Genomic DNA, 144179 nt, shown 5'->3' on the forward strand with positions numbered 1-144179 from the left:
ACTTTAGCACTGACCTTTACCCGAAGGAAAGATCTTCGGAGCCTGTCCTCACAGTTTATGAGGCAAGGACAGCACACGATAAACTTCTGTGGTTATTGATAACAAAAGAACTGAGCGATAATTCGTATACGCTGCACAGCACGTGTGGGTTGGGAAAGGTGTGCCCTGATGTCTCCCTTTTATCATCCTATAGGCTAGAGGCCGGATTTTTAGGCATTAGCAATTGCGCTTTAGGCACCAAAAGTAGGCAGGTTAAACACCGTTCTAGGCACCCACAATTGTAAATATAGGCAATCTAAATTTTTACAAAAATTTAAGTTTTAGAGCAACCACGTGTGCGACGTTTATCTACGACATTAAAGCAAAAAATGTTCTAGTTTAAGACGACACAAAGGCCTGCATGGTTTAACATAACCACACAATTGCTCCTCTTCCTGCACGCTTTGCAGGACATAATCTCTCCTGTTATTGTCCAGCACGATGAGTCGAACAAACGTGTTCCTTGGTCACTTTCTCTTCGGTATGGCTGAGAAGCACTGCTGAGGAACCAATAGCCAGACCACTAAAAGGCCCAAAGGGTCATTTAGCCTCACTTTGGTCGTGGGTCCTATGACTAAGGATCGATTTCTCCCATGTGAACACCCTCAAGTGTCTTTAACCACGCCTGAGCCTTTTAATGCATGCACTGGGTTCTCACGACTACGTCTGCTCAGATTTGCAGTACTATATGTGCTTCAGGAAGAAGTGAAATGTCAGAATGAACACCACTTGTCCTTGATCTCATAGGCGCGCACGCCATCAAGGAGGAGGTCATCTGCAACAAGGAATGGTTCTTGCTACATTATAGTAGTAAGTGAGAATGCGGGAACTATTCGAGGCGACATGTGCTAAATAAGCAACCTGTTATCTCAATAGAAGAATGGAACTTAATAGAACTATGAAGACGTAGAAACAGAATCTGTAAGCGCTTTGATTTTTATTTTTACCTCCATTCGAGCGCGTTGCGAGACTCTGCTGCCTACATTTCGTTTGCGTTCACGTTCTCGCCGCTCCTGCGTCATGCCGGCGCCAGCCCTGACAGCGCTTGGGGTCTTTTTGGCACATCACCCGTTCGTGGAAAAAATACATGATGCATGCCAGTCGCTCCAAACATGCGTGCATAAAGACATGCTTACCGCAGAAACAGGCAGTACACTACAGGAAATGTGGAAACGATACAACGAACCTTGCGTACAAGCCCTAGCTTGGGCATGTCGTGCGCACGCAATATAACCTTGCGTGCGCATGACGTGTTGATGCGCCAGCGTCGTGCCATCTTCCGGCTTAGAGTTGCTCCAATACCGATGACGACAGAAAAGCAATATGGCTTGCGACTGACAAAGAAAGAAAAACAAAGGAAGGCTGGGAAGTTAATCAGGGCTAAGCCCCAGCAGGCTACCCATCACTGGGGAAGGGGAGAGGGAAAGCAAAGGTACATAGAAGGAGAAAAAAGTAACTAACTGGGCCGACGCGTAACGGTTTCACGTTTCACATCGCAAACGATGGAACAGACTGGTGTTTTTGAGGTAACACAGCAGCACTTTCGTTGGCTTTCGGAACTGGGATGGGCAGCGTGATTGTCCCAATGCCTTTGTCACAGGAAAATCACTTCTGTCCAGTTGATTTGGAACACTGTAGAGCTGAAGCCTCCCGTTTGTGTATGGCGGCCATTAACATATAAGGTGTTCAATAGTCTCATCAACGGCGCAATCGTTGCAGTCCCCTCTGTCGGCCATCCTAATCTTATATGAGCAGCCTTTGGTGAAGGCTACGCCCAGACGCAGACGGTACAACACTGCACCTTCCTCCCTGCAAAGACCAGAGGGGCGAGTGGCAAATTTTTAAAGCTTACCTGTGTGGATTATGCTTTCGTGGCTCCTAATGAACCAGTGAAAAAGTTCTTGTGATACAAAGCTCTTCACTGGACATGTAACAACTTCCAGTGTGGAACCTGTAGGAGAACCGACGTACTCAAAACCAAATTGTCGCAATTATGCACGAGGTGTTCAGTTCGTATTCATGAGCACAACATCCAGTATAGGTATCCCGTCACACTGATTTCGGCATAAAGTTTCTTGTATGAGCCCTTTACGAAGTGAACTACTAACGAGAGAAAAGCCACCTGTACATCAGCGTTTTTTCTTTACCTACACTGTACTTTACCAGGACGGCACTCCACGATTTTGCAATCGTTCTCCATCTTTTGCTGCTTGGGTTTTAGCAGCGCGAAAAATGCACAAAAGACAAGAAAGGGACGAGACAAGCACTGACTTCCAACTGAAATTTTATTGACGAGAAGGCCGTTAATATGCAATGGAGCACAAAGAGTGAAAAATGACGTATTTTAAGATACAAATTATCACCTAACGCCATGCCGGCTGCGCCTACCCTCGCACCTCAAGAAACATATCTCTTTATCTGAAAGAGCAACTGAAGGCTTGCTTACGCATGCGCCGCCTTCAAGCTCCATTTGAGCAGCCTCATAAATTATACGCACGTTTTCCTCTTTAATCTTGCATAGAACTGTTGTTTTTTCAAACAGCGGAGTGCACCCACACGTGCTCACGTGTTGCGCTAAGAAGCCATCTTTTCCGCCACGAACATTATTGGCATGTTCCCGTAAGCGATCGTTAAGGCATCTGCCCGTCTGGCCCACATAAAATGTGGGCCAGACGTCTTTCTTGTCTTTTCTTGTCTTTTGTGCATTTTTCGCGCTGCTAAAACCCAAGTATGCCATACCAACTAGCCCAGTCAACCGCTCTTTTGCTGCTGCTGCACAAACCCAACCCAGCCCAACACAGCCAGGTCTTCTACAAGGTGCATCAATTCCATGAGAATGCGGGACTGCAAAACTGGCTGTAAAATCCACCCGTCACGTCCTCGGCCATAGATGCCACTCTCCTCTTTTCACGTTCGTTTCCCTCTCCGCATTCCACTGTATACGCTGGGACGTGCTGCTATTCATGGTTGCAGGAATAGCTTCTTTCCTTTCGCTCCCTGCGCCAACCACTCACGCCATGTCAGTGCAATAGGGTTAGGTGGACAGTGCGTCTCATTTCACTGCGGCTAGTGGTTGTTTTCGGCAAGTGTGTCAAACTAGAGAACTTGGTTGTTGCACTTGATACAGTTCAGAAGGATCAATTTTGCCCAGTTACACGAATTACGGTCTAAAAATGTACTCAAGAAGAAACTATTAGTTTAAATAGTGCTCATGTAGGCGCTGTTTTTCAGAAACAGCTATTTATTGGCACTTACAAACCTCTAGGCCGAATTTCCTAAAATAGCCATTCGTAGACACTATAAAAGCACTATAAAAGCCTTTCTTAACTTCTGATTCATGGTAATTTATCAGAACGCCACAATGGGAAAGCAAGCAACGAAATAGGCATTTGCCTAAATTCTGGTCTCCAATTGTAACGCTTCCCATTTATTGAGTAGCACAGTGGGCATAGTCTAGTTAGCCTCTCGGCCTTTTCTGTGCTCTCGTTTACTCTCCTCGCAGACGTAGCAAAAGATCATTCCTCCAACATTTAGGCTAAGCATTATGACACTACTACAGGAGCCTGAATCCTTGTTTGCTCATTGGCTTTCAACATGACACTTCTGCCATGCGCAGGTCTCAAGATCACCAAGCAACACAGAGCGTGTGGGCCGAACGCCATTGCCGAAGTCAGCGGTCACCGGAAATACAGTTGCGATGGCTGCAAGTCAGCCACTGCTGTTCTTACTCCGCCAACAATCAGTCCTGGACCCTGAAGTCACTTTCGATTTCCGTGTGAAGCGAACTAAAACATGCGTCCGCTTCTGGAATGTCTCCGATGTGGATATCGCCCATTGTACAAAGCCAAATAAACGTCACTATCTTCAATCAGGAGAACTATACTTTAGGCGAGATTCAGGCTGATAACCTTGCTGCCGATTTAGGAAAAATTGGATCATTTAGAACTGACTGAAATAGTTAGAATATCCCATATTACATAAACTTGCCAGAAGTATAGCTAGAAAATAGAAATATTGATCGGTTTATTTGTTCATTCATTCACAAAACCCCCTGTAAGCTTCCGAAGAAGTGTTGTGTGTGGGATGCGGACTACGCAATGTAAAGATAAGATAAGTAGAAGCTCTTAAACCCTGTTATTCATGCTAAGGTACGTAAACCTATGAAATAACGTTATATAATTTTAGTGAGAGCAAACATCACATACAACTAATAAACAAAATGCAAAGAACTCATTTGTTAGGGTACTAAAATGTACAATAGTTAGGGAACAGCATGTACAGGATTTGATGGCAGGCAGAAGCCAAAAAACTTGAAAATACCATGAGGCAATTTTGTGGTGTTCTAATCTAGAATAGGGGAGGTATCGGACACAACAATCAGAGGGAGCCACACGGGATTGTTCGGGGCTATTGTGATGGTGAAGACGTGAGAATAGTCGCGGAATATGCATAGAAAGCACGGAGGCCCCGTTTATCGATAGATAAATACAACACGGTTCCCGAATATGACGTATTGAATAGAAATTAGGCGCTTTGAGCCTAGAGAATTGAATCAGTCTGCTTTGCACCTGGCTTATCTCAATCCCGCGTCCAAGATCACCACCGACTGACTCATCACCACTTAGCATCCATTCACGACATAACCACTATTAAATTGTTGAAGCCGTCCCACTCTGCAATTTCAAGCTATGAGAAACAATGTCTGTCGATATTGATGCTGAATGAATACTATAGTTTTTCATGCGTTGAAAAAGCATTTATGAATTCCCTCCGCTCTCTTGTTTGCTGCTTCTTTGGTCTCGTTCTTTTGTTCGATCCCTCACTCATTCTAGATAATACTCGTACAAAGTACCACCCATGGTGACGAAACCACCCATTCATGCCAAAACATTATAAGACAATCAATGTTGAAATTATGAGAAAGGTCATTAAATATTTCTAGTGTTACTTGCAAGGCTAGGTTGAAAGCTAGGGAAAATTGGTTTATTGTGCAAAGAAAGAAAAACAGTGCTAAATTTTGAACGAACACAAAGGAACACCTGCCTTCTTTTGTGTTCATCTGAATTTCATTGCTGTTTTCTCATCTTTGGGGAATGTTAACGAGTTGGATAAGTTAGTGCGCCTGAAAACGCGTTTACAGGAGTAGTTGTGCAAACGGCAAGATGTTTGTGCCGGTTGGGAAAAGGGAAGGGCAGTCAAGTGCTTACAGGATTACGTGCTTACCATGTTTTACATTGTACAATTACAACATACACGTACACAGAGACGCGCAAGCACACACACACACACACACACACACACAAACACACACACATACACAACACAAACACACACAAGCACACACGCACGCACGCACACAAACACACGTATGCCCACACGCAAACGCGCTCGAGTGGTTACTCACATGAATGGAAAAAAATGTCAGGCTGTTGCTGCAAATAAAAGCTCTGGCGTCGGGAAGCTTTAAATAAGTTTCGTAGTGTTTTGGAATGCATGAGCTATAATTTCTATACTGCCACCATAAAATTGCAATTTTGGATTCACTATTGACGGAGTGGCGTTTCAATGAAGTTTGAGAGCAGAGTGACGCCATGGGAAGTCAGCAACTGGCGACATATGGCGAATCTGCCATCTGATCGTAACCCCCCTCCCCCCCCCCCCCATTGATTTCAGCAATTTAGGCTGCATGTAGGATAAGGAGGAGGAGGACGATGGAAAGAAATGAAAAGGTCAAGCAAACGAGCACACAGAGGTGAAGCTCGCCAGCTCAGAAACTGTGTTGACTCGTCGTGAGAATGTCCATTGCTGTGGAGCTGGCTTTCAAATACTCAGCAACCAAAACTTTAAAATTAAAATATAATTTTTTGTACGTGTTGTTTGACTGCGGTGTGTGGACAGCGTTGACACTGCATGCTATGGAAACAAAAAAAAAGTCCCTTTTTTATGTTGCTTTCATATCGTGCAGTACTCATATAGGTACAGGCACCCTCTTGTCGCGCATCGCCTTTCATACAAGAAAAAGCCTTATGTCATCATTCTCAACAAATATTATGAACTAAAGCTGCTCCCAAGGGAAAGCACCAAAGGAATGTTGCGCAGGAATTAGTTCAGCGGAAGCGAGGGGCCAATGACGGACAGCCCTCGCGAACGAAGATAGCATTGATAATTGTGACTCAATTAAGCAGTCGAACTTACATTACTGGTTGAGGGAGAATGAAGGAAATCACAAGTACGAGTTGTGACTGTAAATTGTAACAATGAGTGATAAAATCAAAAGTCCCCGTTTCGCCACACGGGCGAAGCAATGAGTACCTTAGCAATAAATTCTAGTGCTGTACGAACTAATGTTTGGCGCTAACACCTTTGGCATCCACCTTTGCACAACTTGACAAAATTCTGAGGTAAACAATTTTCTGTGTATTGATTCAATTCCAGTGAACTGAAGAGCGCAGTCCAGGGTCCCTAAGATGATCCCGGTAATGTGTCGAGCCCATTGTAATTTAGTTCAGTAGGAAAAGCGCCCGCGCGTTTTCTCTCAACTTGAGCCACGATGGCATGTGGCCCTCTCCGGCTTTCACTTGCACACAGACCGCACGACGCCGGTAACGACGTCATTGCCCTTGAATTTCTTATCACCCCTAAAAATAAATGCGCTGAAACACACGTGTCTATGTAATCAGTTCAGAAACAAGAGCAGAAAAAGTGGACCAGAGCAGCCAGTTTTTAATCTTTGCATAGGCCAACTTCACATTCCCGCAAAGCCACTGGTTTGAATGGAGGTTATCAAGGCGAATGCCTTCAATGTGTTATCAAACACTAAAATTGAGTGGTGCGGAAACTGAGCTTAAGGCAGCGAGGAATCATTACTTGGTTAGGTCACCCCATGACGTTCTCAGGGCGTCACAGATCACTGAAATTTGTGAAATGATTATGGTCTCGCCATCGTGTCACAGTGGCACCTTGTCACGTAATGTCACTTGACGTCGTCATCATGCGACATCATAGCATGGTTAAGGGTGGGTTGATCACGGATGCATAGCAAAACAAGGTATGCTGCCGGCGATCTCGGAGGCAGTGGCAAACCACGTTAAGTCCAGAGAATCAAGTGCCGTAGAAACCAACCTATGTTCAGTGTGTACGTTACCACTTTACGTACAAGTGGCGACGTTGGCAGAGGCAAATAAACCTGAATAATCACCGTTACAGCACATATGTGATGTTTGTAATTTGGTAGATGCCTTTCCCTACAGCACCCTTCCTCCAAAGGATGTCATAATACGGCGCTAAAAATAACTCCTGCACTAGTCACAATTTACGGGATCTGCAATGCATGATGCTTTGTTCATCGTAAGAATGATGCCCTACAAAAATTTAGCTCTCTGGGCGATAAGAGGGTGCGCATAAGAGCTACTTGGTTCATTCTGTCTAGTAGAAAAGAAAAAGCGCTAAAATACAGGACTAGGAGAGGACACAGACCACGGCTCCGAAGTGTGTGTCCTTTCGTAGTCCCGCCTTACAGCACTGTTTCCCTGTCCTCATATGAATTGCGCGAAAATGGCGACAAAGAGAGGAGCACAAGCACAGTGCGCCTGTGCACGCGTTTTCCGCGCGTTTATAGGATGGGAGTGGTAATCAGTAGATGGATCTGCCTAAGCTTCGTTCTTTCAACTCCGTGTGGCCTGTAAACGCTTTGTCGTACGAAGTTCAGCAGATGTTCAGCAAGGCTCCGCTTCACCACCTTGACCATATTGGGCTGACCAGCCACTCTTCTATATTGGAGAAAACTACGTTATAGAAAACTACATTGTCGAAAGCTGTCCCTCCTCATCAAGTTGCGTACATGGGGCGTCAAGCACCGTGTCTGAAATTCAAACACACATCAGTACTAAACCTGTCGTCGAGTTCCAAGAATTCAACACGTGCCCTGATTATCAGCAAACAGCTGAGTAGACAGCAGTGGCTCCACGTGCCTGCATCTTTTTTTATCGCGGTGAGCGAGTTTCGCTCCTTTCTTCATTCTTGCAGCTTCAGGCTGAAAACGGCGTTTGCTGTCCGTTTCTGAGAGATAATTTCTTGAAATAAAATTGCATTACGCGCACTTTTCTAGCAATGCATCACGTGTGGGCGACGGCAAACCAAACCAGTTTTTCAGTTGACGCACACCGATTTGCAGGAAAAAAAAAATTCATTACAAACGTAGTAGGAAAGAGCAGCCTCATTTTTTTTATGAAAAAGAACACTGGAACGTGTGGCGAAAAACTTCCCTTCGTACTTTTAATGAGGTGCAGTGCAGCGGCGAAATATGAAGTAAAAAGGCAGGGTGATGCCGTTCCGTGTCAATATATTGTTTACAGTCTCGTCACCAATGTGTATTTATTTTACGCTATTCTCTACATCTATATGGCGGAAAATTTCAGTGAATAACGGTTGCGTTCGATTAGGATCGTTGCTATGCCACAACAACATCAAGTGATAAAGAAAGAATAAAAACTGCAAGATAGAGGAGGGCATCAGATGAGCACATCGTGCATGCTATGGCACCACTCTCTTCTTTTAATTTCCCAATTATTCACTTCACTGCTTACAAGTGCGGCACGAGGCTATTTGCTTTGCGCTCGCGCCTTCCTGTTTTTAAAAGTTACGGCTGTATGAGGAAAGTATTAGACGTTATGAAGTGGAAGTTTTAAAACTTCTTGCCCGATGGTAACGCTCATTGGCAGAACGAAATTGGTCGTTGGAACATGGCTGTAAGTAGGTAGCTTATGCTTTGATTGGTGTAAATGGCGCAGAGTTATGCACGCTTTCTGTTTATTGCGGATAACATATGGGTTGTTCGAGTTATTGGTGCAAGAGTATTCAACAGATCTGTATCAATGCATTGAAGATGACCGAATACACGTCATGTCTTTTCCGTATACCTTCCGGTATAACTGCGGTATACAGTTTTAAAAAAATAGAAGCGCCGTTATGTCGGAGCTTCGCTGCAATTATTTGTACGTGCATTATATGAGTGATACAGTGTAACAAATAGGAGCTTGAATAAAATACAATGGCGTAAAACGGCGTACTTAATTTTACAGGAACATTCAAATCAAAGCGAGAGTAGAAACAACTCGAACAACTCCTCAGCTCATTTGGTCTTCCGTATGCTTCTATTTTACATCTTGTCTGAACTACTTGTTTAGTATGAATACCATTGCGAACTGTGTTTACGCTTATCTAAAACCGGTACACCTTTTATTTGTGACTGCTTTTATTACACCTTTATTTTGGACTTTGAAAGGGGGCATTGTGAAAGCGTCAGCGCGTAGGCGTGCAATACCGGCACCGGAAAACGCTGCGCACTGAAATACTCAGAACAAACTTGCATGAACCACTGATAGAAATGTTTGGCACGTGGCTTCGTCCACCTGGTGGGGCAACATATACCTGGCGTGTGTCACACATGCCAGGTATATATTTAGTCCACAAGGGTAACAGCCCGTGTGTGCCGGTGTTTGCCGCAGTCTATCGGTTTGCGTTGTGTGTCTCATGCATCTGTTGTTCAGCGGTGGCACCATGGTCTTCAGGAAGGAAATTGCTCTCACCTGCGTCGCGGCTGCTTTAGGTACGTTGTCAGTGAATTGCCCTTGTTACTTGTGTTCTGCGAGCGGGGGGCAACAATAAGTATAGGTACTTGTGTTTCCCGAATACCAAACGTGCTTTATCATTTTGAGGTTCATGGTAGCGCTAGCAGCCGGGGGCCTCGGAATAATAGTGATGCTATTTAGGGTTAAAACGAAGGGCCGGCTCACCACTTGTTCTTGCGCGGCCATGTCGTAAAACCATGGCTGCTCTGTCAGTGCGGTAAATGTCATATGCGGGTAGCACCAGGCTATAGGCGTGAACAGCAAGCACGTCGGCCTTCGTGGTTGACGAGCTACACGCAAAACAGCTGGCAATGCCGACAAACCGTTTGTAAAATCCGCCAAAAATTCTCGTTTGCACCCGTCGCGATGGTTTGATTGTTATGGTGCTTTCCTGCTGACTGGAACCGCAGTTTGCAGGATCTAATCTCGATTAGTCATGGCGGCTGCCTTTCAATGGAGGTGAATTGTTAGACCCATTCACTTAGTTGAATCTTAAAGAACCTATGGTGCTCAGGATTTCTGGAGCACCCCAAAACAGCGTTCCTCATAATTGTAGTCGGCTTTAGGGACGTAGAACCCCAACAGTTTACGGTTATGAACCATCGTTGGTATATCTTTGGTGCAGCATAGGTGAACATGAATCATATAAAACGGAGAGGAAAGAATTATTGAACTGGATCAGCGTAGAGCGTTTCCAAAGATTTGCACTTGGCGAATGACAGCGAAAATTCTTGTAAAATTTCACCATATTTTTAAACACATTTCGTTCTGTCGCAAAGCGGATACATGACGCATTTCAAGAAACATCCGAGTTGACTACATAATTTATGCAGTTTTTTGTTCATTCATGATGGCGCTTGTAATAACGCATGTGTACGCTTTAGAGAGGAAAAAAACACGTTATACGCACATGCGTTTCTACATTCACCTACTTTATTTTATTACTCTGGCGTAGGAATGTATTCCCAAGCAATGAACTTGCGCACTAAACACTCGTGCCGGATGTGACGATCTGCAACATATTTTTTTTTTATTTTTTGCTGAAACAGGGCAGATGGTTGTTGTGGTACTGACGTTGCCGCAGGCGGGGTCGGCCTGGGAGACCTGGCCGGCAATCGCTTTGCCTGAGCGACTCTTTCCACGTAGTTCGACACACCATGATTCCCTTAATCTTTTCTCTTAGACAACGTAAGAGTATGTTAGTCATTTGCTTTCTCATCAACCGCACACCTGTAGGAAGCACAATTTCCTCACATGGCAGCGTTACGAACAGTTTTTCTGGAATCGTTTGAATATAGTTATGTACAGACCTCTGAAAAACTATCAAGCTTCAATCAGCGCTATCGTTAACTGCTGCCAAATTCTCATACACAATTGTACTTATACACTTAAGATCTTTTTCAAGAACTTTCTCGGAAAAGTTGGCGGAGAGGAGGGTTGGGAGTACAAGACACGCATGCATGCATTCTCCCACCAATTCGCGCCTCTGATCAATATTTAAATGGTGTATAAATGATGCTGCCTTGAAATACGTGTAAGCACACGCGAGTATGACCATGAATCTAGTTTAGGCTGACAATAAGTAATGCTGGAAATAAGTAGATAAGATTACAGGTCGGCAATCATAAGTAGAACTTGCCCAACAAATATATTTTGCACTTTGGACTCGCCCACGCCCACGAAAAGTTTCCTGGCTTCACTCGGGCTCTTACCGAGTTTTTTATTCAATGGGATTCAAACTTGCCAAACTATTACTCACTCGAACTCGCTCATGGCTCGCTCGGAGTCTACGTGAGACCAAGTGAGTCAACTCGTCAGTGAGGTCACCGACCTATGGTTATAGTTCATCTCACTCCTACTCGGATTAAGCCATGAATCTGAGTGACTTCGGTTGACTAATATTTTGGTGAGTCTGATTGAGAAACATTTCTGTGAATCTGAATACGAGTGAATCCACTTGAGGAAAACTCTCATGAGCATGAGCTCGAGCGAACCCTAAGGGCAAGGGATATTCGACGAGTTAGTTCGAGTGAACTGAGCGTAGTTTTGCCCACTTCTCGTTTTATCTACTAAACTTAGGCACTATATACTACTACCCCCCTTAAGTCGACTCACTTATACTTGGTCTACTCGCATATCAATGCAGTAGTGTTAATATGCCAGTGCAATAACAATTGAACAGAAGTGTGTGAGTGAGTTTGAGGGCATTCTAAATTTTTTGTGGACGTATGGCTGGCGTAGTTCTTTCTCGTGCCCTATCTTTGTTTCTTGCGCATTCCTAAAGCAGATGGGCCTTATATGTTCATTGGTGCTGGCACCACGACCAGACCAGCGACAGGTTCAGTGCGAGCCACGGGTGGTGCAGATGGTAGCGGTTGATAAGAGGGCTCGTTTGCAGCCGCCTCTGATCTACCGCTGGTGCCCTGTCCAGACGCAATAAGGGTTCCGGATATTTGTTCCGCTATTTCCAATACTACCCAAAGCTGCGCAAACCACGGGGCCACGAGATCGCATACCCGCTATTATACGACACTTGTAATAGCGGCGAAACTCACTTGAGCTTAAATTTGGTGCACGTTAATTGTTTAAGGGTGCTACAAATTTTTTTTCGAGTCTTGCCCTACGGCATGCCGTACTCGCCATGCTTTTGGCGAGTACGGCCGCTTGATATTTCGTAATATTAACGGTTATATCGCATAGCTTATATTTTTTTGTACTCCCTAAACCACTCCAGATATTTTTCTAGTTTGCTGTTCCGCTGTACAACCCGGGACACCTGCAACCTCGCACAAATCGGCGGTTTTCTTGTAACGTGTAGGCATGTTCAAGCACTCAAAAAAACATTTTCCGTCCCGTCGCGAACACCCGCACGCTCTCCCTGACCATCGTTTATCAGTCGCACGTGTGACATGACAAACACGTAAGGCGTACAATAGATAACCAGTGGTCAGTGAGCGTGTGGAGGTGAATACCAAGAGGCGAGCAACTCAGCCAATGACGGCAGAAAGTTCGATGTACACTCTACGAAAAAAAAAATTAAACTTTTTTTTTTGCTATTTCCGACTTGCCACGTGTATGATATCCCCTAAATAGGCACGCAAACTCCCTTTGGGGTGTAATTGTACTCTCTTCTGAGAGTCATGTGACTCACAAGAGTAAGTGTGCCTTTTTCAGGAGTCATTCCCGTGGCAAGTTAAGAGCCACAAAAAAAAAAGCTACAGGCACTCGTTTTTTTTTTAGTGCTAGAAAAATATTTTCAGGCACGATAGGTCATCAGCTCGTGAAAGAGGCTTCATTTATGATCGTCCTCTATCCAGCAGTGGACATTAAATAGCCGTATGATGATGATTTATTCCAGCTGACTCCCTCTATCTGATTACATTTGGCATACTCGAAACACATCATAGCCTACGAGTAAACATTGACCGGCAGCTATGGCATAGATATGAGCGGTGGCAGTAATTGCTCTGCCGATCAAAGTGTTGCGGTTTCGGCCCTGCTATTATTCTGGTCCGAATATGATGCAGGCACGCTGGAGCACCGCGTACACTGACTGTAGCGCATAGTTTGAGTTACACCGCAGTATCGCGTGGCTAAGTGCACTGTTAAATTGTACAGTGGCGCCGATCGCGACATGTTACCGAGAAATAGTTTCTCTTTTCCTGCGAGTGCGCATCGTTTCGACGTGCTTTCATGCTCACCCTCGTTTCTCCCTACCGCGCTTTCATATTCGCAAACGACAACTTCGAGGTTCTACGCAAGCAAGAGGGGGGGGGGGGGGGGGTTGCACACTCTCACGAGCAGGCATCTCGGAACTATGCCATGATCAGCGCCACCGCACCACCTTCCAGTGTGCGCTTGGCCATGTTCAGCTCAAACTGAGCGCGATAGTAGGTTGTGAACCATCGGTTATTAAAATCTATACAGAGCCCGCCAATGTATGGTGTCACTCGCATTTCGGTGCAGTTTGTGGAGGCCGAGAACTGTTTCATATTGTGTACCACTGTTTGCGAAAAGAGCTGAGTTAATCTGCAACACCGTTCATTTTTCCCAAATATTCAGTGGCTGTGCTACAGTTGTCTGCCGCCGCCGCTCCTACTTGCTCATCGGTAAGCTATAAATATTTATGGGCTGCATTTTTAAATTGGGCTTACTTGTGGTCTGTTCCAAGTCAAAGGAAATACTTGTTGCATCAGTACGCCTGCTGCTAACACGATTCAACCTATTGAATGCATGCAGCGCGATGCCAGTTGGGCTTTTCAATTGTCACATACGTAAGAGGAAAAATTGCATCAGTTTCTTTTCTGAACGAGAAAAAGGCGCCAAGTCTTTTCAAAGGGAAAAGACTTGTGGAATGGCTCAAGGAACTAAGTAGATATCAACACAGCCTCGAAGTTCTCTCAACACGGCTTATCGTAGCGTGATGTTTCTAGTAAACGTTCTCGTGAATTTTGTACTTATCTGGTACAGACGGGCTCCACTAACTCGAAAGTAGAAGGCCTAGGCTAGGCAATACTTAAACTTTTCTTGACTTAGAGCGCTTGATCTGCCAGAAAAGTAGCGTTAAACTCTTCCGTCACGTTGACTGTCACTTATTCTAAATTGGAAAACAAAATTTTGGTATCATTTTTTTATAACCAACCTATTAACTCTGTATTTGCCAAAAATAGTTTTATCTATATACATCGATAGTTCAAATGCATTTGAAGTGTAGTTTTATAGCGTACTTACATCTGGACTTGACAAAAAAAAAAACAAGGAGTGGCCAGAACTAACTTCTCTGATCACAGAGAAGTGCAAATTTAAGGGCTGATTTTCTTTTTTTTTATACAGAACATTGTTCAGAACTTTGTAAAAGACAAAGATGGACGGCATCCCTGCCTTCTTCCTCTAACTGGGCTAACTCGGATTTCTCATCGCAAGGCCTGTCAACGTAGAACCACGGCTGTTCGGCTATTATCAGCTGCAGAGAAGGGAACTGGAGCGCCTCCATCAAGTTTAATAATAATGATGTGTGCTTTTATTGTTCTTGCTGTTTTACACCTGTGTGCAATGTTATTATCTTGCCCCTCCTGCTGGGGCCCTTAAATGGGCCTGCAGTATTTCGTAAATAAAATAAAAAAAATTCGCTGTTCAACACTGCTGCCTTTTGTGACGCACAACGCTTGCTTCAAATCGGAATGCACCAGGAGTGATTCAGCAGCATCAACTGCACCGCATCGTAAACACACTGTCGCTAACGGTGGAGCGACTTACAGACTTGCCTGTTGACTTCGCACGTCTCAGCGTCGGAGTCCTGCATTAGTCCTGTCAGGAATGGTATACTTAGTGAGACGCTGACACTGACAGTAGCGCACGCTTTCCGAAGACGCTCGGCTGACGATATCGTAGTCCCGGAATGACCACTCCCGGGTTTCATGGCACCGAATGTAAATAACTAGTACCAGTGGTCGCGTAACTAGGTGACGATCTGCTCACTCGATCAGGGCTATCTCCGCCTTCCTCCCTGTTAGTTGTCTGTTAGTTCCGAATAATGTTCTCTTATCGAGTAGCACTGCCGCACCTAAGTGACAAACGTTCATGCATTGCTAGCGGAAAATTAGTCGGTTTATACTGCGTGTTGCAAAGGAATCTGTCCCAAATCCTAAAGAAATTGTTAAAACCGATGTTATTTCGAAGCCTTCACTTATTTCTCCTGTAGTCGCATGCGTGTTAAGATGCCTAAAGAAGCTAATTGGGAAGGTATTCAAAAATTAAATTAAGTTTTATTTATCAAACTTCAGCGTTTATGCGCAGTCGGTAAATTGAAGCCCTTCATTCGAAGAACCCATTGCAGCTTCGACATTTCGAAAGGCTGGTCTCTATATAGCAATCATGTAGTAGTGAGGTTCACCAAAACTCAGCGGTGAAACCGGAACTTGGAAGAGCGCAACTGACGTATTATTCCGAGACTTTCAGAATGAATGAGCTTCGTTATATCAACTATAAACAGAAATGGCATTGTACTTGTCCGTCCAGTAGTTGCAATTATAGCACGCATGACTCGCATGCGTGAACGAATGCGAGAGAATCATACCTGCGTGGCCCTTGTAAACAGCAGCCGCATCATTCTTGTCGCCTGCTTGTTGCGCTTTTCGGTGCACCGTTTTCACCGTTGGATCGCATTTCGCCACAGTGATTACGAAATGGCACATTTTCAATATCAATATCGAAATGGCTGTGATGGGTTGCTTGCATGAACAGCTTCAGTTGTTCCACTTGACATAACAGCCGCGGCTCACCAGACCAGGCACAGGTTCGCTAGGGTGGCCAGTCGCAGTATTAAGCCATTTACACGGTATCTTGCGTTGTACTTAACCTGACTAATTGCGTGTGAATGCAGGATTCTGACTGCTCCGGTGGTCAGCGATGCGTCGAGCACTTCAACATGTCGGTGAACTCTAACTGTGACAGCTACAAATACTGTAAGCACCTCTTTCATTCAACATAAGTTCGATGCGCGTATTGCCAGTCTTATGCATGACCCTTACAAAATGCTTACATGTAATCTTTTCGCGGTGACTTCCTTTGTGAAGGCTGGGTGGCGGGTGCTCACGGCTCAATGAACGTTTATGGTAAATGCGCGTTTTCTTTTTATTTGTGAGCGTTCTAATGGTCGCACTTTTCTATCTTTCAATAATAAAAAGAGCGAAGGGAAAACTGTTCTCATAAACTTCATGCATATGGCCCATTCCACTTGTTCACTATTGCACGAAGGCCGTCTCTCCAGCAATGTAGCGCTTTCTATCGGCGTACAAGTGCACCATTTTTTAAAGCTCTTTATTTATGTCACCTGCTGCTAACACGTATAGCAATAAAACGAATGGTTTCGTGACTTGCGCCTCGAAACCACTTATTTTCAATTCAGAAGCACCATGTGCTGCTCGGCTTGACGCAGCAGTGCCATAATTTGTTTAGTTTTGTAGGCTCATCTTATTCCCAGTGTTCCCTCAAATTTCGCTCGTGAACGATTTTGGATTTGGAAAATCGAAAATGCACATTGAGTCCGCCGTAAGTTAAAAGCACGCGCAACTTCCTGCTGCTTGTGATTCCTTACTTTGTTTCTTCAATCTCAACCGATTGTACCAGTTGGCTACATGATCAACTTGTAGATCCTTTAAACCATGCATTGTTTATTTTCTTTCGCAGGTATTGACGTGTCGGATACATCCTGCTCCGTGAGTATCTTGTTCGATGTTGTTTCTTACAAAATTGTGGGCAGGTGTGTAAAGCGACATAATCGTCTCTATTGAGTCTTTCCAACAAAACACACAAAGTAAACAAAAATACGCGGATTATTTTTTTTCGTGTTAGCCATGCGTTGTACGTACAAGTTTTGTCACTAGTAAGTGCGTAGGAATTATAAGCCTTAATAATCCCATTTCGTTACTATATAGTGACATAGTGATATCCATGCAGCATCGCCTCACACTTTCCGGCCCTGCTCATCATTCTTTCCTTCTGCTAAGTAGCAAGTGATAACCTTATAGCACTCACTGTGTGTGTTAATTGCGTGGGTAGTGAATGCTCCTTAGCCCTCAAACTAAATCTACAAGCCCATATGTTGACATTGTACGTAGTGGCGATAACACGAACAAAATAACGCGATTTTGTTCACTCTAACTTGTTCGTATTTTATTCATTCATGGCTCTGCGTGTTCGTCCACCTGTAGAGGACCTCGCCAGTGTGACTGGCACCGATTTTTGTTCTTACATCGATGCTCGTGCTCCCTCACTACTCTACTGTTGAAAACTCAAACTGACGTTTTAACTTAACCTTTCGTTGTATCCAGTGCTCTGATGGCTACACCTGCCGCCTGATGGATTGTCCACGTTCTCCGTATGAATGTAAGTGGCAAGGTCATTTCTTATGCGCGATTCTAGATTGGTTTCTTCATAGAAAAAATATTCTTATCTGGACCAGTGAATGAAACACAAACACCGAGTTGCGAATACCAATGACATGGTTATGAACGCTAAAAAATCATCATGCATGAGCCATCGATCTTGCTAATTGTTGACACGCAAACAACTACCATTGAGCTGTAATTGGTTTAAACAGCATTTGGTCACTCTAATCGACATTCGCTTCAAAGTAGAAAAGCTTCCTTAGATGGCAGAGTCTTAACGTTTGCTACCTATGGTGACGTGCCCTGATTGCACGCTTTGTACGAAGTTATTTCTTATTCCCATATAATGAACAGAACCTTTTTATACTAGCACTTATACTCATTTGGCGCTCACTAGATCCCCATGCGTTTCGCGGCGCTGATTGTGTGCGGCAGGCTATTTATTTTACTGGTTTTATGAATGAGCATTATTCTTTGGGAGCATTCACTGTAGGCTATTACACTCAATATTGCTACGTAGCTGACATATCAGTGGTCAGAAGACGACAACGAGGAAGTGGTCTGTCGGTTGTGCGTGCTGTCTTCCATCTTAGTCGACGCCATACGCATCAGTTTGAATATAGATTTTAAATAGACACGCCTCGTGTCATTTTTACGTAACATCTTTGTGGTGGACGTGCTGGGTACTTCCCCGTTGTTATGCCCGCGAGTCGACAACGAACGTCCGTGCCTCTGAAAAAGGCAATCTGTGTCAAGGCCAGCCCGCGTCGCCCGCCTGACGCGATCAACAACTCAACGGCGCCTTTCTGGCGAGCACGTGCAGTGAGTCATCTCCGCAAGCGAGCCCGTCGAGTAAGCAACTGGCGCCTTCCTGTCTGGCGGGTCTGACGCAATGCCTTGCGACGTCACTCGTCCTTGGGTGCAGCCACCTGCAGCGCAGCCTCTCCAGATTTGAGGAGAAAGAAAGACGCGGCCCAGCGGCGACCTCATTGGAGGATTCGGACCTCGCGACCAGCGGCGCTTCGAGTTGGACGTTTGGATTGGACTCGGGGCATATAAAAGAAGCCCTGCGGCGCGTCGAGAGAGACCCCTTTTTGACAAGAGACCCCTTTTTGACAAGAGACCCATTTTAGAGCAGACCTATGTGTTAGAGAGGAGAGCTCGGCTCTTCGAGTCTCTGTCGGCCCCAGTGCCGAATTTGTAACGCCTCTGTATATATGCTGTACATAAACCTTGTTTAAACTCACCATCGTCTCGTCCGCTCGTCTATCAGCTTTGCGCAGAAGCAGTCGCGAGCTGAGAAACCTACGCTACCAAACGGCACGTGACCTTTCCGGCGGAGTTCGAAGCAGTGGCGCCTTCGGGACCGTGTTGGCGTCGCCGTCTTTCGAAACAGTGGTTGCAGCGGAGAGATTCGAGGCGCCCTTCGTAACGTCGTCGGAGGTGCGCTTCGCAACACCGTCTTCATCACGAAGCTCCGCAACGGCCGCATCATCATAGGTCTAACCATGCCACAGGTTGAACAACCATCTTCTTCACCACCTGCCCCTACCGTGACTTCTACATACGTCGTTCTACCTCCTGCTCGTGATCCCGGTGTATTTTCCGGTCAGAATGGCGTTGACGTCGACAAATGGATCAGCCGGTACGAACGGGTCAGCGCAAGCTATAGGTGGGACCCGACTCTAATGCTTGCCAATGGGCTTTTTTTTACCTCGATGGGTGTGGTTCGAGACGCACGAAGCGGAGATTACAAGCTGGGACTCCTTTAAAGAGAAGATCCGCGACCTTTCTGGTGACACCGTTGGGTGGCAGATCGCAGCGCGGAATCAACTGGCGGCTCGTGCACAGAGTCGTACGTCGCGTACATTCACGACGTCATCGCCCTATGCCGCCAGATTGACGAGCACATGAGTGAGTCTGAAAAAGTGGCCCATGTGCTGAAAGGCATAGCAGACGACGCATTTAATCTTTAAGTTTACAACAACGTTGCCACCGTCGACGCCATCATTAAAGAGTGCTGGCGGTTCGAAGAAGCCAAGAGCCGCCGTATTACTCAGCGATTCACCCGGCTGCCCAACACGGCCGCAACCTCATCGTGTGAAGCCGCCCGCCAGTCCCCCACATATTACAACGTCACACGCATTGTTCGTCGGGAAATCGAAGCCGCCGGTCTGGCTCCTCTTCAGCCACCCGTTTTCGCAATGCTCGGCTCTGACCAACAACAGCCGTCAGTGGCGTTAATACAAGCTGTGGTGAGGCAGGAGTTCGCGAACCTCGGCCTTCCATCAGCATGTCCTTTGACTCGCCCTGAAGTCCCGTCCTACTCCCGAGGACACGCTCGCCGTTCACCTCCAACAATTCCCTTCCGTAACTCTTCGGAATGGCGAACACCCGACGACCGGCCTATTTGTTTTTTTCTGCCACCAGCCTGGGCACGTTTCTCGCTATTGCCGCCGCCGTTGGTCAAACTAACCACGTCAGACTTTCTCTACCTCGGCGCTCATGCATCCGACGACCCCTCGACGTTCAGTCGCCGCACCCTTCAATTTCTATTCGTCGTCATCTTACGAGCCTTCCATTGACGCCCCTTTGCCCGGTCGCCGCTACCCTGTCGCCCCTTCGTCCGGTCGCCGCTACGTCGCCAATCCCTCTCTCCGACACCTCGGCGCTTTTCCTCGCCGAGCTTCTCTGGACGACCGCAACAGGAAAACTAGATATTGCAGCTTATAGAGGTGAAGCTGCAATACCAATGACGGCCGAAAATCCTCTACTGACGCTTCCCACGCACCATAGCCTGCTTGAAGTAGAAGTCGACCATGTTCCTGTGACCGCCCTCATTGACACATGTGCGCACCTGTCTATTATGAGCGTTTCTCTACGCTGCCGCTTACAAAAGATTATGACGCCATCTACGACGCAGGCAATACGTGTTGCCGATGGCGGTACTGTACCAGTAATCGGAATGTGCACTGCTCGCGTCAGCATTGCCGGTCGTCACGCCATGGTCCTTTTTGCCGTGCTAGCCTGCTGCCCTCATGATATACTTGGCCTTGATTTTCTTTCGGCACACTCGGCCTTAATTGATTGTTCGTCTGGTACCCTCAGCCTTGATCTACCAATCTTTGCCGACTACTCTGCAAAGCCCACCAGCCGCTTGAGCCCAACCACTTTCGTTCGCCTGCCACCTCGAGCCGTCACGTACGTGTCTTTGTCATCGACCCCTCCCGTTTCTGACGGTGATTATATCGTTACGCCAATTACTGACGTTCGGCTACGCACAGTGTTACTGTGCCCTATACCATCGTGATCATAGCGGATAACTGTGTGTTACTTCCGCTCCTTAACTTTGATTTCACCCCTCAAGTGTTGCCCTGCCAGTGGGCTCTAGCCAAGCTAACTGCCATAAGAGGACGATGTCAGTGTTGTCGCTGTATCTGCTCTTGATCGAAGCGCAGTCTCACGGTCACCCAGCTCAGACGATGGTATTTTTCGAAACATGATTGGATCGGAGCTGTCGCCTCACAAGGCCGACGCTCTCTGCCAAGTTTTGGCCTCGTACAGTGACATTTTCGACACCGACGATCGTCCCTTGGGCCAAACTAAAATTGCCCCTCACCGAATCAACACTGGTGACTCTGCGCCCATTCACCATCGGCCGTACCGCGTGTCAGCGTCCGAGCGAGAAGTGATTCAGAAAGAAGTGACCAAAATGCTTACGAAAAACGTAATCGAACCATCAACGAGCCCTTGGGCATCTCCCGTGGTATTAGTACAAAAGAAAGATGGCTCATGGCGTTTCTGCGTTGATTATCGCCACCTCAACAAAATTACTAAAAAAGACGTGTACCCTCTACCACGCATTGACGATGCCCTTGATTGCCTCCATGGCGCCACCTTCTTTTCATCTCTCGACCTCCGATCTGGCTACTGGCAAATTGCTGTAGATGACATGGACCGAGAAAAGACCGCCTTCGTTACCCCTGATGGTCTTTACCAATTCAAGGTCATGCCATTCGGACTCTGCAACGCGCCAGCGCCCTTCGAGAGAATGATGGACACGTTCCTACAAGGATTTAAATGGTCGACATGTTTGTGTTACCTGGACGACGTGATCATTTTCTCACCTACCTTTGCAACCCACCTTGAACGCCTTTCGACCATTATATCCATATTTCGATGGGCCGGCCTGCAGCTTAATTCCTCCAAGTGCCACTTCGGTCTTCGTCAGATTGCCGTATTGGGTCACCTTGTTGACGCTGCCGGCGTACGGCCAGACCTGGCGAAAGTACGCGCTGTAACAAACTTCCCAGTCCCACGCTCTGTCCATGATGTTCGCAGTTTTGTGGGCCTCTGCTCCTACTTTCGCCGGTTCGTGAAAAACTTTGCGGCACTCGCACGGCCACTCACTGACCTTCTCAAACAAGACGTCTCATTTTCTTGGGGCCCTCCTCAAGCTGACGCCTTCTCTCAGCTAATCACTGCTCTAACGACACCTCCTATTCTTGCCCATTTCGACCCCGATGCTCCTACAGAAGTGTGAACAGACGCGAGTGGTCACGGAATTGATGTAGTGTTGGCGCAAATTCAGCGGGGCAACGACCGTGTAATCGCGTACGCAAGCCGTCTGCTTTCTAAGTCTGAACGTAATTATTCTATAACAGAACGGGAATGTCTCGCTCTTGTTTGGGCGGTTTAGAAATTCCGTCCTTATTTGTATGGCCGTCCTTTCCGTGTCATCACAGATCATCACGCGCTGTGTTGGCTTTCTTCTCTGAAGGACCCCACTGGACGACTTGGTCGTTGGGCATTACGCCTACAGGAGTATTCATACTCGGTTGTTTATAAGTCTGTACGTCTCCATCTGGACGCCGATTGCTTATCCCGCTACCCTGTTGATCAGCCCGACGAACCAGACATCGAGCCTAGCCTCAGCGTCATGTCAATGTCCCAGTTTCTTCATATTGGTGATGAACAACGTCGTGATGCTTCTCTGCGACAACTTATTGACCGTTTCGAATCTGCTCCGAACAACACGTCACTTCGCATGTACATCCTCCTGAACGGCACGCTGTACCGTCGTAGCCTCCAGCCAGATGGCCCTGAGCTCCTTCATGTTGCTGCACGAGCTTCACGATGAACCAACTGCTGGTCATCTGGGTGTATCTCGGACGTATGACCGCGTGCGTCGCCGCTTCTTTTGGCGTGGTCTCGCGCGGTCCATTCGCCGTTACGTGTCCTCCTGCGATAAATGCCAACGTAGGAAGCGACCTACTGCGCCCCCGGCTGGACTTCTTCAACCGATCTCCATCCCAACCGAACCTTTCTTCCGTGTTGGTATAGATCTTCTCGGTCCTTTTACCGAGTCGAAATCGGGCAACAAGTGGGTCGCCGTTGCTATAAACTACGCGACTAGGTATGCCATCACTCGAGCGCTCCCCACCAGCACCGCTACTGACGTTGCGGACTTTTTGCTCCACGACGTCATCCTACACCATGGCGCTCCTCGCCAATTACTCACGGATCGCGGCCGCGCATTTTTGTCCCGTGTAATCGACGATCTTCTGCGCTCTTCCTCGATGCACTGCAAGCTGACCACTTCCTACCATCCCCAAACAAATGGTCATACCGAACGGCTTAATCGGACCCTAACGGACATGCTCGCGATGTATGTGTCCTCCGACCACCATGACTAGGACCTGGCGCTAGCTCACGTGACCTTCGCGTACAATTCTTCAGGCCACGACACTACTGGTTATTCACCCTTTTATTTGCTTCATGGCCGTGATCCGAAGTTACCACTCGACACTCTACTTCCAACCACTACAACGCCGTCAACCGAATATGCACGCGACGCTATGGCTCATGCCGACCACGCACGTCAAATCGCCCGCTCTAGACTTTCGGCTTCGCAAGCCACCCAGAAAGCCATCTACGACAGCCGGCATGCTGACGTTCACTTCTCACCCGGTTCTCTTGTTCTCCTGGGGTGCCCAGTTCGTCGAGTTGGCTTATCAGAGAAGTTGTCTCGCTACATGGGTCCTTACCGTATCATCCGCCAGTTAACCGACGTCACCTATGAGATCACTCCTGCATCTGAGACCACAAGCCTGCCTGCAACCACACCCAGTGATGTTGTGCACGTCAGCAGGCTAAAACCTTACCACCTGCCTACTAAAGACCGTAGTTGATGTGCACCGAGACGGCGCTTTTACCGCCGGGGGGAGGGGGGGGGGTAATGCTACGTAGTTGACATATCAGTGGTCAGAAGACGACAACGAGGAAGTGGTCTGTCGGTTGTGCGTGCTGTCTTCCATCTTAGTCGACGCCATACGCATCAGTTTGAATATAGATTTTAAATAGACACGCCTCGTGTCATTTTTACGTAACAATATAATGAACACGCCAATTATATTAGCGTAAGCATGTGCTGCTAGGGCTGTTAAATAGTAACTAGAGTTTGGTAATTTAAATATCATCACTTCTGTAAATGGCAATTTATTTTGTGGCAATGCAATGATCCAGTTGGCCAACAACTTTGCTTGGGTTTCTCAGTAGATTAAAGTTTCTTATACTTTTTTGATAATTCAGCATTCTAGTTGTACAACAAATAAATTGATGCATATTTATTATACATGAAATCATTCATCTGCATACATTAGGGGTAGTGTTGTCCGACCCGGTGAGACAGTGGTTACAATGCACGGCTGCTGACCTGAAGGTCACGGGTTCGATACCGTCAATGGCAGTTGGATTTCAATGATGACGAACTGGTAGACGGCAGAGTACTGCTCCATGTCATTGCACGTTAAGCAACATACCATACTCAATATTTTTGGAGCTCTCCATGACGGCGTCTCTTAAGATGGTATCGTGGTGTTGGGACGCAAAATAGCTGTTGGTGGTTCCATAAGTAATCCTAGCATTAGCTTTTGCGTACTCCGATCTGAACCCCTTTCACGGGTGTGTCGGTGGCTACCATCGCCTTGTTATTGTGAGGTGTGTAGTGATAACTGTCACTTCTACCATCCGCTACCGTACTACCGTAGCTGAAAGGTTATAGGTCTATTTCATCGAGTGAACCTAACGTTTCAGCCACGGTAGCCTGGCTCCCAGCATCTAAACACGCCTGCCGTTCTCGTGCCGCGGATATGAGCGCAATGTTCAATACCATGATGTTCCCCGCGAATTTTGGCTCTATGCTTACCTAACTCCATTCCCGAGCTGGAAGCTTTCCTATATATTCACCGGGCGTGTGCCTCTCTGTCTTCCTTTGTTTTGGGAGAACAACGTGATAGTGTGCATAAAACCGGGTTTTCGATTCAGCAAGCATTGGAAACCTGGCTTGGGGTACTTGATCAGAAAAAAAAACTTTATCTCGTAAGCCCTTTCTCTTAAATATACTGGGGGTTTCATGTGTAGTGGCATACATTTTGACTGAGCACTCGAACTCTTGACCTTCTGACTACGAAGGATATGGAACTGTCGGGCTTGAAAGATTATAAGAATATAAGGATACGAATCCCGAACTTTTTCAGCACGCAGGCAATCTAACGATGACAATGGCACCCCACTTGCATATATTTAAACGAATTCACAGGAGTTTCTGCAGAACGTATTCAAATTGCTGATTGATGAGAAGTACACGTCAATTTAAAATAGAGGCAACGTGAAAAAATGTACAAAACATTGCTCGTATGTTATTATGATGGCTTAGTGGCTAACATGTTCAACTGCCGAACCTGAGAACGTTGGTATAGTTTTTAACCAAGCAGGGCGTATTTTCGCGGGGCAGGTTGCATTAACGTTCTTGTGCTTCCATCCGCGGGCACGTTGAAGAACTTCATGTGGTCCAAATTATCCTAGACCACAACAGAGGTGCGCTACTGTACATCCCACTATGTACCTATAATCCCACCGTGTCAGTAAAACCCCCAAAAGTAAATTTGCGATTTTTTCCTAGTAGAGCACCACATTATTATTCTTCTCTCTGTATCGTACAGACGTAAAGTCATCGTGTTTCTACTGTTTCAATTGCTTCAGGTCTCTATTTAGAAGATACCACTCACCGATGTGGTGCATCAAACGTAAGTGAACGTTCATTTGTCTATTAGAGAGATACTGCACAATGCAATTTAATGTCCAGCTTAGTTCAATGTGAAATCGCAGAAAAGTGAATACAACGCAGGCTTCTCCATACGCCGCGTTTCTGTTATTAGAACATGACTCTTTTGCCAGCGTCAAACAAAACGTCCTGTTTTCACTACAAATACCTCAACCTTAAATCATCAGTGTAAAGGTATTTTTCTTAGGAATCGGTTTATTCGTTGTTCATACACGGCTGCGCTAAGACACTCGTTTTACTTCACTGATATGAAACAAATATCTACAGGCTCCAGTGTGCAAGGAAGATGAGACTTGCACCTACGTCTTCAATCTAGTTTTTTGCTACAAGTGCCCCTGCTACGGACAGTTCAACGTCACCTGTGAGTACACATCTTTGCGGTGTTCCTTCGAAGAGCAGTGAACAATGATGCATGTATAAGCACGTATTAAACACACTGTGAGGCATATGCGGAAAGAACTTGCCTCCGATGAATAGACTCAGTATTCGAACTACGGATAGATGTTTGCATCATGCTCGGGCCTGTGTCTTGTCCTACTCGAAAACGCAAACATTATAAATTTCCATTCACCATACAGGGTGCATTAACTAAATTGATAGATTCATCCTATCCCGTGTGTTCTCACTTTCAAATATTACGGTCCTATATATTTGTTTTTCCTTTTGGAGAGTGAAACTGTTCTCGGTTAGTGCTTTTGTGTGCGGGGACAGACGTAAATTGTAGTGGGGTTTACCCGCAGAAAGTGGGACAATTCCACTATGAATAAGTGCCACTCCTCCCTCTGATGACCACTCCCATAACTCACGACGACGCCCACTAATGCTCTTGCGACTTCAGTCACCCACTTCATGTTACACCATTCACACTTCATTCAACACCGCTGCACGCAACTAGCTTCACTGTTCCATCGGTGTCCACGAAGTGAAGCTGGCTGTCTTTTTCCTGCCCTTTTAGGGCCTTTCTGTCCCCAATCCCTTTACGATGTTTAAAGTACCATGAAGGTACCTCTATGTACGCCTACAGTCTTTGCTGTTTTTTGCATAAAGAGTTTTGTTTGTCTCTCTTTAGTACTAGATGTTTTTGCCTGATAACGCGCTACAAAAATAAAAGCGTTTCTCAGAAGTAACAATAACCTTTCAGTATGCCCAATTCACAGGTATGATGCAGAGCAGCCAGTACCCTGCCTGCGGACCAAACAGCATCGCCACGCTGTACGGCACTGAATACACATGTGATGGCTGCAGGTCGGCTAGTACCGTGCTTGTTGCACCCAACTGACCACATGAGTGCTGCCTCCAACAGCCAACCTCTGTGATGAACATTGACATGCGGAAAGTATAGGCTTGCTTCGGTTCAGCAGTGCCAATACATGAACGTTATATTCTGTTCTTTAATAAAGCAATGAGTTCATTGAAGTTTGCCAATTCTCCGCAAAAAAAAAAAGCAGTTTGTTTGTATTTTACGAAGTGTGGGTCCGGGGAATACATATATCGACGGTCCCATTGGGCGTCTTAACTCCTTAAGGACAGATGCACATGACTGTTTTTTTACTGAAATAAATGTATGCAAAACTATATTAGCTTTAATGCGAGACAAGAGGAAGGGCGCTGGCTAGGCCTTCTTTGTTGCGCAATATTGTTGTCGCGAAGTAAAAATCTAACACAAGGCTATACAGAGGTGTATAATACAGCACTCGCACACTCGTTCCACGTGCTTGATAAAAAATCTGTCCACGCAAAAATATGCACATTTACAAGTATTGAAGCCATTCAAATGCCTACGATTGAAGCATAAAACTTTTTCATGAATCAGAGGATTGATACAGATGAGGCACTCATGCTGAACAAAAATTCACAGTCAATGCGACGAGCAGCATCTCAAAAATCCGAACAAAGCACACTCGGGGACAACAATGTAGAGTGAAACAAAAGAATATGTGTATTTTTCTGTACAAGGATCACAGTTCACAATGAAAGGCGCATCATGGCGTATAAGATTGCACAAGTGCATTTCCGCTTGCGGTCACACTCAAGCACGACACATTGCGACAAAACAAACGCGTGTATTACACAATAAAGCGCACGGCTCGGAACGCTTGGCACGGAGAACGTACTGGTAAAATAGAGCCAAATACAGCCCATACATTGCACGATAAGTAGCGTCACTCAAGATTATCTTCAGGCACAGCACTCTTAATGATAAGAGGAACATGCGTGATTTAACAAAAGAATGTCTCAACGTGTGAATCTTCGAGATGTTAGCATATATAGTGAAGCTCATGTTGACTCTCAGCCTCTTTTGGGACGTTAAGCAGAAACATCATCATTATTGGTCTTCTTAATTGCTCTGTCTTTAGTGTGTGTTCGTGTGATCGAAAACTGTATTATGTGTTCCTTCATAGCAATTATAGCGCGTAAGTTTGATTGATATGTGGAGTTAAACGTCCCAAAACCACCATATGATTATGAGAGACGCCGTGGTGGAGGGCTCCGGAAAGTTCGACCACCTGGGGGTCTTTTAACGTGCACCCAAATTTGAGCACACGGGCCTACAACATTTTCGCCTCCATCGGAAATGCAGCCGCCGTAGCCGGGATTCGATCCCGTGACCTGCGGGTCAGCAGCCAAGTACCTTAGCCACCAGACCACCACGGCTAAGCAGAGCGCGTGATCTTGTACTGCAGCTAAGCACTACTACTCGTGCAGAACTCGCTTGGGATTGTCGACAAAGAACAACCGAGCTGCTACTGTGCGTAGGTTTACGCATCAGATTGTTCACTAGTGTCGACCACAGCCCCTGAGGGTAGCGTTTTCAAAATGTATTGAAGTCCATGGCTGGAATGACTCTTAACCACACAATGCATTATATATAACGCAACGCTAATTCTCTTTGATAAGAACTAGCTGAGGCTGTGTGCCCTAATTTCTTTAAGGCTTTTTTAACTACCGTATTATTGCAGCTATGTATTCACGTATACCAAGATAAGCTCACGTCAAGCCCAAGAAGCAGTAGCGACTGGCCTTCTAACTAAAATTTTAGCCATTCCAGCTAAAAGTTCACTAAGACCATGTAGTCCAACGTCCGCCAGACTTTTTATTTTTAACCTATGTGGCTCTTAAAGCTGTATGACGTCTTCACGTAGACCAAATCTAGCCCACTTCAAGTTTGGTGAACAGTGGTGATTGTGCAACTTAAAAACCTGCCGTTCCCGAAATACGAATTATCCGCGTCGTTCTGTTATCTTCAGCGTACTCGATGTCATCGTGCATGCATGCTGCTTTGTTCTGATTGCCAGCACGGGAAGGTCTGATCGCTAGATTTCGTGCCAGGCGTTCTGGGCATCAAGCCACGTCACTCGGTAATTATCGCCATTCATACACAAGTCCACCAATTCTTTTGGCGTCAATGTCCATGATCTTAGCCGAGGGCTCCGGAGATCTGAAGGATGGGCGTAAGGACGGAGCGGAGGTTCTTGTCACCAGACGTGGAACTGAAGTCGATGCTCTTGCACTTCTGGCCCGACCGGTAGGCGGTGCACACTGTTCCGAGTAGCTCGCCGGAGTACCTCTCGACGAGTCCCTGGGCGAACTCGATCACGTCCGAATCGCACTGGCCCTGGACCACCTTGCTTACGCACTGTTCGAACACGTTGTACTTGCTATATGAGGAGAGAGAGAGAGAGAAAGAGTGCTCAGAAAGGAGACAGAGATAGCCTTCACACTGCAACTCTATGAAGCTATCACCATGGTTATTGAAACTGAATTTCTAATCTGAAGCGAGAAGTGGTTGCTCAGTACTCGGTGGCTATTTCATTGCTATACGTTCCACGGCATAAAAAATGGTTTAAAAAATAAAATAAAGTACAGAAAAACATACCGCAAGCAGTAAATAAATAAATATAACACGGTAATGAACAGTTCACTTCGCAATTGATTGTACGCGCGCCCACAATTTTGTCAAAGTTCCACTCACAGTGTACTGAACACATAACTTCACGTGTAGTTGTGCATGACCGTTCGTCACGTTCATGCGCAACTTCATGACGAATATGTCAGTTGGAAAGAGATCGGCAATATTAAATATTTTTAAACCACGTGTTCTTACGCGACGAAAGCTCTTTGTAAAAAGAAGGGTGTATCATAGCCGTACAATATAACTTGATAATCAAATAAACCATCGTATCGAAACTGAATAAACATGAACGGATAAGTGTATTAGAAGTGTGAACTGCCACAACTAATAAGGTTAGCCAGTAGAAACTGGAGCTGCAAGTGTGCCAGCGAATTCGACACATTTAGTGTCTTTTTACTTTTCATGGATGCTATTTGCCATAATTTTAATATCTGTGAAAATTAGCTATGTAAACCACCGAGAGCTTCTAATCAACTTCCAAAAAAAAGAAAGCTGCAGTTTAGCAAGACGCTTTCTTTGATTGCAACGCCTTATAGGAGGTCGGTTCATCTTAATTTCTTATTAGAGTACGCTTTAACACATTCTTTGCACTCACGTGCGAATTGAGAATTGATAAATTTTTACCTCCCCCTGACATCAAGAATAAATAAACAATACTTAGTGAAAGCCTCTTCTTAGGCATAGTGATCCGTGTTATCAAAAATACACCTGCAATTTCGCTTATTGTATAAAATCTGCCAGAATGATGGTAAGGTCGATGGGTCTAGCGGGCAACGTAGAGTGGTTAGTCCGACTCGACTATATATATATATATATATATATATATATATATATATATAGGCAGGCATGGTGGTTGAGTGGCCGTAGCGTTGCATATAGTCTAGTAGATCCTCCGTGAGCGGTCACAACGTGGTTTATTTCGACGTTTCGGCCTAGAGTCTGGCCTTCATCAGGAATCTTCATCAGGAGCCTTCATCAGGAGTCTGGCCTTCATCTGGCCTGAGGAAGGCCAGACTCTAGGCCGAAACGTCGAAATAAACCACGTTGTGACCGCTCACGGAGGATCTACTAGACTATATATATATATATATATATATATATATATATATATATATATATATATATATATATATATATATATATTGAACGCGTTATTCGAAGGTCGTGGATTCGATTCCTGCTCACGGCTGGTTATTTTTTCATCCACTTTTCTTTCTTCTGTCTTCTTATTTACATTCCATTGGTTCTAATAACTTCCCCTGTACAATCCTTGGCATTACTGTCTGTTAGATCTCATTAATATTGTGTTAAAACACGGAAAAACGAGCCCTTAGGTATAAACTTCTTTCCCTTATATATATATATATATATATATATATATATATATATATATATATATATATATATATATATATATATATATATATATATATATAGGAGAAAAGTGTATACCTAAGGGCTCGTTTTTCCATGTGTAGTGGAGCATACGCACCAACGCGTATGCGCCTTCGGAAGACAACGAGAAGCCCGTGCTCTGATTGCGCGAGAACCTGTGCCGCCTTTGCCAGACTTGCTGTTCGCCCATTTTTCCGTCGCGACCTCGTTGCGACTCCTCTGTTCTAATAAACATCATCGCATTTGGTGGAGGCTGCTGAGATCCCCAAGCAGACCTGGAGCTCCGCTCTCGCAAGTTGGCCAAAAGACTACCGTACAACATGACTGACGCAGTCGCCAACCAGCCCATCCCAGCACAGCCAGCACCATCGGCTGCCCCGTCGACCTGCCCCGGTGCTACCCGTCAGCGGGACCCACCAATCTTCAGCGGCAGTGGTGAGCAAGACGTCGAAGACTGGCTCTCCTTGTACGAACGCGTGAGTGCCAGCAACAAATGGGACAACGACTCCAAGCTTGCCTATGCCATCTTTTACTTGGCTGACGTCGCCAAGCTATGGTTCACCAACCGCGAAACCGCCATCGCCAGCTGGTCCACCTTCAAGACCCTCGTGACCGAAGCGTTCGGCCGACCAGAGGTCCGCAAGCTCCGCGCTGACCAGCGTCTGCGCCACCGAGCCCAGCAACCTGGTGAGACCTTTACTAGCTATATTGAGGATGTGCTAGACCTCTGCAGGCGTGTTAACTCATCCATGCCTGAAGAAGAGAAAATTCGACATATTCTCAAAGGCATCGAGGATGGCGCATTCCAGATGTTGCTGGCGAAGAGCCCGACCACGGTGGCAGTCCTCGTAAGCCTGTGCCAGAGCTTCGATGAATTGCGGCGTCAGCGTTCCATCGCCCGACAGAGTGTTCCATCACCAGATTCGATCTCGGCCGTCGCACTCGCCAATGGCAACGTTCACCAAGGAACTCTGTCGAACCAGATTAAAGACTTCATCAGGGAGGAAGTCGCCCGACAGCTTTCCCTGCTGCCGCATAGTGACGCGCCCACGACAAGCCTCCCTTCGAATATGCAGCAGGCCATACGCACTGAAATTTTCAATGCACTCCCTACAGTTCCGGCCTCTTACCCGTGCACTTCGGTGCCATCTGATCTCTCAACTGCTGGCTACGCACCAACTGCGCCGCCTTCACCTCTCAGCTACGCAGCTGTGGTCGCGCGGCCCCCACCGCATCCAGTCGCCTTATCGGCTCCACCTCCTCCGGCCTCGCCTCCAGTCTACAGGCCCCTACCTCGCTTTTTCCGTCCATCTAATGAGTGGCTCACCCGAGACAATCGTCCCATCTGCTTCGCGTGTGACATCGCTGGCCACATTGCACGCTTCTGCCGCCGCCGTCCCACACCTGCTAACGCATACTTCGGAGCTCCTACCTACGCACCGCAGCAGACCACCACGTCTGCATATGAACAGAGGCACTCCGACTCGGATCGCCACCCATCGACTGCTCGTTTCCCATCACCTCGTCGCCGATCGCCATCGCCTATGCGTCGTCGACCACCTCTCGAGGAGGGAAACTAATCAGTGCAGTTCCGGAGGCAAGAACTGCAACTTGTGCGCAATTCCCAAGGCCTCCATTTTCGCCGCAAAATGTTGTTGATGTCGATGTTAACGGAGTCGCCACATTAGCGTTAATTGATACCGGGGCCGCCGTTTCTGTGATGAACGCAAACTTTTGTAGGAAACTGAAGAAAGTGACCACATCTCTCAGTGGCTTGGTGCTGTCCACGGCTAGCGCGCAACGCATTCATCCCTTGGCTGTGTGTACGGCGCGTGTCGTCATCCGAGACGTTTTGTACGTCGTACAGTTTTTTGTTCTACCATCTTGCTCTCATGACCTTATCCTGGGTTGGGATTTCTTATCACGTCATGAAGCTATCATCGATTGTTCCCGTGCCGAAGTGTCCCTTGTGCCAACATGTGAATTTCCACCACCCGACCGCTCTCCTCTGCTCTGCAAAGTCATCGCTGATGACGACATCACCTTGCCTCCTGAAGCTTCGGTCCCTATTAGCCTTTCATGTCTGGCGCAACCTGACGGCACGGTGGTGTTTACGCCATCTCTGGTTTTTACTGAACGCAAGGGCATCGTTCTCCCATTTGCTGTTCTTACAATTGCGTCTGGTTTAACCGTAATGCTGGTCACCAACCACTGCAACTACGACCCCCTCATTGTGCCTACTCCCAGAGTCGCCAGGATGGCTACCCTTCACCCCGGGGGTATTGTAGTGGAGCATACGCACCAACGCGTATGCGCCTTCGGAAGACAACGAGAAGCCCGTGCTCTGATTGCGCGAGAACCTGTGCCGCCTTTGCCAGACTTGCTGTTCGCCCATTTTTCCGTCGCGACCTCGTTGCGACTCCTCTGTTCTAATAAACATCATCGCATTTGGTGGAGGCTGCTGAGATCCCCAAGCAGACCTGGAGCTCCGCTCTCGCAAGTTGGCCAAAAGACTACCGTACAACATGACTGACGCAGTCGCCAACCAGCCCATCCCAGCACAGCCAGCACCATCGGCTGCCCCGTCGACCTGCCCCGGTGCTACCCGTCAGCGGGACCCACCAATCTTCAGCGGCAGTGGTGAGCAAGACGTCGAAGACTGGCTCTCCTTGTACGAACGCGTGAGTGCCAGCAACAAATGGGACAACGACTCCAAGCTTGCCTATGCCATCTTTTACTTGGCTGACGTCGCCAAGCTATGGTTCACCAACCGCGAAACCGCCATCGCCAGCTGGTCCACCTTCAAGACCCTCGTGACCGAAGCGTTCGGCCGACCAGAGGTCCGCAAGCTCCGCGCTGACCAGCGTCTGCGCCACCGAGCCCAGCAACCTGGTGAGACCTTTACTAGCTATATTGAGGATGTGCTAGACCTCTGCAGGCGTGTTAACTCATCCATGCCTGAAGAAGAGAAAATTCGACATATTCTCAAAGGCATCGAGGATGGCGCATTCCAGATGTTGCTGGCGAAGAGCCCGACCACGGTGGCAGTCCTCGTAAGCCTGTGCCAGAGCTTCGATGAATTGCGGCGTCAGCGTTCCATCGCCCGACAGAGTGTTCCATCACCAGATTCGATCTCGGCCGTCGCACTCGCCAATGGCAACGTTCACCAAGGAACTCTGTCGAACCAGATTAAAGACTTCATCAGGGAGGAAGTCGCCCGACAGCTTTCCCTGCTGCCGCATAGTGACGCGCCCACGACAAGCCTCCCTTCGAATATGCAGCAGGCCATACGCACTGAAATTTTCAATGCACTCCCTACAGTTCCGGCCTCTTACCCGTGCACTTCGGTGCCATCTGATCTCTCAACTGCTGGCTACGCACCAACTGCGCCGCCTTCACCTCTCAGCTACGCAGCTGTGGTCGCGCGGCCCCCACCGCATCCAGTCGCCTCATCGGCTCCACCTCCTCCGGCCTCGCCTCCAGTCTACAGGCCCCTACCTCGCTTTTTCCGTCCATCTAATGAGTGGCTCACCCGAGACAATCGTCCCATCTGCTTCGCGTGTGACATCGCTGGCCACATTGCACGCTTCTGCCGCCGCCGTCCCACACCTGCTAACGCATACTTCGGAGCTCCTACCTACGCACCGCAGCAGACCACCACGTCTGCATATGAACAGAGGCACTCCGACTCGGATCGCCACCCATCGACTGCTCGTTTCCCATCACCTCGTCGCCGATCGCCATCGCCTATGCGTCGTCGACCACCTCTCGAGGAGGGAAACTAATCAGTGCAGTTCCGGAGGCAAGAACTGCAACTTGTGCGCAATTCCCAAGGCCTCCATTTTCGCCGCAAAATGTTGTTGATGTCGATGTTAAGGGAGTCGCCACATTAGCGTTAATTGATACCGGGGCCGCCGTTTCTGTGATGAACGCAAACTTTTGTAGGAAACTGAAGAAAGTGACCACATCTCTCAGTGGCTTGGTGCTGTCCACGGCTAGCGCGCAACGCATTCATCCCTTGGCTGTGTGTACGGCGCGTGTCGTCATCCGAGACGTTTTGTACGTCGTACAGTTTTTTGTTCTACCATCTTGCTCTCATGACCTTATCCTGGGTTGGGATTTCTTATCACGTCATGAAGCTATCATCGATTGTTCCCGTGCCGAAGTGTCCCTTGTGCCAACATGTGAATTTCCACCACCCGACCGCTCTCCTCTGCTCTGCAAAGTCATCGCTGATGACGACATCACCTTGCCTCCTGAAGCTTCGGTCCCTATTAGCCTTTCATGTCTGGCGCAACCTGACGGCACGGTGGTGTTTACGCCATCTCTGGTTTTTACTGAACGCAAGGGCATCGTTCTCCCATTTGCTGTTCTTACAATTGCGTCTGGTTTAACCGTAATGCTGGTCACCAACCACTGCAACTACGACCCCCTCATTGTGTTTACTCCCAGAGTCGCCAGGATGGCTACCCTTCACCCCGGGGGTATTGTAGTGGAGCATACGCACCAACGCGTATGCGCCTTCGGAAGACAACGAGAAGCCCGTGCTCTGATTGCGCGAGAACCTGTGCCGCCTTTGCCAGACTTGCTGTTCGCCCATTTTTCCGTCGCGACCTCGTTGCGACTCCTCTGTTCTAATAAACATCATCGCACGTGTTTTAACACAATATTAATGAGACCTAACAGACAGTAATGCCAAGGATTGTACAGGGGAAGTTATTAGAACCAATGGAATGTAAATAAGAAGACAGAAGAAAGAAAAGTGGATGAAATCCACGACCTTCGAATAACGCGTTCTATATATATATATATATATATATATATATATATATATATATATATATATATATATATATATATATATATATATATATATATATATATATATATGCATTTGATTCGCTGAACAACAGGTACCTTTTCATGAAAAGTTATCTCACTACAGCCTATTCATTGGAGCTTTCACAAACCTCCAGCACGCTATTAAAAATCCTCAGCAATAGTGAAACAAACAGCTTGAGTGCAGATAATTCTGCTTCCTGCTGAGCAACACCAAAGTCTGTGTTTAAATGTAGCAGATCTATTAGCCCCAAGCTTCAGCGCAGCCCAGTGCACTTCAGCAATCGCTTTCGCTGACAGAGAACCATCGCTCATATACGCACCAGCATGCCCCGCCAATCCTTTGCTTGTTGGGAAGCTTGGAAGCCAAGTCGAGGTCAGCAACGAGACCGCGGAGGCACTTGTGGAATCCAGCGCCAACCTTGTTTAGGCACGGAGCGCTCCTGAGATAGTCTGTAATAAACGCATAGGGAGAAAGAAACGGATTAAATTTCTCGAAATCGAGATCAGTGCAGAGATGTGCGAATCGTACACACTAAGAAGAAACTCCTCTGGCTCTTTTTTTAGTTCTGGCTTGCAGCGCATTAGAATACATTAAAGAGACAGCGTAGTGAGAAATAACACTCGATTATATTGAGGAAAGTATAGGGGGCGGTATTAGCAGTAATTGTGACGTAAATGTGAAGAAGGAAAAGCTGATGAGAAGATACCTTGTGCCTGGCAGCGGCAAGTTATGTTTTCATCCACTTTGCTTTCTCCATATTTACATTGATATCACCACTGGTAACACCCCCTATATTTTCGTTAAAGTTATTGAGTTCGCAATAATATTACGTCTAACAAAAGAGAAACAAGCCCTTAAATATTTCCTTCTGTCCATCACTTTTCAAAGCGAATTATATACGTCAAATACGTGGCACGCAAGGATTTCCCAAGTCAAACACAATTTTTTTTTCTTGCAGTGTAAAGCAGCTGAACGAGTCGCACAACTTCTATCGAAGCACCTGATTATTTCGTATACACTTTCGGTATCAGCAGTAGTGAGCAAAATAGCTTTTCACTTGTTGATTGCAGAAGTTCCACACGTGAAGAGAACACGCGAAGAGAAATTATATCTAAGCATAAAGCTACTCTTTCGCAAAACTTGCATCTTGCTACGCGGGACACTGCGAATGCTTGTGTCACCAGCTAAACATATGGTTAATAAAATAATGTTCTGGCTGACCATTTAGGACAACTCCTCGGAGGCCTTCACACACCAATTTTCAATTACTCGTGTTTCGCGCCAGCGTACATATCCTCCTCCGTTGAAATGCGCGTGCGATTGTTCTAGAAATCGATGCTTTCCAGGAAATATATAGCGTGGAGAACCAAAGGCAATCCTGCTCTTTGAAGCGCTGTTAAGGCACGATACAGAATCTATTCTTCATGTGCACCACATTAATGTTGAATCTCTCCCCCTCCCCCCGCCGAAAAAAGTTTAACACAAATGTCCGCTCGTCGAACCACACTTTGGCTCTGCTTTAGGTAACTGGTGTCCGAGTCCTATATTTTGCCTATTAGCGCACAGGTAATGTGTATAAAAGGAATATTGGGCGGCCACATGTAACACTACTAGAATCATGAAAATTAGATGTCTTGAAAACCGCATGCAGCGTATGAAAGTTTGGCTTTTCAGAAGATGCTTTTAACAGTGCCTTTGATTCATTGCAAAAAATGACATTGAATGCTGCGCATTAATGATTTTGTTTCTCCATCCGGTTGTTCGTGTGAACGTAATACACAGTCGAGGTGAACGCGCGCGAGCATTAGGTAACCATGCATGGGATCACTAGGCGTAATTCTCTGTAGGCTAGAATGAAGCCGATACGTTAGCTTCACAACTCATAGGTATGTCTCAAAAGCGTATTTTTTTTTTGTGCCAACTGGATTTTTCAGTTATTCTGTACATATATAACATGGTAGACATCAGTTGAAGATGGGCTTATTTATTTTTAGGAGCCTGAGCACCTGTTTACCCTTCTAAATTTCAGATCAATCTTTCTAAAGACAGTGCAAATTTTCTGAAACTCTGGAAGAAATAAAAGCAAACATGAAAGTTATGAATTGGTTGTACCAGGGATTGTATATAATATGGTGCACCCCATGTTTGTCATTAGTTGACTTGGCAGGCATATAATTTGTATAAGCTAGCATAAATAGCAATTAAGTTTCAAAAAGTGATTATATCGACCACATAACGGCAGCTGACTGTTCAGATCTCAACCGTGCGCTTCATTCTTCGTGGCTTCGGCAGCGTGTAAACCATGAGCACCGATAAGGTATATGAGATTAAGGGCATAGAGTTTCCCAAAATTAACTAGAGGGTACTCTAGCGCTGCGATCGGTCAGCGACAATGGGAATGATGGGTAGTACGCACATTTGCCTAGTCTACGTACTTGCGGGCGGCGAATCGTACTTGCGGCTTCGTTTGTTGCTGGTTACGGTTTTGTTTTGGAGAAAAGAACGAACCCAGTTGAGCTTTGTGACCCGATTCGGAATGGTAAGACTAAAAGAATAAGGTTGTGAAGTGCGAATGCTTAACATTTGCAAATTTTCTTCGTGAAAAAAACAACTATAAGCCACACGAACACACACGAAGCCAGAAGCAGGCCAGAAGTACGAAAATTAGACAAATGTGTGTACTACCCATCGTTCCCATGCTCGCTGAAGCGCCGAGCATTGCAGCTCCCATAGACACTAGCGCCAGAGTTTCCTCTAGTGTATATTAGAAGACTCTATGATTAAGGGATGCAACCGCCGTGACTGTCACATCTAGACCCCTACAGATCTTCTATAGGGGTAGCTTTATTTAGGTTTCTTCCAAAAGTGGATCACTTATGTGCCTTGGCTACCGCGTACGCAGTCATCTCATGTCGCTTGGCATTACGCAGGCAGAACAATGTATGGACATGCATAGCACGGACGTGTATGGAGGCACAGACAGCATATGCATGGGCAGTGAGGTGGATGAGCATGGAAAGGAGAAATAAAAGGAGTAAGGGGGTGGCTAAAGCAAAGCGTAGCCATGTGTAGTATTGTATGACAAGAGATTGAAAAAGGAAAGTGAGGGCGAGGAAGCACAAAGGAGGGGGGTAGAGGACACCACTCATGGTGAACCAGTTTGCACCCTTAAGGGTGCCATCCCTGTCTACCACTATAACGCGTATACGATGAGGGTGTTTTCACAGACCAAAACACCCTTATCGTAAGTTTTAAGGCCTCGATTTTTTTTCGTGGATGCAATACTAACGAACGGACTTACGGTGGCTGTTATCTGATGCCAGGGAACTTACGATGGCGGTTATCAGAAGTCACTGATGTAAATAGGCAGAAAGAAACTGAAACGAAAAGCTGACTTGCCACTGGCCGGTTGCAAACCTGAGACCTTTTCATAAGGTTAGGATCCTGCCGGTGGCAAGTCATCTTTTCGTCCACTTTTCTTTCTACCCATTCGCATTATAGTGACTTCTAAAACTCATACTTTCCCTGGTAGTATTGTCCGTTAGTTATGATTATTACAATCGCACAGTGTTAATTTAGAGGCGGCCAGCACCCTTAAGGGCGTGAACGGCTTTGCAGTAATGTCGAAAGTTGGGTGAGTTGGTGATACTTCATGATTACTTATGAAGCAGCGCACGACGACAGGCACAAAAGGAGCGGTGTCCCTATCGTTCCTTTAGTACCTGTCGTTGTGTGCTGTTTCATAAATAATCAGGATTTGCAGCACTGCATCATAAATTAAGGTTTTCGTTCCCGCCAGAGACGCCGAGTAAGGTGCATGCTTGGAACCAAATGTGCATGTGTCAAACGGAGCCCGTGAACGCTAGCGTTCCTGAAGAGCAGGCGAATGACGGCTTCCCGCCACTTACAGAGTTTGCGTTGAGTGCAACTGCGCACATTTTTTCGAAAGATCCTACTACAAAGGCGCAAAATCCGCAATATTTCCGCAGTTTCACTCACCTTCGCGATAAACGGAGGACTCATCGCACCGGTCCTCAATCTCGCTCTTGATGTCGTCGAGGAAGACATCGCCAATACCCTGGGAGACGCTCTCTGTGCAATGCTTGATGTAGTCGCGGGCGCAGGACTCCGCTTTGTTCTGCGTGCTGCTCGCCGAGGGGAAAAAAAGCAACATACACGTTTGTCAGAGGGATTCGTGCCACCAGTGCGCATAACATGACAGCAACAACCCATGTCTGATTCGACAAATTGCTACAAGGCATGGAGGGCTTTCTACAAATGCAGACATCTAGTTCTACTTATCAGACGAAACAATCGCTTAGGCATGGATGGCCTGAGCGAGAATTTTTAGCACACGATGCCTCCACAAACTTTTTTTTTATGTATTTTTAGCCTCGAGCTGGCTTTTTCCTTCACTTCTGTCTACTGTGACGGCGCCCATGGTCCAAACCTTTTTGTTGCGCCCTTTATTGGGGCGTTGAGTGCGTAAGCTAAAACGGGCTTTGTACTGATTTCGTAACAAGCATATCGGCCGAGGATAGCAAAGCTGTATCTAATGCAAAGTAATATCACTGCGACAAAGACTTGCAATGAGGTCAGTGCGACATTTTAGGCTAGTGTAAGTACGATTCCACTAAGTTTTTTTTTTTTTACGCTGTTTTCTGTGTTTCAAGTTGGAGACGCTAGACAATCATTGTGCAGCTATATTGCAGAAACAAAAAAAAAAGAAATTTGTCAATTTCACCAGCCATTTGGCGATTTGGCTTATACACTGAAAAATCGAGCGCTATACTTGAACGAATACAGAAGACAAAGGCGAGATACAGATGGCGCTCGTCTCTGTCGGGCTGTGTGTCCCGTCTTCGTCTAAATCACGTTCAGGCAGGTGACGATTCACCCACCCACAGAAAGACTCGAGTTCCTCAGGAGTGGTCGGAATCTTCTCCGAAGACCCGAAGATGAACAAGTCTGCCGCGCAGGCGTCCAGCTTCTTGGCGTCACAGTCGGGAGCGGCAGATGCAAGACTGGCGAGGCCTGTATGCAGAGAACAGGTCCTTTGAGCTCATTTTGTCTGTGAAATCTCTGGTAGTAGATTTGGCAGTAAATACATTTCTCGCTACTACTCTGGACGTTTTTAAAGTGTCTGGTAACTAGATTACAAAGTGCAGCTGGTGGTCATTGTCACCGCAATAGCTTGTTTTAAAGACCATTTTGTTGCAGTCAAATGCCGAGAAAGACTTGCGAATGATGAAAAAACAAAGAGGACTTCCCCAAACGGCGAGAAGACGCCTTCTTCAGTATCCGGACACGGGCCGCATAAACTCAGCGTGACGTCTCCTAACCATGTCACTAAGTACAGAGGCCGTCGAAAATTCCCTGGCCACGCCGCAATATGAATACGTTGTATTCATATTGGGGGCCTGGGAGCTTTTGAAGTACCCTATACATTTTACTTTCCCCAGAGAAATGAGAAGAGCGCGTTTCTGATTAGCTATGTGAAAAACTAGAGAGACACCACGAAGACATTGCGAGATGTTTACTTTTCCTCTCTTCTCTCACTTACTCACTGTCTTCTCCTCTCTCTATTCGTGTCCGTTAGAGGAAACATGGACCTTATAGAAGAACTGCCAGGGCAAACCTCTAAGATAGCCCGGAAGAGAACTTCGTTGCGTAGCGCTGAAACGAATTTTTCAGTAAATTGCCCGAGTGCGCATAGAACGAAACTACAAGGGTAAAAAAAAAGACGACGAACAAATATTTCCTAGAAGTAAACGTAACAATCAATAAAAAATGTATGTCAACGCGTGGTATGTTCAATGCAAGATCTCATTGATAACGGGACTCCGGAGTTAGCTCCTCCCTTCCGGTCATCTCTTTCCCTCTCTCACGCCCAGCCTATACTTGTTTGCATAACGTATCGCCATCCTGCAAGTTTTGTCATACAATATGGACAATGCGTGTAATTCCTAACTGCGTGCTACTGGTGTCGACGTATGCATTTACCAGAACTCGAAAAAAAAAGACGATCTCAACGCGCAATATGGCTCCACATCAGACGCTGATATCATGATTATCATTATCAGCCAGAATTGGCTTACTTCAGGGCAGAAGCCTCTCCCCGTATTGTGAATAATTCAGGTCCAAGGGCTTGATGTTGTCTTATTATCTCCGCCAGATTTAAAAACTCGTCTGCCCACCAGACTTCATTGCTCACCATCGCGGGCTTTCGTTTTCTTTGAATCCATTGGGTCACTCTTAATGGACAGCAGTTATACGGGAATGCGCGCCCCATTCTTGGCCAAATTATTCTTCGTATGTCTCATTTTTGAAAAAAAAATGATGTGGTGTGGTCAAACCATTATATGTTTTCTTTGTGTCGAATAGCTCGTTTTTGAAGGGTTGTCAGCCTACCTAAGTTTGTTTTGCTTGAAGTGCCCCACATTATTAAGCGGTAATATAGCTGACAATGTACCATTGATTAATACAGCCGATATGTTAGCCAAGTCGGGGCCAGTCACCAAAAAATCCTTTGGTTAGATCTAGAAAAGCTAGAATGTAATTTGTTTACGTAATGAATCCAGTTGGAATATATGAATAATACTCGCAGAAATTTATATACAGATATCCAGTCAATAAAACGAGCGTCAAAAAAGGGAGATATGTAAGCATCATTAGGCTTTATGCTACTATTGAAAACACTGTAATTCGTTTCAGACACATTCAGCGGAGGTTAGTTGAGAGATAACCAAATCAGCAGTTCATGCAACCAATGGTTCGCAGCTGTTTCCAAGTAAGCTAAATTTTCACCATAAAACAAACAAACTAATAGCGTCAGCGCAGAGGACCATGTTAAAGTGGATGCAGTATATTCACAATGCCGTTAATATCAATGTTAAAGAATAGGGGACCATGAATGAATCGCTAAGGCACGCCGTACTTCATTTCCTTCCATTTTGAACACACCCTGTTCTGGCTTACAAATTGAAATTCATCTTAAATATAACTCATTATTAGATTTAGGGCAGCGCTTCTGATTCCGTACAATGGTAGCTTTTGAAATAAATTGTGATGCTTTATTGAATCAAAAGCTTTTCAGAAACCAAGGAGAACACTTACAGTGTATAGCATTTTTTAGACATTGTACAGTATTTTCTCTTTGACAGTCAGCAGTGCCTATTCGGTGCACTTATTCTTGCGAAGACTGCATCATCCTCAGTTTAGGTTGAACACCTCTCAGAAGACTTCAGGTTCCTGGAGCATACGTTAGAACCAATAAAGTGCAGCTGTCATATACCTTAACCTCAAGTGAAAGTGGTAAACTACCGTAGTATCATATGTACTGTTGGTGCCACGCACACATCTTCTATGTCATGATCAGTATGGTAATTGTCACAATGACCATTATATTTGTATCTCTGTATATTACATTACCTACCCCAATTTTCTGGGGTGAAGCTCCAGGGCAACGTAGTAATCATAAGTCCAGAGTAACTCTTCGATGCACTCCTCTTCACTCCCGCCCCTCCGACCTATCACACTATTTAATAACCGTTAGGAACACAAACAGGTCCTTTTTGTTTAGTCTCCTTCAGGCAAGGAAAACTAGCCACGGACACTCATGTTCCACCCCTGTCTTCCTGTACTTTCGCTATCATCCGCATGTTCCGGCGGATGTCGCAAGCATGGGGTCATTTCCTCCTCAGGACGCAATATAGATATCCAATCAGTCACTCAGTTTAACACATCACAAGGAGTCAATTACAGTACCGGACGTAATTTTTGTTCCGCCAGATTTATCACACCATCGACACTGAGATACCGTATAAAAATAGTATTATAACCGTTGGAACCATTTCAAACTACTATAAGCTATTGGAACCCGAACATGACAACGTTTAATGCTAGAAGCTTATCTAGCGAGGCAAGTCTGTCTGTGCTATTCAAAAACTAGAGGGTCGTAAATGGGACGTAACAGGCCTCAGTGCGGTTAGGAAGACAGATGAGGCCTATAGAGTGCTACAAAAAGGGCGCGTTTTTTGCTATCGTGTCTTGGCTGACAAAAGAAAACTAAGGGTGGGGTTCCTTGTTCACAGAAATGTAGTTGGTAACATAGAGCAATACTAAAAATCATTAGAATAGTGGTAGTTATCGTAAGTAAACTCAACAAGGGATACAAGATCAAGGTGGTACAGGCCTACGCGCCTACATCCAGCCATGATGGCGTATCAGCTTAAGGCTTCTATGAAGACGTGAAATCAGCAATGAGTAAGGAAAAACACGGCATACTATATTGATGGGTGACATCAATGCCAAGGTAGGGAAGCAGCAGGCTTGAGACCATGCAGAATGGAACTATGGCATCTTTACTAGAAATTTCAGAGGCTAGCTATTAGTATAATACACCGAACGCAATAATTTAAGGTTCCTAAATACCACCTACCGCAAATTAACGACCATTATGAACGGTAACTGGACATGAAGGAGCCCTCATGACGAAAGTAAAAATGAAATAGACTTTATGCTGAGCGCACACCCGTACATCGTGCAGGTTGTGGAAAATGCTTAGCAAGGTACAATGCAGTGACCATATAATGTTGAGGTTTCTAATCCACTCGAAGTAGGAACAACAGAAACTGTTCCGACAAAAGCAAGTCAAGGAGCTAGTACTTAGAGGCAAAGTACAGGAATTCAGAGTCTCACTTCAGAACAGATAGTTGGCTCTTATCGAGGAAACCAGCCTTAGCTTTGACGCAATCAATGATAATCTGACGAGTGTCGTTACGCAGTGAGAAGTGGAAGTTGGAGGTATGGTATTTAGACAGGACACTGGCAAGCTGTTCCAAAAAACGAAGAATCTCATTAAGAAACGTCGAAGCATGAAAGCTTCAAACACGAGAGACAAAATAGAAATGGCAGAGCTTTCTAAGTTTATTAATAGGCGTAAGGTATCCGATATAAGAAGGTATAACATGGAGAGAATTGAACATGCTCGTAAGAACGTAAGAAGTGTCAAAGCGGTGAACCGGAAACTTGGGATATGCGAAAACCAGATGTATGCACTGAGAGACAAGGAAGGCAAAGTAACTACGAATATGGATAGGATAGTAAAGTGGCGTAGTACTTTCACAAAGATCTGTACAGCAGCCGGAACAACCATGACTATAATGCAAGAACTAGCAGTAACCTGGGTGACATCCCACCAGTAATCACAGAAGAAACCAGCAAAGCCTTGAAGGGAATGCAAAGAGGCAAAGCTGCTGTTTAGGATCAAGTAACATCACACCTACTGAAAGATGGAGGACAGATTGTGTTAGAAAAACTTGCCACGGTGTTTACGAAGTGTCTTCTGAAGAGGAGGGCACCAGAATCTTGCAAGAATGCTAACATTATCTTAATCCAGAATAAAGGAGACGACCAGAAATTTAAGAATTACTGGCCGATGAACTAGCTCCCCATTCTGTATAAGCGATTTACAAAGGTAATTGCTAACAGAATAATACAGCATTAAATTTCCATCAACCAAAGGCTCAAGGAGTATTTCGAACAGGCTACACAGCAATCGACTACATTCATACTTTCAATGAAGTGATAGAGAAATGTTCAGAATGCTTTCAACCACTATAGATAGCATTCATAGATTACGCGAAGGCATTTGATTCAGTAGACATATCAGCAGTTACGCACAAAATGCGCAATAAGGGCGTGGACGAAGCACATTGTTATGAGAAGATGACAGGAAATTTTTGTATTTACAATATTTGCAGTCACAGTAATGCGGATAAAAGCAACCAAGATGGCGACAGCAGGCACCACCTAGTCCTTCACTTCTTCGTCCTCTAGGTAAGCGTCGTCTATTTCTCGGGGCGTCGTCTATTCGCGGGAGAGGACAGACATCTCTCTTGGTAACTTAGTTGAGGTGCCGGTAGTCGACGCATAATGGCCAGGTGTTGTCTTTCTTTTTTACAAGTACCACGGGTGACACCCGAGAGCACGAAGATAACTCGATCATATCGTGAGCGAGCAACCTGTCAACTTCCGTTTGATTGATGCTGCGCTTGGTCGCCGAGATACGGTAAGGGCGTCAATGAATGGGTCCTCCGTCTGTGGTGCCGATTCAATGGGTCACCAGAGATGTTTGGCCAGGTTTGGGTGAATTGAAATCAAAAATGTCGTGGTATAACGCCAACTAAAGGCGTAGGTCCTGGTTATGATAAGGGTCAAGGTCCGGGGCAATCATGCGGTCGAACGCGGAGTGTCGGGCTAGCAGCGTGGCGGCCTGGAGGCGGCTGTGGGGCGTCAATGGCCAGGGCAACGGGGTCGTTTGAGTCTAAAGGTGATACAGTGCCCAGCGCGATACCTTCAGGCAGCAGTTGTGCGGAGCGTTAAATGGTAATGACAGGTTTGCAAATCTCTTTCACAGAAAGAGTCACAAAAGAGTCAGGCAGAGCTACACGTCGCGTCAGAACAGCGTCCAAGGAGGGGGTATTCAAGCAGTCACCATCACGTACCGGCGGGTTTGCGTTAAATGGGGTGTAAGTTGCGGTACCTGGGCGCAAGTGAACAAACTAGACGACACATAAACGTGGTGGTGACGAATGTGAGGTCAGGTGTAGCAGTAAGTTTTTACTGAAACAAACCAGAAAAACAGTCGATGAGGGCAGAATCCGTGCTCAGAAAGTTGTGGCTGAGGATTAGGTCATGGGGGCACTCGTCCAGAACCGCAAAGAGAACTGAAGTCCTGTGGTCATCGAAGCTCACACGCGCTGAACACATTCGAAGGATGGTAGGTGTTCAGCCATCGGCTACGCGAACAGGTGATCCAGTGGGTGTAACTACTTCACGAAGACGGCCAAAAAGATGAGCGCTCATGACTGATAAGTGAGTACCTGTGTCGATGAGCGGTAAAACAGGCGCGTCATATATTTCTACGTCCAAAACGTTTTGTCGAGTTGCCAGAGCTAACAGAGGATTTCCAGGTCGATAGGTCAATGCAGCATCACCTCTGGGAGCTGCACTGGTCAGTTTTTTGAGGAGAAACAGCGTGAGAGAGGCGAAGGGGATTGACGGCACATAAGTCACCAAGAACGTCACTGGGTTGGGGGGACGGCGAGTGGTCATAACGAGGGGTCGATGTTGGGGCTTAAGGGTTCGGTGGATCCTCATGGCCTTGCACAGGAGAGGATCGAGTGTCGTCTGTACGACATGGTGCACGAGGAGACGATGATTGACGATAGCGATAATTGCGAAAAATCGGGCTGATGCCGTTGCAATTTAAGCATATCGGCCGGTCGTCACATTTGCGCCACTGGTTCGGATAACGGTACCTGGAATCAGTCAGTTGTAGCCGGTAGCATTAAACAGGGCTCACCAAGGGACGACTCAGGGCACATACGGGCTGGATACGTGCATTAGCCAGTTCTTCGCGCTTGATGAATGAATGACATTGTCGGGCGGGCCTCCTGGTGAGCACGAGCGTGGGGAGTAGATGGAGTTGCTGCCTCAGTCTCTCGCCACACAAGACACAGGAAGTTATTGGTACTAGGCGGCGGCTGGATCTGGACGTCTTCGCACGACGACGTGGCGTAGTATTAGGGAAACTTGGGCAAACTGCAGCGTGACTCGTCGGCTCTTTTATTCTTCGAACCGTCAGCACTCCCTGATGATGTCGTAAATAGTGGAGCAGTCTTTGAATACAAGCAAGTGAAAGGCGTTGTCAACGATGCCTGCAAGAATGTGACTGACTTTGTTGGCTTCTGGCATTTGGCTATCATTTTGCCGGCATAAGGATAAAACGTCTTGTATATACATCATGTGCGGATTCGCTGAGGTTCGGGCATGGCACGAGAGTTATTTCTGGGTGGCTCGTTGGCGTGTGATGGGCTTTCCGAAAACGTCTTTCATTTTTTGTTTACATGCATCCTGGCTGGCCAGCTACTCTTCGTGCGTGTCGAACCACACATCGCAGTACCCCTGCAGTAGTAGCTAACATTTGCGAGCATCGAAGTCGGATCCCAGCGATTGGTCTTGCTGGCGCGCTCGTAGACGGCCAGCCACTTCTCCACGTGCGCGATATCAATCTCGCAGAAGGGGCCAGGGACTGGGATGTGTGTCACAACAACATGGCTGGGTGCATTCAGCATAGCGGGAGCTGGACTAACGGGACTGCCGGTTGACATGATGGACTGTCCAAGATGAGGCCCACTTCGAAGTTCCGTGATGTGCTCCGGATGTACTTAGCACCTCCATCAAAGATGTCACGGGGAGATGACATAAAACGGGTGTATTTACAATGTTCACTGTCCGAGTAATGCGGGTAAAAACAACCAAGATGGCGAGAGCAGGCACCACCTAGTCCTTCACTTCTTCGTCCTTTAGGTAAGCGGCACATAACACTATATAAGCATACTGAAAAAATCTACAGAAAATTGATTGGTTGATATGGGGGGGGGGGGGGTGGGCTTGAGGTCCCAAAACCACCATAGGGTTATGAGAGACGCCATAGTGACGGGCTCTGGAAATTTCGACCATTGTAAATTTCTTTATCGGGCACCCAAATTTAAGCACACCGGCCTACAGCATTTTGCCTCCATTGAAAATGCAGCCGCCACAGCCAGAATTTGATTCCCCGACCTGTGGGTCAGTGGCCGAGTACTTTAGCCACTAGACCACCGCGGCAGGAAATCTACTGAGGATCAACTGCCAACATAGTGCTCCATAAAAAAGGCAAGAAACTACCGATAAAGACTGCTGCAAGGCAAGGGGATGCGGTCTCCCCAATGCTATTTACCACGTGCTTACAGGAGGTTTCCAGAGGCCTAAAATTGGAAGAGCTAGGGATAAGAGTTAACAGAGAATACCCTAATAACCTGCGCTTCGCCGATGACAATGCATTGTTGGGTAACACAAGGAACAAATGGCAATTTGAGATCGATGAGTTAGACAAGGAAAACAGAAAAGTAGGTCAGAAAATAATATGCACAAAACTAAAGTGTTACAGTCTCGGTAGGAAACAGCACTTTGCAGGAGATGGAGAGGCGCTGGAAGTTGTAAAGGAGTATGTCTACTTAGGACAGGTAGTAACCACGGAGCCCAGCCATGATAGGGAAATAGCTAAAACAATAAGAATGAGTTGCATCACATTTGGCAAGCATTCTCAAATCATGACTGCTAGATCGCCACTATCCTTCAAGAGGGAGGTAAATACCAGCTGCATCTCGCCAGTACTTCATTACGGAGCAGAAACCTGGAGGCCTACAAAGAGGGTTCAGCTGAAATTGAGGATGACTCAGCGAGCGATGGAAAGGAAATTGATAGGTGTAACCTTACGAGACAAGAAGAGAGCATAGTGGGTCAGGGGACAAACCGGGGTTAAGGATATTATTGTGGAAATCAAGAAAAAGCAACGGAAATGGGCCGGGCACGTAGCGCGTAGGAAGGATAACCGCTGGTCATTAAGCGTAACTGACGAGAAGGCCAGCGGGTGAGGGGGAGACGGAAGGCTAGATGGGCAGATGAGATTAGGAAGTTTGCGAGTATGAAGTGGCAGCAGCAAGCAGAGGACCGAGTTGACTGGTGGAACATGGGAGAGGCCTTTGTCCTGCAGGGGGCGTAGTCCGGCTGATGACGATGATGATAAACTATTAATTGGACTATAAATATAAAAGCCGATCTCATCGAGGCAGTTAGTCTGAACAAAGAAAAAAAAAGCTCGACGGTGTTACCGTAGCACACACCTGTAAAACATTCAGCAGTGGAGTTAAGCGAGGCTCGTACGAGGCACAATTCCATTCATTTGGCGGGGTTTGGGAAGATAAAGTGGGCTGGAGTGGAATAAAGTTCCCTTTACGCACCTACAAGCATGAGACAATAGCCAATCCGAGACATGACTGCAGTGAAGAAGTACGCAGCTGCGTCCCTTTTGAAGCACCACGTAATAAGTGAAAGCACCTGTGAGGATCTGGAGTACTTCAAAGGTCCTCGTCGACCCGCGTTCTTTTTATAGGAATTCACAGTCCAGTGGCGAGGGCCACTTTGTCACGGCTGTCTCGGAAGGGCGGAGAGATGGTGAAGGTGTTACGAGAGGAAGGAGAAAGTCCGGTGAGAGGGTGAGAGAACGTTGAAGGTGAAAGCCATTGCCACTGAAACCTGACTCCTCGCGAGCGGCAAATGCCCTTGCCTGGAAGCGTCGCAACATCTTACGCGGCGTTGGCACACACAATCGGTCGGCAAGGTCTCCTCGGGTGTGCTGTACGAAGTACGCCAAATTACAATCTCCCAGCGCACATCGGCTTGATGTCGTCGAATCGCGGCGTGCTTCTGAGTCGCTCGTACTGTGTCAATTAGGCGTACTCAACTCCGTGCCTGCGGACATGACCGCCTGTTCGTCCTACCAACGTTATGCTTATTATTAGGTCCCCTGTTCTACTGGTTGTTCAGGCTAGCCGCTGCGTTGTATAGTGGTTATGATACTCGGCTGCTGACACGACAGTTAATCGTTCGGTCCCGGGCCCAGTGATCGCATTTCTACGGAGGCGAAATACCAGAGGTTTCCGCACTTATATTTATGTACACGGTATTTAATCTAAGTGGTATAAATTTGCATACCCTACGCTGCAGCATGCCTCTTGACAACAGCGTATTTTGTGCACTTAAAACCACAATATAATAATAATAATAATAATAATAATAATAATAATATAATCACAATACCAATAATAATATTATAGTAGTAGTAGTAGTAGTAGTAGCAGCAGCAGCAGTATTATTAGTAATAGCAGTAGTAGCATAGTACACTGTAGCTTTGCGGCTATAATGTTTCTCTGCTGAGCCCGAAAGCGCTGCTTTGATTCCTGGCCAGTGCGGCAGTATCTCAATGGAGGTGCAGGGCATGAAAAAAAAATGTCTACCTTTAGTGCCGGGCTAAAAAACACAGGGAATCGAAACTAATCTGACAGCTCTTACTATTGTGCAACTCGTAATCATATTTCGGGGCTGGCCCAAATAATACCACAAAAAAGTTGAACACTGTCTGAACTTCTGGGCCCGTAGACACATGATCACTAAGTTCCAAGTTCCAGCACGTGGCGACGCCAGCACAGGGAAAGAAACATAAAAGAAAAACGCAGACCCGACCAGTCTTTCTCTTTGTACACTGATATTTTTTTTCTGGTTTGCAATTTTGAATCTATTTTGTTCTGGTGCTCGCAGAAAACAGACCTTACACCTAAAATTACACACAAGCTCTGACGTTCGTTTGATAAGTAAGCGTATTTGTTATCAGTAAGTGTAGTTGTTACTTGAAACGTGTTAATGACGAGCGTTACTACCAAAGCTCCAAAACTGTACCAGTACGCTATTTTATATGACTTTGGAGTCTTCGTGCATCTAATGACAAGTGCTACAAATACTAAAGTCCAACAAAAAGTTCAAGCTATACTAAATCTGGTTTTCTTTTTGTTTATTTTAACTTATTGCTTCTGTGACGAGCAGTATCATGAATGTAGTGCAGTGGGACACAAATCATAGAAAATACAACATAATGGCAAACAAAATATGCGCATATGTACACGCAGAGGTTACAAAACATCAAGGGGTATGTATGGAACCATTGATATCTTATATTCCATAAATTTTAGCGGTGTCATTTTCGTCAGTCCACGAGGTGAAGGAATTTTCCCAAACAACATGCCAAAATATAGCACGTTAAAACAATGAAAAATGATTGCTCGGAGAAAGGGAGAAAGTGGCCGGCACGACGCCATATTTCCTGGTGGATGTGAACCAGGAGTTCAGTCAACAACAATATTTAACCATTCGGACATGCTATAAGCTCAACCTAGAACAAGTAGGAGAGGATGGGTGAAATTTCGCCCAGTATATAGTTTTCCGAAGTTGGCGTTACCCTCACCACCTCAAAGAGCTTTTGGGAGAAAGCTTTAGCTATTGGTTCGACATCGATTGTCAGCTAAAACTGGTCGTGAATGTTCGGTACGCTAACCGAACTCAGGGTGTCCTGGATTGACGGCGCCTATGCCTGATACATCCTCTAAATGAAGCTGTTTATTGTTCAACGGCACTAATACAGAGAAGGACACAGAGCAAGTGAAAGACGTACAGTATAAGTGTGCAGACATGGTGCTCTTCTGCTATATTTTTATTTCTTTCATTTTTTTCTTTCTAATAAAAAGAAAATGTAAAAAGGAAGAGGAAGGCATTGCTTCAAACGCCAGCCCAGAAACGGAAATTGAGGATCTTTAATTTATTATATCTCTTTTAAGCGTCGTCTGCGGGTGAGGGGAGCTTTTTTTGGAACAAATTTAATGGTCAGCGAATACACACTTCGTTTGAATATGAAACACGCATCTCCAAATCGGGCTGTAACTGCGTCGTTATGCTTGAGAATCCATCTCCCTATCAGAGTTTGTAATATTTTAGCACTTGGAACTTCAACCCTCCCTCAGCTATAGCTTCAACCTTACACCTTCTATAGTGTAAGTTCTTTTTTTCTTTTTGCCACCCTCCCTGAGGACGTTTGCCCGCATCAGCATTGACTTAAACGCTCTGTTACGAACGTCACTAGACTTAGGCGTTTTGGTACACTAAAGCTATTCGGATTTATGGCACGAATGAGCAGTGATCAGCTTAGCCAAATTCTCATAATCTACTATGGCCAAACTACAGTCACCCTCTCTCCTCCCCTAAACGAAAAGAAAAAGATCATGTAAGAAACGCTCTAGTAAGGCACCTTTGTAAAGAATGACTTACCAATCGTTCAAACAGATGCCAAGCGTTGAACGAACAAAAAAACTATTCGTTCCGCCTCACATCACACATCGCGTAAGGTGACAATTCCGTTACCTATAGCAATGCAGATCAGTGATTCTTCTTTAAGAAGATGGAAGTATAGCGTGTTATCCACATACGTAGTTCAGTTAAACATCGTTCAGGAGACGTTCCCCAATAATGCTGTAGTTGCACGATTCTAAGCAGCACCTTCTTTTGGTATGTAACCTTCAAATGTGTGTGCGCGTCAGAATCAGGCTTGAACGTGAAGTCAGTGTCAAGTTTCTTTTGTTTTTTTTTGTTTTTTTTTTTCATTTTTCGTATAGTGCAAGATTTCCCGCGCGTTAAAATATAAGCCGGGGGGGGGGGGAGGGGGTTGGGAGGTAGAGTGATGAAAGTATGGTACTTTCCCATGGGCAACTGTACAAAATGTACTGGCCTACAACCAACTAGTGTGACGGAAGCATAGCTTACGGTTTCTAGGGAATCACCGATGTAGAGATACGGTGTTCACGAAGCGATGTAATCTCTTTCTTGACTTTGCCTGAGTGACCTTGCAAAGGAACTCGCTGAGCTCAGCGCGACCGTCGGTGCAGGCAGCTGCCTCCCGACTATGACTCAACTGAAGCGATGCCAATATGCTCGCCTGCACTTACCTAAGTCTTGGTTTCACACCAAGCAACGAGTACGTTACCTGGCACGCAGAGTGCCACGATTTCGACTGCTGCTAAATGTACAAGACACTGCAATGGCTGTTTTGAGAGAGCCCCCCAGTCCGTGTCAGAAAGGACGTCGCTGGGTCTTGTGTTGGCGGGCATTAGATGGGGATCACTGTTTTTATGGTTCAGCAATGATCATAATGATGTCTGTGGTTTATGCATCGAAACCATGCATGATGATGAGAGACGCCGTAGTGGAGGACTCTTGAAGTTTTGAACATCTGGTGTTCTGACATCGCAAAGTACATGGGGCTCTACCTTTTTGCCTCCACGGAAATGCGAACGCCGCAGCCGGGTTTGAAATCACGACTTTCGGGTCAAGAACCATTTGATAATATATTGGCTTACTGGCACTGTGAGAGTGGTAGTAGCGAGCGATTGGCCTTACAACTGCTGTTGTTGAGCATTTAAAGAGTAGCGCGCGAGATTCGAGACATTAGAGAAAACGCTGTGTTACTTAGTTTTTGTAAACTATCAGTAGACAAATGCTTACGGGGCAGTAAAAACGTTGGCTCTAGAACCTCTGTGAACTGTTTTCGCCTGTATGATACCTTTTACAACCATCTATTTAATAATTATAATTTAGGTGCATAATGTATGCTAGAGCTGCAGCTTTGTGAAAAAGCGTAAATTATGACACAGCGTAGTGACAATTCCGCAATGCACAAGCGTCGTGCATCAACGGCATCGCATCAACGTCATGTATACAGAAACTCCAATCTGAAGCTTTTTTTATTTCCGCTCATCGCATATTCCTCACGGAGAGAGAGAGAAACAACATTTATTAAGAGTCCGGCGATGACTAATCGGGGTGGGCTTGAACCCCGGCTTAGGCATCGGCCGCAAGCCCTTGGGCTCAGGCACCTTCCTCGGGTCGCTGGATGGCCAGTTCCTCACGAAGCAAGGAATTTTTTTTATTGCATTGATTGATCAATTCACTGATTGATTGGTTGAGTGGCTGGTGTAATGATTGCTTTTTTGCTGACTGACTGATAAAGGATGTCATCTGACTGACTGATTGATTAGTTAATGGACTGCTAGATTGTTTGATTGATTGATTGATTGATTGATTGATTGATTGATTGATTGATTGATTGATTGATTGATTGATTGATTGATTGATTGATTGGTAAATTGATGTATTGCTCGACTGAGCACGTTTTGTTGTCATCCTTACCAATTTCAGACCTGATGCTTTTTTTCCTCCTTTTCACAGTGGCAAGTCAGTGCATGAAAGCTCAGGCTGATCTCTGTGCGTTTATTTTAAGTAATGACCTTTGCCTGGCAACGTCGGCTCAGGATCGAACAAATTTCATTTAAAGCTTTATTATTCACCTATTTGCCGTCTTGTATGTTTGAATTTTCGTCGCATGGTCTGAGCAACAATGGATGTTGCCCAGATCGGTATGGGTGTTGCGTGCTATGGTACTATATACAATTCTCATTCCAAACAATGTATCTTACTGGGTATATTTTCTTTCCTGCTTATTTACCGGAGAGCTGCTGTAATTAACGATCACCGAACGTTGCGGTTCTCTGCCGACTTACGAAAGCCGCACGGCTGAATCGTATTATTACTGTCACGGAAACGAGCCGTACAATAAACGCAGCTCATCTGCTCATTCATACGTTATCGCACTGTTTATGGCAAGCACCGCGGCTGACGCATTCAGTTCAGGCATGGTGGCATTTTCGAAAGAGAAATGACGTCACTCAATCGCCCGTGGTACGGCACGTGCTAGCAGGGAGAAGGGAGTGGGGTCTCCTTCATAAATAATGCTTTCTCGCAGGGACCCCGGAAGCGGCACCTTGACAACATCCATTACGACGCTTACGACGGCTGAGTTGCGGTGTTTAATACAACATCTAATCACCGCTTGTGAATCAACATCTCCAATGTGTCTCTCTCTGCTAGACGTCAACAACAGAATCATAATATCTGAAGAGCAGCCATTAAGACGCATGTGCGTGCCAAGCCTTTCATGATTACGGCCGCCACGAGCTCGTCGTCTTTATAAATAAACATCACCCGCAGATCACCTTCCGTCTGCGATCAGCCGGCTGGGACGAGTGGATCGCGCAGAGAAACGACGTTGGCGCGCGTGGAACGTAGAAGGGTGCATATAGACCTTGGGAACCGTGCGAAATTCGCGCCCCCCTCAGAGACGATGGCGACATGTTTTCGATCGCCATCCTTGGAGACGGAGTCCCTGACGGAATACGGTAGCTGAATGCGCCATGAACTTAGATAAAAAAAAAACGCTGTTACGGACGCCACGTTGTTTTAATAGTTATACCTGTACACGCGGCATGGGAACACGCCGTAAATACTCTAGAGATCAAGACTTCACATGTGACAACGTCAACGACGGCAAAACTCGAGGCTCTGTGCAATGCACTGGAACTCATCAATTCGGAAGAAAAACCAGGTAAATGGGCTGTGTTTTCTGACATACTATAGATGCCCTTTAAACGTCAGGTCAAGCCAGTTCATATCCGAGATCTTGTCAGAGATATTTAGTGGATTAGATGTCGCAGGTAATTTGAAAGTAGTCAGAAACATGTACAGAAAGTGGTAGTTCTTTTACATGACAATCACAGGGAATTGAATTTAAATAAATCTGATCGCATGAATTAAAAAATTTAAAATATTATGTTATCTCAATCTCGATGATTGATTTGTGGGGTTTAACGTCCCAACCAATCTCCGAGTTGTATCTGTCTTCACGGTATTTTTGTGCATTGTTATTTGATGGCCTCATTCTTGCTACTCTATGTGCTCTTATTCCTCAATGTGTAATTTATATCTGTTGAATTAATATCTGTGCTTTTATGCGGTAACCCAGGCCTGCCATGGTGGTCTAGTGGCTAAGGTACTCGTCTGCTGACCCGCCGGTTGCGAGATCGAATTCCGACTGCTGCAATTTCAATGGAGGCGAATATGCTGTAGGCCCATGTGCCCAGATTCGGGTACACGTTAAATAACCCCAGGTGGTTGAAATTTCCGGAGCCCTCTACTACGGCGTCTCTCATAATCATGTAGTGTTTTTGGGACAATAAACCTCACATATCAATACTGTAACCCATATTTCTTATTTCAATCTGAATAAGGAGGTCTGATTGCAGTCCCTGACTTTGGGACCTTCTTATGTATATTATATCAACGTGCACCCTTTGTACTAATTCCAATAAAATTTACTTTGGCTCTTATTCTCACAAAAGTAAAGCCTTCAACTTCATCAAATATAACATGTTGAAATAACACTTCAAATGTGCAGAGCATTTTCAATGAAGGCGAAAACGATTGAGGCCCGTGCGCCTACATTTAGTGTCACTTCGAAGAACCCCAAGTGGTCGAAAATTCCGTAGCCTTCTATACGGTGTCTCTAATATTCATATGGTGCATTTGGGACGTTACACTGAACCTGCTAATGTTATTCAAATTTAAATGAGAAATGCACATAAAGCAACATTCGCGCAGTTTCTTCAAACGTGACATACAGCATGGTTAAAGAATAGTAAAGGCAAAAAAGTTTAACATATTATATTGATACATATCGTGTGCAATAGGATTGTTCGGCCATTTTAAAAACGAAAATGGTCTGCTGAAAAAGTGTGCACCTCGTTGTGTCCTTAGCAAGCTTGCAGGCTAGCGTGTAATTAGTCCCACATTAAATGTTGTCAGGGGGTCGTCACATTGAAGAAGGCAAACGTGCGGCAATGTCTGGTCAGCTAGAGGCGGATTCTGCCAGTCGCTCCCCAGCCATATTTTAACCAGTACAACAATTCCCGAAGACAACTGCGGAAATCTGCTGCGCCAAAGAGAATGTTTCCGACGCACCATACGAGCACTCATACCACCGTGTGGTTCCGACCTCCCTGGTGGGCTTACCCGCTTAGAGGAGGTAGCGCTTTGGAGACTTCGAGTGGGGGATGCTCTTACGTCGGCAGTTACCGCCCACTGGCAGCAACAATACCGCGCACGCTATGGAACCACCTGCTCCTTTAGTGACGCTCTTATAACTGCCTTGGACGTGACACAATTTGTGTGGTCATGCCCTGGCCTAGAGAAAGCGCGCCTTCGTCAACTTCAAACAACAGGTCACCGGCCCCGCCACGGTGCTCTAGTGGCTAAGGTACTCGGCTGCTGACCCGCAGGTCGCGTCATCTAGTTCCGGCTGCGGTGGCTGCATTTCCGATGGACGCGGAAATGTTTAGGCCCGTGTGCTCAGATTTGGGTGCACGTTAAAGAACCCCAGGTGGTCGAAATTTCCGGAGCCCTTCACTACGGCGTCTCTCATAATCATATGGTGGTTTTGTGACGTTAAACCCCCATATCACTCAATCAACAACGGGTCACCGTCGCGGTCGCCCCCGGACTTAGAAGAGTGGTTAAGAGGACCGTTCCATTGATCTCTGTTAAGCTTTATGTGTGCAACTTGTTTATCTAAGCGTGATGAAACTGAGTTTATCTATGCTTGTTATGCCAAAGAGCAATCTCTCGAAAAAAAAAGAAAGAAGGCAAACGTCGGTGGGTTTAGAATGTAACTTTTCATGAAGGTGAACTTTTGCCAGACAAAGGAAAAATCAAACTACAAGCGATTCACATTGTACACTGGTAGCGCCGAACAGAGCGTCGGCCGTCAGTAAAGCTTTAACTTCAGTAAGGCACGTCTGGATAGATAGATGTGGTACAGAACATCTGGAAATTATCGGTGGTACTCTCCTCAGGTCTCGAATAAACTTCAGTACTTACTTGCTCTGCGTAAACTTAGCATAATAATCTCGACCAATCGTGAGGCTTCTCAAGAATTGCAGAGTAGTTTACGCCGAGCGTTGCCAACAGAGAATAGGGTTGTAACCAGAGCACATCGAAATACTGCCCTGAACACTATACTATACTCCTCAACTTTTTGTTTTTTAGAGAACGCCGCGTAAACGACAGAAAAGGGTTGGTAACAGTGAGTGTGACGTCACACAGCACGATGTCGAGGGGTTGTGTCATGTTGCATCGTTCTATTTGTCCGAGTGCAGCCGTTTCTTTGTGTAATTCGGTTCCAGGTCCGTTCATTCATTCGAGCTGCGTAATGCGAACGTCATGTCATGATCTTGTGTGCGTTAGGGTCCCACCTGACCCGTCAAAGTGGTCTAGTGCTACCGCTGTTCGACCGCTGACGCGAAGGTCGTGGGATGGAATCCGGGCCGCATTGAGATGGAGGCCAAACTGTCGAGGCCCATGTGCTTATATTAGGCACACGTCAAAGAATCCTTGATGGTCAAAACCTCCTAGCCCTCACCTACAGCGTCCCTCGTAATCATAACATTGTTTTGGAACGTGGAACCCCAAAGACTACTCTTCTTATGGATACACCCGGCCTGACTCGCTCGCAAGTTTGCCGGCGACAGGAGTTCGTGGGTGAAGTGGCCACTGCCATTCGTAGCGCACACGGGTCTGCATCGGAACACCCGAGGCTGTGTTCCGTGCGTTGTAGAGACGAGTGGTATACCAGTGGAACGTGCTACTTTTCGTGGATTTTGCCGAAGCACAAGGTGGAAGGTCCTGAGCATTGAAGCGGAAGCCTGATGCGCCGCCCGCGATTCTCGACCCTCCTAAGCGTCAACTTCCTGAACGCTCCAGTTCGGCGAAAAGAAAAACGGCGGGAGGTGAGTGCTGATCACTTAATGAAATGTGCAGTCGTGGCCACCGCAGGATTTTACAAACGTGACTGAGCATTTCCATAGAACATTAAACATAGGCGTTTGCGTTAATGCGTAAGCTCACGGAACCATACGCTAGCAATGAGAAGCTCTGTGGCATACAAGTGTCAGTGCGTGGGTAAGCCCTTGTTATTTACCATAGCAGTATAGCGTAGCCAAGGAGGGGGGGGGGCATTCCAGGCCCGTGCCTTTCCCCTTTCCCGTCCCGTGATTTCTTTAATATCAAACAGATCACAAAATGACACTAAATCGCATCTTCCTGCCCCCCCCCCCCCTTAAGATCAAGAAGAGCTCCTTCCCCTCCCACACCCTTCGAAAAAAAGCTTTTTGTCGGCGCTTCCGTACCTATGACTGAACGATTATAATCATTGCCACAAATCCTCTCACCCTCACTACAAGCATTCGCGTGCTCTGAGTATCTCGTTTGAACTGGGCACTGCACCGTAAACATAGGTATAACATAAAGAGGGAACTGTATTACGACATCACACAGCCATCAAGAGTCGTTGCATCTAATCAGTTTGCGAGCAGGGTTAAGCGCGAAAGCATCGGCTTGCCGGAGAAGAAATTTTTCGTCATTACGAAGGAGCTCGCGTAGCAGAAGTAACCGAGTGAAAACATCGACCATGCCGTATATATAGAGCGCGCTTCGTATTCCGTACTTTGACATATTCATAAGGAGGATAAACATGCAAGGAATTCCACAGTATGTAGTAGTCCTTATGTCCTGCCTTGCATCGGCCCTTTTTGGGCCACTGATTTTGCACTGAAAAAAAAAAGGGAGCACTTCTTTCTTTTTTAACATTTTTGTGATGCACGAAGTAGCTTTTCAACCCTATTCTGCTCATGAAAAACTAACTTCTTAAGAAAACAGCTACTTTAATTTCTTCACGCAAAAGTGAGCAGTTTTTGTCAAACAGGGGAAGAGCTGTGTAGCCGTTGAATTCACCGAACAGCACTATCCATTTATTTTAACCATCAAGCTATTCATAATCATTATCTTACAACTATATTGGTCATATTGATTAATGAGCTTCATTACCGCAATCTTTGAATGGTGCGATAGCCGTGATTAAGTAACAAAAGCACGGCGTGATCTGGCTGCTTGAGTTCTCGGCCTGTCTTGAGGGGTTTTCCACATCGAGCACCTCTTACTAGTGTCACCGAAGCAACGCAACGTACTGCATGGTTGGTTCACTGTTACAGGAAACACGCGAACTTGTGGTTCCCGCTCAGCGCAGCGCCATGCACAGCAAAACGGTGAGCACCAAGCACATACGCAAAACGACGCAGAGGCGGCACATGCCGTGCATCATCTCATAGTGAAGCGCCCCTTCGCCTGAGCGTAGCCGGGCTGTCGCTGCCTGGCGTGATATCACACGTCAACACCACCGCGAAAAAATTGCCGGAATTCCTATTTATGAATACACGGTTTGAGGACTGCAAGCATTGTACCCAAAAAAACTTCCGGTTACTTCATTTACCAGGCTCCTAACTTGGAAAGTGAAAGCACGTTCTCAAGTTCTTTTCAATGGTACGGAAAGTCTCTCTTTAGCCTTTTTTTTTTTTTCAGATGAAAGCAACGTGCGTGAAGTTCGAAGGAATCTGCTATTATTTTTATGTAGCTCAAAAGAATATTTATTTGAATAAACTTCGCCAAATAAAGGAAGAAAATTGTAAAAAATGAGCGGGCTATTTTTGAAAGCTCTTCTTGCCCACCAACGCTATTAAGGCACATCGGTGGACGAAACAAGATGTCATCAAGGGTCTGTGTTCTTAAACAGTGAAAGGGTCTTATTTGAACCCATGCACTCAACGATAAGGCTTGCTCGGCTTCATTCCTCGGCTAGTTCATTGTTGCAACAGGTGACGAAATAGTGTAAAGCGTTCAACGAGACACGAGAGAAAAAAAAAGAAACAGCAGCACTATTTCTTCTATTAAGCGCTGTTGTCATCCATTCTTCATGTTGCGTGCAGTGGAATTTTGAGCACCCTTCCTTTCCCTGATTTATGAAGAATATATGTAGCAAGTTAATGAAGACAAGGTCGTCAGTGTGAGTGTATTTTATTATTATTATTATTATTATTATTATTATTATTATTATTATTATTATTATTATTATTATTATTATTATTATTATTATTATTATTATTATTATTATTATTATTATTATTATTATATGTGCTCCTACAAACCCTAAAGAAATACTGTTCTCCACTTTGCAGGTCATGTTAAAAAGGAGAATCTATCACCCTAAATTTTTCCACGGCCCACCACTCCTTCGAATTGCTCGTGCGTGAAAGGGCTGCCATGCCACCGCACGACTCTTGATGGGCGACTCCGCTGCACATCCATGACAGTGTGACCGCGCGCGAGCTATGACGCAAAGTGGTGTCTCAGTAGCACACAAAGCGGGACGTGTACGGCCTCTGCGTTGGTTTAGCGCGTGGGTTCGTTTTTCGCAACTTGTGCGGCATGACGCTGAGCGGAGCGTGAACATCGCGCTCTCGCGTTTCCTGGGACATTCGACCGACCTGTACATTTTTTTTATTTATTTATTTATTTATAATACCCTCAGGGCCAAAAAGGCATTAAAGAGGGGAGTGGGTAAATACATGAAAAGTACAAATAAAACAGTGCAATAAATACAAATAAACAATACAATAAACACAAATAAAACAATACAATAAAATACAGATAATATTAACACTTCTGCAGAATGTATAAAAAATAGTTAGTTCCAAATATACAAAAACAGAAGCAATAAGCATAGGTAACAGGTTTCCTTGGTTATACAATGTTAGCTAATGTTTCTTGAAAAAGTTTGAAGTCAGTGATGGTTGCGACATTCGAGGGAAGGCGGTTCCAATCATGACATTACTCGTCTATGCTATCTGACTGTTTTCTTTCTCGAATAAATCGATATTGAATATAGGACGGTATGGGTACAGCTAAAACATCAGGAATCAGCTAGAGCATTCCTAGAATAATAAACATAGTCCACCCCATCAGAGCAGTGGTTATAGTCGTCGGCTGCTGAGCCAAAAGTCGCCGGTTCGATCCCCACCATGGCGGTCTCATTTCGATGGAGGTAAAATGGTAGAGTCGCATGCACTGTGTGATGTCAGTGCCCGTTAAAGAACACCAGATGGTCGAAATTTGCGGGGCCCTCCACCGCACGTTGTTGCTCATAATAAGATGAGCGTTTTGGGACGTGAAACTCTAGACATTGTTATTACAACGCTAGGTGTACGAACGTTCTCCGATACCGAATGACGACGGAACCCGAAGAAGCAATGCCTCAGACGCCCTGCAGAGCATTCAAGCTTGCGTCACTGCTTACGTAAATAGTTGTTCACTACTCGATTCCTGATTAAAGAAGTGATCACGACTGCTTTTTATCGCACGTATTGGTACGACCGTTGACTTCATTATGCAATAAATACCTTTATCGGTTCGTTCATCGCAATGCCTGAGGAGGTAAACGGAACTGCTAGTGACAAAATAGGGTAGTGCATCAACGCTATGGTTACTGAAGGACTGAGCACAGTGCATTCTAAATATGTCTGTCTGCCTCTCTGTACGGTGCGACAGTCAACAAATCGAACGAAAGGGATCTGTGTCCTGTGTACAGCGTTACAGAATAATTTGTAGCTTCCGGTGACCTCCGACAAGCGATACGTTGCTATCTGTTTTTGGCATCTCTGCAGGCCTATGCCTTTTCCTTTTCGTTAACGAAGTTCGTATCTTGGTTCGCCCGCAAGGACCCGGCGCCGGTTTGTTCCTTCTCCGCGCTGTACAAGTGCTCCCGATACAGATCAATAAACCTCGTCGCCACGTTCACCACCGATGAGCTTGAAAGCACGTAACTCCGTACATAATGTATTCCTGCCACAAAAAAAAAATATAGGAGACAGAAGGGGTATTAAAACGCGTCGCAATGCCTACCATCGATGTACGTAAGGTATCTATTTTTTTGCTTGCAGTAGAGTTTGCCTTTGATCGGTGACTTTGCGGAAAATATATTATATTTTATTGGCCCCGCCGTAGTGGTTTAGTGGCTAAGGTACCCGGCTGCTGACCCGCAGGTCGCGGGATCGAATCCCGGCTGTGGCGGCTGCATTTTTAATGGAGGTGAGAATGCTGTAGGCCCGTGTGCTCAGATTTGGGTGCACGTTAGAAACCCCAGGTGGTCAAAATTTCCGGAGCCCTCCACTACGGCGTCTCTCATAATCATATGGTGGTTCTGGGACGTTAAACCCCACATATCAATCAATCAGGATTAGAGGCAATTATTAGAGGGTAGTGGACTTGGCTTCAACCTCTCTTTCGTCAAACAAGAAAAATTAATTGAACAGGCACTACCAGCATTGATGTACGCGGATGATATACCTCGAACACCAGCCTTGATGCTTCCTTGAGAGTTCACCCAACCATCAGGGCTAGTCCCATCTTGTTGAATGCTTTTTCACTCCGTTCATGAACTCTCACACCTGGCAAAACTGTGCGGCAAAAAAAAAAAAATAAGAATAAAGCCATCAGGTGCCATTCTTGAGAGAAGCGTAAGTAGAAAGAGATCTGCGCACGCCGACCTTACTTTTTCTTGCCTGTTTGCAGTATAACCGTATAGCGTACAGCGAACACGTCACGCAAAGTAAAATCGGCACGTGCCACAACTATAGAAGATAAAACGAAAAATAACGTCAGCGGAAGCTCGCAACAAGCGTGATATGTATCCGCGTCCATGAGCCGGAAAAGCACCAATGCAGAGACGAATCATTTGCTAATAACCAATTCCGGAACCCCGGCAATGAAATCACCGTTACTGATAAGGACATCTCGGCGCTGCTCACCTGTGCTTTGCGCCTTGCGCATCCTAACTCTATGTTGTGGCTGTCTTGCCAATTATACGAGTGCTGGTCACTTAGCATGTGTCAGTTGGTGCGAGGCCGAATGCACAACTTGAGTCATCGTGTGCGGCACCAGCGTGTTTGTTGACTCACTTTTGTACCCTTTACGCGGGCCACTCAGATAGAGGACGAGTATTCAAGCAGAGCCCTTGTCCTTCGAGTGTGTTCGTTTCCAGTGAAATGTCGGAGCGTTTTTTTTAATCGTTGCCAGGGCATGCATAACTGTCTTGGTGCTGTCGTTTCTTGTGATCGTTGTCGTAATCATCATATTCATCATAATCATAATTATTCCCTTCTTCGTTGTCGGCCTTCGAAACTGTGACTCGTATTAATCATATGTGGCATTGGCCGCTATTCAGCAGGAAAATGTTTCATGAAAGCAGAGAGTGCCTCCATTTCTCTTGGAAACCTGCCCTTGCACTGTACAAATTGGAGCATCACAGGGAGAAGAAAAATACTTGAATAACAGTAAATTAATATAAGTATGAAAAACAGATTTAATTGGACAAGTGATTGACATAAATAACGATGTCTGGCTTGAACATTCCTCAAAGTTTAAGCTTTAAATAAAAAGATATATATAGCCAAAAGTGCCCCAGGTTCTATTCGATGTACTAAATTTCCAACGTTGTTTCCTCAATTTTTCTGCCCATAAAACGAAACAATAAAGCACTCCTTTGTTGACTTATATTACGCCAAATTGAGCTAAACAAATGCTTATAACAACCTCTGCATGTATCACCAACCAGAGTTGATGCAGGCTAATACAATTTCTTGATGAATATTCACACCGTCATGCATTCGATGCATTGTGCGCCTTGTACATAAATGGAGAAACGAGGTCAAAACAGAGTTACCGTGCTTGCGTGACAGTCCGCTGGTGAAGTATACACGTAGTTTATAAGGTACACGAAGGCAACACAATACGTGTGCTTTCTCTGTTTTTCAACCTACAGTTTCACTTATAAACAAATCCTTGTGGCCCGGTTAGCTTAGGCGATCAAAGGAACAGCAAGTCAGAGGCAACCACAGACTGTGACGCAGTTGTAACAAAATAAAAATATTCGAGGCAACGGTGAAATACCCAGGAAGGGACGAACGCCCATTAATAGAATCTGTGACCGTAGTAATATTGGTACTTGCAGCGCTTTACATACTAATGGCTGAGATTTCTGTTGCAACCGTGTTAAATAAGAAGAACAGTCAATTTCGGAAAGTTAATTTCGTGTGCTTAATTATTCTCGCAGTTACTAATGTAATCATTCATTAGAGTTGCTGAAATATTTTTAAATGAACTTCAAGTAGGGCAATTAGAACAAATATAGTGTAACACTATAGCCGCTGAAGCCATGCTTCCGGGTGGAACGTATGATTTGTGGTAATGGTGGTAGCGTAACATTATTTGGTGCGAATATTGTATAAGCACTATTCATGACAGTTTGTTTCGGATTTTCACATTCGGTAGGCGTAGCGAAGTTTGGTCAGAAATAATTTGCAGGACGTGAAAGCCAAGGTCATTCAAGGAGAAAACTCCCCGATATAAGAGCAACTTACAACCTGCATGAGAATTGAAAACTTTGAAGAAGTTGGCAAGGGTTCACCTTGATTCGTCTCGATCGGTTCGGATTCAGCCTGCTTCAAAGGAGACCCAGGAAGATAAGCATTTCATGGTCAAAAGGTGAAATCGGCACGACAAGGCTCGAATTATTGCTTTCGAGTGCAACGCAGTGCTTGCCAGAAGGCTAAGCACCCGCGACGTTTAGCGCAACGTTCCTCACACCGACAGAATCAGCAGTCGAAGCATGCACGCAGGAGACTTGGAAAGAGAGAATGTCACGTGAAATAATCTTGGTCCGCTGCCGGAAAATGGTAGGTGCACTGATTCACGAGTGTACTAAGCGACAAGGACGTCATCGCCCGCAGTGTATTGATACAGTCATTTGAAAGCAATCAAGCAGATGGTTTTAAGAGCAGCTGATACTTGAGAGAAAAAATGAAGTCGCATGATTATAATTCAAGCAAGCGAGGCCCTCGGTTGGGTTCTTGGAGTTCCTTTCCATAAATTGAATGAAGTTCATCTGATCGGAATGACCGAGCGTTAGGGGAGAATATCCGCTTAGCAGTGGTCTGATGCTGTTTCTAACGCCTATGAGCAGCATGCGAACATTTATAGCTTACTACCGAGAAATCTCTGCCTCACAAAGAGAGCCGAAATTTCTCAATTTACTTCTGGCAATGAGATATTCTTCTAAATATTGCACGCATTTCGCGCTTCAATGATTACGGAATAATCTTTAGCTTCTGGAGCTAGTGCGGAACTATTTGTCAGAACATACGTCAGGCGGGAGGGTACGTTTTGCGAATCAATAGCTCGATACCTCACCAAGTTCATCAGCATCTATTACAAATAGTCAAGTATTATAATAATTTTGCTACCACTTTCACCCTTATAGTCTCCTTGTGGCAAGTTCGTTTTTCAGTTGTTTTGATAACTTCTTCGTTATGATGCCTAACATTCTGACACTAGGCTACAATCCATGTCTTATTGTTAATCACAACCGTCTTGTGAACTCAATACCCCGTCGCAGGCACACAATTGAACTTACCTTCTTCATTATTCGGCATGACCTATTCTGACGAGTATCGGCACAACATGTAGATCTCTCTAACGAGCCATGATACCGAATCTTCGCTGATAATCTGCGTTATGTGGTTTATTCTTTGGGTATTCACAAACAAGCTGGTGAAATGTCCACTTGTTTAGTTTAGAATTTAATTTATAACGAGAATTTTAATAAATACCCAAGCAGCCTGAGAGTACGACAATTTTGGCTAGATATGACATGAAGGAAATGAAAAATTAAGGTCATCTTACAGTTTTTTATTTTGAAGAGAGTCCTAATTTCAAGGCTGGAACAATTTATTTCGCGTTCGAACGTGTAGATGAACTTATCAATATAATTGTTCTCACCATATTTGCACATACTCGCCATATTTATGCCTTTCGCTCTGAACCGTCACCAGACCACACCGTGAGCATCCGTGCATTTACTTGCTAAATTATTTTCGCCCACTCTCTGGCTAAAGTTCCGCTCTAGCTAGAGATTTCGGAGAATTTCAAAAAATTTCGCATTTATTACTAGAAGCCGCTTTTCGGAAATTTTAAAGCTGCGATGGGTTCTTTGCATGAAGGACTTCAATGCTTTTGTTTGAGTTAGCTGCCTAACTCCACAAATTAAAAAAAAAGGTAAACTATTTACCATACTAATTACTGTTACAAATGATGTCTTCAACTCTCTTAGGATGCCTGCTGCTACAGAAAAAGTAACTGTGAAGACAGCAACCATACAGCACCTGTTGCTGATTTTAAAGAATATTGGACTAATCTCTTTTAACATCCCGTATATATATATCTATATATATATATATATATATATATATATATATATATATATATATATATATATATATATATATATATATATATATATATATATATATATATATATATATATATATATATAGATGAAATAGATGATCAGAGTTTCTTCCGGCTACCGTAATAAAAGATATAAACTTCGAGAATAGTGCAGTATAGGAAACAAAACAATAAAATATTTATTTAATCCTAACAGTTTCGGCTGGTGGACCAGCCTTCTTCGGAGGATGTAAGTGAAATGATACAAGTTCCCGTAGCAGAGGGTCACCCTCACAGTTTAAAGACCCTCCAAAAAAAAGAGAGAGAGAAAAAGACAAGCGGGCGAACGAGGTAGCAACAGACAACAAGAAGCAGAAGAAGGAGAGGAACTAGAAAGGAGTGACGGAGAGCCGCCGGAAACGAGCGGGTAATTCTGGCATTGTTACTGGGTATAGGTAAGACGCGCCGCCAGCGGAGGCGACCAAGAAAAACGGAAAAATGTGGAACATGTTGCCGCTTACTCGCATCCCACACATGGATCGAGTTTAAGTTCACGTGGTTTGGTGGCTGGCTCGCGGCGTCGGGCCACACACACACACACATACACACAAGAAGCATACGACCCGCTCCAGCTTTCGGAATATAATGGCCACATTGGAAAGCTAATGTGCCCTCTCCCCCTCCCTCCACATGCCCTCTCTTGCAGAAAAATGTACAACCAGTCATACTGAAAATAAATAAATGGGTATTCTTGTAAAGGATGAAAATATATAAAAATAAATAATACTAAAAAAGTACTCAGAAATGAAAATAAAGTCTAATAATACTAACACAATCCGTTTGGTTCACGTAGCATCGAATTCGTTTAGTTTCGCTATATTGACCAACTTGCGTGTGCGACTTCACGTATGTATAAATAAATTAATTGAGTAATTCAATTTCTGTGTTTCACGAAACGTCGCGGAGACACGTCAGTCGCCCAGGGCTCTCGTTGATTCCGTGGGTAAGTGATCTGAATTTCTTTATAAAGTATGACTCCCGCTGTTCGCGCTCCCGTCTGTTCTGGAAGCCGGATTGTAGGAGTATGACACTTACGCGTTCGAAAGAGTGACCAGGAAGATTGATATGTTTGGAGAACGGCAAATTGGGGAGGCCCTTTACGTGTGCCCTGTGGTTGTTGAAACGCAAACGGAACGCGGTTTCCGTGTGTCCAATATATTCCTGTTTGCACACCTCACAGCGAATTTTGTATACCGCATTGGCTGAGTCACAGTTAAGGTCGTCTTTAATTTTGTACACATAGTCTTAACAGGAGGCTTCGGCCGTATCTGTGGTCACCATGTGTGTGCACACCCTGCAGCGAGGTTTCCCGCATGGTCTACAGTCCTGATGGTGGTCGGATTTGTGTGTTTTCGTTCTGACCAGTAAGTCTTTCAGGTTTTTATTTCTTTGGTAAACCACCTTGGGCGCAGTCTGAAAAATGGCAGAGAGGCGACTACTCTGTTTAAGTATGTTGAAGTGGCGGTTTAGTATAGAATTCACCCGAGGGGCGGCGGCGCAGTATGTGAGGATTAAATTTGCCCCTGAAGTTATATCATCTTTATTCCCACCTTTTTCTCCCATTGTTGATTCTCGGTCCAAAGAGCGAGCGCGCTCAATTGCATTGTCAATTATTTTTTCGGGGTACTTTTGACGCAAGAAGGCTGTTCTCAATTCCTGTGCGTGTGTGTCAAATTGCGTGATTTCAGAGCAAATTCTTCTGTATCTGTGGGCTTGAGAGTAAGGAACACCTGTTTTGCAGTGATGGGGGTGACTGCTATGGAAATGCAGATACTGTTGGCGGATACGTACACGTATTCGCAGAAGAATGTTCACTTTCTGGATGTCACTGTATCACTCAGTGGCACCACCATATCTACTTCCCTGTATAAAAAACCAACAGACCGCCACCCCTGTCTTCACCCCTGTTCCACCCCTGTCTTCCTGTACTTTCGCTATCATCCGCATGTTCCGGCGGATGTCCCAAGCATGGGGTCATCGCCTCCTCAGGACGAAATAAAGATATCCAGTCAGTCACTCAGTTTAACACATCACAAGGAGTCGATTACAGTACCCGACGTAATTTTTGTTCCGCCAGACTTACCACACCGTCGACACTGAGATACCGTATAAAATAGTATTATAACCATTGGAACCGTTTCAAACTATTATAAGCTATAAGAACCCGAACATGACAACGTTTAACGCTAGAAGCTTATCTAGCGAGGCAACTCTGTCTGTGCTATTCGAGGGACTAGAAGGTCGTAAATGGGACGTAACAGGCCTCAGTGCGGTTAGTAATACAGATGAGGCCAATAGAGTGCTACAAAAAGGGCGCGTTCTTTGCTATCGTGTCTTGGCTGACCAAAGGAAACTAAGGGTGGGGTTCCTTGTCCACAGAAATGCAGTTGGTAACACAGAGCAATACTAAAAATTATTGGAATAGTGGTACTTATCTTAAGTAAACTAAACAAGGGATACAAGATCAAGGTGGTACAGGCCTACGCGCCTACATCCAGCCATGATGGCGTATCAGCTTAAAGCTTCTATGAAGACGTGAAATCAGCAATGAGTAAGGAAAAACACAGCATACTATATTGATGGGTGACATCAATGCCAAGGTAGGGAAGCAGCAGGCTTGAGACCAGGCAGAATGGAATTATGGCATCTTTACTAGAAATTTCAGAGGCTAGCTATTAGTAAAATACACTGAACGCAATAATTTGAGGATCCTAAATACCATCTACCACAAATTATTGACTATTATGAATGGTAACTGGACATAAAGGAGCTCTCATGACGAAAGAAAAAATAAAATAGACTTTACACTGAGCGCACACCCAGACATCGTGCAGGTTGTGGAAAATGCTTAGCAAGGTACAATGCAGTGACCATAGAATGTTAAGGTCTCAAATTCAGTCGAAGTAGGAATGACAGAAACTTTTCCGACGAAAGCAAGTCAAGGAGCTAGTACTTAGAGGCAAAGTACAGGAATTCAGAGTCTCGTTTCAGAACAGATAGTTGGCTCTTATCGACGAAACCAGCCTTAGCTTTGACGCAATAATTGATAATCTGACGAGTATCATTGCGCTGTGAGCAGTGGAAGTTATAGGTATTGTATTTAGACAGGACACTAGCAAGCTCTTCCAGGAAACGAAGAATCTTATTAAGAAACGTTGAAGCAATAAAGCTTCAAACACAACAGGCAAAATAGAACTGGCCGAGCTTTTGAAGTTTAATAATAGGTGTTAGGTATTTGATGTAAGAAGGTATAACATGGAGAGAAGTGTGAAAGCGGTGAAGAGGAAACTTGGGATAGGCGAAAACCCTATGTATGCACCGAGAGACAAGGAAGGCAAAGTAACTACGAATATGGATGGGAGAGTCAAGCGGCGGAGGACTTTTACAAAGCTTTCTACAACAGCCGGGACAACCACGACCATAATGTAAGAACTAGCAGTAATCCAGATGACATCCCACCAGTAATTACAGAAGAAATCAGGAAAGCCTTGAAGGGAATGCAAAGAGGCAAAGCTGCTGTTGAGGATCAAGTAACATCATATCTACTGGAAGACGGAGGACAGATTGTGTTAGAAAAACTTGCCACCGTGTTTACGAAGTGTCTTCTGACGGAGAGGGTACGAGAATCTTCGAAGGATACTAACATCATATTAATCCAGAAGAAAGGGTACGACAGGAAATTGAAGAATTATAGGCCGATCAGCTTGCTCCCCATTCTATATAAGCTATTTAAAAAGGTAATTGCGAACACAATTAGTACAGCATTGAAATTCCATACACCAAAGGATCAAGGAGGATTTCGAACAGGCTACACACAATCGGCTAGATTCATACTATCAATGAGGTGATAGAGAAATGTTCAGAATGCATCCAAGCACTATATATAGCATTCATAAATTACGAGAAGGCATTTGATTCAGTAAAGATATCTGTAGTTACGTACAAAATGCGGAATCATGGCGTGGACGAAGCATGTTTTTACGGGAACATAAAAGGAAATTCTTGTATTTACAATAATTGCAGTCACAGTAATGCGGATAAAAGCAACCAACATAGGGACGCCGGGCACCACCTAGTCCTTCACTTCATCATCCTCTAGGTGCGCGTCGTCTATTTCTCGGGGCGTCGTCTATTCGCGGCAAAGGGTAGACGTCTCTCTTGGTAATATAGTTGAGGTGCCGGTAGTCGGCGCAGAACGGCCAGGTGTTGTCTTTCTTTTTACAAGTACCACGGGCGACGCCCAAGGGGTCGAAGATAACTCGATGATATCCTGAGCGAGCATCTTGTCAACTTTCGTTTGATTGACGCTGCGCTTGGTCACCGAGAAATGGTAAGGGCGTCGATGAATGGGTCGTCAGTCCGCGGTGCCACTTCTATGGGTCACCAGAGATGTTTGGACAGGTTTGGGAGAATTGAAGTAAAAAAAAAAACGTCCTGGTATCACGCCAACAAAGGGCGTAGATCCTGGCTATGATAAGTGTCAAGGTCCGAGGCAATCATGTGGTCGAACGCGGAGTGTCGGGCTAGCAGCGTGGTGGCCTGGAGGCGGCTGTGGGGCGTCAATAGCCATGGCAACGGGGTCATTTGAGTCTAAAGGTGATACAGTGCCCAGCGCAATACCTTCAGGCAGCAGTTGTGCGGAGCGTCCAAAGGTAATGACAGGTTTGCAAATGTCTTTCACAGAAAGAGTCACAAGAGAGTCAGGCAGAGCTACACGTCACGTCAGAACAGCGTCCAAGGAGGGGGTAATCAAGCAGTCACCATCACGTACCGGCGGGTTTGCGTTAAATGGGGTGTAAGTCGCGGTACCTGGGCGCAGGTGAACAAACTAGATGACACATAAACGTGGTGGTGACGATAGTGAGGTCAGGTGTAGCAGTAAGTTTTTACTGAAACAAACCAGAAAAACAATCGATGAGGGCAGAATCCGTGCTCAGAAAGTTGTGGCTGAGGATTAGGTCATGGGGGCACCCGTCCAGAACCGCAAAGAGAATTGAGGTCCTGTGGTTATCGAAGCTTACACGCGCTGAACGCATTCGAAGGATGGTAGGTTTTTCGGCCATCGGCTACGTGAGCAACAGGTGATGCGGTGGGTGTAACGACTTCCCGAAGACGGCGAAAAAGAAGAGCGCTCATGACTGATAATTGGGCACCTGTGTCGATGAGCGGTAAAACAGGCACGCCACATATTTCTACGTCCAAAACGTTTTGTCGAGTTGCCAGAGTTAACAGAGGATTTCTGGGTCGACAGGTTAATGCAGCATCACCTCCGGGAGCTGCACTGGTCAGTTTTTTGAGGAGAAACAGCGTGAGGAAGGCGAAGGGGAGTGACAGCACATAAGTCACCGAGAACGTCACTGGGTTGGGGGGACGGCGAGTGGTCATAACGGGGGGCCGATGTTGGGGCTTAAGGGTTCGGTGGATCCTTATGGCCTTGCAGAGGAGAGGATCAAGTGCTACCACTTTGCTACCACTTTCACCCTTATAGTCTCCTTGTGGCAAGTTCGTTTTTCAGTTGTTTTGATAACTTCTTCGTTATGATGCCTAACATTCTGACACTAGGCTACAATCTATGTCTTATTGTTAATCACAACCGTCTTGTGAACTCAATACCCCGTCGCAGGCACACAATTGAACTTACCTTCTTCATTATTCGGCATGACCTATTCTGACGAGTATCGGCACAACATGTAGATCTCTCTAACGAGCCATGATACCGAATCTTCGCTGATAATCTGCGTTATGTGGTTTATTCTTTGGGTATTCACAAACAAGCTGGTGAAATGTCCACTTGTTTAGTTTAGAATTTAATTTATAACGAGAATTTTAATAAATACCCAAGCAGCCTGAGAGTACGACAATTTTGGCTAGATATGACATGAAGGAAATGAAAAATTAAGGTCATCTTACAGTTTTTTATTTTGAAGAGAGTCCTAATTTCAAGGCTGGAACAATTTATTTCGCGTTCGAACGTGTAGATGAACTTATCAATATAATTGTTCTCACCGTATTTGCACATACTCGCCCTATTTATGCCTTTCGCTCTGAACCGTCACCAGACCACACCGTGAGCATCCGTGCATTTACTTGCTAAATTATTTTCGCCCACTCTCTGGCTAAAGTTCCGCTCTAGCTAGAGATTTCGGAGAATTTCAAAAAATTTCGCATTTATTACTAGAAGCCGCTTTTCGGAAATTTTAAAGCTGCGATGGGTTCTTTGCATGAAGGACTTCAATGCTTTTGTTTGAGTTAGCTGCCTAACTCCACAAATTAAAAAAAAAGGTAAACTATTTACCATACTAATTACTGTTACAAATGATGTCTTCAACTCTCTTAGGATGCCTGCTGCTACAGAAAAAGTAACTGTGAAGACAGCAACCATACAGCACCTGTTGCTGATTTTAAAGAATATTGGACTAATCTCTTTTAACATCCCGTATATATATATATCTATATATATATATATATATATATATATATATATATATATAGATGAAATAGATGATCAGAGTTTCTTCCGGCTACCGTAATAAAAGATATAAACTTCGAGAATAGTGCAGTATAGGAAACAAAACAATAAAATATTTATTTAATCCTAACAGTTTCGGCTGGTGGACCAGCCTTCTTCGGAGGATGTAAGTGAAATGATACAAGTTCCCGTAGCAGAGGGTCACCCTCACAGTTTAAAGACCCTCCAAAAAAAAAGAGAGAGAGAAAAAGACAAGCGGGCGAACGAGGTAGCAACAGACAACAAGAAGCAGAAGAAGGAGAGGAACTAGAAAGGAGTGACGGAGAGCCGCCGGAAACGAGCGGGTAATTCTGGCATTGTTACTGGGTATAGGTAAGACGCGCCGCCAGCGGAGGCGACCAAGAAAAACGGAAAAATGTGGAACATGTTGCCGCTTACTCGCATCCCACACATGGATCGAGTTTAAGTTCACGTGGTTTGGTGGCTGGCTCGCGGCGTCGGGCCACACACACACACACATACACACAAGAAGCATACGACCCGCTCCAGCTTTCGGAATATAATGGCCACATTGGAAAGCTAATGTGCCCTCTCCCCCTCCCTCCACATGCCCTCTCTTGCAGAAAAATGTACAACCAGTCATACTGAAAATAAATAAATGGGTATTCTTGTAAAGGATGAAAATATATAAAAATAAATAATACTAAAAAAGTACTCAGAAATGAAAATAAAGTCTAATAATACTAACACAATCCGTTTGGTTCACGTAGCATCGAATTCGTTTAGTTTCGCTATATTGACCAACTTGCGTGTGCGACTTCACGTATGTATAAATAAATTAATTGAGTAATTCAATTTCTGTGTTTCACGAAACGTCGCGGAGACACGTCAGTCGCCCAGGGCTCTCGTTGATTCCGTGGGTAAGTGATCTGAATTTCTTTATAAAGTATGACTCCCGCTGTTCGCGCTCCCGTCTGTTCTGGAAGCCGGATTGTAGGAGTATGACACTTACGCGTTCGAAAGAGTGACCAGGAAGATTGATATGTTTGGAGAACGGCAAATTGGGGAGGCCCTTTACGTGTGCCCTGTGGTTGTTGAAACGCAAACGGAACGCGGTTTCCGTGTGTCCAATATATTCCTGTTTGCACACCTCACAGCGAATTTTGTATACCGCATTGGCTGAGTCACAGTTAAGGTCGTCTTTAATTTTGTACACATAGTCTTAACAGGAGGCTTCGGCCGTATCTGTGGTCACCATGTGTGTGCACACCCTGCAGCGAGGTTTCCCGCATGGTCTACAGTCCTGATGGTGGTCGGATTTGTGTGTTTTCGCCCTGACCAGTAAGTCTTTCAGGTTTTTATTTCTTTGGTAAACCACCTTGGGCGCAGTCTGAAAAATGGCAGAGAGGCGACTACTCTGTTTAAGTATGTTGAAGTGGCGGTTTAGTATAGAATTCACCCGAGGGGCGGCGGCGCAGTATGTGAGGATTAAATTTGCCCCTGAAGTTATATCATCTTTATTCCCACCTTTTTCTCCCATTGTTGATTCTCGGTCCAAAGAGCGAGCGCGCTCAATTGCATTGTCAATTATTTTTTCGGGGTACTTTTGACGCAAGAAGGCTGTTCTCAATTCCTGTGCGTGTGTGTCAAATTGCGTGATTTCAGAGCAAATTCTTCTGTATCTGTGGGCTTGAGAGTAAGGAACACCTGTTTTGCAGTGATGGGGGTGACTGCTATGGAAATGCAGATACTGTTGGCGGATACGTACACGTATTCGCAGAAGAATGTTCACTTTCTGGATGTCACTGTATCACTCAGTGGCACCACCATATCTACTTCCCTGTATAAAAAACCAACAGACCGCCAACAGTATCTGCATTTCCATAGCAGTGACCCCCATCACTGCAAAACAGGTGTTCCTTACTCTCAAGCCCACAGATACAGAAGAATTTGCTCTGAAATCACGCAATTTGACACACACGCACAGGAATTGAGAACAGCCTTCTTGCGTCAAAAGTACCCCGAAAAAATAATTGACAATGCAATTGAGCGCGCTCGCTCTTTGGACCGAGAATCAACAATGGGAGAAAAAGGTGGGAATAAAGATGATATAACTTCAGGGGCAAATTTAATCCTCACATACTGCGCCGCCGCCCCTCGGGTGAATTCTATACTAAACCGCCACTTCAACATACTTAAACAGAGTAGTCGCCTCTCTGCCATTTTTCAGACTGCGCCCAAGGTGGTTTACCAAAGAAATAAAAACCTGAAAGACTTACTGGTCAGGGCGAAAACACACAAATCCGACCACCATCAGGACTGTAGACCATGCGGGAAACCTCGCTGCAGGGTGTGCACACACATGGTGACCACAGATACGGCCGAAGCCTCCTGTTAAGACTATGTGTACAAAATTAAAGACGACCTTAACTGTGACTCAGCCAATGTGGTATACAAAATTCGCTGTGAGGTGTGCAAACAGGAATATATTGGACACACGGAAACCGCGTTCCGTTTGCGTTTCAACAACCACAGGGCACACGTAAAGGGCCTCCCCAATTTGCCGTTCTCCAAACATATCAATCTTCCTGGTCACTCTTTCGAACGCGTAAGTGTCATACTCCTACAATCCGGCTTCCAGAACAGACGGGAGCGCGAACAGCGGGAGTCATACTTTATAAAGAAATTCAGATCACTTACCCACGGAATCAACGAGAGCCCTGGGCGACTGACGTGTCTCCGCGACGTTTCGTGAAACACAGAAATTGAATTACTCAATTAATTTATTTATACATACGTGAAGTCGCACACGCAAGTTGGTCAATATAGCGAAACTAAACGAATTCGACGCTACGTGAACCAAACGGATTGTGTTAGTATTATTAGACTTTATTTTCATTTCTGAGTACTTTTTTAGTATTATTTATTTTTATATATTTTCATCCTTTACAAGAATACCCATTTATTTATTTTCAGTATGACTGGTTGTACATTTTTCTGCAAGAGAGGGCAGGTGGAGGGAGGGGGAGAGGGCACATTAGCTTTCCAATGTGGCCATTATATTCCGAAAGCTGGAGCGGGTCGTATGCTTCTTGTGTGTATGTGTGTGTGTGTGTGGCCCGACGCCGCGAGCCAGCCGCCGAACCACGTGAACTTAAACTCGATCCATGTGTGGGATGCGAGTAAGCGGCAACATGTTCCACATTTTTCCGTTTTTCTTGGTCGCCTCCGCTGGCGGCGCGTCTTACCTATACCCAGTAACAATGCCAGAATTACCCGCTCGTTTCCGGCGGCTCTCCGTCGCTCCTTTCTAGTTCCTCTCCTTCTTCTGGTTCTTGTTGTCTGTTGCTACCTCGTTCGCCCGCTTGTCTTTTTCTCTCTTTTTGTTTTGGAGGATCTTTAAACTGTGAGGGTGACCCTCTGCTACGGGAACTTGTATCATTTCACTTACATCCTCCGAAGAAGGCTGGTCCACCAGCCGAAACTGTTAGGATTAAATAAATATTTTATTGTTTTGTTTCCTATACTGCACTATTCTTGAAGTTTATATATATATATATATATATATATATATATATACAATCATAATGAGATATAACAGACAGTAATGCCAAGGAATGTACAGGGGAAGTTATTAACATTAATGGAATGTAAATAAGAAGAAAGAAAAGTGGATGAAAAAATTACCAACTGTAAGCAGGAATCGAACCTACGACCTTCGAATTACGCGTTCGAGCATCGAACGCGTAATTCGAAGGTCGTAGGTTCGATTCCTGCTTACAGTTGGTAATTTTTTCATCCACTTTTCTTTCTTCTTATTTACATTCCATTAATGTTAATAACTTCCCCTGTACATTCCTTGGCATTACTGTCTGTTATATCTCATTATGATTGTGTTAAAAACACGGAAAAACGAGCCCTTAGGTATACACTTCTTTCCCTTATTATATATATATATATATATATATATATATATATATATATATATATATATATATATATATATATATATATATATATATATATATATATATATATATATATATATATATATATATATATATATATCGAAACGATATCGAGAGTGGGGTGCGAGCAAAGAGTATTACGCCTCTCCCTTCACCTCATGACTACGGGCATGACCTAAGGAATCCTCCTAGGAATGAACAACGCAAGAGTCACCCTTTTATCTCGTTTGACGTGCCAGATCATTCTGATCACGTCAAAGTCATGATGTCAATTTTTTTTCTTTTCGTATTATTTCGTGCTTCCTCTAGATTCAGCGTTCATACTTGTGCGATTGTCAACTAAAAAGCAATTATTGCGCATATCTGAGGCACCATAACCAAGTGTATAAATTCTGTATATGCGTCGTTTACTAGAAAAGTACATAATTAATTCTAAGGCACGTAGCGTTTATCATGCTGCACCGACCATGCAACGCTCGCACGAAGAAGCGAGTGTTTCCAACGCTTTGCTTAGACGACACGGTGGTGGCACCTACCCGTCGCCTTGCGTTCTACACCTTATCACCTCTGAGAGAGGCGGGCACACCCGTCTCAGAGCCAGCGCTACGCTTTCCAAGAAAACTGCAAGATGGCGCTCGTGTTTCACGTGTGAAGTGACTTGATGCGCTCGTTAGCCTCCGCTGCACGCTCGAGGCACTTTAACGCGGTGCCTACAGAACACAATTCACCGATTTTCTTGCACAGAACATCAAATAAATCTTTTGTTCACTCTCTCCACACGCAAGCCTATCGTCGTTCGACGACATTGGCAGATTAGTATGCAGATACGGGACCCTTTTTTTTTTCCTTTCGTACTATTTCGTGCTTTCTTAATATACATGCAAAGCGGCGAAAACTTTCTGGAGCGGAGTGAGCAGGGACCGCAGGCAGACGTCACCACGCTCGTCATCATACTGGATGGCGTAGCATTTGTATTGATACGTGGGGTTTAACGTCCCAAAACCACCTTATGTTTATAAGAGACGCCGTACTGGAGGGCTCCGGAAATTTCGACCACCTGGATTTCTTTAACGTGCACTCAAATCTGAGCACACGGGCCTACAACATTTCCGCCTCCATCGGAAATGCATCCGCGCAGCCGGAATTTGATAACGCGACCTGCGGGTCAGCAGCCTAGCAGCAGCCTTAGCCACTAGACCACCGCGGCGGGGCAAGGCGTCGCATTTGTATTCCCCGCAGACGTCGCCCAGCAGAAACTCGTCGTAGCGTTGTAGCAACTGCTGCAGGAACTCGACTGCTTCCTTCGGGCCGCTCGACTCGGCCTTCTTGCGCCAGCGCCCGAGCAGCTTCTTGTAAACGCTACGAATGCGAATTGAACAATATAGACACCGCTTGTTGGTGGGCCGTTTGGTACGTACTAAGAGTAAAACAACGTGCTGAGACGTGTTAGAAAAAAAAAAGGTACGTATAAAGAAAATGGTGGGTGTAACGTCAAGAACCAAGAAGAGAGCAGAGTGAGTTATCGAACAAACGGGTGCTGAGTATGTTATATAGTTGAAACCAAGGAGCGGAAATGCACATGCACCGGGCACGTAGCCTGTAAGCAGAATAACCGCTGGTCATTAGGAGTACCTGAGTGTATTCCCAGAGAGGGAAAACGCACGAGGGCGAGACAGAAAGTTAGGTGGGCTGATGAAAATAAATGTTTGCAGCTATAGGCGGCAGCACAAAGCACAAGGCCGGGTTGATTGGCGAATCATGGGAGAAACCCTTGACCTGCAGTGGGCGTAGTCATGCTGCTGCTCTTGATGATGCTGACATTACAGCACTGACTAACAACTCAGTTTGTTATCCCTGAATATGCAACAAATAGAAAGACATGTGACGGCACAACACCATCAAAGCGAAGCGCCCGAAACGAGAGTACAGGTGCAGTGGGGAAAAACCTTTTAGTGGAGTCACTTCGCTTTGATAGCTTATGAAGTCGCATAAGTTTTTCTATTTATTGCTTGAAGTCTGTTTTTAGTCAGCGGTGTCTATGTGTTCTTTTTTTTTTCGTGTACTGTCCCTTCTTGGCGCGCTGTTTCACGCTCAACCATTTCGAGTGTGGATCGATATTGCATTCTTAAGGCTCACTCACACCAGAGACTAAAACTTATCATGCGACTATTTGCAACCGGCGGCGAAACAGCAACTGAAGGGGACCAATGTTCATTCATGAGAGTAACCCGTCGACCCACCATGTTCCCCTTAGTCACATTATTATCTCCACGGAAAATACGATATCACCCTGGTCGCTCGCATCTGATCGGTTCAGAGGCTCGCGACTGCAGTCGAGCGAATGAAAAGTCAAACAGCGAGTGACTGAGCCAAGACTCTGAAGCCAAGGCAGTTATTTGCAATTCTTTGCTATTTTGTCGCGCAAACAGTGGTAGTCGAAGGTGTGTACGACGCTTCACACACTGACGCATTTCTACTGAACGGGCTTTCGACTATGCCCATGCGTACGCGACAGCACAAACATTACTTCGAATCGTTCTCGAAATTGGCTTTGAAGCCCACAAGCAATACACGCACGCAAGACAAGCCTGAAAGGGGTCGTGAAAAGGTCGCTCCTAAATCAATCCAATAACCGCCGGCTGCGACACACGCTAAGTAAGCGATGACGTCAGTGTAACAAGAGTAATCCTGCATATGAGCGATTGTATATCACGGGGCAGCATCCATGCTCAATAGCTTTTCGAGGCGAAGTCTCGATATGCGTCCATACGGGTCCACTCTTCGTAGGCTGATGTCATCTAGTCAGTGTGTGTGTGGCTTCCAGTGGTTCCGCATTGTCGTTTTAGGTGCGGCGTTTCACAACCCCTTAGATAAGACCCTTCGACACTTTTTGAATATGATCAGAAACATCTGCCAATCGGCAGCAGACCTTCTTGAATATACTGAACATTACACTGCAGCACATGGCTTGGAATTAGGAGTAAAACTTTAAGCTCACTTAGAAAGCCCTCGATATTTTATCGACAAACGCTAAACGATGTCGGAGGCTGAATTTGGTCTTCGGGGATAGTGCTCTTCAGCGAGCGAATGACCTTTGTGTGCTCTGTAACTTCAACGGAAACTTGCAGTGAAAGCACAAGACATACAGACTCCCCAACCTTGCGTACTGCCAGCGGTACATGTTGTACATGGTGTCTCTTAGAAAGTTAAGGAAATACGGTGAAACAATACGACAGTGCTCCTCTTTTCTCGCTAGTTGTGCTTAGGCTTCTCCCAGTTCTGTCACAGCGCTTTACCCGAACAATGTGTTCCTCGTTAAGAATGCTGCCGACAGGCAACAATGACGCGTGGCAAACACACAGTAACTTAAAAAAACATTTTTCGTGTTGGGCTGCGTTGGCTTCCAAAGCACAAACACTTGGAAAGAGGGAGTACTACCGTCATACCGTACTGCATTTCCGGCATGCGGCGCCGTATTCGCATGCTGTATTTCCGTAACTTGCCAAAAAAAACTCTAATAGCTTGCCGTTAGTGTGCGGATGCATTGATACTCTGTGGCCGAGTCGTTTTAACGCCTTGGGCTGCGATAGGAGGCATCGCAGGTTCAAATACCCGATCACGTGCTGCAAAAAATATCCAGTACTGTTTTTCCTTGTAGCTTCTACATATCTATTGAACATGACAGTGACACTGAACACTGGCCAAGAGTGTTTATATAATTGCTGTCGCAATTAAATTAGCACATAAGGAAGCCGAAAGTGAATCCTCCTAGCTGAGAAACCTTGCACTTGGCTGTGCATAACAGGCATGCTCATGTTCTTGACTACATCCCTGATGTTCTTCGTTCCACCGAGATGCCTGTTTATAGATTACGTAAAAGTATGATGCAAACAGAGCAGTGCACGGCGCACACAGTTCAATGTGCTTTGTGTATTTGCGCATCGCCTCCACATATTGTTGCCTTGTTAGACAGAGATGGACAGAGGGATAGATAGATAGATAGATAGATAGATAGATAGATAGATAGATAGATAGATAGATAGATAGATAGATAGATAGATAGATAGATAGATAGATAGCTGGATAGATAGATAGATAGATAGATAGATAGATAGATAGATAGATAGATAGATAGATAGATAGATAGATAGATAGATAGATAGATAGATAGATAGATAGATAGATAGATAGATAGATAGATAGATAGATAGATAGATAGATAGATAGATAGCTGGATAGATAGATAGATAGATAGATAGATAGATAGATAGATAGATAGATAGATAGATAGATAGATAGATAGATAGATAGATAGATAGATAGATAGATAGATAGATAGATAGATAGATAGATAGATAGATAGATAGATAGATAGATAGATAGATAGATAGATAGATAGATAGATAGATAGATAGATAGATAGATAGATAGATACTATGACCACTCCGAGTGGGGAATGTACCCTCACGTTAAGCACACTTTCATTCGGGTCACCCACAAAAATCTCACCCGCAAAGCGTTCTACTGACCAGTAAACGCCTTCAACTCGATATTTCCCTGTCAACTGCGAGGCGACGTCAATGTTGGCGACGGTGTACTTCGTGCAGGTGTGTAAAAGAGGAGCCTACGCTATTTAGGTATGGTGCGTACATAATGGACCCTGCGTGAAGAACAAATAAAGTTCATTATGGACAAGGGGATCAAAACTCTGCAGTATGTGCCATGTTTTCCTGCAATACGACCACTATGTCACATATTAATACATGGTGAGCCCTATGCCAGCATAGCCAGAACTTTTTTTCGGCAACGCAAGGTCCGACTCCACTTTCCGTATGTCCGAGTCAGGGTTTGTATTGATATGCTTAAGAAAACTCGTAGCTATGCTATCTCATTCATAATCTGAATTACGGTATGGCGTGCAGGCGACGCAGGGCAAAGAAAGGTCACGGGTTCGAGCCCAGCTGTGGCGGCTGCGTTTCCGATGGAGGCGCAAATGTTGTAGGTCCGTGTGCTCTGATTTGGGCGCACGTTAAAGAACCCCACGTGGTCGAAATTTCCGGAGCCCTCCACTAAGGCGTCACTCATAATCATATGGTGGTTTTGGGACGTTAAACCCCACATATCAATCAATCAAGTTGTTCCTATTTCTCTGCCATATACTCGCAGGCGCGCGCCGCGCTGCGTTGCTTTGACGCATGCGCGTTTCAGCACGCCCGGCGCCCCTCCGTCACGAAAAAGAGACGCGGTGTTCCCTGGGTAACGCATCTGTGTGAAATGCAGCATGTGTGTGAAATGCAGCATTTCGCACCGGTTGCCGTCGGGGCGCGTCGACGGACACGCGTCGCTGGTCGCACCTGGCGTCAGACTATTCAGTGCTCGCGTTTTGTTAACGTAGCGTCACTGTGTCCAGCGTGCGCGCGCGTCAACGCTACATTGGAGTAAATTGTGCCCTTCATGATGGGCTCGCGGTCGTTTTGCTAGCTTCACACACACCGAATTTCATGTTACGTGAAGTGAGTGGATGACGAAGGTATTTGACTAGTGCAAACATGATAACGATGACATGCATGTCATGTAAGAACATGACAACATACCACGCTTATGATGCGCTCGCGGCCGTTTCGCTAGCTTCTCTTGTATCAAACTTGGTAATTCGCGACGTGAATGGATGACGAAGGTATATGAATGGTGCAAGCATGATAGTCACGACATGCGTGTCATATAAGAGCATGACCACATGCTACACTCATAGCGTGCTCGTGGCAGTTTTGCTAGCTTCACATGTACCAAATTTGGTATTGCGTGACTTGAATAGATGACGAACAAAAATGCCGGGCGCAAACATGATAATCATAGAATGGAAGTCGTGAACGGCCTAATTTACGTCCACCTCGTAATGCTGTGTTAATCTTAAAGTGTCATATCAACCTTCCTCATTCATGCTTCGCATATCATCGATTCCCACTGAACGCGGGATCTGCTTTTTTAGATGCGAAGCATTTCTTAGCGAACTTCGGTGACTTTAAGCGTTTTTATCTATCTAGCCGGCTACGACTTTTAGCTCTCCTGGCCCTCACGATAATGATAGTGGTACCAAACTTGGTATGGCATCGCGTTACTCTATTAAGAACATATTTGACTAGTGATAACATGAAAATCATGACATATATGTCATGAATGTCATGATTTATATTTCATGGTCCTGCAGCTGTTGCGGTAGTTTCGTTCACATGGCATGCTGCAAAACTGGTTTGGCATGACAAGATTGCATGGCAAACACAAGCGACAGACGCTAACATGATAATCATGACATGCTTGTCATGGAACAACATGACTACATGCCACGCTCATGATGCAATCGCGGCCGTTCCGCCAGCCTCACATATACCAAATTTGATATTACGGTACGTGAATGGATGACGAAGGTATGTGACTGGTGCAAACATGATAATCAGGAGATGCCATGTCATGTAACAACATGACTACATGCCACGTTCATGATGCGCTGGCGGCCGTTTTGCTAGTTTCACTTATACCGAATTTGGCATGATTATCATGATTACCAAACATGATTATCATGACACGGAAGTCATGTACGGCATCATATACCTTCACCTTGTAACGTTGTGCTGATCATAAATTGACATATCAACCTTTCGCATTCGTGCATCGCATATCATCGATTCCCACTGTGTGTGGGATCTGCCAAATTTTCACCTTGGATTCGCTAAGAATGCAGGAGCAACTAACACAAAATTGTAAAGAAACATATGTCACCACGTTACTAATGGACTAGAAGATAGATGTGCCACCACAAATGCTTCAAAAGCTGCTGCAAAGGTTAATTGAGAACTCTCATTGCTGGACAAAACATGGAAGAACCTCCGTAAATTGACTTGGGCATGTTTTGGGGTTTTGTGCACTGATCACATTGCTAACTCGTGTGTCTCATATGAGTATTAGCAGTCATTTGTAACTTCTAAGATCTTAATGTGACACATGTTGAGGTGGCCACCCTTTTCCTTCCCGGCACTGCCACGACAATGTGCACTTCATTTTTATATTTGTTATAGGTCTCGCCCATTGATACCACAGAGCGCACGCACACTTCTTGGGAAGGTATATATGTACATGTGCATTGGGTTTCTTTATTTCATTGTGACCGGCAGTAATTGTAGGGATGCAAACATATAGTGATGGAAATATGCCACGTCTTGGTTTATCGGTGTGCTGTCTTGGATATAAATGTACATAGGTGGTTTGTTCTACTTATTGCTCTGTTCCATTTCTTGAATGTATATAGGCATACACAGAATGAATTCTAAAGTGCTGTATATGCCAAGCGATATGCCACCTTGTGTATCTTGTGTTTCTTTCTTGTTTGAAGTTAATAAACTTCCCCTTGTACAGCAGGGTTCTAACCGTGTATTTGCAGTTTTACACGGCAGGGACGGCTTTAGGCTCTCCCATAGTAGAGTACCTAGTACTCTACATTGTTAACAACTATTTCAAAACACACAGGGTGCTAAAGTGCAGCCAACTCTTGGGAAATTTGTCTTAGAGTAGCCACGGGACGGCTTTAATCTCTCCCATAGTAGAGTAAATAGTTCTCTGAATCGTTACCCCCCCTTTTTTTTAGCACACTCGATCACAATATTTTGCTATTGCGTAAGTGTGTAAATTGGTTTTAGCGGGACGGCTCAGTGCTCTCCCATAGTTGAGCACCAAGTACTCGAAATCGTTTAACTTTTTTTTCTAAACACACTCGCTCTGTTAGTCCGGAGTGACGTGTTTAGTAACACTGCTAATTTTTGTCGATACGGCCTCATCAAGTGTAATGACACGGGACAGGTTTCAGCTCTCTCATAGTAGAGCACCAAGTACTACAAACCGTTCACTACTCTTTCAAGGCGCACGTTTGAATTTCAAATATAAACTTTGCGCCTAAATTGATTCAGAGTTGACCTCCATTCTCAGCCTCTTGGCTGGGGCCGTATATTGTATCTGTTTTTGACTTACCATAAGTCTGTACGAGCTAAGCAGCATGTTTCAGGGCGTCCTTGGGCTGGTGGGCCCCCCTCATGGCAAGCCAGCCACCGAAGGCTTTAGCTTTCGACGTTGTCGTCCCTGAGGGGACTAGTCCCGAAGACATCGTTGACACGACGTCTTCAATAGTAGGAATCGAAGAAGTGTACTTCATTCAGCACTTTGGAGGCCAGAACTACCAAGTTGTCGTCCCTGAGGGGACTAGTCCCGAAGACATCGTTGACACGACGTCTTCAATAGTAGGAATCGAAGAAGTGTACTTCATTCAGCACTTTGGAGGCCAGAACTACCAAGTTGTCGTCCCTGAGGGGACTAGTCCCGAAGACATCGCTGACACGACGTCTTCAATAGTAGGAATCGAAGAAGTGTACTTCATTCAGCACTTTGGAGGCCAGAACTACCAAGTTGTCGTCCCTGAGGGGACTAGTCCCGAAGACATCGTTGACACGACGTCTTCAATAGTAGGAATCGAAGAAGTGTTCTTCATTCAGCACTTTGGAGGCCAGAACTACCAAGTTACCACCAACAGTGAGGCCGCACTGGCCCAAATCGTGCACGCGTCACACCTCATCATCCGAGGAGAGCGCGTCGCCATCGTACCGCTGGGACCCCAAGTGGGCCAAGTGACTGTCCTGTTCCTGCCATGCTGCATACCCTGCGAAGTCCCCGCACAGGCACTGTCCCCCTACGGGAAGGTGCTACACATCAGCAGAGAACTTATGGGGTAACGTCCGACCGCGATCACTAGAACACGATACGTGCGTATGGAAATGAGCACCTCGTCACCGGTGCCCAACTACCTCAAAGTCACAGGCCACCGTGTTACCTAGGACTACAGAGGAATAAAACGGGTGTGCCGTCGATGTGGTGATAGTGGGCACTTCCGTTTGAACTGCACAGCCCCTTCTTGTGGACGGTTCAGGGCTGGTTGTTCAATTTGGGATGCCCACGTTGATTTAGAGAGTCGGCTTCAATTAGCTCGGCTACATAAAAAATATGCAGCTTTAGTTACTTTAGACATCGCTAAAGCATATGATACCGTGGAGCACTGTATTTTGATAGATCGATTAGAATACCTTGCTTTTCCATCATACATAGTAGCGTGGGTTCACAATTTTCTTGCGGACAGGAAATTTTATTGTTTTAAAGATGAGTTTTCATCATCTACTCATACCCAGATGAGGGGAGTACCGCAAGGCTCGGTGCTTTCCTCGGTGCTACTTAATTTACTAATGAGCACCATTCCACGTATACAGGATATAACAACTTATGTTTATGCAGATAATATCGCATTTTTTGCAATGGCAGATAACATTCAGACCTTATATGAACAGCTGCAGACTTACCTTAATATATTGGAGAGCTGGCTCAATGGCAACAGCTTTTTACTTAATCCGAGTAAATGGGCCCTTCTTGTTTTCCCGCTGCAATACCCTGTGAACATCTCTCTGTCTTACCATCATGAGGATATATCACAGGTGGAATCTGTTAAATACCTTAGAGTAATTTATCACACATCGCTTAACTTAGGACCTCATATCGAAGATATTGCCGGAAAATGTGTGCAGGCCATTGGCATTTTACGTAGGCTAAGCAATAACCGCATAGGTATGAGAAGAGACACATTGGTAATGATATATCGCATGTACGTTCGTCCCATTTTGGAATTCGGTTGTGCACTTTTCTCTGGAGTTCCAGCATACAAGTTGCGGCCTCTAATTCTTCTGGAAAGAGAAGCTTTGCGCTTAAGTCTTGGCCTTCCCAAAACAGTTGCCAACAATGTGTTGTATCTCGAATCGAGGGTCCCTCCGCTTTCTTGTAGAATTAGCCTTCTGACTGTTCAGACATTCTTAAGAATTTATGAATCACCATTACGACATTCAGAAACAGCCTTTATTTCCACCCCGGAATCATTTTTTCTGCTAGATGGCCGCGATTTCACTCGCCAAAAATTATATTTGTGCAAAATTTACTGGAGCCTCTGAACGTACGTATATGCGACATCATGCCGAGTCGGGATAATTTAGCCCCGGTGGAAATTCAATACGATGACATTTTTCCTAATGATGCCAAATTACTTCCCCATAACACTTTGGATGGTTTACTACAAGGTCACCTGCGCCATATTACAACGAACGTTATTATTGCTACAGACGCATCGCAATACGACGAAAAGTCAGGGGTTGGTATTTTCAGCCCAATTTCAAATTGGATTTGTTCCCTTCGACTACCCGATTTCATGCCCGTTTTTGTGGCTGAGTTTCTGGCAGTAGTGCTCGCCTTACGCAAGTTAGATACAGCAATTACATCAGCTGTGATAATAACAGATTCCCTATTTCTCTGTGCGGCCCTTTCTGTTGGTGCTGATAATCACGTAACAAAGGCGTTCCGTGCACTAGTACATGCGCATTTGAGAAAAGTACGATTAGCTTGGGTGCCTGGACATAAAGGTTTGTTTCTAAATGAAATAGCCGATTCCTTAGCCAAGTCATCAATCAGCCAACCAATTCTACCGCGCTGTCCATCATCCGCTAATGTGCGTGCTGCTCGGTTCCGCAGATGTACGCTTATGCAAGTCTTTATAGGTTCAGCACTAATAAACTCTACAGAATATCGCCATTTATTATATCCCTGGCGAAGAGACTTTTGCCGCACTCGAAAACAAGAGGTAGCTATCACAAGGCTGCGTTGCTGAGTACCAAATCTGAATTTCTATAAACACAGGTCTGCTCAGACACCTTCGTCACTGTGTGCATTCTGTGATGAACTGGAAACAATAGACCATTTCTTTTTGACCTGCAGGCAGTTTAACACATTACGAAAAACCCTATTAGAAATACCTTTACGTGGTATTGGTATGGACTTATCTCTGCCTGTCATTTTGTCTTTTGGAGCTTCCATTTCTGGTTTCTCTAATGCGACAGTATGCGCGGCCGTCCGGGACTATATTGATGAAACTAATAGGTTGACTAATTAACCAGTTTCATTATCCTAACAGGTTCACATAATTATATACGTATAAAATCAGATTATTGCACTATACTAGGAATAAATTTGTTTATGTAAATATTTGTATGCATTACATTAGGCACCACACTTTCCTAGGCTATCGGTAATCTTTTTGTTGAACCTCCATCATTCCAAATCTGAACAGTAAATTTTGAAACCACTCGATTCTTGGCCAATGCCCCACAGTGGGTATGCGCCACTAACAATAGGAGAACAACAACAACAACAACAACAACAGCAACAACAACAACAACAACAACTATGGTCTATGGTAATGACTGGAAGGGATGTTCGCTGCCATGCCACCACTGCGGTGACCCACATGCAACCGTCGCCTGCACCATCCGACAGTCGTACTCTGAGGTGGCATCCAAGGCATTCCCACCACTTCAGCCAGGAACGCTGTCCAAGAACAAGGGCGGGGGTTCGTCATTACTAGCTCCTGTCAACGGCCAAAAAGACCAAGAGGCGGAAATCACAACGCTGCACCAGATGGCTACTGTGTCCTCAGCCAGCCCGGACCCGGTAGTTTCTACAGGCTTAGTGGAGTCCTCCAGTGCCCCGCGTCCAGTGATCATGATCGCTGAACAGGCCGAGCCTTCGCCAGACAAGGCACCTTTTGGGGAATTCGCCGAAGAAGGTGATTCGACATCGTCCGCTCATCCTACAGCTGCGGAATCAAGCCGATGTCAACACGTCATCAAGGAGACTTCATCCCATGGTGACGAAGTCTCCATAATCGAGGAGTCGAGCACCACCACGAGTGTGACGCCACTACAGATCGATGAAGACGCCAGTCTCAGCGACGTAAGCCAGAACAGTTCAGATTCCTTTGCTCCGTCCTCACTAAACAGCCCTGGCATGAAACGCCACAGAGTATCTAGCAGTGATTCGAAAGGCCCCTGCAGAGACAAAATTCCCCTGCGGACTTCATCGCGGGCGCGGAAGTTTCGTGCCTCTGGTGGGTTGCCTGGTCGTAGAAAATTACTGAGCTGCTCGTGGGGCACCCGCTCCCGCGTCTGCTAAAGGTACCTCGGTTTTTCAGTGTATTCATATTGGATATAACTTCTCGCCGTGGCTCTAACTTTCAGAGTTCTAGCCTTTAACATTTAGGTTTTCCGCAACCCACAGAAACAGGCTGAAGTATTGCATTTCGCGGGTTCAGTGTCGTGTGACTTACTGTTCAAGCAAGAAAATAATTTTTTAAGCTCTCTGATGTACTCGCTTTCAAACGCGCATTTGGTGTGGATTCTTTCTTTTCGTACGCCAGCACGCATTCTACTGTTTTATATTTAACTGAATTCTTTTGCGGGATCATCATGTTTCTTTCGATGCAGTCGGACTCGTGCTGGCGTTCGACTGCACCTCTTGATTTGTCGGTGTGTACGCCCCAGCGGCGTCTGTGAATTCTCGAACTTTTAAAAGCGAAGCCTTTCTTAGCGAATTTCGGCGACTTTGAGCGTATCTATCTATCTATCTATCTATCTATCTATCTATCTATTTATCTATCTATCTATCTATCTATCTATCTATCTATCTATCTATCTATTTATCTATCTATCTAGCCGCCTATGACATTTAGCGCTCCTGGCCGTTTAGACAATGGTATCGATACCAAACTTGCATGACTGTAGCATGACTGTATGAAGAACACATTCGACTAGTCATAACATCAAAATCATGACATGTATGTCATGAATGTCATGATTTACATTTCGTGGTCCTGCAGCTCTTGCGGTGGGTTCATTCCCATGGCATGTTGGAAAACTGGTATGGTATGACATGATTGCATGGCGAGCACAAATGACAAACCCTAAGACAAAAATCATGACATGCATGTCATGTAACAACATGACTACATGCTACGCTCATGATGCGCTCACGGCCATTTCGCCAGCCTCACATATACCAAGTTTGGTATTACGGTACCTGAATTGATGACGTAGGTATGTGACTGGTGCAAACATGGTAATCAGGAGATTCCATGTCATGTAACAACATGACTACATGCGACGTTCATGATGCGCTGGCGGCCATTTCGCTAGCTTCACTTATACCGAATTTGGCATTTCGGGACAAGAATCGATGACGAAGGTGCGATATTGGTGCAAACATGAGAAACAAGAGTAGCGTGTCACGTAACCACATGACTACATGCTACGCTCATGATGCGCTTGCGGCCGCTTCACTAGCTTCACATGTACCAAACTTATTACGTGACGCGATCGGACGACATAGGTAAATGACACATTCAAACATAATAATCACTACATGCGTGTCAAGTAACAACATGACTACATGCCACACTCATGATGCGCTCATCGCTGTTTTGCTAGAGTCACATGTACCAAATTTGGTATTACGTGACGTCAATAGATGACAAAGGTATGTGACTGGTGCAGACATGATAATCATGAGATGCGTGTCATGTGAGAACGTGACTACATGCCACAGTCAAGGCGCCAATACATTTAGACGTGACGCGGTGTGCGTGCTCAGCGGCGTTCATTTTGTTGTGTCACGCCGGCGTTGCCACGCCAGGTGCCTGCACTACCATATACTCGCAGGCGCTTTCCGCGCTGCTTTGCTTTGATGCGTGCGCGTTTCAGCGCGTCCGCCCCCCCCCCCCCCCCCGTCACGAAAGAGGGAGACGCAGTGTTGTCTGGTTAACGCATCGGCACGAAATGCAGCATGTCGAATTTCATGCCGGTTGCCGTCGGGCCGCGCCGACAAACGCTTGTCGCACCGGTCGCGCCTGGCGTCAGACTAGAGAGTGCTCGCGTTTTGCTAACGTGTAACGTCACTGTGACCAGATTGCGTGCGCGTCAACGCTACATTGGAGTATAATGGGCCCTTCATGACGCGCTTGCGGCAGTTTTGCTAGCTCCGCATATACCAAATTTGGTGTTACGTGACGTCAATGGATGACGAAATATGTGACTGGTGCAAATATGATAATCCTGACAAGCGTGTCAAGCAAGAACATGACAACATACGACGCTCATAGCGTGCTCGCGGGCGTGTCGCTACCTTCACATAAACTAAATTGGGTATCACGCGATGTGAATGGATGGCGAAGGTAAACGACACATCTAAACACAATAATTATGGCACGGAAGTCATGTACGGCATAATTTACGTTCACCTCGTAACGTTGTGTTGATTTTAAGGTAACATATTGTTACGGGGAAGATTTATTCACCGAGAGCTGGTCTTGCTAACGGCTTGAAAAGCGCACAGTCATGCAGGCGAACGGGAGAAACTCGAAAGTCCAACCCACAACAACCACGTTGTCGTCTTCTTCATTTGGGTGCCAATTCAGCTGTGTCGGGGCGACAGTTCGATACACGTATCATCACCCCGGTCCGTATGGCACCGTCTTTGTGCCTGTTAAATGAGCGAGTCGGCGTTGTGTGAAGACTCCGCACCTCCACCAAAAGATATTACGTGGAAGCTTTATTCACTGAGAGCTGGTCTTGCTAACGGCTTGAAGAGCGCACAGTCATGCAGGCCAACGGGAGAAACTCGAAAGTCCAACCCACAACAACCACGTTGTCGTCTTCTTCATTTGGGTGCCAATTCAGCTGTGTCGGGGCGACAGTTCGATACACGTATCAATATTAACATTTCTTATTCGTGCTTCACATATCATCGATTCCCACTCTATGTTGGATCTGCCATTTGTTCGCTCTCTTGATGCATTCCTTTGCATCAAGAGAGCGAACAAATGGCAAATGGCTTTCCTTTGGAGGAAGCGGCATGCTCTCTTGATGCATGCCGCTTCCTCCAGGACTCTCCGTCTACGGAAAAATTTCCAGAACGTTACGCGCGTCACTAATTGGTGCGGATATAGCTGATTTAGATCGCTTCAAAGAACAATGGCGTCACCATCGCAGTGCGTCGGGCAGGGGACCTCGCGTTGTATGTCCAAAGAGGCTTCATTGTTATTAAAAAAAACGCATCGCCTACCGTGATGCCAGCCTTTCCCCCGTCATGCGGGCATGTCAAACGGAGCTCGTTGAATGATACCGACGTACTATGCGCGCTTCTTCGCTCTCCGCTGCAGCTTGGCGCTGTACAAGTGCACCGTGTGCGCACCCTGAGGTGCTGAGGTATGCACGCAGAGCTCTGCTTTGTACACCAGGCTCGCCTGCCCACTCGCTAAACTCAACCGCGCCAGCTACTGCGGGTACGTGTGACTTTCAGGCGTTCACTCAACACTTTCAGACAATGGCTCAGTCTGTTGCTGGTGTCAGTTACGCAAGATCTCTTTCTTAACATCCCGTGTTGAAAAATTTACCACATGATACGAATATGTCATACGGCGTGCGGCTGTCACCACCATCCAATGACAAAATAAAGCGTGCATTGGACGCAATGAAGAAGTGTTCGGCCCCGGGCCTGACAGACTCCCTGCAGAGTTTTATGTACACTTCTGGCTTATCATCGGCCCATTTAAGTCACGGGTCATTCGCAAGTGTTCCTAAATATTACCCTTCAAACCTTTTTCCACAGAGGCCGTATAACTCTAGTCCCCAAGAAAGACCAAATGTCCATGCGACGAGAAGATTGGTTCCCTGTTACCCGGCTTAATGTAAATTACAAGCTCTAGGTCAACATTCTCATGCGCCGAATCAGACCATCTCTTGCACCATTAATCAATCCCCACCAAGTATGTTCCGTTCCACGATGAGAAATACACACACATACGTGGTTAACGCGAGACATCATTCAGTACACCACTAGCCGATGTGCACAAGGACAGTTGCTTTCCTTAGATCAGGAGAAGGCTTTTGATTTCATAGAACATGGCTACTCACTAATTGTTTTACGTGCATTCGGATACCCGGATAAGTTCATTGGCCTAATTCACGTGATCTACACTCATTCAGAAAGTACCATTTACATAGATTCCAGGGAGAGCCACCCTTTTCAAGTAGCGCGTGGGGTTCGTCAAGGGTGTCCTCTTTCCCCAGTTCTATTCATCCCGGTATTAGAGCCCTTCTTAAGGGCCGTTGAACGTGACCCGCAGATTCAAAGCTTGCCCCTACCTGGTAACACTGAAGTGAAGTCACTCACTACATATGCAGATGATATTACTCTATATGTTCATAATAAACAGTCGCTGCAGCATGATCTTGATACTTTCCATCATTTCGGCATTATTTCCGGTGCAATGTTAAACTTTTCTAAAAGCCAGTATTTCTTTATTAGTAACCCCAACGGTCGTATCAACATCACTTCGCTTTTACAGTGGTCTCCTAGCCCTACAATATTAGGTGTTACTTTGCCTGCATTTTGTGTACAGGACAGCATGTGGTCATCTGATGTGCGAACTCTTCAAAGTGACATAAAAGAAGCCAGACACTCGACTTCCCTCCCTCTCATGGAACGCCAATACTTAGCTCAAGCCGTTTACCTCGGAAATTTTTGGTACCTTTTCCATTCTGTAAAACCACTGCTCCACGTGTCCAAGAAAGTGCAAAACTTCATCAGTTCATTTTGTTGGTCTGGTGGCACAAAATTTTTGTCTCGTCCGGTGTTAGCTCAACCACGAGATCAAGGTGGTTTTGCATTCCCCGACGTTTTCGTCATGCCTTCTACCTTGTGTCTCCACACTTTACTGCGAATACTAAGCAACAATGGTACGCCCGCTCAGACACTGGCTCGCTACAACCTTGGGCCATCACTGCGCGTCTTCCTGCTGGTTTGCCAAATTAACCAAGGTGTCCAATTAACTGAACTGCCATCTTTGTATCGAGTACGTCCTTCTGGCATTTACGTCCTTCTGGCATTTCACTGATATTTAGAGGCTACGTGCTCAGAGATAGGGGTGGCCAAATCTAAAGTGGTGGACACAATGGCCGCCCTGATGTGGCCCTTGGTGCCCCAGCATCGCCAATCTATAATGAACCACCTTCGGAGACCAATAAATGCAGCAATGTTGCCAGGACATCTCCGGGGCATTATCTGGTTGGGCTGGGGCTTGCTTCCCACTTAAGATCGGTTGCAGCGATGGCAGGTGGTTCGCACTTCCACTTGCCCCAATGGCGTCAAGATCGAGACCAATCGACATGTGACAATTGAATGTGCAGTCTCGAGCCTTTTTTGGCGTGCGGGCCATGCTGCTTTTCGGTTTCAGGGTGTTCGAACATTCGTGTCCAACAGCCGATTCCCTTGCGGGCGATTTTCGGCACTTTTAATTGTTGCGGGGCTGTTCAGCTTTTGGCGAAACCGATGCGAGGACGTGGCTGCAAGCTGCCACCGGCGTGCTTTGTGGCCGATACTGGGCCAAATGAGACGAGAGATCCTCGCGTTTTGCTCTGAGAAGCTTTTCTTCTTCGGGGAGCATGAGTTTCGGTGACATTGGTCGTGCGATTTTGTCAATGTTGAACACGAAAGGGTAAAACTCATTTTTAGACCGACGTGGTGCTAAGTAGCGCCCGTTGGGTCATTATTCATGATTTCGTCTGTAACCAATTGTGTTTGATTGGATCTATTGTATCGTTGTACCATTCATTGTGTCATGATATCCCATGAATTCTTGTGTACACGTATGCCAAAATTCTCATGTATATTAGAGCAACGTAGTGATATTTGTCGTGGTACATAGATGTGCCAAAGTGTATGTGCCCTATAACTGGAATGTTATGAAACCTTTGTTTTTGTACATGATGTAAATAATTGTTTTCTAAACACGTAATCTATGTGCTCACCATGAGGTTCTGCGCTTTGCGAAAAGCTCCCTTCTCAACCCGTCGAGTCCACTGGGAACTCAGGCCGCCAGATCTTCTCGTGCGTTGCCACCGGCACGTGATCAATCAGTTTTCATAACTCACTTTGCCGACACTGCTCATACGACCATAACATCGCATCGCGGTACCGCCGAGGCAGCCACATTGCTAAGTAGGCTCCTCCAACTTTCATCAGAAGTAGCTGAACAAATTTGCACAAGTCCGTCAGCTGAGGAAGGGAAAGAGGCACTGTCTTCCATGAAGCGTGGCTCGGCCCCCGGGCCGGACTGGTGGGCTGTTAAGTTTTATGTAACGTTTTTGAACGACATTGGCGCTCTTTTTACCTCTATTATTTGCCGCTGTTTTGAGACCTTTGATTTTCTCGACAGCTTTCGCGATGATCGAATTGTTTTAGTACCTAAACACGACCCATCGTCAGTTCGCCCAGAGGAGTGGAGACCAATTACGCCCCTCAACGTTGATTATAAAACTTTCGCAGCAGTTATCACTCGGCGTTTGAGAAGCCTGATGCCTTCCTTAATAGGTCGTCATCAGGTGTGCTCTATTCCTTGAAAAAATCCACAGTGTTTCCTTTGTTACGCGTGATATAATTGCGTACACGTTCGCAACATCAGCTCGGGGACTCTTGGTTTCACTTGTCCAAGAAAAGGCATTCGATCGTCTCGAACATAGACTTATATTCACCTTAATGGCAGCGTCTGGCTTCTCCCAAAACTTCATTGAGTTTTTCAGAAACGCATACCGAAATATACACAGCATGTTGTTTCTTGATGGTTTAGATAGTGCTTCATTTCCTGTTGCCCATGGTGTTCGCCAGGGTTGTCCTCTATTTCCCTGTACTTTTTGTACTCAGCCTTTAACCATTTCTTCGCTCGCTAATTGCTGATTCATACATTTGAGGCCTTCCACTACCAGGTAGTGGTACCGGGAAGGTGACTGCATTTGCTGATTACATCAAATTGTCTTTGAAGAATGAGGACAGTTTATCCCGTAGCCCATATATACAACTTTTTGCTCAATATGGCAGTATTACAGGTGCTACGCTAAATTTTTCAAAATGTTGATATATATTCAATGGTTCGCCAGACGCCTGCCTAAGTCCCTTTTTCGGTCTTCAAAAAAGCTACTCCATTCGCATTCTGGGGCTTGGCTATATTTGCTACGGCATGTCAGCCTCCTTGTAGGTTCCAGTAATCAGAGACGTAAAACGACACATCCGGAAGGCACATGAGTATGATTTACCGACAGTCGGAAGAAGGTATTTAGCACTGACTGTGTTTTGCGGTCGTGCATGGTGCATATCTCATGTCATACAGCCCCCATTACGAATAACTAGGTCGTTGCAATCCCTGATTGGTTCATTTTTCTGGCCAGATGGAACAGAGCTGGTTTGCCGAGCAGCACTTGGGCAATCGCACAACTGCGCTGGATTCACATCCCAATCCGTGTCTGTTCGCTGCCGGCTGCTTGCCCTGCGATTCCTACTTCGCTTGTTGCACGGTGATCAGTGTCCCGCTCGTGATCTTGCCTACTATTTCTTAGGCACCAAGATACGCTATTTGCTGCCAGGTGCACGACTTGACTCTGCATCGCAAGCACTTCACGTGCCTGCATTTTACTCCACGGCCATACCATTTTATCGACACGCGCAGAAAGTTTGTTCCGATGTTGACATTCTAGAAAGTCGTATTGTAGATACGACGGCGGCCCTTCTGCTTCCTCTGGAGCCTTCAGCTTGTCTAGCACTCTGAGACATGTCTCGTGGAGCGCGATAACGGCATCGTTTTTGCCTGGTGATCTCCATGACTTCATGTGGCGTCTTGGATGGAGAGTACTCCCAACACCGGACAGACTAAAGATGTGGAGCATGGTTCCCTCTTCCACTTGCCCTAACTGCCCGTTACAGGATTCTGACCATCATTGCTGCAGCAATGTGTCATTGCGAAAGTCTTTTGGAAGGCTGTTAACACTGGTTTCCGTGGCCTAAATGTTAGTCGCTTCGTCACACCTGGTCACTGCTCGCGTTGTCGCTTTGTGCACCTTCCAATAGCTGCGGGAGCTTTTTGTTTGTGGCGTAATAGGTGCGAAGCTGTTGCGGTAGCTCATCGTCGTCGTGCTCCCTTTCCGATTCTGAGGCGCTTTAACTCTGAATTTCTATGTTTTTGTCGGAGGAATTGTTCTTCCTCGGAGAGAAAGAATTTCTACGACAATGGTAGTGCCATTTTCTGTCCGTTGTTGATGGACGTGTTTGGTTAGTTTTTCACCTGACCTGGTTCCTATAGCCAAATCGCCTGTCAGTCTGATTAGTGCATGTAATCTGTATGTGTTCACTATTTCTATGTATTTGTGTACGCCCCGTATGCGTGTGGGTTCGTGTATATAAGCACTCCATTCTAGCGCTGTAAATTATAAATTACACGCATCTTGATACCTTTTGTAAATAGTTGCCCACATCTTCTGTAAATTCTGTATATAGATAATGACTAAACCATGCACATTGTGATTACCGTGTATATGTAGTGTATGTAGCGATTATTAACACGTGTTAGGTATACCCTACGGACTGGAACACTTTTGTTTTTTTGTTTGTTTGTTTGTTTGTTTGTTATGAGGCTTTTTTATAAAGACACTGGTTGCAATAGTTAGTAACGTCCCACGATAGAATAATTTTTTTCTAAATACTCGACCTCATGAAGTGTCAGGCCCACGGAATGGATTCTTGCTCTGCCAAAGTACAGTACCAATACTCTAAATATTACCAACTTTTTCAATAAAGCTTAGTCTAATCAGACTAAGCTCCATTTATTGGATAAAAAAGTAAAGCAAAAAGCACCGTTTATGTTATTTCGTCGCCTAGCACATAAGTCTAATACAAGTGTTAGACGGGAGCTTGGAAGTCCATTGAACCAATTCTCAATTGACGCAACAGTCAGGCACGGGCGATACACTGTACAAGCTTCATAGCTTGTAAATCACCGAGTCTTCACTCGTTCTCATGAAGATGGTTGGTAACGTGGTGGCACTCTCTACTCAGCTTTGTTTTTTTTTTGTTTCTCCCCTTTGTTTTATTTTTCGAATTTAACATTTCACACGGGCAATTTCGAAGGCCATTCAGTCAATTTCCTGTCGAGTCAAAGGAGCACCCCACACCTCCGTCGAAACTACGAAAGCGGAAACAGCGGGAACGTGCCAGTGTTGACAAGTGGTGACAACGTGGCCAGTTTGGCGGCTGTACATCTTAAAACCCAAACATTAATTCGTAATTACGAATAAATAATTTCTTGAAATATTTTAACACAAATAATGACGCATGTGTATTGTTAAATCTCTCTACATTATCTTGATTGCGATAACGTCAGAACGAAAATAGATATTTTTAGCACCACACATGTTTTTGCGAGAAATACCTGAATCACTCAACGACCGTTAAAGACTGCCGTGTTGCAGTGTGACCACTATATCCAGAAGATGGTGCTGCAGGCGACCTTTCGACAGCCGTCGACTCGATGGCCTTTGAAGACGGCCCGTGTGACACAGGTGTATAAGACGTCCAAAAATAAAGACGGTAACATAATAAAGAAAAAAAAATATCATGCGTGCCTGTGTGTACCTGCGTGTGCTGTGTGCGTGTTCAATACAGGGAATCATCATCATCATCACCATCAGGCTGACTACGGCCACTGCAGGATAAAGGCCTCTCCCATGTTTCGCCACTTTGCTTGCTGCTGCCACTTTATACCCGCAAACTTCCTGGTCTCATCAGCCCACCTAACTTTCTGTCTCCCCCTAGCCCGCTTGCTTTCTCTAGGAATTTAGTCAGTTACCCTTAATCACCAGCGGTTATCCTGCCTACGCGCTACATGCCCGGCCCATGTCCATTTCATCTGCCTGGTCTCAACTATGATATGCTTAATCTCAGTTTGTTCCTGATCCACTCTACTCTTTTCTTATTTCTTAAGGTTTCACCTGTCATTTTCCTTTCCATCGCTCGCTGCGTCGTCCTCAATTCAAGCTGAACCCTCTTTGTAAGTCTCCAGGTTTCTGTTCCATAGCTAAGTACCGGCAAGATAAAGCTGTTATATACCTTCCTCTTGAGGGATAGTGGCAATCTACCTGTCATGATTTTAGACTGCTTGCCAAATGAGCTCAATCCCATTCTTATTCTTCTAGTTACTTCAGTATTGTGGTCCGGCTACGCGGTCATTACCTGTCCCAAGTAGACATAGTCTTTCACAACTTCAAGTACACTACTGCCTACCTCGAAGCGCTGTTCTCTTTGAGGTTGTGGTACATTACTTTCGTTTTCTGCAGAATTGTTTTAAAACCTACCTTTTTGCTCTTCTTGATTGATTGATATGTGTGGTTTAACGTCCCAAAACCACGATATGATTATGAGAGACGCCGTAGTGGAGGGCTCCGGAAATTTCGACCACCTGGGGTTCTTTAACGTGCACCCAAATCTGAGCACACGGGCCTACAACATTTCCGCCTCCATCGGAAATGCAGCCGCCGCAGCCGGGATTTGAACCCGCGACCTTCGGGTCAGCAGCCGAGTACCTTAGCCACTAGACCACCGCGGCGGGGCCTTTTTGCTCTTCTTGTCCAACTCTGAAATCATGAGGTGAAATTCGTCCCCTGAGTTAATCTGCAATGCAATGTCATCAGCAAAGCGCAGGTTTACTTAGGTGCTCACCATTAACTCTCATTCCTAACTCTTCCCACTCAAGGCCTCTGAAAACCTCATTCAAGCATGGGATAAATAGCGTTGGCGAGACTGTATCCTCTTGCCTTACACCCTTTTTGATTGCTATTTTCTTGCTTTCTTTGTGGAGAACTATGGTGGCAGTTGAACTCCATACTTGGATAAAAAATTGCGATTGCACCTCTATTGCACGCGTCCTGTGCAAGATGGAAATGACTTGATGTGTCTGCAGCTTTAATGTCAAGTTAGGCAACAATCATCGCGAAACTGAATCTAAGAAGAGAAACGGCATACGAGCGGTGTATACATAACGCTTCACACGCAGGGCAACTACACCACTATCAAAGAATGGGTTGTGTTAAAAACAACAGAAGCAAATGTGCGCCAACTCGTTGAAATTCACTTCCGTGTAGTGAATGTGTACGTTGGCGTGAAAGAAGTTGATGTATGTATTTTGTTCGTAAGAGCGCACTTTGCCCCAAGCAAAAACTTCCGTGCAACTGATAGAAGATATTTCTTGCGAAATTTCGTACTGCGATTTGTGAGTCTGTGATGACAAATGGGGCATCAGTGTGAGCTATATGCAGAGAGCAATAGCTACCTCCTCCGCTGCTTCGACGTGTCTAGTATTGATAGAAGCATTGGTTATTCATTCGTTCATACTGTCTACAACCGCAAAAGCAAAATGTCGGTGGTCCCGATGGCGCACTGCATAAATAAGGAGCACTTCGTCATTGCGTCCATATCTCTATACACTATTCTCCACTCATCGATTACCTACTTCGTCGGTGTAAGCATGCATAACCAAACTATGTGGCCCACAACCCAAGCAGCCAAGATGCTCTATTTTGCGGTTCAGCACTGTGTAGGGAACTCGAATCTGGGGTCCTGAGGCCTTTAAAATGCAGAGTTTGGGCGAAACATTAGGAATGATGGCCTTTTTCAGGCCCTTTCGGCCAAAGCCAAGCATGTAACTACATTTGAATCACATCGCTAAAATATAAATGTCTGAACATGAAAGGCACACTGATCATTTTTCCGCGGTCCCCGCTTCTAAAATACTCACCGTTAGAACAACTATAGCTGCTCCGGTGGTGAGCATTTAGAGTGGGTTTCAAAACTACCTCGTACTAGAGTGGCTTTAACATCTGCGGATGCTGGATGCAAGTGCACCTATTCGATGAACCAACGAAAAGAGATACCACTTTAATATATTTACGCTGTTCGCCCAACAATCGCTTCCCCAACTTTTCCCTAACTACGACCGAGAACCATCGCCTTTCACGAAACAAAGACTCAATTCATTCCTTCGTTCATTTCTAAAGAAATTACAAAATTTCTAAAGTTAATGCAGCTGCACTTCAGGTTCATATGATCACCAGTAAGTGCGCTGCAACCCACCCGTGTGGCTGGGCCTTCGCGACGACATAATGCAGATGTGAGACGCGTACAGTTATAGATACTGCTGAGCAAACATCTTGCGGAGCTTCCACGGCGTTGACTCTTGCGTATGAAACATAGCATGGACACACACAATCAGATGCTACTTCTAAAGTTAACTAAGCACATAATGAATATGATGACAATGAATAGACATTTAGCATTAGTTAGCAACCTTTTGAGTTTACGTTTGAAAAACGCCTGTGAGTTGGCTTTTCCGCAGCAATGTTTTCCAAGTAGAAGCCTTTTTCCCAGATAACTTTTGCTGTTCTGAGGACGTAGACTGGTCCACATTCCAGCGAAGGTGGGGAGCAAGGAACCTCAAAGGCTTTTCAACGCACACTGCCGGAATGACATGCCTCGTTGTACGCTACGTGCATACGTGGATGAAGAGAATAGTAGAAACGAAATAAACGAAAGGCAGGGGTCAATGACGAATAGTAGAAACAATTTTCCGTCTTGTCTATGATATAGGTTATTTGGTTGAAAACAAAACTTGCTCGCATGTTTTGCAAACTATTTGCAAACTATTTTGCAAACTGTTCATTCCGTGATTCTGAAGCTCGCGCTGTCGTCAATATCATTAGTTCGATTTATTGGCATCTAATTGCCCCAAACGTTGACAGTCGCAACGTGCTGTCAGGCGTCTATAGCCTCTAGCACTTTGATTAGCGGCGCGATCACGGAGCGTAGGCTCGCGTCCCCCGGTTTGTCGTCGTACTTGATCGCCTCGCACTTCGCGTTGGCCCAGTCGTTCGCGCACAAGATGCCCAGCATATTGCCCTCGTAGTGCTTCAGGAGTCTCTTGACGAAGTCGTGCGCCCCCTTATCACAGGTGCCGCGGATGGCGTCGCTCATGCAGACCTCCAGTTTCTTGTACTTACTGCGCAAGAAAAGGCAGACAAGAGGTGTCAACTCTGTCAACGCGAATGAAACTATACCAATGCAGAACCATTGTATCCTTGTAGCCGCACTAATTGTTGAAACAAGAACAAGTGATTGAGCTATCGCTGATTTCGTGGTTACCACTACTTCTTTTCACTTAGCTGCTGGGTCATAAGAAGCAAAAAAAGTATTTTGCTCAATGAGCTAAGAAGTTTAATTTTTCACCGAACACACTAGTCTTAGCCCACAGAAGAAATATGCATTCGTGCACACGAGGTTTGTTCCGGTGAGTACTGATCACAAATAGCAGGTTCCTCAGAGAAGCGGTCAAGGACATTTATTGATACGCTACTCTTTTGGGACTTTTGTCTGTCACCATTTGAGGCATGCATATATATATATATATATATATATATATATATATATATATATATATATATATATATATATATATATATATATATATATATATATTGCAAACTGTTCATTCCGTGATTCTGAAGCTCGCGCTGTCGTCAATATCATATATATATATATATATATATATATATATATATATATATATATATATATATATATATATATATATATAGGTATGGGATATGGCACAACGGGAGCGTTGTCAACAAGGATAAATATATTTATTTCCCAACAGTTTCGGGAGGGGACCTCCCTTCATCAGGGGATGAGTTATGAAGGGAGGTCCCCTCCCGAAACTGTTGGGAAATAAATATATTTATCCTTGTTGACAACGCTCCCGTTGTGCCATATCCCATACCTATATATATATATATATATATATATATATATATATATATATATCTAACTGGCTCATTGAATTATGGCTCATAGACTAACTGGCTCATTGAATTATTACTCCCACTGACTATATATATATATATATATATATATATATATATATATATATATATATAGGCAGGCATGGTGGTTGAGTGGCCGTAGCGTTGCATATAGTCTAGTAGATCCTCCGTGAGCGGTCACAACGTGGTTTATTTCGACGTTTCGGCCTAGAGTCTGGCCTTCATCAGGAATAAAGATACAGTTGATGAAGGCCAGACTCTAGGCCGAAACGTCGAAATAAACCACGTTGTGACCGCTCACGGAGGATCTACTTGACTACATATATATATATATATATATATATATATATATATATATATATATATATATATATATATATATATATATATATATATATATATATATATATATATATATATATATATATATATATATATATATATATATATATATATATATACAGAACATGACGGCAATGGCCAAAACTCTCCGAATCGATTGTTCTACAACGAAGAGCAAGCTTTTGAGGCAGTGAGTTGCATGAAACCGACGACGACATTTCGGGGGAAGGGGGGCAGCACGGCAAAGCGACGCGTGCTTGGCAGTCAGAGGGTAAAAATTGGGCTAAACTCTAACCAAACTATAAAACTGGGACAGAAATATAGAAACTGCCTACAGGTTATGTCCGCACGTATGGCCGAAAGTCAAAACCTTATTTGAAGTGAAAACTGACATGTGGGCCTCCATATAAGAGGTCACCATGGAAGGGGCAATGCTTTCACGCCGTGCTGAGGGACTAACAATACCGCCCCATGGCCGCAATGTTCCGAACCCTGCTCTAAAAACAATGAAGCTGCTTTGTCCTAGTGATGCAAAGCTGGGTTACAGCAGAGCTGGTCAACACGTTCTGGTCCTGGCTTGGCGAGGTGGTGTTCGGTTTTTCCAAGTTTCGCAAGGTAATTTACGTATTGCCTATCAACTTTTTGACTATAAATTGATTTTCAGGACGTATCAGGGATACATTTTCTTTAGTCAGGCCAAGCTCATCCAAGCATCTTGCAGAATTTAGTCATTGATCAGTAATTTTTTATCTTTTGATAGGTTCCCAATTGGCTATGCCTGGGCCTTGTATTGTATAAAAGGCTGTAGTTGAAATATTAGGCCTTTACTATCGTGTGGCCTTCTATTTGGGCCATCGTCAAGACTTCCAAGCATTGTAATAGGTTTATTGGTTACAATTAAGTTAGAGATTTAGTATTTATTGGCATTGGCGGACTATTATTAGGCTTTAGCCATGTATTTGGACTTAGCGTAACACATACGAACATTTTATGCGCTTTAGCGAAAATTGAAGGATTATATATTAGCTGTTGATTTGTTATCGATGGACTACCACTATACTCGGCGAGAACTTATCTTGACATTACAGCGAAAGGACAACGGCAGCAGGGCTTCTGCACATTCGCCTTCCTCCGCAAGTATAGTCCACACCGTCATGTACGTCATGATTCATTTCAAAAACGGGCCCGCGGAAAGGGTGGCGCTAAAACTGGAAAGAAAAGGTCGCCACTCTTCAAATCGAAAGATCATTGTTTTTCACCTATGACTTCCTGCAACTGTTCGAGTCTCATATGAAAGCAGCAATATTTCCGCAAAGCAAATGATAAAATTTTCCAGTAAACTTATCTATTTTTCGCGTGATAGCAGGTATGCGTTTACGTTCTGTATCTTCCACAGTTCTGTCCAGAAATAATGTCGCCTAGTGTAGATATTCATGGCGATACTCCCGTACCCGCCGGATCCATCTAGTGTACACCTATTTCCGAGACCGCCAGGCTTGCTGAAGAGTGTCGTGAGCTTGCCAAGATTTTTACGACGCATGAGCAAGAGCGACCGAAAAGTATTCATGATGGCTCCACCCCACGTTCTTTCCTGGTTCCCTCGTATAGCTCTCAATCCTAACCTCTGTAACTGGCCTTTCTTCCAAACTACTTCCGAAATACGAAGGCCCCTACCGTGGTCATCGAGCGCACATCTCCGGCCAACTATCTGATCGAACCAATTGAACAGTCTTCGGACATGCGCCGTCGCGGGCGCAACATCGTCAACGTGGAGCGCCTGAAGGCTTATTATGACCCGCTCGTAGTGACAAGCCGTTAGGTCGCCAGGCAGCTCCCTCTTGGACCCAGGGGTAATTGTAGCGAAGCTTCCGAACTCTGAAATGGGTCGAACTCTGGAGTGCCTTCTTGTGGGTCCACCCAGAAAAAACGCCGTTCGCGCTGCGAGTCCGTGCTTGGCCGTGACAGTCGTCATAGGGAATGATCGCTGGTTGTCGGGTGATGAACGCCTTAACGATGGCTAAGCTTAGCTCAACAAGTTTTAACTATGCTTATGTACACTCGACTGCGCTCTGTTAAGCTTGAATATATGAATTACACAAAGCTAGGTCGAGTTTTCCCGAGTGCCGCACGCATATCAAAAAGTTTAAGCTGTTCGGCTGTTGGAAATCAAGGAATAGACAACCTGCGATAGAGACATGGTCAGTTAAGGAAAGGTCATGTGTAATACGAAGGAATTGTCTCCCAGCAGGATTGATTGATTCAGTCATTCATTCATTGGTTCATTGAGTCATCGATTGAAGTGATTTAATATAATTTCACGAAGTCCCCGCAATCAAACCCATTTTCACAGTTTACCAGCATCTCGAGCAGCATGACACCCACCACAACTTTTATTCTTCGCGACAGGAACGATGCTAGCTGAGCACAATGAACTTACATCCACACGTGCTTAGTTAGGTCGCTGGTGTGACCCACTTACCAGCAGCCACCGGTGATTCGCTGTTTCGGCTCCAACCTCGAGGCGACATCCAGGTCCATGATGAAGTTTTTGACGCAGGTGTGGAACTTAGAGCCCACCTTGTTCAGGCATGGAGCGTACTTTGTAAAGTCTGCATGCATAAAAAAAACAAAAAAAAACGTTCGTCATCTTCAGGGCTTGAATCAAACGACTACGATGTATTTCGGTACAATGACACATTTTCACTCACTAAGAACTTAAACACCACTGCAATGCTTACACTGATGCTCCGTTTCGCCAGCTCAATGGTGTTAGTGCCATTGCCGCGACTCTTTTCACATAATTTGTGAAGCGAGCGTGTGTCCCAGTGGAAAAGAAAGGGGAACCGACCAGGCACGAAATGGGGCGCAAGAAATGCACGGAAACCGCAACAATGAAGAAGACCATGGTTATCGACAGTAGCACCGACCTCTCCTTATATACGTTTAACAGAAGAAGCGCTGTCCCCGAATTCAGCTAAGGCCGTCTTTACTTGGCTTTCGTTTGACGCTGAAGGTAAGGCTTCTCTTTCGTTCAATAAGTGAGAATGATAAAGGGGAAACAACAATTAGTCAGTCCCACACATACTCAAATACGCAACATTTACGCCATATCCTCACCACTCTGCGACGAATTTACTGATGTTCTGATGAAGGCCGGACCCGCGGCCGAAACGTCAATAAAATCAATTCGTACGTGCGTCTTCTTCCCTACGGATAATCTTACCCTGACCCAGCATCACTTTTGTTTTTTTTTGTTTTAGTGTATATACATATATATATATATATATATATATATATATATATATATATATATATATATATATATATATATATATATATATATATATATATATATATATATATATATATATATATATATATATATATATATATATATATATATATATATTAATGAGATATAACAGACAGTAATGCCAAGGAATGTACAGGGGAAGTTATTATACCAATGGAATGTAAAAATAAGAAGAAAGAAAAGTGGATGAATAAATTACCAACTGTGAGCTGGTAATTTTTTCATCCACTTTTCTTTCTTCTTATTTTTACATTCCATTGGTTCTAATAACTTCCCCTGTACATTCCTTGGCATTATTGTCTGTTATATCTCATTATTATTGTGTTAAAACACGGAAAAACGAGCCCTTAGGTATACACTTGTTTCCCTTATATATATATATATATATATATATATATATATATATATATATATATATATATATATATATATATATATATATATATATATATATATATATATATATATATATATATATATATATATATATATATATATATATATATATTTGTCAGCGTGTTTGTCACGGAAGTGATGTCTTCCTTAGGAAACTGGCGTGACGAAATAGAAATGATGGTGGGGCCCAATAAATTGAGAGAAAAGGCGGGCATTCTTGTAAAGTCATCTATGGCTGTTCTTTACCGACGAATTCCCGCAACAATTTCAGTCTCATAATATATAAAGCACCATTTATTTAAACAAGGCAAATGAGAACATTTTCAATTAACTTGAATACTACGTTAAGGGGTATTAGTAAGCAGGCACTTTGGTTTTGCAGCTTCCACAGTGCTTTCAAGAAAACTTGTCATCAAGTATAGTTCTTGGATTTGTTCTGTAGAGCGTAAAAATAGGAATTCATGTCGTTCGTCAAAGAAATTCCATATTGTAATTCCCGCCTGCGTATGCACACCCCTTGTTGAGTACAATGACAATAAACATGGGAGCAAAATAAAAAAAATAAATAATATAGAATAAAAATGTTCTATAGCCCTAATCTCTTCTTTAAAGTGAAACATTTTATGCCTGCTTGTCAGCACTGCACGAAAGCTACATTTCTGGTACATTCCAGTGTCGGCCTTGGATCCGCGCCACATTATTTGCAAGTCTCGGCTTTCTTTCTGGTGCCATGTGCACTGAAGCGCACGCTTCAAAGTAATGTTATCGGGAAAACTCTAGTGAGCGTCGCTTATGTCATCAGAGCCTTAGCTTCAGGACATGAGCAGATTCTATTTGCCAATAAACCACACACGTACGAGGAAACGTGTACAAAGCGCACCAAGTGAAAAGTGATATGCCGCAGGACTCAGTGGCTGTAAGCTCGTCGGATGGATGAAATTCCATCCCGTTAACAAAGAGCCACCTTGTACTTGCCTCGACGATAGCCGGCCATATATATATATATATATATATATATATATATATATATATATATATATATATATATATATATATATATATATATATATATATATATATATATATATATATATATATATATATATATATATATATATACACACACATATATATATATATATATATATGTGTGTAGTTCGTTTTTATACTAATATTTATGTCATCAAAAAATCAGAAAAAAATAGACCATCTCCCACAGAAGGAAACCGCGATGGATTGCGAAGCAGCGGCGGTGTGCATGGCGCTGACCCGGTGGAGTCGCTGCGTATGTGTCGTGCTCGGGCAGTCGAGCAACAGAAGATACACATCCTCGTCGACGAGGCCACACAAACATGTTGACGATGGTGCACGCTGAATACATCGTAAGAAGTACTTTGCGGAAGCACATGCGAGTCTTGGGCGATGTCTGAGTGAGCCGATACGTCTTAAAAGCTGAGGCTCTAATTTGCACTCAATATTAGGCTCAACCGCGTGCAGGATGGATTCCCTTGTGGTCTCTGAGAGAGAGGTCGGTCAGTGAAATTCACGTTTTGGTTTTTCGTAAATTCAGCGCACTGATATACACAAATGAGGTGGGTAGCTCTGTAACACCTACATAATGTCGGGTCCTGGCACGTAGTTTGATAAGAAACGATTCCTTCAGGAACCCGTTAAGAGCGGCTTGAATCTGACTTTGTGGCTTTGACATTACATCATCATCACCATCATCATCATCATCATCATCATCATCATCATCAGCCTGACTACGTCCACTGCAGGACAAAGGCCTCTCCCATGTTCCGCCAGTTAACCCGGTCCTGTGCTTGCTGCTGCCAATTTATACGCGCAAACTTCTTAATCTCATCTGCCCACCTAACCTTCTGTCTCCCCGTAACCCGCTTCCCTTCTCTGGGAATCCAGTTAGTTACCCTTAATGACCAGTGGTTATCCCGTCTAAGCGCTATATGCCCGGCCCATGTCCATTTCCTCTTCTTTATTTCAACTATGATACCCTTAACCCCCGTTTGTCTCCTAATCCACTCTGCTCTCTTCTTTTCTCTTAAGGTTACACCTACCATTTTTCTTTCCATTGCTCGCTGCGTCGTCCTCAATTTAAGCTGAACCCTTTTTGTAAGTCTCCAGGTTTCTGCTCCGTAGCTAAGTACCGGCAAGATACAGCTGTTATATGCCTTCTTCTTGAGCGATAGTGGCAATCTACCTGTCATAATTTGAGAGTGCTTGCCGAATGTGCTCCACCCCATTCTTATTCTTCTAGTTTCAATCTCGTGGTTCGGCTCTGCGGTTATTACCTGCCCTAAGTAGACATAGTATTTTATAACTTGAAGTGCACTATTACCTATCTCGAAGCGCTGCTCTTTTCCGAGGTTGTTGTACATAACTTTTGTTTTCAGCAGATTCATTTTAACACCCACCTTTCTGCTCTCCTTGTCTAACTCCGTAATCATGAGTTGCAATTCGTCCCCTGAGTTACTCAGCAATTCAATGTCATCGGCGAAGCGCAGGTTACTAACGTACTCTCCATTAACTCTTATCACTAACTTTTCCCAATCTAGGCTTCTGAAAACTTCCTGTAAGCACGCTGTCAATAGCATTGGGGCGACTGTGTCCCCCTGCCTTACACCCTTCTTGATTGGCATTCTGTTGCTTTCTTTATGAAGCACTATGGTAGCAGTTGATCCCCTGTAGATTTCTTTCAGGATGTTTCTATATACTTCCTGGACGCCCTGGTTCCGCAGTGTCTGCATGATGGCTGATAATTCCACTGAATCAAACGCCTTCTCATAATCTATGAAGGCTATGTATATTGGTTGGTTATATTCTGAGCATTTCTCTATTACCTGATTGATAGTGTGAATGTGGTCGATTGCTGAGTAGTCTGTTCAAAATCCTGCTTGTTCCTTTGGTTGATTGAATTCTAATGTTTCCTTTACTCTGTTAGCAATTCCCTCTGTAAATAGCTTGTATACTACAGAGAGCAAGCTGATCGGCCTGTAATTCAAGTCCTTGTAATCTCCTTTTTTATGTATTAAGATTATGTTAGCGTTCTTTCAAGACTCTACTACTCTTCCCGTCAGGAGACACCTCGTAAACAGGGTAGCTAGTTTTTCTAACACAATCTGTCCTCCATCTTTCAGCAGATCTGATGTTACCTGATCCTCACCAGCAGCTTTGCCTCTTTGCATGCTCTCCAAAGCTTTTCTGACTTCTTCTATCATTACTGGTGGGGTGTCATCCAGATTACTGCTAGTTCTTATAGTATTAAAGTCGTGGTTGTCTCGGCTACTGTACAGATCTCTGTAAAACTCCTCCACTATTTTAACTATCCTATTCATATTGGTAGTTATTTTGCCTTCTTTGTCCCTTAGTGCATACATCCGACTTTTGCCTATCCCAAGTTTTCTCTTCACTGCTTTGACGCTTCCTCTGTTTTTCAGAGCGTGTTCAATTCTCTCTATGTTATACCTTCTTACATCGCATATCTTACGTCTATTAATCAACTTCGAAAGCTCTGCCAGTTCTATTTTGTCTGTTGTACTTGACACTTTCATGATTTGACGCTTCTTCATTAGGTTTTTCGTTTCCTGGGAAAGCTTGCCAGTGTCCTGTCTAACTACCCTGCCTCCAACTTCCACTGCACACTCCGTAATGATACTCGTCAGATTATCATTCATTGTATCTACGCTGAGGTTAGTTTCCTCACTAAGAGCCGAGTACCTGTTCTGCAACGACACTCTGAATTCCTGTACTTTCCCTCTCAGTGCTAGCTCATTGATTTGCTTCTTGCGTATCAGTTTCTGTCGTTCCTTCTTCAAGTCTAGGCGAATTCGAGACCGTACCATTCTAGGGTGTTATGCCAGCGAGTCCTCGTCAAACGACCGTGCCTCTGAAAAAGGCAATCTGGGTCAAGGCCAGCCCGCAGTCTGCCTGGCGCGATCACCTCGACGGCGTGAACACGCGCGGCGCTCCTCTGGCCCACGTGCAGTGAGTCAGTTGCGCACGTGACAGCGAGCCGGCGTCCTCGTGTCAGGTGGTCTGACGCATGGCGCGGCGGCCCCATTGGCGGAATCTGCCCGGACGACCAGCGGCGCTTCTGATTGGACATTTTGGTTGGACCCGGTGTAAATAAAAGAAGCCCTGCGGCGCGTCGCGATCGGCGGTCCTATGTGAGAGGCGTCCCCGTGTCGGAGTGCCGACATGTGTGTGAGTCAGCGGTCTTAGGCGAAAGGCTGAACTATGTGTTAGAGAGAAGAGCTCGGCTCTTCGAGTCTCTGTCGGCCCCAGTGCCGAAATTGTAACGCCTCTGTATATATGCTGTACATAAACCTTGTTTGACTCACCGTCGTCTCGTCCGCTCGTCTGATCAGCTCTGCGCAGAAGCAGTCGCGAGCTGAGAAACATACGCTACCAAACGGCTGGTGACCTTCCCGGCGGAGTCGGAAGCAGTGGCGCCTTCGGCACCGTGTTGGCGTCGCCGTCTTACGCAACAAGGGTCACTGCATCGTACCTTGCCAACCACTTCCACATCCTGCACGATTCCTGGGTGTGCACTCATTGTAAAGTCTATTTCGTTCTTATTTTTGCCATTAGGGCTCCTCCATGTCCACTTGCGGTTTTCTCGTTTTCGGTAGAAGGTATTCAAAATCCATAAATTATTGCGTTCTGCGAATTCTACTAGTAGCTCTCCTCTGGCGTTTCTAGTACCGATGCCATAATCTCCTACTGCCTGGTCTCCAGCCTGCTTCTTCCCTACCTTTGCATTGAAGTCACCCATTACTATAGTATACTGTGTTTTCACCTTTCTCATTGCCGATTCCACGTCTTCATACAAGCTTTCAACTGAAGCGTCATCATGGCTGGATGTAGGCGCGTAAGCCTGTACTACCTTCATTTTGTATCTTTTATTCAGTTTAATTACAATGCCTACCACCCTTTCATTATTGCTATAGTATTCCTCTATGTTGCCAGCTATGTTTCTGTGAATAAAGAACCCCATTCCCAGTTCTCTTCTGTCTGCCAATCCCCGATAGCAAAGGACGTGCCCATTCTGTAGCACCGTATAGGCCTCATCTGTCCTCCTAACCTCACTGAGCCCTATTATATCCCATTTTACACCTTCTAGCTCCTCGAATAGTGCAGCTAGACTTCCCTCACTAGATAAGGTTCTAGCGTTAAACGTTGCCAAGTTCAGGTTCCAATGGCAGCCTGTCCGGATCCAGAGAATCTTAGCACCCTCTGCTGAGTTGCAGATCTGACCGTCGCCATGGTCAGTTGTTTCGCAGCTGCTGGGGACTGAGGGCCGTGAGTTATTTGACGTATGCATGTCGGAGGTAGTGGCCAGATACTGCACCAGGGTGGCCAATCCTTCTCTGGTGAGGGAGTGCGTTCCCGGCGGTGGTTACCGGTGAGTCCGCACCCCGGACCTCTTAATGCAGTTCTATCAACACGCTGATTTTTTTAATCCGGTTGGGAACTGCGCGGCACCGAGATTTGAACCACGGACCTCTTGCATGCGAGACGGATGCTCTAACCACTACGCCATCGCCACACGACTTTGACATTACATCTCTGTGAAATCGCACGATAGGGCAGGACAACGTAGGTGCGCAACTTGAAACAATGATGTTTTCTTAGGTCAATTAGATGCCTTGTTAATGTTGAAAAGTTGACTGACAACGCTCCTCAAAAGTCAACACCAGTGATGATGAAAATCATAAATGAGCATGTCAACAGATGGCGTCATCACGACGTCGCCGTGGCGTCCTATATAGCTGCGCCATGTGATGTTGTCGTCACAAGAAAGCAAATCAAATCGTTGCTTGGTGACAGGTGCACCAATTATCCAGGCAATTATCCAGGGTTCGGTGCTAGAAAATTGGGAAGCCCCTGGGTTTTTGCATTCAAGAGTTAAACACGGCAGCAACATCCTCTGCCTAGTGCTCACTTCAACCACTCAGAGCTGCTTTTTATTTTATGATGTCCCTCGAGGATGTACTGCGGAACCGTTCAACTTTATTTGGTTTTTTTTTTGCTTTTTCTTTCTTCCCTCTTTTTCTTACCTTTTGGAAATTTTGCTGTTGTTTTGCTCTCACTTTATTTCTATTGATTTCGTCCCCTCTTCTTATCTCTGTCTTTATTTTTCTTTCTCTTTTTGTTGCCTTTCCAATTCTTTCTTTCCTTTATTGTTCCCTTTATATTTCATGTTTGCTTCCGTTTTGCCTCTATCTTTATTATATGTGGTCTCACCTACGTTACGTCAAGCCATGACAGTATGAAGCAGCCCGATCCCTAAGGTGTCTCGCACATATCCTCATCGAGGCACTCAAAGAAACAGAGGAAACAAGTTGAGCCGCATCTACGAAGCAAGTGATGCTGAAGAAGGCTCGTCTAGAGGTTGAATTTGGTAAACCGTGAATCCCCCGTACATGCATCCGCTTCACCGTCATACAAAGACGTGTCCTATCCATTTTTTTTTCAAACCTCCTTGCCCTATCAGGGGCAGGCAAGGTTTAAGACATTAAACTCCAACAACAACAAAACAACAACATTATTATTGTTATTATTATTATTATTATTATTATTACTATTATTATTATTATTATTATTATTATTATTATTATTATTATTATTATTATTATTATTATTATTATTATTATTATTATTATTATTATTATTATTATTATTATTATTATTATTATTATTATTATTATTATTATTATTTCTTTTTGCGGCGTCTTCACTCCCCGTATTCCGCGATAATCAGAGGATTCGACCGGAAGTCGCAAGCGCCCCGAGCCTCTGAATGGTGCCAACCATAGAGTTTCATACAATTATTGTACGAAACTCTATGGCGCCAACAATGGGCGCGCCAACGGACGCCCGTCCCGTCGGAGTTCGCGTTCTGAGAGCGTTGCGTCGCTTGCACAGCGTACAGAAACTTCACTTCCTTGCCCTTCACATGCAAGCTGATCTCAAGGCAACGCACACCATGAAAATATTAGAACAGCAAGTTTCTCAAATCACGCATATGATCCACCGCATCACCTACCGAAGGCATGGACTTCAGGAGCAAGACATTCTACGTACAATTAATGCCTGCATAGTAAGTCGCAACACCTACCACGTCCCTTATGAAACCCTAACGCCTGCGCAAGAGAGAAGACTGGACATTCTCCTCCGTAGAGCCGTCAAGGCGGCGCTTGGACTACATACGTAGGCATTCACCAACCGTCTCCTAGCCATGTGTGTAAACAACAACCTGAGGGAACTAACCTAAGCACAACTTAATAGTCAGCTGCGAAGACTCCGCAGCACCCAAGTGGGAGAGTGGCTACTCGTCAGGCTAGAGTACCCTCCGAATCGAGGTGGATACAGCACATCAGGGAAACAGCTACCCACTGACTTTCGAGAAAGAATTAAAGTCGCGCCACTTCAACGCAATATGCACATTGAGCGCAACGCTCAGTGACGGCGGGCAAGGGTAAAAAACCTCACGTGCCTCATCAATCAGTCTCCTCCAAGCACTCTCTTATACTGCGACGCCGCTAGACACCACTGCCGCAGTTTTACAGTTGAAGCAGTGGTGACCAATGATCATGACGTAGTAGCCTCAATCAGTGTACCTACAAAGAACATATCTGAAGGCTAAGAGTGTGCCGTCGCTCTGGCGATTTTCCACGCTGCCATAAGCTTTCCTCACACAAATGTTATTCTAAGGCTTACGCATTCAACGGATACCTGCCGTGCCTTCACACGGGGCATTGTCTCACAGCACACACACCGAATTTTGAACACCGCATTCCACACGCCACACAAGTTCAGACGTGTCTGGACCCCTGGGAACGCCTCTCTCCCCGGTCATGCCTGCGCTCATGCAGCTACCCGAGCACTCACTAACCGGGATCCCGAGGAAGAGCTGTCCAACCCAGATGAGGACACAAACACGGAACTTCTAGGATATCGAGACGCTCAATTAGTATAGACGAGAAGGCATTCGGTACCCTCCACCACACCACACGCTCACACGAGAAGATGCAACTGCGGTGCGTCAACTGCAGCGAACAAATTTCCACACCTCTATTTCCTCCACATCCTCCATCCCACTTCTTACCCTGACAAATGCCCGGGCTGTGGAGCGGTACTAACGTTATTTCCCATAACGCTGGAATGTGAGCGTGCGCCTGCCAGGCGCTCTGCCCACTCCACTCCTATTCCTACCCTACAAGACTGGGAGGCCATGCTGCGTGATGAAAGCCCGAATAGCCAGAGGGCGCTGGTGCGGCGGGCGCGAGACGTAACAGCGGCTGTTGGAGCTCTGAACTGAGAGCCCCACCCAACATTTATCTATGATTGAATTGAAAAGCTTCTCTCTCTCTCTCTCTCTGTCTTGCACTGCGTGTCCTCTCATGCAAGAAGAGAGATGCACGCATCCATTCTGAGCCAGTCATTTGCTCCAGAGGAAGCGTGGTTACGATGGCGGGATGGATGAACAAGGCTGGAGCATTAGGAGCAAGCACCTAAAAGACTCCTTTTTGGCTTGAGAACGTGCTCAATCTGTTGCAGGTGACCATGCTATTTATGGTTTTGCCTGCGTTAAGCCAAGCTACGATGGTATGCCACAGTCATAGTTCCTAAAAGGCTTCTCACTTAAAACTCGGAGGGTGCTTGAGCTTAGTCTTGATGAGTAAAACGCGATAGCATAATCCATCCCTCTGCGCATTGACTTCAATATAAGCCCAGCTTTGGTTCACGTGCATTTCCGAATCATCCGCATGAAAACGAATGCCTGTGCGCGTAACATTAGCAGTTTCAAGCTATCCTGTAATGCATTTTGCATGTAAAGCTGCGAAGACTTCATTACGCCATAATTCTACCTTTTGAGAACAAGCGAGCACAGTCATACGCAAGGCAGCCTGAGAGCCCACACAGCTGCTCACGTTGTTGATGCTTTTGCTGATGATGATTAGATATGCCTGCGCGCTCTGTGTGCCTTCGAAACACTTCTTTGCGTTACGCGTTAGTGTATCCGAAACACCCTTCTCCGCGTGATTCACTGCTTCTTATTCACGTAAGCCTTTCTAGATTTTTCGGTCACGGACAACACCCACTTTTCACTAGCAACCAACGACATGGACGCCGCCGCTGACACTACGCTGATAGCTAAACTTCTAAGGAAAGAGCTGCGTGATGCTATCGCGCTAAAAAAGAAAAGATCGTGCTCGCCTTTGAGTCGTTGCAAGCAAGCGCACAACGAATACAGTGAGTCGTTTAATAAGGCGAAAGCCTTCGATACTTCCCCAAATACGAAAGTCGGCGGTTCACGTCAGCAGCCTTCACACGAGTAATGCGAAATACCGCCATCGTGTGATGACATCATCACGACGTGTCATGTTACGAAAATTTGTGACGTCAGTATGTCATAACGTGACATCACTTGATGACGTCGACACATTAAGTGGTCGTTTGGTGAAACGTATACCTATCACGGAGGCCACGAAAAACAGTGTGAGGCCAGAAGGCCTCCAATTCATCCCATCTTGGAGGCAGCAGGAAACGAGGTTAGGCGCACAAAACTTTCACAAGATGGTGTAGGTGATCACTGAATCGACTCAGAAGCAAAACAAGATTACTTTCGCCTTAAAGTTGTCCCAGACGATTGCTTAAGAGGCTCCGGAAGCTATATTGATTACGAATGGATGATGTATGGATGAAAAACTTTTATTGGGGTCCTGAAGGATTCCACCCCCGTTTTATAGGGGTCGCGGGTTGCTCCATCTTGGGAAGGGGAGGCCTAGCCTCACCGCCGCATCGTGTGCCTTCTTGACAGCCTTGAGTTTTTGTATGAAAACAACAGTCGTGAGCTATACATAAAAGAAATTTTCGGAAAATTCTCAATTTTTTTGTAAAGAGGGGCACCTCCAGAGCATGTGGTTAAAGTGAGTGAGAACAACTTTATTATTGTCTAGTGCAGACGCTGAGTTTGCCACGCGTCACCCGGCTACTCCCACGCGGGGGCCGGCAGGTCTAGCCTGATGGCCCTGTCGCGGGCACACTGGACGGCCAGGATTTGGTCATGAAGTTCTGGGCTGTGCAGAAGCGCATCCCACTCGGGTTTGCTATAAGTCGGTCCAAGCGACCAGCACTCCCAGAGCATGTGTGCTAACGTAGCGGTCTGCCCGTAAGCGGCGCAGGTGGCATCGGGGGAATTTGTGAGGATAAATTGCATTTAGGTATGCTAACGACGGGTACGAATGGGTTTGAAGTAAGCGCAACGAGACGGCCTCTGCTATATTGAGTTTTGAATGTGGCATTGGGAATGCCCGCCTCTCCATGTAGTAATACTTGGTAATCTCGTTGTGTGTAGTAGGTGTGTCTAAAATCACTGCGATTGTGGCAGTCTGGACAACGTTCTGAAATGTCGGAGTAATGGCTATAGGTTACGAGGCTGGGTATGTTACCGTCTGAAGCATGCCAAGAAAGATTGCCTGTGGCCTATACAACTTTTCGTGTGGCAATGGAAAGGACCTACCTCCTAATTTATAGTGCTTTGTGATCTCGTTGAAGGTATTCAAAATGTCCCCAAAATGAAGGTTGAGGCTGATTCCTCTGTCTGAGAAGCACAAGACCCAGCGCGGTAAGTGAAGCATCGTGCCTTGAAGTGGGCTAGCTCGTTGACATCATTTAAAATATTAACTAACAAGTAATATTTATTTATTTAATTAAGTAAAAAAAGTAACCTTCTGAAGACACGTTCTAGGTAACGAAATCGTCAGATGGTAGGACAGAGCAGCGAGCAGTAACACATAGGATAGCACCGTAGAAAAGGTTTTCTTCTTCGTAAGGCACACCCCCACTATCCATTGCTGCCGCAGTACAATTTATTTGTTCACCGTATACTTGCAAAGCGCACCTCTCAAGGTGGTGTTCACTCACCGTCACGGTACGAGCTCGACTTGAAGCAGCGTTCCATGATCTCCTTCTTAATGTCGTCCAGAAAGTGGTCGGCATGGCCCCGGGTCATGCCTCTCGTGCATCTCTGGACGTAATCACGGCTCCAGACCTGCGCCTCAGACTGGGACCTGCGTTGCGCGACCCGCCACACGATTGAAAAGACGATTGCAGTGTGGTTTTTACGGGCAATCTTGTTTTTTTTTTAAGCGTTTTCGATCACAGAATGTAGTCCACGTACAATGCAACTAAGGTCCACCAGGAAGCCTGTGGTTGTGCGGTGTGTTTGAAGTGGTACGAAGACTTTCAACGATTGTTTCGACGCGAAAGCGTTAAACAGCTTGTTTCGTATAAATTAGTCGTGGGCGTCGTCAGTTTTCAGCGAGAAATTGCCATCTTATGCGTGAGTGAAAAATCGAGAACAATGTGAATAAAATCCTGGGTCAGATTGGGGATCTAAGCCGGGTCATTCTGTTCCGACTGGTGATCGCACCCAGGTCGTTTGCGTGGCAAACAAATATTTGACGACGCAACCACGTATATACTTGTGAATACAGTTAAAATAACTTCCTCTGCTTAGAGATGCAGTGAAAGTAACTTTCTTGCTTTACAAGTACACACGTCTTGCATACATGCTTCACAATACAACACCAAATTTTGCAGTAGTAATACATGGACAAGCGCCCATTGCCATTGAAAGAAGAACACAAACAGGAGGTAAAGGAAATGCGGGGATGTTAACCACTCTACAATGACCGGTGTGCTATCCAGCACTGAGGAAAGGAAAGAGCGCACAAACACCAAGTCCGTTGGCTTCAAAACATGTCGTTATTCTAATGCTTTCGTGGTTTAAAGCTGACAACCCATTACAAAAGGCACACACGTACGGCGGCTATTCCCTTAAGGCCATGTAATGGGTACATAGCGATTTTTTTAAGTACGCACTAAGAACATGATATCGCTGGTGCGTTCAACTCTTAAAGGTGAAGTTTTAGAATCCCCTAATTTTGTTTTGCAATCAGGGAAAGCTGTCCTCCTTACAGCAAGCGTACTTGCTATCACACAATAGCTAACGAACAATACAGATCTGTTGACTGCTATTTTTCGTTTTCATCTTTCTTTATATTTTGATTGGCTTACTATGAAGATAGGTCACTTAATGTGCTAGTCTTGCTTTTTTGTAATAAAATACTACTCGCGAAATGCAACAGATAGACCAAGGAATAAACAAGGCGTTTTTTTATACGTTGCGTAAGCAGATGTTAGGGTTTTTGTATATGGCCTGCTCCTCCTTTTCACAGATATTGAAATTCGTTAAAATCAGAGCAGAGAAAATAATTTTTGACAGAAGATAACCAACAGAAATTTTATTTAATCATTGAAGTCATACAAATCGTCCACTCAAGTAGGAAGATGAAAACAATAGCGCATCCTTAAGCGTGACCTTTGAAATCTGAACGCGATAGCAAAATCCTCTCCATAGTGCGTACTTCAAGCAGTTGATGCACACTTTTTAGGGGTGAAGCTCCTTAAGCCATAAGTTGTGTGTCAACGATGTATGCAGTAGTAGTAGGAGGATGAGGAGGTAGCCAACTCTGGTTCAGTCCTTGTAATGTCTACTGGATTGCGTTACTTCTATATGACCAATATATGATGAAAATATGCGAGATAGCGGTGCTTGGAGTGTTTAGTAGATGAACGGACGGACGCACGGGTGCACGCACGGACAGATGCGTGGATGGATGCTTGGAAGGACGCAGGGAGAGTCGCGCGGACAGACGGATGGTCACACGGGTGAACGCATGAATGGACGCACTGACGGACGCACAGTTGGATGGTCGAATGGACGGACGGAAGCAAGAACAAACGGACAGACTGACGAACGCTTCGCCACACATCATCATGCACTGCGTGGATATGTTGTGATTCTTTATTGCATGAGGCTACTCGAGAAGTTTAAATTGTGGCTTAATGCAATGGACTCGATAAAGATTAAAGTGGCTTTTGTCAGAGAAACTTTCGCAAATGGCTGCATTCAGTGTAACAGATAGCATGGTTTGAAGCTCGAGCAATTATACGCGAGAGGTGATTTCGAACTTGCAATGGACGCTAGGGACACAGGGACGCCAGGGACCACTACGTGGTCGCCAGGGAATAAGGCGCCCTAATGCCTGCACCTTTTCTGAAGGGTTGCCGGCTGTAAACCACGAAGTCGTTATGTTAATCCCATGTTTTGATTCTCGATAGTAATGTATGCTTGTACCACACAATATTAATGCAATATTACAACTTGTTTTATGACACCCGTATACAGGATACGTGTGTTTGTAACGGATATGGTTGTTCTTTTTGCTGCTTTCTGAGAAGATGGAGTCAATTTCACACTGTTTTAAAGGAGTCGCGTAGCTGTGTGTTAGAACAACAGCTTACCACGCAAACGGCCTGAGTTAAATCCTCTATCAAACCCGAAACATTTTATTACTTTATTTGCATTTTTCTCAACATCTCGGTTCCAAACAAGGTACTTTTTCGCTATCAGCCAACGACGCCTACGCTGACACCAACGCCAGAATTCCTGCTAAACGAGCTCTTTAACGCCTTAGCCACCGCGTACTGACCAGAGGTAGCTGCGTCACTCACACTGCCCCGTCTCAAAGTCTACGACATTCGCCATTTGGTGCACGCAGGAAATAGACGCGTGCGCCCATCCCCCGTGTATCCCGGCCACAATCCAATCCAATCCAATGCAGGGCGCGGGGCGCGCGCGTAACGTTCCATCTTCGTCAACGCCGTCTCAAAGTTCTTTTTTTTTTATTCGCTAGGCTATGTATTCTGGCACTGTAGTCATACTGGAAAACTAGACTGAACGGTGCCTATTGCGTTAAAACAACACACGCACACACACACAAACTATACTTAGAGTACACTTGAGCTCCTGTTTCAAAAGTGGTACGTGATAGCGTACCCAAGCCCCGTGTCCATCAGCTCGTCTATTGCTGGCCTGTCTTTGCTTTCAGGTCATGCCCATGATGCTCACGATGACGCAAGAAAACGAACTTGTGCTCGACACCTTGCCCGTTTCACACTATTCGGGAATGCCTACTGTAAGGTTCCCACTCCACCATGATTTTTTAATGCGAAGCATTTCTTAGCGAACTTCGGTGATGTTGAGCGTATCTATCTATCTATCTATCTATCTATCTATCTATCTATCTATCTATCTATCTATCTAAGACTTTTAGCTCTCCTGGCCCTTTCGATAACTGTATCAATACGACACTTGGCGTGGCACAACATGACTGCATGGAGAACATATTTACTAGTCATAACATGAAAATCATGACATGTATGTCATTAATGTCATGATTTACATTTCAAGGTTCTGCAGCTCATGCGGTGGTTTCGTTCACATGCATGCATGTTGCAAAACTGGCATGGTATCGCATAGTCGCATGGCCATCACAATAGACAGACGCAAACATGGAAATCATGACATGCGTGTCATGTAACAACATGAGTACATGCCACACTCATTATGCGCTCACGGCCGTTTCGCTAGCGTCACATATACCGAATTTCGTGTTACGGTACGTAAATGGATGACGAAGGTATGTGACTGGTGCAAACATGATAATCATGAGATGCATGTCATGTAACAACATGACTACGTCTCACACTCATGATGCACTCGCGGCTGTTTCGCTACCTTCACATATGCCAAAATTTGGAATTACGTCACGTGAATGAATGACGAAGGCATGTGACTGGTGGAAACATGATAATCATGAGAAGGGTGTCATGTACGAACATTAACACACGCCACACTCAAGGCGCCTATGCACTTCGACGTGAGCCGGCGCGCGTACGCGCTGGCGTTCGTTTTATCGCGTCACGCCGGCGATGCCAGGCCAGGTGCCGATATCCCCCTAGTAGAGATAGGTGGATCTGCCCACTGACCTTCATTGTGGATCTGTATGCCGTATGCTTGCAGGTACGCGCCACGCTGCGTTGCATTAGAGAGTTTTAGTACTGCGTACGCTGCGTACGTGGCGGCGTTGCGTACGTAAGGACGCCACATTCTGCGTAGTGCGCATGCGCAGACCGCAACGCACACGTATCGCATTACGTACGCAGCCGCTACGTACGCACGCATGAGATGCGTGCGTGCGTACGTATGAGGTGATCGCGACGCTCTCGAACAAGTTCGCGACAGCGCGAGACTTCGTTTTGCAAAATGGTGGCATCGAAGGCAAGCACCGACCGTCTCTGTGGCTTAAAATATGGCCATAATCTGGCTATAACACTTGCATTGGCTCACGTTGGCGGTCAACAACACGTGCTTCTATTCTGATATACCAGATGGCGCAACACGCTTCACGCTCGTTACGTACGCGGGTACTACGGCGTACTAAAAGGCGATTAGTGGCAAACGACTCCACGTAACGCAAGGCGCTTGCGTGATGCGTACGTAGCACTTTTCCGCAGTACTAAACCTCTCTATTGACGCATGCGCGTTTGAGCGCACACGACGTCCCTCCGTCACGAAGAGAGGCAGACGCGGTGCTGTCTAAGTAACGTCGTCGGCGTGAAATGTAGCATGTCGCATTTCACGCTGGTTGCCAACGGGCCGCGCTGACAGACGCTGGTCGCGCCGGTCGCGCCTGGCGTCACACTAGAGAGTGCTCGCATTTTGCTAGCGTGGCGTCGCTGCGCCCAACCTGCGCGTGCGTCAACGTTGCGTCGGAGTATATTGGGCCCTTCATGACACACTCGCCGCCGTCGCACCACACGTACCAAATTTGGTGTCACGGGAAGTGAATAGACGACGAAGGTAAATGACACGTCCAAATATGATCATCATAATATGGATTTCATGTAAAACATGGCTTCATGCTACGCTCATAGCACGCTCACGGCCGTTACGCTAGCTATACCAAAGTTGGTCATCAGGTGACGTTAATAAATGACGAACGTGAATGAAACGCCCAAACATGATAATCATGCCATGGAAGTTATGTACGGCATAATATACCTCCACCTCTTAACGGTGTGCTGATTTTAAGGAAACCTATCACCCTTCCTCATTTGTGCTTCGCATATCCTCGATTCCCCCTGTACGTGGGAGCTGCTAATTTTTTTTTTCTTCGAAGCAGCTTCAAGCAATAGCATAGATGTCTTATTATGACGCAGCGAGCCTGCACTAGGTTCCAACTCGAGTGAAATGCTTTTAAGTTATGCACTGCTCAGCGAACTTCGGCGACTAAGAGCGTACCTATCTATCTATTTATCTAGCCGCCTATGACTTCTAGATTTCCTGGCCGTTTCGACAATGGTAAAGTTACCAAAATTGGTATGCAAAAACATGACGGTAGGGCGAGCATAAGTGACTGGTCATAACATGAAAATTATGACACGTATGTCATGAATATCGTGGCTTACATTTCATTGTCTTGGTGCTCTTACAGTGGTTTCGTTCCCATGACATACTGCGAAACTGGTATGGTATGACATGGCTGCATGGCGAAAATTAGTGACAGACCCAAACATGGAAATCATGACATGCCTGTTATATAAGTCACGACTAGACGCCACGCTCATGGCGCTGTCGCGGTCACTTCGCTGGCTTCATATATACCAAATTTTTTATTACGTGACGTAAATTGGTGACAAAGGTGACTGATGCAAACATGATAATCATGATATGCACGTCATGTATGAACATTACATGCCATGCTCTCGCGACCGTTTCGCTAGCTTCACATATACAAAACTTGGTATTACGTGTCACGTACGGACGACGAAGGTAAATTGCACGTCCGAACATGATAATCATGGCATGCGTGTCATGTAAAGCATGATTACATGCTACGCTCATAATGCGCTCGCGGTCGTTTCGCGAGCTTCGCATATATCATATTTGGTGTTACGTGTCGTCAATAGATGACGAAGGTATACGACTAGTTAAAACATGATAATCATTACATGTGTGTCATGTAAGTGCATGACAGCATAGCACGCTTATGATGCGCTCATGGCCGTTTCGCTAGCTTCACATGTACGAAATGGGGTATGACTTGACGCGAATGGACGACGTCTCAACACGCTAATCATCACATGTATGTAATTTAAAACATTACTACATGCTATGCTCATAGCGCGCTTGCGGCCGTTTTGCTAGTTCCACATATACCAAACTTGGTATCACGTGCGTGAATAGACGGCGAAAGTAACTGGCATGTCTAAACATGATAATCATGTCATGTATGTCAAGTAAGGTACAACGTTCCCCTCGTAACGTTGGGCTGATTTCAATGACATAACGACCTTCATTAGTGTTTCGCATGTCATCGATTCCCACTGTACGCGGGATCTGCCATTTTTAAAGACGATAGTCTTTCTTGGGGACCTTCAGCGCAAACGTTTTGGTATGTCTGTCTGAACAATTTTCTGTTTGTCCACTCTTAATGGCACCAGGCACTTGAAACGGCCGATCCCATCCACAGCACCCACCAATGTTGCTTAAGGTTTAGCGTTCATACTTGTGCAATTGTCAATTAAAAAGCAATTATTGCGCATATCAGGGGCAGCATAACAACACGTATATATTCTGCATGTGCGTATTTTACTAGAAAAGCCATACGTAAGTTATTTTAAATACCGTAGCGCTTATCACGCGCCGCTGACCATGCAACGCTTGCACGGAAAGGCGAGTCTTTCTAACGCTTTGCTAAGACGAGACGGTGGTGGCACCTACCGGTCACCTTGCGTTCTACACCTTATCACCTAGGAGACGGGCGCACACACCCGTCCCAAAGTCACGCGGTTCGTTTTCTGAGAAAACAGCCAGATGGCGCTCATGTCTCACTTGTGACGTGACTTGGTGCGCTCGTTCGCCTCCACTGCACGCTCGAGGCACTCTAACGCAGTGCCTCCAGAATACCATTCACCGATTTTTTTGCGCAGAACATCAAATAAATGTTTTGTTCACTCTCTCCACACGCAAGACTGTCATACGACATTTGCAGATTAACATGCAGATACGCGGCCAATTTTTAAGTTGTATCTTTCTCAAATGTTTTGTTCGCAGACAACGTCAATTCTTAAGATACAATCACCACCACTGATACTGACGCCGGTAGCCATAAAATTTTCTCAATTTGAAAGGACTTTATACACTCACCTTTCTATTTAACCACTGTCATTGATTACACTTTTTCCTCCCATCTGCCCTCCCTCGGTGTAGAGTAGCAGGCTAGAGCATGTTATCGCTCCCGCCGACCACTCTGCTTTTCTGTAAATAAGCCTCTCTCTCTCTCTATCTGTGTGTGTGCGTGTTCGTGTGCGTGCGAGCGTGTGTGTGTGTGTGTGTGTGTGTGTGTGTGTGCGTGTACGTGTGTGTGTGTGTGTGTGTGTGTGTGTGTGTGTGTGCGCGTGTGTGTGTGTGTCGCAATAACAGGAAAAGCTCTGCCGCGAAATTTTTATATGGTAAGATGACACTAGAGGTGACGTCCAGTCCAGTAACAACATTGACATTGGCGAGTCCTCTCAACACGCTTGTTTCTGTAATATCATACTTTCCTTAAATTTTGCTATCACGCACCGGCCCTTCTAGGTGTACATCGCGCATTCTAAATTGTGTATATAGCAAAAGTGTTTGACGATTAAGAGTACTTGTTATTCTACCATAGGAGTGCAGAAAGCCATACCGTAAAATCTTCTTGATCGGTATGCTGTGTTTAGAAGAAATGTTCGTCGACTTAAAGTACAAGGTAGTCTACTATGGGAGGGCTGAAAGCCGTCCCTCGGGCCCGGCCACGGTGGTCTAGTGACTAAGGTACTCGGCTGCTGACCAGCCGGTCGCGGGATCAAATTCCAGCTGTGGGGGCTGCTTTTCCGGTACATGCGGAAATATTGTAGGCCCGTGTACTCAGATTTGGCTGCACGTTAAAGAACCCCAGGTGGTCGAAATTTCCGGAGCCCTCCACTACGGTGTCTCTGATAATCATATGGTGGTTTTGGGCCGTTAAACCCCACGAATGAATCAATAAAGCCGTAACTCGGGTCTCACACTTGGCAAGGGATGTGTGTGTGTGTAGACGAAGTGGTTCACGATTTAGAGTCAGAACAACAATTGTGAATGATCTCACAACTGAAGGGATGTATAGTTCAAGCAAATGGTTCGGAGAGGCGCCCCAAGACAGTGAATTCTTATCTGAAAGCAACCCGAAGCTGATGAAATCCGCGTGCTTGGGTGTTTTATTCGTCAAAGGCACAAAATTGAGACTACCCAGGGACCAAGTGGGCTGGATGGTTAATTTAATATCCAATGAAAAAAAAAAGTTCCGCCTCTCCGAAGGGAATCGTGAGGAAATGCGAAGGAATCGCGTAGCATCCCTAACGGCGTTTCGTGCGTGATAAATGTAGAGTTTCATACAATAGCGCCTAAAGGAGAATCTGGCGGCGCATTCGTGTACCCACATTGTAATTATGGGAAGTACAGGCTTCGAACTGGATCGCATTTACCAGTGAACGTTCTACGGATCTTTTTCTACAGTTTCAGTTTCGTTCTTTGCGTAGAGTGGGCAAGGGGGTGGGTGTAAAGGACTGTAGCTGCACCTTTGTTGTTCAAAGAAGCTGAAAACTGCTAGGCCTCTCAATTTACTGCAATGCTGGAGCTGTATAAGTAGTGTTTGACAGTTTAAGAGATGCGTCACTTACTCACCGCTGCACATAGATGTAGGGTCCCATGCTAGTACAGGATATTACATTAAGTTCACATTGTTGTTAAGGCGTCTTGCCAAAACTCGGTGAAATCAACTGCAAAACGACGCTGACGTGAAGTAGATGCACCGCCACGCTTTTTTTACTCGACTTTACAACAACACAAGAGGTGCGCTGGGGGCAGACCACTTGAACAGATGCACCTGGCATCGCAGCCGACAAAACGTCAAGCATTTCTTACCTAATACTGTTCTGTTATTTCTATAAATAGATATTGCATACTTTTTAGGGCAAAACAACGATGTTTATTTTGAAATATTGGAAAGAATAATTCATTATACCTTGATGCCAAATTAGAAACGCAATGGCAGAGCAATGCATATTCTGATGGTTACATTTGTCCAGGTTTCACATTTACGGCCTAGACACAAAAACGTTTTGCAATAAACTTTGCATAAAATGAAATGAAACAAGTTTCAATTAAACATACCTTCATATCACTTTGCTTTACACTCACCAAAAGCGTTGTGAATCGCAAAAACGTGATCCATTCGAAGCAGATCCGAAGCCTGTTCTTCCCATAATTCCTATAGGGGTACAAGCGCCACTGAAGAATCCCGCGTTGACACTAGCGCCAGATTCCCCTCTATGTATTATTGTATGAAACTATATGGTGAGAACCCAGCGTTAAAAGAACGTTTTTCGACGGTTACACCGAGCAGTCAATGGCACGGTTCACTGCACGTCGCGTTTCAGGGGCGAAGCTCCTTAAAGGGGTACTGACACAAAAAAATTTGGCCTCGCGTTTTTCTGCTGCAATGCGTTGCTGTAGGGCTGTTAGTCTTGACACGACCCAGTGTTTGCTGCAGCACGCAAAAGATAAATAATTACAGACCCCTCATTATCGACCAGTTTGAGTTTCGGTTTCAGAAAATTGCAAAAACTAGGTGAACTGTCACCACCTAGCGTGGGCAACTCTTGACCACGTCAGCATAAGGAACGGCGACGCACTTCCGCACGATCCGCAACTAGAATTACTTTCGAATAGTAAACGATACTGGAATGTCGCCAAACACTAAACTTTCTAAGCGTGCGCCACCAAGAAATATATACTTCGGGAACTAACTCGGCAAAAGAAAAATGGCGACTATGGCGTCATCATAATTTGTTTTATTGACCGCAGCATGGTGACGTGAGGGAAGTTGGGGGTCCCCTCGGGGTCACCTCCGAGGGTGTCTATAGCGCTATGGAGTCGGTCGCTCACGCAAACTTCAAAATTAATTTAAAATACCTTTCAATTGCTATATTCGCTGTTGATATCTTGCAGATGGTATGCGAATGTTCACGAGAATTGGCCCCACAGGATTTCTCGGCCCCGAAATTTTGTGTCAGTACCCCTTTAAGCCGTAAGTCGTGCTTTCGCGATGTATATCCTCCTGACTTCCGGGTTGGATTTTGGTCCACGGAATTTTTTGAAACCTTCACAACTGGGTGTGTAGATGACGAAGATAAAAAGCGAAGCTTATTATTTCCGTGATGCCTGTGCTTTTGGTATGGCGTGATGTCCAACTAATTGGACGCTGAAACTTAATTAAAGCGTTAAGTAGTGGGCCTGAAGCAACACAAAGCAAGGCTACTGAAGAAAATTGTGACAAATTCCGGAATAACTGCAAGCTATTATTCAAAATGTAACAAATAATAAAAAACCAACAGAAAAGTGGACCTTAACTTTCGCCGTTTAACTTCTAGAAGTTGCCCTGTTGAACGCCACCATGTTTTCTTCTTTGTTTCGCGATCTCCTGGCGCAATTTTGACAAAACTTCATGGAGGGCGCCAGTAGATGTCCAAAATATTGGACAAGTGGTTTTTGAGGAAGAAAACATGCTGAGATCTTTGTAGTGATGGGGTATTTCATGTCCAATATTTTGGACAAATCCCCATAGCTGGAACTCAGGAGGATATAGTAATCGTCGTCGTAGTAGGTAGCCACCTCTATGGCCGGACTAGGCACGCACGCACTCTGTTGAATTTAGGAGAAAACCCGCGCAAGGTAATCATAAATAAGAAGATTGTTGTTTCTGGTGAAATAACCTACAGAGGTGAGTATCGTTAATTTATACTCTAATAAAGTTTTCCTTCAACTTCATGCCTACTAAAACAAAAAATAGTAAAAGAAGGACCGTGCTTTGAGGACTATTTGACCAGAAAACGGCCAAGTTGAGCTCGCTGGGTGTAAGCTGTAAACACAAGGGCTGGGCCCTTAGAGTAATATCACTGTTTTAAGGTTGACAAATGAAAAGTTGCCTAGACAAACGAGGGGGGGGGACCATGGCTTCCCTATTTTCAGTCATGCGTCGGGATAGATTAGACGCCAGCATGTCTATTGAAAATCCTGTTTGATCACAACAACAATGGGCAATATCTGTTGAATTCACGGAACAACATTTCTATTACATTTTCTCGGAAATGGCTGGTGTCCAAGGGTTATGCGCAGTGCGGCGTGAACCGCATTTGCGCAAATATGATCATGAGAAAATAAACGTTTATTTCTACAGCGAAGCTGCGTTCAGTGTCAACAAAAAGTTGAGGGCAACATAATGAGACGAGAAGCACAACTGCTAGCAGGCCTGGTAAAAACATGTGCGGTAAATACCGGTTAAGACCACGCTCGAAGCGTCAAGAGCAATAGGCAAGATTGGCAAGACACTGCATTTCGCCTGAAGGAGAATTCGTTAAAAAAAATTGCCCGCAGCTTCCCTCGGGGGAACACTGAGGAGGATGCGGAAGCATGTAATTGGTTAACGGGTGTTAAATTGCGACTTACTTGGGTCGATGGCTAAATTGGTTAACGTGGTTGTGAAATGGGGTGTTAAATGAGTGAACACGTACGGCACGTATGCGAAAGGGCGGTGTTTTATTTATTGCGACGAACTTTGAGGACGATGGCTTTGTGGTCGGTAAAGTAAAGAGTGAGTACAAACCAACGGACAAGCGGCAACTGAGCGAGCGAGCACCGACCTTGAGTATATATACAGCGCGACGGCGCATGTGCTGTCAGCTGTCGAATGTTCTCGAAGGAGAAGCGCGCGCGCGGCACAGATGGCGACGGCGCGACGGCGCATGCGCTGTCAGCTGTCGAATGTTCTCGAAGGAGAAGCGCGCGCGCGGCACAGATGGCGACGGCGCGACGGCGCATGCGCTGTCAGCTGTCGAATGTTCTCGAAGGAGAAGCGCGCGCGGCACAGATGGTGGGCGACGGCGCGACGGCGCATGCGCGCGCGTCAGCTGTCGAATGTTCGAGAAGCGGTGCGGACGGCGCGGACGGCGCACTACAAGGCGCGAGTATAAGATGCTTCCGCATCTAAAAAAGGAAAGTGCATTGCTGCTGAAATGCCTAACTTTAAAAATGCATACGATAAAGTCAGAATGGACATTCTTAGGACTCATTTAAAATTTAGTTCCTAGCTGTGGTCAGCTATGGATTGAAATTTTGTGCCACCCCTGTGCCATATGCTAAGCAGCGTCGCTGGTCATGATTTTCACAGGGTGGAACAGCTCGCACATTTTTTTAACAGCAAACCTGTTCTTGGTCGAGTGCAAGGAGGGTTAAGCAAATTGACGGCAAATCCACGAGGTGAATGACGATGAGATTGGGCGAAGCTCCTGGAAGCAATACCATGAAATTTTCGCCTGGCGATATGCGCGCTTCCTCACCGCTTTCTATTGACGAACGTTTTCAAGATCTGCTTCGCGACGTTGTCATGCTGCCTCGGCCTCTCGTTCCCGTACGAAAGTATCTTGCTGACGCTGACGTGCCGCTGCAGCATCTTGTTCACGTACGGCGGAATATTGCCGACGCTGCCTTGCTGATGCGGCTTCTTGTTGCCGTACAGCAGAATCTTGGCGGCGACGTCGCGCAGCTTCCCGGCGCGCTTCTGCCTCGCGTGCTCTCACTTCAGGGTCCTGTCTGAGAGCCCACGCCGCCACTGCCCGGCGCGCCCACCTTTCGGCATCCTTATCCATACGAGCACACACCGACGGCAACGAGCATCGACACTTACAAACCTGTATCGATATGGTTTTGATTATAAAACCGTTGCTTTAGAAAACACCTGGCGTCTTTCGTTAAGCAGCTGGCGTCTTCTTTTTAGTTTCGCTTAAGAAACATCTGGCGTCTTTTCGTTGTCCTTTTAGAAAACATCTGACATCTTCCGTTGGTTTACTTCATCAATCAACGGCGTTTCGAAGAAAAAATTTGTATTGTTTAATCACGCACAGGAGAAATCTCACCAGGCACTACATTGTAGGTAAACAATGGCTGCTACTGGAAATGAGAGACAGCAGAAGTCAGCTTTTAACACTTCTACTTCTACTATCGTTTCATACTAGAACATGCCAATGGCTGCTAATGGGAAATGAGAAACGGAAGAATTCGGCTTTTAGTTAACGCGCACGCTGCGATTTTTTTTATTGTTCAACAACGCACAGAAGAAATCTCCCTCCGGCACCACCTTGAAGGTCAAAATGTAAGACTGGTTACACACTAGTACTACTACTACGAGGCACGAATGGGTGTTGCTATAAGGAGCTTCGCCCCTAAAAAAACTTAATCCTCTTTCGTCGAGTGTTTCATGTGACACAGGTGTGTGTTACATACATTGAGTCAAACCAAATACTCAGAACTGCTCCACTAAATATGAAAGCAGCAGTGAGCTTAACTAACGGGTATCTGCCACAGAAATCTGTGTGACCTGTCCGAAAGCTGTCATTATCATAGATGCACATGTGCTACGAAAATCATGCGCGAGTCTTCGTCACCTCCACTGAAAAGGAACAACTCAGCCCAACAAATAGCGTGTGCGTTACCACAGTCACACCCCTATCACGTGATACTTCGTGGTTATGATAAGTTATTCTACCACCTCAAAGCTTAACAAATGATCTTCAATTAGGAGCTAGGCAAGCTAGGCAAGACGCATCTGAAAGGCTCACAAGATATATGAATGCGATAGCCTGTTGAAGAAAAGGATGCCAGCTTCGCTGTGTCATCAATGTCCGCGATGCAGGGCTGGTTTAACACTTTTCAAAAGGCTTGGTATATACGCATAAATAGTGCTCCTATCTACGCTGCTTTGAAGTGCATACACAAGCATTCGCCCCGTGCTTGAGGTCACCTGATTGGTAGAAATGACACGATGATAAATCCCTCTCTTCAGCGTTTGTCATTACACACTTTGCAGTACAGAAGACATCTAAATTATGTCGCGTGACGTCCTCTGGTGCTGCGGTACTGTTTGTGATTCTATCTGCGTTACTCTTTATAACATCAGTAAACGTGGCGCGAAAATCAGTCATGTTTATCGATTCACAGTCCGCTGCAGCGTCGCTGCAAAGTGATGTAAAAACTTCTTTAAACTTTTATATGAGACCCTATAATAACAGTCAAAAGTAACAACAATGAACCACGTGATCGATTTCAATAAATATAAAGCCACTGCAGTATTCCAGGACACACTGCAGCCGACACCACATCAAATAGGGCCCACAATAACGACGAAACAATTGCCCTCAAAATTTCACACATTGAAATCCATCTACTCCTGAGACAGATAGCCTGTAGCGTCATCAAAGACAACAGGTTCAGTAAAAAGTCGGAAAGTACGGACTCATATCTTATTGACCATTGCTTAAAGCTTAGTATTCTATCAGAGCTGCGGTAAATTGGAAAATTTGAGATGTTAGTTGACTGCTTACGGCTTGGTACAGCGTTTACACCACACTTCCTACACAGAATACAGCGTGCGTCTAGTACAAACTGTTCCTGCCACCACCTTGACGAAGGTGTACATCACCTGCTTCTGGAGTGCCCGAAATATGGGACAAAAAAAATGTATTACGAGCAAGTTTGCAACCTTTATATAGGGGGTCCTTCAGAGTGAAAAAAATACTAGGCCCATGGTCAACTGCAGGTCTTCAGAAATAAGCAGCTGTCGCCTTCAAGAAGTTTCTTGAAGATTGAAATATTTTATAGCAACATTCATCTACTGTATGGAATGCCGCCTTTTCCTTCATACCATAGAAAATGTGTAATATTGAGATAGTATGTCTAATTTGTGTAATCATTTGTCTATGTGCGAATTTACCTTGTCTGTGTGGAACTTTGTACATATGAACCTATTAGACGTATCTGAACTGTCATGTGATGTTTCACTGTCCTGTATTTTCACATAATTTTACTCTCTTGCATTTATGCCCTTATTGTTTTTTCTTACCACATATTTTGTCTGCTAAGTGAGAAGCAGTAGCCGGTGCTACCGTTATGGCACCAACGGTCTTCTATTTGATCATTTCAATAATGAAAAAAAAAAAGTTACGTACCTGCAGAAATCTTCCTGGTCAGCGTCCGTTTCCGGTACCTTGTTTCCCGTGGCGAACAAAAACAGGCCAGCGGCGCAGTTGTCCAAAGAACGGATGTAGCACTTGTCACACGAGGGGGGTAATGCCGTGCACTTGGCGACGAGTGCTGCATACGCCCAATCAAAGAACGAAAGTAGCAAAAAATTAATGCAACAAGCTGAGCTATAGTTGCTAATGTATTGTAAAATAGCGCGTAAAAAAACATCTATACGGAACAAGCGCCCGACGTGTTGTCTCTTGGTGTGTTCACATGTTTTTTTTTTTCGCGCTCTTTTACATTGTAAAGGAAAGTTATGTAAGCCCTGCACTAATGGTGCCAAGTCTTGTGGAAGTGTGGAGGTGGGCAGCCTTCTTTTTTTTTCAATTTGGTTTGCTCTTTCTTTCTTTTTCTCTTCTCCAGCTTTCTGTCTTTAGTTCACTATTTCTTTCTATTCACTCCTACTTTAATGCCTATTCTTTTCTCTTTATTTCCCTCCTTTTTTATTTCTCGCTTGACTAGTTTTTTTTGCCATTTTTATATGAACTTCTGCCTGCTTTACGCCAAGTGGCGACAGTGCATTACAGTATGGGCCCACAAAGTGCTTCCTATTTAGCAAGAGAGCATGCAAGGAGACCAACTATATAGGTGTCCCGCGGCTCGCCCGAACTGAGGTTTATGCAATGGTATGACCCACTGAATAGTGTCGTCTTCTCGCGGAGACATTTGTGTAGCACTACTTCTTTAATATACGTCTTCGATTGTGACGTGCTAATTTGCCTTATATATCACAGGTTTAGGTTTTCATTTAGTTTACAGTTTCTTTACAAGAAAGTTTCTGTGATATCTTAAATGATGGCGACATATTTTTTCTTGATATACAAACAACAACCAAGCGCAGGGTGCTACGAAAATTTAGTGGGATTGTCGTCGAACGACGGGATTGTTGTCGTCGAGCCCCCCAACCAGAACCTTGGCTCTATCAATATTTTTTTATTTAAGAACTCATCTTCCAAACCGCTTCGAGTGGGTCATTTTATGGTACTTGTTAATGCGAACTTGCACGCATACGTATATTTTGCATGCCTTCTATTCTATAGGCAAGGAGTAGGTAGGCACTGCAGGTCATCTCAACGAGGAGAGGCAGAGCACGCCGACTATGGAATACAATACCGTTCAAACAAACACAGCAAGAAATGCCATGGGACATTTACAAACAACTTAAAGCGAAAATCGGTACGCGCAGCCAGATAGTTCGCATAACATATGCATTGGTACGTCACAGCGTACGGAATTTTTTAAAACAAAAATGTACCATCAAAAATCATCTACGATAGGAAAAGGTGGGAAAATATGAGGAAAAAAATGGCAGGGAGGTTAACCAGTCTATAGGTAGCCGGTTTGCTACCCTGTGCATGGGAGGGGAATGGGGAGAAGAAAAAATAGAGAGGAGGGAGAGAAGAGAAATAGACACAGCACATTAAGCAGCACACGCGCGCACACTCAGTCATAGTCCAGTCTTGTCTTTCACGGTGTGTGACATTGCTGTGCTGTTACAGCCGCTTGTTCAAGCCCATGTTGCGTAGGAATTTCAACAGTGCTTTGTTGTCGGTGCACGCAAGAACGGACGCCAGTGACTGTTTCTGGATTTCATAAAATGGACAGATGCACATGATGTGGTGTAGCGTCTGTCCCTAGCAAGTGGATAGTCACCAGCAATTGCAATTGTTGCCTTGTTGACGTACAACTGGGCAGATTAAGGCACACTCTCAGTGCTTGGGCTTGAACTGCCTGTAGAACACGAACATTAATCTTGCAGGTATTGCTTAGCACGGGCAAGCTATATCTCAGGAAACCGAGAAACAGGGCTCGGTGAAGTTCCATAATTGCGCCTACTGACATCCCCCACGTCTTTCCTGCCGGGAACTTGAACAATCAGGAAATAGTGGTCAGGCGCTTCTTCATAAAGGCCACATGCGGACTCCAACAGAGGTCCCTATCACTAATGATGCCTAGAAACTGGTGGCTTTTGGCGTAAGAAATTGGTCGCCCACTGATTGAGATGACGTAAGTGGTCCTTTCTATGCGAGTGAAGGCCTCCAGCATGCTTTTTTCTGGTGATATACGATAGGGATGTGCATTATACATTGCTAGTTTTTTAAAGTAGCACAATTTACGCTGAGGGTAACATTTGAGCAACGCTGATTGTTTTTCAAGTGATTCTGAGGTGTTTTCTTGACAATGCGGAAATTGCCAAGAATCGGCAGATAGGTAAATTGCACCGTGGACTTCCCTGTGCCCTGCTACCCTGCCCTTCCCCAGTACAAGGTAGCAAACTGGAACTTATTTTCTTATTAACCTTCCAGCCTTCCTCTCTGCCTCTCTCTCTCTCTCTCTGTATCCATTGAGTAAAGCATCTTAAAATCTGCAAATATTTCATTTAGGTTTCAAGGAACGCAAACAACAAGGACAATGAACGCAATAGTATGGGGATTATTTTTCTCGGAGAGCTCCAACTTCACCAGCAATATTGTATTGAGCGCACTGCAGCTTCAGCATCATCTAGTGAAATGTTTTTAAACGGTATCGAACAAAACATGTATAATATAATGTAGTGACAACAAAGAAAACAGAAGCTGCTGAAGACCCTTTCTCTAATAATTTTTTTGAGATTTATTGTCCTAAACCAAGATATTGTTATGAAAGTTGCCGCAACGGAGGGATTTCTTATTTCCGACCACCTGGGTTCTTCCAGTAGGCACCTAAATCTGAAAAAAAGGGCGCCAAACATCTTCGCTTCCGCTGAAAGGTCTTGTTTTTTTTTCAATTTTTTTAAAGAAGATTTGATTTGACACAATGCAATTAATTAGGTGTAATATACAAACTTACACAAAAACTGATTTTCGTAATCAGGCGTCCGGAATAATAGTGCGATTCATACCGATATTCTGGTGGCTACAGCTTTGTATTAAAAAAAAGTGTGTTCCACGCTCACCATCTTAGCTGCCAGTGGCGCTGACTAACGCTCCCTCACATATATGCACATCATTAATTGATGAAGTCTACAGGAGGACGATCACATCTGTAGATGTAGATGCAGCGCCTCATTCGGAAGTTGCAGCTTTGGTCAATTACGGCTGTGAGTTGTAATTGCAAAAACTTTAATCTCTGTACCTTCATATGAGTTCTTTTAAAGTGCCTCATTCGAAGGTTGCAAGTTTGGTATATGACGGCCACAAGTTGTGCTTTCAAAACTTTATTTTATTCGCCTTCATATGAGACCTTGTAAAGTAAAGGACTATTTTCAATGCATTTATACGGTCTCATATGTAAATGAATAAACTAAAGTTTTTTTTATTTTTTTTTAAACACAAGCAATAGCCGCCATGCGCCAAACTTGCAGTTTCCGAATGAGGCGCTGCATCTACTGAGCTACAGAGGTAGTCGTCCTCCCGTAGACTTCATCGAGAATATATGGGGCATATAAGTCTGGGAGTGTTAGTCAGCGCCTCTAATAGCTAGGAAGGCGAGCGTGGAACATAGTTTATTTTTATACAAGAGTGGGACACCAAAACGTTGTTGTGAATTGCGCTATTATTCCTGACGCATTATTACGGAAATTGGTTTTTGTGTAAGTTTATAGGTTACATCTCGTTAATTTCATTATGTGCCACAAAATCAGTGATAAAAGGTAGACTATATACCTGCGAAAATATTATCAGCTACATAGACTAATGAAACTCAACCACCTTTAGTTACGCTGTCGGTCGAGGAAAATTCGATAGCATTCTGTGTGGTCTATAAAAACCGTTCTTGGCACCACCATTCGGAAACAAGCAACGATGGAGATGTAGTTTCAGGAAATACGATAAAGCTCTGAATTTCCCTAGCAGACCAATACTAACTAAAGATTTCTCGTGTCATGTGAGGTCACTCTAGTATTCTGTTATATTAAAGCTTTCGTATTAGACTGACGCTGTTTATGCAAAACGCACAGAGTAAATGGCACTAGCGTGCCTTCTAACAAGGCGCTTTGGGCCATCTTAGCGAGGTCTTGCTTGATTACACTCTATTCTGACTCCCATCATGGCAGGCATGTGATTCTTTTTTTTTTGTCGCAATGCGGTTCCTGCTAAAAAACTCTCGAACTGTTTTCCAAGCACAACTTCACTGTCTCCACGTCTCCGCTGTGGCACATTGGCTACAATGCTCGGTTGTTCGCTAAGAGGGTGCGTGTTTTATACCGGCCATGTAGGCAGCATTTTCAAGAGAATATTTAGAGACACTTAAAAGAAGGATGCTTACCAGTGAGTAGCAAGCTGCGGATCATAGCTCGACGCTCGGCCATTTTCGGTTCCCACGAGAACGGCAAATGTGATTCTTCGACACGAATTCTTCTCTGAACGGTGAACTGGCGTCGACGTATCGTCAGGATCGACTACAGGTGCGTTTATATATATGGTCACCAAAGGCGGACCAATAAAAAGCCAGCCAAGAGAGTCGGTAACGTGGAAGCTCTCACTTTTCCAATGGACGTGTAATGAGCTTCGCCTTACGCCACTCAGTGCGATTCGCGGAAAGGCAGGTATTATTTCATTTTTATTTATTTCCTGTACCTCAGTTTCGCTTTCTATTTCACGCGGGCGCGCTTTCAACGGTGTAGCACGGGACGTGCTCGCTTGCTGAAAGTGAAAAGCACACGCACCTTTCTCCTCCTGTTCGTGCAACTTCTGTCATCTCGACTCAAGTTTCGTAGAATGGCATCGCTACGTTGTTTCCAAGAGGAGCTCAAAACGGTATCGCATCTAGAGCCTGCAGAATACAAAATAGAACAAAAAAGCAATACATACGGCAACGGCGAAAAACGCTGCTTTCAACGTTTGTATTCTGGAAAAATAGTTAACCATGCCAAGCTGGCTAGGCTGTGAGGAAATCTCACTTACATGAAGCGCGAGCGAACTAATCCCGAGGCTGCGCTGGGTACAGTTGTTGAGACCAAGTGATTGTTGAGATCAAGTCGTTGAGAACAAGCAGTCGTTGAGACCAAGTGACAGCCTTCAAGTGCTTCGGCAAAACTATCACTTGCGAGGTCGTTTTCAACGCCGTGAGATTGTGTAAACAAAACAGTGGCCAAATGAAAATATTGCTGTTTGTTTTCTTGTTTCCGAAACGAAGGCAGGAGATCGCAATAGAATGGGAGTATTATAACGCTGTGATCACTAGAGCTCTCACCTCATCACAACGAGAACAAAGAGTAGAGGCAACAATAAGAGCCACACATTTAAAAAATATATTAATTCAAGTGGCTCCACAAGTGCGATTAAAAACACTGCGAAAAAATTGTTGTTGAAGAGCAAGAATGGTTCCGCGAACGAGGGTATTAGTGGCGAACATTGCAGGAACACACGCAACGATTGCGAATTGTACCTTCTCGTGTACTAAAATATTTTCAAAAATGATTTTTAAAGGGAATATCATTTGCTCACATTGCTTTGTAACATAAAAAAATAACTTCTTGATTGATATGTAGGGTTTAACGTCCGAAAACCACCATACGATTATGAGAGGCTCCGGAAATTCTAACTACCTTGGGTTTCTTAACGTGCACCTAAATCTGAGCACACGGGCCTACAACATTTCCGCTTCCATCGGATGTGCAGCCGAGGCAGCCGGGATTCGATCCCGCGACCTGCGGGTCAGCAGCCGAGTATCTGACTGATATGTAGGGTTTAACGTCCCAGAACCACCATATGATTATGAGAGACGCCGTTGTGGAGGGCTCCGGAAATTTCGACCACCTGGGGTTCTTTAACGTGCACCCAAATCTGAGCACACGGGCCTACAACATTTCCGCTTCCATCGGATGTGCAGCCGAGGCAGCCGGGATTCGATCCCGCGACCTGCGGGTCAGCAGCCGAGTATCTGACTGATATGTAGGGTTTAACGTCCCAGAACCACCATATGATTATGAGAGACGCCGTTGTGGAGGGCTCCGGAATTTTCGACCACCTGGGGTTCTTTAACGTGCACCCAAATCTGAGCACGCGGGCCTACAACATGCCCCGCCGCGGTGGTCTAGAGGCTAAGGTACTCGGCTGCTGATCCGCAGGTCGCGGGTTCAAATCCCGGCTGCGGCGGCTGCATTTCCGATGGAGGCGGAAACGTTGTAGGCCCGTGTGCTCAGATTTGGGTGCACGTTAAAGAACCCCAGGTGGTCAAAATTTCCGAAGCCCTCCACTACGGCGTCTCTCATAATCATGTGGTGGTTTTGGGACGTTAAACCCCACAAATCTTTTCTAATCGGGCCTACAACATTCCCGCCTCCATCGGAAATGCAGCCGCCACAGCCGGGATTTGATCCGGCGACCTGCGGGTCAGCAGCCGAGTACCTTAGCCACTAGACCACCGTGGCGGGGCTGCAGCCGAGTATCTTAGGCGCTAGACCACCGCAGCGGGGCAAAGAAAAAAAGTATAATAACTTATAAAGTTGAAGTATAATTAGGCCTAGCAAATCGCGTGTTGCGCGAGGTGCTCAGAGCCGTTCACTCTTATCGGCACACCAGCCGCCAAAGTTGATATCTGCTGTTCACCCTTGGATCAGGTCTGAAGCATACACTGGCTGACGAGGGCGCAAATTTAAAATGACGATGAGCAGTTGTGTAACCACTGTGAAACCTGCTCAAGGAATCGTGTTTGAAAACGGCGATGCAGGCAGCACAAACATTACATTGCTAGTTTATCTTTGTGCCTAATAGTGTCACTATTACACGAGTGCTTTCGGAGCCGTTGCTTGTAAAAATAATTTCCAGACATTCTTGGTGAGCGGCATGAGCGAAAAGAGTTAGAGATGCAATTTTTTTTCACAGTATGTTTTGTAACATCACTCGTACTAACCGGTATCTTTTCTGGTCGAATCTTGGTTACATCTCAACCCGTCCTGATCAACAAGATCAAGAGGATAATATGTAGGACGAACAACTTCAGGGTGGTGTTTTTTTTTTTTTTTCAGAACAATTCACGAGTGGGAAAAACTGCCTGATCACATTATCTCTGTTGCCTCGTCGCGCTGGTCTAGTGGCTAAGGTATTCGGCTGCTGACCTGCAGGTCGCGGGTTTGAATCCCGGCTGCGGCGGCTGCATTTTCGATGGAGGCGAAAATGTTGTAGGCCCGTGTGCTCAGACTTGGGCGCATGTTAAAAAACCCCAAGTAGTCGAAATTTCCGGAGCCCTCCACTACGGCGTCTCTCCTACTCATATGATGGTTTGGAGACGTTAAACCCCACAAATCAATCAATAAACATTGTCTCTGTTATCTCCCCTGAAGTGTCTGCTTCACCTTTGCAGGATTTGCATTGTGAATAGTCCTCGTGATTTTCTATGCGATGTTTGCTCGTGAGCTTTAGCGCTCAATATGTCGTGCTGTTTCGCGTTTCCTTTGTGCATTTGGCTACTTACTGCTGTACAGTATTTGAACTACTTGCTTTTAATTGGACTTGTGAGTGTTGTACCCCCCTCCCCTTTTCCATGCAATGCCAAAAAGCGCTCTGGGCATTGTAATAAAAACTTGCAAAGCAGAATTATTGGCAGGCTTTATCACGGATGCCGCTTCTGACCAATGAAACCCGAATGTTTGTTTGTAGCCGAAAAAAAGTTGAAATTCAAAGGGGGCTCATTTTATTTGTTAGACATGATAAAAATGATAACTAACAGACAATCATTCCAAGAAAAGTATAGATCTTAATAGTAGTAATTGTAATATAAACATGACAATTACTGCTTATAGCATCCCCTATACTTTCCCTAGCATCATTGTCTGTTAGTTGTCATTTCTCGCAGGAACTAATTTTCATAACTCCTCCATATTTTGCCGATTATTTTTACCCTATACATTCCTACATTTGGACCACTTTTCTGAAGACATCGCAACTACTAACAATCACCAAATTTGTAATCAGATTAACATTGTGTTATTGAAGCTTGCACGTTATGTTACAATTGCTTATCACTTACATTTTGATCATACTTGTACTTACGAAATAAAAAGTCATAATGTTGCAAATAAGGAAACGTTCCGGTTGTTGTTTCATTGTTGCAATCGCTACCTTTACGGACGCCCAACGACAACCACTATTGCGCGTTAGTAAAAAAAGCACATAATGGTTGAGAAGGTCTCATATTCACGCGATTTTCGCTGCTGACAGCTGAGACTCATCAACGTATTTTCAGTGTGACAGAATCGTCGCAAGTTCTAGGGGTAAAAAACTATCTCTCGCAGACTTGTGAGCACACGCATTCTCATGCATGTGTTATACATGCAGTATTTTCTAAAAGAATGGAACAACACTGATAAACCTCTCACCCATTTCTTGCGCGTGCTGTGTCCAAGAACGTGGGTTTTTCCTGGTGCGTTTTCGGCTTTTTCGTCAGCCTCAGAAACGATCATCCTGAAGCCGAGCCTCAGGCCTTACAAATGGCGTACGAAGGGCGTAAACACATAGCTTTCATACGGCTGGCAGTGGCCAAAGTCTAGCCGTGCAGTTGACAGCACGTGTTGTACTTGAGAAACATATATTACCTTGCCTGGGAGACTTATTTTCAAGGAACCCGTATGCCTTCCTAAACAGAGAGTCACTATGATGGCGCTTACCTAGTTGATGGACACCTTCTCTACAGCTACGTAGAGCTTGGCACTCTTTTGATTCCAGCGTTTGAAAGGCGTGTTTCTGCGTTAGTCTAAGGTCACAGGCAGCATGCCATCTTCACACGTCCAAAGAGTGGGGTTACTTTAAACTTCCCCAATAGTTTCGACATTCTGACCAAAACTATATACGATTAAACTATGGGTAACAATTTGTGGGAGCGCGTGAACGAATGACATTTGGCTTTCTGGTGGTGTAGTTGCTCTCATCTAGTATGACCTTTGTTATATCTATGTCTACAGTGGTCTTCATCAGGGTTGCCATTAGTGGCCACCCTTGAACAAATTGGATTTTTTAAGACTTCGTCTGTCGGAAAAGAAATTAGAAAACAAATACCACAGGCCTCAATTGGCTGCTCTTTCTTCAGTGCCCTTTGCAGAACATCTCAGTAAAACACTGCGCTCTAGCAGCCAATAAAAACACGGTGGCGCTGGAAACTTATTTTGCAAAGTGACCCTATACAGGCACCACGAATGGCAAGGAACAGCGTTAGCCTGTGTAACATAACGGGGCATAAATTCGCAATCCCAAGCAGTCATCACACAATGCCAATAGCACAACCTGAGTGTGGCCTCCTACTTACTCCGAAGTGCGCAGACGTACTTCATTGTCATTGCCTACAAGTACCATCTAAAGTGGACATAATACTTTACAAACGTGTAGTGGGTACCTAGGGCATCTCCGGAAAGGCAAACAATTACGTATTTGTTGCTGTCCTACTTCACGAAAAATATTATTTACGGCTTCGAATTTGATGCCTTGCGGAAACCCAAAACTTCTGGCCTTGCCATAACACGAAGTTGCACTGAGATTTAGCATCAGGTGAAATCGTAAGCGTCGACGATTTTTTGGTAGATAAAACACACAGCATCGGAGCTTTTCTGTCTTCTCAGATCCATGTATCCAAGCTCTACCGCCAGTAGGTTCGTGCTTACGCAACAAGGCAGTAGCAGCGCGGGAAGTGCTTGCAAATGCGGAGTGGCAAAGTTCCGTGCGTGTTGGTGAACACATGGCTAGCACACCACTAACTTTGCCCACCATTTATGGTGATGTTACGCAAATGTTTCTAATAATGGTATGCAGTGCGTGTTCTCGTGTGCACCTGTCAAAAAAAAAGAGAGATTCGCTATAGAATGAAGCTGGACTGTGCACCTTGAGTCAGGCCAGACTATGTGCAGCTGTACTGAATTATATCAACTGCACTACTAAAATGTGGTCGGTTGCTTAAAGGGCAATCTGCTTTCACTGTTCATATTTCAGGTTTATTGACTGTTTTGTACCAAAAATACTCCATTTGACAAGCTCTCTATCAATACTTATAAGCTATATATGGGAACACTAAATTTATAATAAATTATTTTTTTCAACTCACGTGTGGCTTGAAGATCCAAGCATTGATTGACTGATATGTGGGGTTTAACGTTCCAAAACCAATACATGATTAAGAGAGACGCCGTATTGGAGGGCTCCGGAAATTTCAACCACCTAGGGTTTTTTAAGGCGCACCCAAATCTGAGTACACGGGCCTACAACATTTCCACTTGTATCGGAAATGTAGCCGCCACAACCGGGATTTGATCCCGTGACCTGCGGGAAGATCCAAGCAAGAGAAGAAATATTGCGTTCATTGCTATGTTCTTCTTTATTCAAAATGCTACTATGTTTGTTTTTTCAATACCAAAAAGTTTACTGATGCCACATGTGTTTTAGTTTCACAACAAAACAAATCTGCATTGCTACAGTCTAATTGACCTTGAGTTCTGGCTCCATTAAAAGTCTACTCAATGGCAGCCCAGGTGTATACCTACGCAAT

At 45.1% G+C, this 144179-nt stretch overlaps 4 protein-coding genes and 1 long non-coding RNA gene across 9 annotated transcripts in view; 3 read left to right on the plus strand and 2 right to left on the minus strand.

The window, feature by feature from the left end:
* Nucleotides 1–3907, plus strand: part of LOC119168454 (uncharacterized) — a 19123-nt gene extending 15216 nt beyond the window's left edge. For all 3 annotated transcript variants that reach the window (XM_075866601.1, XM_075866602.1, XM_075866600.1), the window contains one exon: nucleotides 3656–3907. In XM_075866601.1, coding sequence (XP_075722716.1) covers nucleotides 3656–3795 — 140 coding nt within the window. In that variant the 3' untranslated portion in view covers nucleotides 3796–3907. The remainder of the gene's footprint in view (nucleotides 1–3655) is intronic.
* A 5583-nt stretch (nucleotides 3908–9490) lies between these two features.
* LOC142761623 (uncharacterized) lies at nucleotides 9491–27098 on the plus strand. Its single transcript, XM_075866604.1, has 8 exons — nucleotides 9491–9646; nucleotides 13731–13777; nucleotides 16051–16132; nucleotides 16857–16885; nucleotides 17501–17555; nucleotides 25601–25644; nucleotides 25950–26043; nucleotides 26840–27098. The coding sequence occupies exons 1-8, from the start codon at nucleotides 9571–9573 to the stop codon at nucleotides 26959–26961; spliced, it is 549 nt and encodes a 182-aa protein (XP_075722719.1). The 5' UTR covers nucleotides 9491–9570; the 3' UTR covers nucleotides 26962–27098.
* Nucleotides 27099–27598: 500 nt separating this feature from the next.
* Nucleotides 27599–49835, minus strand: LOC119167360 (uncharacterized). Of its 3 annotated transcripts, none has more exons than XM_037418833.2 (5): nucleotides 49684–49835; nucleotides 40735–40867; nucleotides 39833–39978; nucleotides 36153–36282; nucleotides 27599–29341 (listed from the first exon to the last, which is right to left on the minus strand). In XM_037418833.2, the coding sequence occupies exons 1-5, from the start codon at nucleotides 49715–49717 to the stop codon at nucleotides 29101–29103; spliced, it is 684 nt and encodes a 227-aa protein (XP_037274730.1). In that variant the 5' UTR covers nucleotides 49718–49835; the 3' UTR covers nucleotides 27599–29100. The 3 variants fall into 3 exon arrangements, with proteins under 3 accessions (XP_037274730.1, XP_037274729.1, XP_075722718.1); XM_037418832.2 differs by having other exon boundaries at nucleotides 49567–49706; XM_075866603.1 differs by lacking the exon at nucleotides 49684–49835 and adding an exon at nucleotides 43269–43326.
* A 5545-nt stretch (nucleotides 49836–55380) lies between these two features.
* On the plus strand, nucleotides 55381–56416 carry LOC142764949 (uncharacterized). Its single transcript, XR_012883980.1, has 2 exons — nucleotides 55381–55763; nucleotides 56181–56416. It is a non-coding gene; the product is annotated as an uncharacterized LOC142764949 (long non-coding RNA).
* A 45985-nt stretch (nucleotides 56417–102401) lies between these two features.
* On the minus strand, nucleotides 102402–138090 carry LOC142764950 (uncharacterized). Its single transcript, XM_075865486.1, has 5 exons — nucleotides 137973–138090; nucleotides 133652–133796; nucleotides 118538–118683; nucleotides 106358–106487; nucleotides 102402–102713 (listed from the first exon to the last, which is right to left on the minus strand). The coding sequence occupies exons 1-5, from the start codon at nucleotides 138013–138015 to the stop codon at nucleotides 102470–102472; spliced, it is 708 nt and encodes a 235-aa protein (XP_075721601.1). The 5' UTR covers nucleotides 138016–138090; the 3' UTR covers nucleotides 102402–102469.
* Between the last annotated feature and the right edge of the window lie 6089 nt (nucleotides 138091–144179).

This window comes from Rhipicephalus microplus, chromosome 6, assembly GCF_043290135.1.
Source record: "Rhipicephalus microplus isolate Deutch F79 chromosome 6, USDA_Rmic, whole genome shotgun sequence".
NCBI lineage: Eukaryota > Metazoa > Arthropoda > Arachnida > Ixodida > Ixodidae > Rhipicephalus > Rhipicephalus microplus.

Coding starts and splice junctions, on each gene's coding strand:
- LOC142764950 (XM_075865486.1), bottom strand. CDS start 138,015: ATGGCCGAGCGTCGAGCTATGATCCGCAGCTTGCTACTCACTG. Junction 133,797..137,972: donor CCGCAGCTTGCTACTCACTG/GTAAGCATCCTT, acceptor GGGCGTATGCAG/CACTCGTCGCCAAGTGCACG. Junction 118,684..133,651: donor GACCAGGAAGATTTCTGCAG/GTACGTAACTTT, acceptor CGCGCAACGCAG/GTCCCAGTCTGAGGCGCAGG.
- LOC119167360 (XM_037418832.2), bottom strand. CDS start 49,621: ATGGAATTGTGCCTCGTACGAGCCTCGCTTAACTCCACTGCTGAATGT. Junction 40,868..49,566: donor CACTGCTGAATGTTTTACAG/GTGTGTGCTACG, acceptor CTCTGCATACAG/GCCTCGCCAGTCTTGCATCT. Junction 29,342..36,152: donor AGGATTGGCGGGGCATGCTG/GTGCGTATATGA, acceptor CTCCTCATATAG/CAAGTACAACGTGTTCGAAC.
- LOC142761623 (XM_075866604.1), top strand. CDS start 9,571: ATGCATCTGTTGTTCAGCGGTGGCACCATGGTCTTCAGGAAGGAAATT. Junction 9,647..13,730: donor CTGCGTCGCGGCTGCTTTAG/GTACGTTGTCAG, acceptor CCAAATATTCAG/TGGCTGTGCTACAGTTGTCT. Junction 26,044..26,839: donor CGGACAGTTCAACGTCACCT/GTGAGTACACAT, acceptor CCCAATTCACAG/GTATGATGCAGAGCAGCCAG.